Consider the following 106,731-nt stretch of genomic DNA (forward strand, 5'->3'; position numbering starts at 1 on the left):
GCTGCCTTGGACCAAGTGTGGCAAGCTGGCTCTGGGGCTCCTGTAAATGCTTTCCTGTGGGTCCTGCGGGACGGTGAGAGGTTTGGAGGGGTCTGATCCTCCCAGTGCTGGCCGTGCTCTGCACTCAGTGACACCGGGGTGTAAAGGGTGATGCCAGCTGCTCGGTGTGGGCTGGGCTTCAGAGAAGTTGGGTGACGCACAAGGACAAGTCTGATGCTCAGGAGTTACGGACGCGGCCTCTGCGCCGGGGGGAAGTGCTGACTCTGAACTCCTGTTTACGGGCACTGACGTGGCGTTTTCTAGCCCAGGATGTCGCTTCCTCTCCGCGTGGGGCCTCAGCGAGGCACTCGCTTCCTCGAGAGACAGAAGATCCCATCGCATCCCGTGTCCCGGCGTGGGTCGGTACTGGTACCAGTACTCAGTACTGGTCCCCAGGCACACAGGCAGCCCCGGGCGATGTGATGCCTCTGCACCGTGCACGCATGAGCAGTGCTGGCTGCTGACCCGTGTGCCTGGTTTTATCCATTTTTTATCCATTTTACATCAGCATCCCAGGCTGAGCTTAAAGCTGGGCTGATCCCCGCAGCCGCCCCCGGCACAGCCCCGCTGCTGGGGTGCATCGCCCCGTCCCCTCGCTCTCCGTGCCCCCGCGCTGCTGGCACCCCAGGGGGGCAGCCGGTTCCCAACGAGCAGCCCGGGGCCAGCGTTCCCACCCTGTCCCCGCTCGCTGAGCTGGCGCAGGGCATTTATTCTGGTCTCCAGGGGCTCAGTGGAGGGCAGCTGGTGGCTGGCGTGATGGATCACGCGTTCTCCTCCCTTCCTCACTTTATCTTCCCTCCTCCTTCCTCCCCATCACCTCATCTTTCCGGCTCCATCCCCAGCCGAACGCGGACCCGGCAGCGCTGAGTCGCCGGCACCGGGGCTGCCTTCCCGATGAGGCGAGAGGCGTTACCCCGCGCCTGACGCGCAGGCTGCGCGCGTGGGTGTGAGGAGAGCACGGTGGCCGCTGCGGCCACCGCTTTACGCGGCCACTTGAATCAATGGGCATCTCTTTGCTGCCGGGGACAGACAGAGCCAGAGGCGAACAGGCTGTGGGATTTCTTCCCGGGAAAACCGCCCGTAGCGTCACACCGGCCCCTTCGCTGCGGCATGGGCGCCTTGGGCCACGGCACAGCAAGGAGCAGAAGGCACCGTCCGCAGAGGAGCTGGGGAGCCCAGGATCACCTCCTTCACAAAGCTCCCCAGGCCCGCAGCGGAAGGGGAAGAGGCTCCCCTCCCTCCTCTTCCTCCTTCGCTGCGTGGGGATTTTGCAGCCAGGTAAACACAGGATGTTGATGAAACGGGCTCGGCAGATTGGGCAACGCCGGAGTCGGCGGGAGCTCCCGGCGGCTCCCAGCATCCGACACGCAGCCCAGGGTGGCCGTGCAGAGGGGAAGGGCGATGCCAGAGCCGGCTGCACTCTCCTCTGCCTGTCCCCAGGGTCACGAAACTCCCCTGCGCGGAGCGGGAGGCAGCGTGGGCTGGTGGTCAGACCTGGGGCAGGGTGGGCTCCCTGCGTGCACCTCCGTGGCCCTTGGGATCTCCTTGCAAGCCGGGCTGATGCTCACAGTGTGCAGCCTCGAGCACCCAGCCGAGGTAACTGCCTGGCACCTTCTGGGTCCCTCTGGACACCGGGGACACGCAGGGGGGTACAGACCACCCCAGGATCGCACCCTGCCAGGCGTCAGCTCAGCACCCGCCGCTCACGGCCGGCACTGCGGCGACAGGCTCTTCCCTGCTCCGGTACAGCGTGTGCTGTACACAATGTGGCTACTTAACACGGCACCAGAGGGAAGATGGGGAGGAAAAAAAAAAACAAAAAAACTTGTTTTGATGTTTCTTGGATGTCTCAGGCCGGCGATTAGTCAGCCATTGGCTCCCGGGTTGAGCCTTGCAGGACTCTGCGGCACAGCCCCATGGCCGGCAGCTGGGACCGCAGCATCCCTGCTTCTTCTAGGGGGTCTGGTGGGCATGGGATGGGGCAGATTTGCGGTCACTCATGAGCAAACAGAAGGGTTTTCCCAGGTAATGAAGCAGCTGGAGGCCAGGAGGTGATGGGCATCTCTGACTTTGCGGTACCAGCATGGCCGTGGCCCCCTCGAGGGGTTCCCTGGAGGCAGCACAGTACTGCTGGGGTACCAACCACCATGCTGGGCCCTGCTCCCCTCCTGGCTTCGGGACACCCCATCCCGCTCCGTGGCAGCGAGTCAGGATGGGGCACTCAGAAACCGGCTGAACGCAGTAGCATTTGACTCCCAACCCAGAAATGGGGCTGCCGGCTGCTCCGGCGTCCAGCCCAGCTCGCTCCTGGGGTGCGGGTGCTGCTGTCCCCTCCGCAGCGAGCCACGAGTGGGCCGTGAACGAGCCACAAGCGAGCAAAAGGGACCCAGCCCCTGGCCAGGGACGGTGGCCAGGGCAGCAGGAAGGAGCCAGGCAAGGGAAGAGGGGATGAGGAGTGGGATGTGGTGCTGGAGGTGGCCGGGCAGGGATGCCAAAGGGGCTGTTGGCTTCCTTATAGCACGGAGAGGAGGGACATGTGGCAGTGTCCCCAGTGTCCCCAGTGTCCCACTGGGTACTGCTGCCATCTCCTGGCAGGACCCAATCCTGCTCCGGTCCTGAGTGTGGCCACTGTGCCAAGGCCTGGCTTAGCATCATCCAATTTGTGCTGGTGGGCGTGGGCGCAGGATGAGGCCCTTGGCCCGCAGCGGGGTTAGAGCAGCGGCGCTGCTGGGGCTGGTTTCCCCGGGGAACGTCCAGCTCCACTCCTCGCCGAGGCTGCCGAGCGGCAGACGAAGCCCACCCCAAGCCAGCCGTCCTTCCGCTGCGGTCCCGACCCCTGGGTCTCGCCAGGCCATGGAGATTCGCTGCGTCCTGTCCTCCTCGTGACACGCGTGCACATACCAACCCTCTTCCCACGGCCCACCCCCGTGCCTTTCCCAGCCTTCCCAGCATCTCTGCTTCCCCTGGGACCAGCAGGTCCCTGGGCTGTGCCGGGGATAACCATTGGGGACTGGCGCTGTGCTGGGTGTGGGGACACCCAGGGCCACCCTACACATCCCTCTCCACTTCCCATGGGCACCGAGACTTGGAAAATGGCCTCGGTGGGGTGTTCCATGACGTTTGCTTTTTGGATTCCCTTGGGAAGCGGGGTTAAGAGTTGGAGGAGGTGAATGGCCAAGCTGGTGTCCCTGCAAACACCACGGCTGGTCCATCCCCGGGCAGATGGCAGCAGCGTCCTGCTCCTCACTGGAAAATGCCGGAGTCCACGGGCAGGGATTGGGCTGCAGCTGTCCCTGGTTTAATCCCTCACAGCAAAGCCAAACCAGCATCCAGCAGATTTTCTGCTTGCTTCATGCCCCGGCCCACGCACAGGACGGGAAGGCTGCACGGCATTGGGGACCTTCCCGTTGGGAACGATGCCCTGAGCGCGAGCCCTGCGGACTCAGCGCCTGACACCCACGAGAGTCAGAGGAAGTTGATTTAGTCTGAAAAGGATTTATTTTTCCCCAAGCCCTGCAAAAGCAAGCTGGAAAAAATCAACCCCCAAAGGGCCACGACCCGAAAAGACAGTAACAAGCGGGCTGAAAGCTCGCTGTTCAGAGCTGCGACCTGGCGTGTGGTTTTCTGTTTGATTTTCAAAGAAACCAGGTGTGTGCCTTCACCCTGCCTCCCTGTGCCTCTGCCCATCCCGTGCTCCATGATTTTTTTTTTTTTTTTTTTGCCAAAACAACCATTCCCACCGAGCCACCTTTCAAAGGCTGTGGTGGCAGCTCAACCCTTACGAGACATCGGAGACTCCCCCATCAGCTGGCCATGCTCTCCGGCCACATCCTCGACCTGCGCGTCCAGCCCGTCATCATCCTGTTTCCTTCCAAAACCCGGCGGCCGCCTGACGCCGCTGCCCACGGCCCACCGCGGAGGTGATGCCGAATCGTGCCACCAGCCGACGCACCGGGGTCCTTTTGGAGACGGAGACCCTGGCACCCAGGCAGGCCGGCGCGGCTGGGCCCCCCCGACCCCAGCACATCTGGGCAGCTGCGCCCGCCAGCAGCGTCCCGCGTGGCGCTCACCGTTTCGCCCCAGCGGCGCGCTGACATCAGCACGGTTTCCTGCCCGCCGACACCGCCGCGCCGTGCGCTCGTCCCGTACCCCGCAGCCCCGCGCCGTGGGGCGGCCAGCCCCAGGCAGCCCCGCGCCCCTGGCACGGCGAGCCCCCCGGGACCCCTCGCCGTCACCGCCCGGCGCCATGGAGTCGGTGGCTCTGTACAGCTTCCAGGCGACGGAGAAGGACGAGCTGCCCTTTCAGAAAGGGGACACCCTGAAGGTACGAGGCGGGGGGTCACCAGCTGCAGAGGGGTCAGGTGCTGCTGCTTTGGGGGACGGAGTGGGCACACGGCATAGGGTGACACCAGTGCTTTGGTGGCACCAGGTTTTGTTGCCTCTTTGGGGTTTTCCATGGGGGAGAAGGAGCTGTCCTTGAGGTTTTCAGGATGCGGAGCAGCATCCCTGGTAGCGGTGGCCACCGCGTGTCCGTGCCACCAGCCGCATCTCCAGAGGTGACCCAGCTGGGGTACGGCGTGTGGCCTCCCCGGCCATTGGTGCCACCGGCCGTGCTCTGCGGCAGCCCCCCCGGGGCTGGAACACATCTTCCCTGCCCCACGGAGGCATTGGGGGCTGCAGGGACCCGGCAGCGGGGAGCATGTGCCCGAACGCCCGCCCAGGCGCTCACATCGGGTCTGGCTCTCAGATGCCAGCCTGGCATCCCAAAAAACCTTCAGAGGGGTTCAAAACATCCCCAGGAGAACTGCAGCCCTGCAATGGGGGTGAGGGCACTGTAACCCCGCCACACTGCCCAGCCGCTCGCCCTTCTCCGTGGGGCTGACGCTGCGATGCCGGCAGCTCCTCCGGACCCCCGGCACCCAGCGGCCCCCCATGGGTGCGGCCGGCCCCGGGGAGGGTGAGGGCACGGCCCGGCTGTAACCCAGGGCCCTAAACCCGCTGTGCCCGTCCCTGCCTCCCCGGGGTGTTTTCCCGGTGGCCTGGGCGCCGTGCCCCTGGGGTTTCGGATCCTGTTTGCACAGCTGTGCCGGCCCCCCGGGCCCCTGCGTGGGAGGCTGGAAAATGGTGGCGCGCGGAAGCGGGTGTCAGCACCCCTGCTCGCACCAGAGCGCTTCCTCCCACGGAGCACCCAGCTGCCACCGCCTCAGGGGGACGTGGGGGGCCTGGCTGCCACCTCAGCTCCTCAGGGGACAGATTTTCCCCCCCCTTTCCCTGGCCGGGGGTTTGGGGCAACGCCAGGCACCCCTTGGCTGCCGGCGTTTGCGGTGGGGCAGCCCGCCCCTGGGCCGAGGGCCAGGTGCCCCCAAACCGTGTCGCCTTTGTCAGAGCCCACTTTTCGATGGGGGATGTGGGGTGTGGGGTGGCTGTGGGGGTCCCACTCGGCCCCCCCTCCCAGGGGGATGGCGGCCAGGCTGACGCCCCTCTGCTCCTCTCCCATCTCAGATCCTCAACATGGAAGATGACCAGAACTGGTACAAGGCTGAGCTGTACGGCTGCGAGGGCTTCGTCCCCAAAAACTACATCAAGGTCAAGCCGCACCCGTAAGTACCATCCCTACCCGCCTCTGGTAGCACCCACCAGCCCCAGGAGAGCCTCTCCCACCGCCCGGGCAGTCATCCCGCTGCCGAAATGTCTGCCACAACCCAGACAAGTGGGGAAACCGAGTCACAGAGCGACGGGGTCTGCCTGCCGGGTCGCTCTGCCGTTGTCACCGCAGCCAGTGGGGACAGGAGGCAGCGGCGTGTCCCCGTACCCCCCACACCCAAAAATTCAACCCTCTCACTGGGCTGCCCGCGGAATAAATGATAATTGGGGAACAACGAAGCGTTACGGGATTAGGGCTGCATTAGACCCAATCCTATTACGGCGTTATTAAAGCCCAGCGTGATCCAGCCCTGGTTTAACCTGTGCTTTATATTTCATTATCCCCTGGTAAATCACATTTAAATGCTGCAGCAAAACCTGCTTGGGGCTGCGGCTGGGGAGCGGGAACGCGTGGGCTCGGGGCAGCCCGGGGCAGATCCCACTGCCTCTCCGGCTTCGGAGCTGGGACGGAGGGATTTTGGGCTCTGCACAGCTCCCCTGTAGCGCCTGGCAGGGCTGTTCCCGTGGAGGGGGGCTATGGGGCACGGCGGGGAGTGGGGGGACAGGCAGCAGGGTGGGGGACGAAGGCACGTGATGCGGCGAGCAGGGTGACGGGATGCGGTGGCGGCTGTTGGTGATGCGACGTGGACCAGGCAGCGCACGGGGACCCGTCTGCACCCACAGCACCCTGTGGTCCCCTCGCCTCCGCGAAAGCGCTGTGATAAATCAGAAGGGGGGAGAAACCACTGCGGGGGGGTCCCAGCCCCATGGGGAGCCCAACGGGGTCCCTGCTCCCACCGATACTGGAGCTCTCGGTGCCTCCATCCCGCGGGGTGGAGATGTGGCACCAGGGCATCCCCGGGTGTGGAGGGGTGCCCGTGCAGCTGAGCCCGGTGTCCCTCGCAGGTGGTACGCGGGCAGGATCTCCCGGCACCTGGCCGAGGAGCGACTCCTCAAGCGCAAGCACCTGGGAGCCTTCCTGATCCGCGACAGCGAGAGCGCCCCGGGAGAGTTCTCCATCTCCGTCAAGTAAGCGGCTGTGGGACACAGATGGACACGCGGCCAGACGGGCAGGGGTCCCCCGCAGCCCCTGCTTTGGGGACTGAAGGCATTAGGCCACCCTTGTGGGTGCTCCCCGCTGTGGTGCTGGGGAAGGGGCGAGGACCCTGCCCTGCCCAGGGCACCTCAAATGAGCTGGGGGCCGTGGAGCTGTAGCCCCGCCGTATCCAGATGCAATTTTGCACAGGGCCTTCCTCTTCTTCCTCCTCTCTGCAGCCTCGCACTCTCAGCTTCCATCCATGTTGCTTCCTGCTCCCTGCCGACACCACGTCGCTGCCTCGCCCGGGGTCCCTCGCTGGGGTGCCCCTGAATACAGCCATGCGGGTAACAATGGGGCTGCAACGGCCTGGAGGAACAAGTCGCCCAGAGCATCCCCAGGGATGAAGGGATGCGGCATCCCAATGCCGCGGGGCCGATGATTTCGGCATCGGCAGCCGGGGCCAACGGGCAGAGCCTGTCCCCGGGCCTCTGACCCCATCTCTGCCCCTTCCCTGCCCAGGGCCAGGGTAGCAGCATCCGGCCCCGGGCCAGCCAGGCACTTTCTCACGCTGCTAATCTCTAATTAAGCGTTTAAGTTGGTTCTTGCCCATAATGAAAGGGAGCCGTGTTCCACCATGCGTCACCAGCGTGGCCGGGTCCCTGCCCCTGCTCGGGGGCCTGGCAGCGGCGGGTCCCCGCAGCGGCCCCGTGGCAGCCCCGCAGTGCGGGCACCCCAACCCGCCACCCCCGGGTACACACCGAGGGGGTGCCAGCATGTCCCTGCCTGCCCCATCCTCCTGTGGCATGGGGGTTCCCAGGGGCACAGGGGATTTGGGAGCGCGAGGGCACGCTTTGCAGCCTCCTCCCGGTATGTGCTGAGCTGAGACCTGCAGCTCTCACCGCACTTTCCTCAGACGTGGCCCCTGTTCGCGCTCTGGATTAAGCCACCGGCCCTACACGTGGCCAGGGTGCTGCCAGCCCCGAGCCCAGGGCCATCCCGCTGTGCCAGGGCTGGGCACTGAGCTTCGGCTGCGTGTGAGATGAGCTGTGGCAGGTCTCAGCTGCGGGTCCGTGTTGCTAGCACGCTGGGGACCCTCTCCCACTGCCTCACCAATGGGGCTTGGAGTGACCCCAGTGCCGTCACTCCTGTCCGTGGCAGGATGGGTGGAGTGGGACCTGTGGGCACGCCTGCACCCCACACATCCCCTCCAGAGACCCAGCCCAAGGATTACCTGGTGGTAACGTCCATCCTCCTTCCACAGCTACGGGCAGCACGTCCAGCATTTCAAGGTGCTCAGGGAGAGGAACGGCAAATATTTCCTCTGGGAGGAAAAGTTCAACTCCCTCAACGAGCTGGTGGACTTCTACAGGACGACCACCATCGCCAAAAAGCAGCAGGTCTTCCTCCGGGACGAGGACGAGAGCCAGGAGGTACCGTCAGGGGATGGGACGTACAGGGTTGGGCGGCAGCACGGCCAGCAGCGGAGATGGGCCGGGAGTCCCTGTCTGGCCGAGCCCAACCAGCTTGGGACGGGGCGCAGCCGTTTTCGGGCGAGCTCCAGCAAAGCCGAGCCTGGGGCAGCTTGTGGAGGTGGCGAACCTGGGCCCTGGGAGCTGGGGTGGGGGTGGCTCCCGCACACAGAGGGACCCAGGAATGAGGGGGGCCGCTCCCTCCGAGGTGCAGGGGTCCCCTGGGCACCCATCTCGCCTCTCCCAGGCAGCAAGAACAGGGAGCCACAAGCCTTGGGATGCTCCCCTGCACCCCACGGTGCTCCCCTGGGCTGTCCCCAACATTCCAGCTCTTCCCACGGCAAGATTTCCCTAATTCCCATCTCTCACCCTCGAAGCCGGACCCCAGGTACCCCAGCACCATCTAGGCTTTGCCCACCTCAGACTGGTCCTCACTGGGGTAGCGCAGCATCCCGGGCACGTCAGGGACTCCAGCAGTGGGGAGGGGCTGGGGGACAAGGGCCACCTCTCCCCTGCCACCAACCCCTGCCCTTGGCTTCCCTCCAGGTGAGGAGACCCAAATTCGTGCAAGCCCAGTTCGATTTCTCGGCCCACGACTGCTCCCAGCTGCCCTTCCTCCGCGGGGACATCATCGAGGTCCTGGACTGCCCCGATCCTAACTGGTGGCAGGGGAAGATCTACGGGCGCGTTGGCCTCTTCCCCCGCAACTACGTCCACCCCATCCGCAAGTGAGCTGCCGCTGAACCCTAAAAAATTCTCCAGAGCCGCGACCAGAGGAGCGGCAGCAACGGGGAGGGAGGAAGAATCCACGCGTCCCGAAGCTTCGCTCCTCTCCAGACCCTGTAAGTGAAGCTCCAGCTCCAGGGAGGGCTGCAGGCGGCCAGGATGCGGCCGGGTGACGCCGCGGAGGGGTGCTGGGGCAGGCTGGTCTGGGGGATTCAGTCCTGCAAGTGCTGTTCATAGCTGCAAATCGTGGCTTTTTTAAACGTTATTTTTATTCTGAGCTAGTAAAATGTGTTTGGGTGACACCCTCGAGCGTGGCCGCTCCTTTCCCACCCCTGCAACCGTGGTCCCGTGCCCACGTTCACTGTGGTTTTGCTTCTCCTGCAGCCCCAACACCTCGCCCCAGACCCCTCCTGGGGACTCACTGCCCCCTACGCCTCACAGCCCCCCAAGATGCCCTGAGGGTCCACAGCGCTGAGAACGCCCAGCTCATTGCACCGGTGGATTTCAACATCCTATATCCCAAACGTGAGAAATAGAAACTGTCACCCAAGTCCCCATTTCTCCCCCATCCCAGCGCCTTTCCGCCAGCGGGAGCTAGGCAAAATAGGCGTAACAGAAAATATTGACGCACATCAGGATGACGGCGTTGATGCCGCAGACACGAGCCCAGAATGGGGGCTCCGTGGCGTCCTTGAGGGCTGCGGCCGGGGGTCCCTCGGCCTTTGGTGGCTGTTGGCTGCCTGGGGTGGCTGAGCAGGAACCTGGCACAGGAAGATGGCAAGCGCTGGGGACAGGGGGCCACGGGGACCCCCACGTCCCCGTGGGTGGCACGGCCCCAGGGAAAGTGAGGCACGGGGTATCCGTGCCATCCTGCTGCCCGTTACTGGGGATGCCTCCCCTGCCAGACACCCCCGAGGACACGCTCACCGTCAGGGGGTCCTGGGGACGTGCCGTCCAACGAGGGCTGGGGGGGGTCCCGCGAGAGAGTCCACCAGGTGAGATCCTGCAGCTGGAAACCGGGGCGAGATTTGGTGAGAGAACACCCCTGGGTCAGACCCCCCCGGCCGCGCTCGGGGTGACACCGAGGTCTCCGGCCGAGGAGGTGCGGTGGGTGGACGCAGCCGTGGGGGCTGTGGTGAGGGCTCCTGGGTGCCCTGCTCACCTGGGCTGGCGGCGGTGGGGGGGTCAGCAGGCTGCCCCCCACCACGACGGCACCCGTGGCGGCGCACAGCAGCACGGCGAAGTGCAGGTAGTGGATGTCGGCCAGCAGCCGGGGTCGCCGGTCAGGGACCCCGCAGCGGGGCGTGGGGTATGCCAGCTCCAGCCCCATCCTGGCCAGCCCCAGCGCCAGCCCCACCATCAGGCCCCAAAAAGCTCCCTGCAAAGCAAAGATCCATGGTGGGGGTGGCCGGAGGGGGGACAGTCACCCCACGGAGCGGGGTGAGGGTCGAGCAGCCCCTGCGTGTTGGGACAGCACCCCGCACCCCGGCCGGTTGAGCCCTTGCCCAAACCTGCACCCCTTGGCAGGGGATGTCCCCCGCCAGCCCCATTGGTGGCCATCCATGGTGGTACTTGCCTCCTCCTCCTCCTCCTCCTCCTCTTCGTGCCAGGCTCAGTTTCTCCCCCCAAACCCCCCAATCCCCACTGGGTCCCTGGGAGCAGGGTGGCCAAGGAGGTGTTGGCACCACCCCGTGTCCCCAGGCCATCCCCAGGTACCTAACGAACACACCTGCTCGTTAGCTCTTGGCCAGAAGACGGCCAGGATGAAGACGGCGGTGACGGGAGGAGCCAGGTAGCTGGTGACAGCCTGGATGTAGACGTAGAGCTGGCCGCCGCTGGAGCTCTGCAGGATGGGGATCCAGACCACGCTGAGGGCCACCAGCACCACCGTGACCACCCTGCGAGCGGCAGCGATGAGATGCGGGGTGACAGTCTTGTCCCACCCGCAACCCCCCAGGCACCCGCGCCATCACCGTGGCGGCGGGGTGTCCCCAGGGTCAGGGCTTGGGTCCCCCTGCCAGCGCAGAAGAGCTGGCTGGGGGATGCAGGCGGCTCAGCGGGAGGATGCTCGTCACCAGGAGACGTCCCCAGGACCACGGAGGATGCTGGCTATGCCAGGGTGGCTCCATCCCGGGTGGGTGAGCGCACCCCAGGCCCCTGCCCAGCCCCACTATTGGACCCCCCCCGACGGGGAAACGCTGAGCAATGGGTACTTTTGCTATGAAAAGCCCCCAGCCACGGAGGCCGGGTGCTCTGGCCAGATTTGGGTGATGCTCTCAGCACCCCCACGTCCACCTAAAGCACCCAGCTGAGAGCCGGGGCCATGGGCTGAGCTGCCCAGTGCTCAGCTGCCCCCGACCAGGCTGCGACAGAGGGGTGCGCTTGTCCCCCACCACCACCCCGTCCCCGTCCTCGCCCAAAGCCCAGCCGCGCCCCGCGGCACCGCCTTCCTCCGAAGCAAGAGGCGTTGACCAAATCCCAGCTTTTTGGGCCCAATCTGAGCAGGCGGGCTGGGCAGGACGCGTCCTGAAAGCCGCCGTATTTATAGCTCAGCCCGGCTTGGTTACAGCTTCGCAGAATTACCTATGTCTCCGTCTGCTCATCTCGAAAAGCAGAAGTAGGAAAAAATAAAATAATAAAAAAAAATAACAATGCAAGCGGTTCGAGACAGAGCCCCCGCTGCCCGCCGGGCGCCTTGGAAAGAGGAAGCAGCCAGAGCGTAAAATGCACTTTCTGACCCCAGGGGTAGGAGAAAAACCCCGCGCTGGGTACGTCTTCAAGCCACGTTGGCCAAAAAAAGGTCATGGGAAACTGCAGGGGTGTCTGACAGCTGTGAGGTGGGGGTGCCGGCTGCGATTCCGGAAGGACGGGGCGTTCTCCCACCGTGCCATCGCCTCGCCGCACAGCACCCATCGAACGCCAGCGGGGATTTCCAGCTGGGCGGCCGGGCTGCTGTGGGAGCTCAAACCCCCAGGTCCAGGAACCGGGAATTCTCCTTGGACCCACGAACAAATCCTTTCCCTCCCTGAGCTGAGCCAGATGGGGCGTCCCCACCCCCGATGGGCGTGGGGGCGGTCGGGACCCCCAGACAGCCCCTCAGAAATAACCCCAAGCCGCCCGTCCCCGTGCTGGCAGGTAGGAAAACCTCAAACTTGCAGCTTAGCCAGGTTTGGTTTTTTTTTGTTTTTTTTTTTTCCCCTCCTCCCCAGAGCTTTTATCGTTTGCTATATCCCCACGGGGCCGTACGGCGGTGACGATCTGCAGCACCCCGCTTGCACGAATCGCCCGATGCACTAACGAATCGCCCGGGATCGACCGCAGCGGCGGCTCCCGCCCCAGGAGGGCAAAGCCCTTCGCAAACGCTCGTTAACCGGCCTCGGGAACGCGCTCCCGTGGTGGGACGCCTCTCGTCACCGGCATCGATGCCGGTGGCGGGGAAGGGCGAGGCAGGCTCCGACTCGAGCACCCCCGTTCCCATGGGGGGATCCGTGTGGGACTGCGATTCCCGGGATCGACGCCCATCCCCTTCCCGCCCTTCGGAGACGGAGGATGCCAAGAAACGGCTGCTCCTGGAGCCGCCAGACCAGTCAAGCCCCAGCGCAGCCCAGCCAAAGCCCTGACCCAGTTTCCCTCCTTGTTATTCCCTGCCCCGCGCCGAGGACGCTCCCCGCGCACCCCGGCATCGCGCCGGGGCATTCCCCAGCGCTGACTCTGCCGCCTCGAGGAACGCGGCACCGCGGGCGCGTCCCCGGGCTCCCCGCTGGCACCCCCCGCCCCCCGGGAGCAGCCGGGCCGCGTGCGGGCAGCGCTGCCCTTTGCCGCCCGGCGAAGATCCCTCCCGCGCTTCACTCGTGACCTCGGCGCGGAGCAGCCAGCGCCTTCCCTCCAGGAACGGACCAGAGGCGTCGAGGGAAAGGCCTCGCGCCGGGCACAGCCCTGCCCTTCCGAACGCCAAGAACGCCCCGTCTGCCTTTCCAGCGCTTTCATACATGAAATAATCCAAGGGCTTATTTTCCTTTCATAAACAGGCGCTTTGCAAGCTCCTGGGCACCAAAGGCAGATCACAGAGGGCCAGACCAGCCCCACCGGTCTCCCCAAAACCCACGGTCCCCACCTGCCCACCAAGAGCAGCTCTCTCTCGCCGGCCCCCGGCCTCAGCTTCCTCCAGACGTCCATGGTGAAGAGGGTGCTGCTGCTGTTGAAGATGGAGGTCAGGGAGGACATGAGCGCGGCCATCATCACCGCGATCATCAGACCCCGCAGCCCTGGGGATGAGAGGGACCGTCAGGGAGCAGCCAAACTGGGGGTACTGGGGTGGGATGGGACAGGACGGGATGGGGCAGCCCTGATGCTTAGCCCAGGGATAACGCCTCCCCCTCCTCAGGCACACCCTGGGGTCCCCCCGGGGGCAAGGACAGGGTCTGGGGACACCCAGCTGCACCTCGGGACACCGGGACCCTGCGCTGCCCCTTGGTCACCCACGTCCCCTGACCTCCGTTCTGGACTCACCTCGAGGGGCTGCAGGGGCCATCCCACGCGTGAACCCACCCAAACCACCCACAGGGTCCCCCCCAGGACATCTGGAGCCCGAGGCGGCCCCCTCCCACCCACCTACCGCTGGGCATCAGCTCGACCACCAGCTTGGGGTAGGCGATGTTGGAGCAGCCCACGGCGGCCCCGCACGCCCGGGCGCACTCCTCGGGGTCCACGCAGGCCACGCTGTCTGGGGGACAGAGGCAGGTGAGGCGCTGGGACCCCCCCATGGGACAGGGACCAGCCCAGCACCCCCCCTCCATCAGCCCTCGGCTACGGCCACGATGCCCAGACCTGGGGATCTGGGAGCGCATCCCGCATGGAGGGCCACCGCTGCCTCCTTTGTTTTTTGGTTTTTTTTGGGGTTTTTTTTGTGTGGTGTTTTTTTTTTGTTTGGGATTTTTGGGGTTTTTTTTTTTTATATTTTGTTGGTTTTTGGGTTGGGTTTTTTTTTTTGTCTTTTTATTGCTACGCTCATAAAATATTGAACTGGATGGAAATTAATGTCAGGTATAAGTACGGATGGGTTACCGGGCTCTTCGGTCTGCGTCCCCCGCCGAGGAGCGCGGGTGATCCCCGTACACGACCGGGAGCATCATTCCCGGTCCTCCCCCACGGTGACCCCTGCAAAAGCGGGGTGCAGCCCTCAGTCTGGTGACGGCAAACAGCAGCTGGTAACACCCCGGGGCTTTGCGATGGGATGCAGCATGGGGGGCGATGGGGACGCGATGGGATGCAGGCGATGCTCCCAAGCGCATCCCAAGGATGCTAAAAAAGCCCAAGTTGGGCCGCCTTTCCCCGGGGTGAAAGTCAGCGCTGCGGCTCCGCTGACTCTGCCCTCCGGCAGCTGTGAGTAAAGCTGCCATCACCGCTCCGTGCCTCAGTTTCCCCCTCTCTAAAAACACCACGTCATGCACGGCTCCATGCAAATGGCTGGCGGCCGGCGGGGCGGAAGATGCTCCAGAGGGCAAAGCGGCGTCTGGGTGTCACGGCCCAGCCGAAACGCCCGTCCCAGGGCTCAGCTCTGCCACCGAACCCCTCACTGGGACCTGGGAGAAAGCGGGAGCCAAGCTCAGCAGCGTGACCGGAGCCCCCAAGCCAGGAGCAGAGCCCAGTATTGTACCCCGCTGCCTCACTTTGTCATTAAGCCCTCTGCTAGAAATTAATTAGGAGGGTGTAATTAATGCTTCCATCTTCAGCTGGGAGGAGCTGGATCTGGTACCGGTTGCAGGAGCGGGGCCGGGTGGTGCCTGTCCTGCTGGGTCAGGCCGGGGTGGCCAAGCAGGGACATCTGTGACAGCAAGGACCAACCCGCTCCAGAAAAAGGCTCCTACAAAGGCTCTTTCCCTGAATCTTCTGCGTGGAGCGAAGGCGCCTGGGTCCCCCATCCCCAGGAACTGGGGACCAAAGGCAACTGGGGACGGGGGACCCAGGTGCCTTCACCCCACGCGAGGGTCTCTGTGGCCCCAACGTGGCCGTAGGAGCCGACACCTCGCATGACAGATGGGACGCCGCGTTTATGCCACCTCACATAATAAATCGTAAAGCACACACGCCCTGCTAAAGAGATCATAAATTTCCTTGCACAATTGAAAAAATAAAACAAAACAGAGGCTGGGCAGCCTGCGGTGGCTGAGGCGGGGACAACCGCAGCACGCTCCAGCCACACCACGCACGCCCGATGCGCCAGTCCTGATCCGGGGCATCTCCCAACCGACCAGGGCTGGGCCACCCAAATGGGGGAAAATAATTGGGAATGAGGTCCCGGGGCTCACCCGTGGGTGCTTAGCTCTGTCGGTTTGCTGTCCCAGGTGCAACTCCATCAGCGTAGGCTGGGATTTCACCTAAAATACTCAATTTTGCCTCCAGCACCCTCGGTCTCCGCTGCTGTCCAGGCCACGACGTGAGGGTGACGTCCCACCACCAAGAAATCCCCGCGGGGTCAGCGCAGCCTTTCCCTAAAGTTGCCGGCTCCACCCAAAACACCTCCCGAGCCGGTATCTGGTGGGAGCCGAACACTTCATCCTGATCCCGGCGCACGGCTGACGCATCCCCGTGTCTCCCCCGGCCCCACGCTGTCACCTCCCGCACAGGACAGACCAGGGCTGGGCGCAACCCCGCGCACGATTTTGCATGGGGGGGGCCTGGCAGGGGGTTGGTTTTGGCCAGCCTTTACCGTGCATAAACCCAGTTCAAGGGGAGAAAAGTCACCAGTTCCCCATAACCACCCATTCCTGGGACTCAAAGCTGAGCAGACATCAGTTTGACGAAGCCCCGCTGGAGTTTCTCCCTTTTCTGCACATTTCTGACTCCTCGTTCCTTCCAAATCCTCCCTGGGCTCGGCGCTTCACCGCACCGCAAGCGCCAGCCGGGTCCGGGACGCTGCACGGCCGCCGCGTTAGCAGAGAGGAGCGCTTTGATGGCCGGGCGGACGGGCGGCTTCGCCTCGGGAGCCTGACTCAAGCGGGGCTCTCATCCAGGCGGCTGCAGATCCAGATGAGCCGCACCAACGCCGGGGAGCGAGACGCAGCCCCTGGCACTTCCCTTCTTCGCATCGCTGCGAGAATCTGACCCCGAATCTTGAAATTCGCCTTCATCTGAGTTGCCGAGCTGAAAAAGCTCCGCGGTTCTGGCTCGTGAGCACCAAGTGACAGAGCCAGGGTGGGTTTTTTGCCCAGCTCCCAGTTATTAGCACAATCTGATGCAGCAAGCTCTAGCGCCGTGACCATGAAGGGACCTACAATGGTCATCTGGTCCAACTGCCTGACCGCTTCAGGGCTGACCCAACCCTAACCTCTCAAACACCGACAGGTTTAGGGCATCACCCACCTCTCTGGGAAGCCTCCTCCAGGGTTTGACCACCCTCTCAGTGAAGAAATGCTTCCCAATGTCCAGTCCAACCCCTCCCGGCACAGCTTTGCCCCATTATGGCAGCTCCAACCCAGGACGCACCTGGGCTCCGAGCTCCCGCACCAGCGTGGGGGTCCTCGCGCGTGGCATCAGAGGGGTTAACCACGCCGCAGAGCCGCTTTCCTGGGAAATATTGACTTCCCAGCTGGCACACTGGGAGAGGGGGTGATAACAGGGGGTGATCAACTTGGGTTTTTAAAACAAACACCCAGACCCTCCCCAGCCACCCAGCGATGTCCTGCACGGTCCCGGGGGTCTCTCAGGTGGGGGTGGAGGTGCGAGGGCGGCATCAGCGGAAAGAGTTAACGCGAGGTGGAACTGGGAATGCGAGGGCAGCATGTGACCGCAGGTGGGGCAGGGCGGAGCCATGAATCACTCTTTTGCTTTTCCTCTTTTCACTTCTTGCTCTTACCTGTCCGGCCCGGCACTGCGCGCTGGCAGGAGCCCGAAATAATCGACCTGCCAGCCAGGGCGATGCGCAAGAGGCCAGCGGAGACGTTCCCTGCCGCGAAACCCAGCGCCGAGCCGGTTCTCCAGGAGCGATAACCACGGGCGGCGTTTGGGCCGAGAAACCCTGCTTTTCTCTGCCCTTCGTTGAGCTGGTTTTTTGCTCGTTTGTTTTCCATTTTTTTATTTTATCCGGTGTTATCGTTGTCTTGAAAGAGCAGATGATGAGAAGACCGTGGACCCGGAGGTAGAGGACCTTCCCGGTGGTGCATGTGCACCCTGGGCCGTCTCTGCCCCAGCCGTGGGAAGCTCCAGGTTTTCCTCGCCCGGAGCCCTCTACGCCGCGCGGAGCCGGGAGGAAGCGAGAAACCGAATCCCCAGATCCTCCTCCGCAGCAGAGAAGAGCTCCAGCGTGGCAGGAGCCGGCAGAGGAGGGAGCGAACGGGTTTCACCAGCTGCGCGTTGAGCCCGAGAGGGCAAAGCAAATCCCGTGTTTAAAGACTGGAGAATAATTAATTTGTCATCGACATCCGGCGCTCGTTGGGGGTAGAGAGCTCCCTTCGGAGAGGGTGCCGGCGCGTGCGGCCACCATGGCTTTCTCCCAGGTGCAGTGCCTGGATGACAGCCACGTCAACTGGAGGTCCAGTGAGTCCAAGCCTGAGTTCTTCTACAGCGAGGAGCAACGCCTGGCCCTGGAGGCACTGGCCTCCCGTGGCCGCGACGCCTTCTACGAGGTCCTGAAGAAGGAGAACATCAGGGACTTCCTCTCCGAGCTGGAGCTAAAGAAGATCCTGGACACGTTGGAGACATACGATCCCGGTTCCGAGTACATCCCGCGCCACGGCAGCAGCGCTGGGGAGAGCGAAGGCGACCGCAACAGCCAAGGGGACGAGCAGGACGTGGCCCCTTCCCTGGAGTACTGGCCCCAGAGGTCCGACCGCTCCATCCCTCAGCTGGACCTCGGCTGGCCTGAGACCATCGCCTACCGCGGCGTCACCCGCGCCACCGTCTACATGCAGCCGCCCATCGAGGGGCAAGCGCACATCAAGGAGGTGGTGCGGAAGATGATCTGCCAGGCTCAGAAGGTGAGGCGCGCCACGGGGACGGGGCAGGATCTGCCACAGGCTGTCCTGCTGAGGGTGAACCCCAAAATCCTGCTCAGCCAGGCGATCCTCCTCGTGCAGGATGCTCTGCCCAGGCAAAGGCATCGGGGTCAAGGGTTGGGGGTTCTTCCATGTTCGTTGAGTGTAATCAATACTTGGGGATCAGGTTTTGCTGGAGATGCCGTTAGCCTGGCCCAAGGCTCCCCGGGAGGACCGCGACCCTTCCCACCATCCGTGCGGCAGCGTCAATAATCCCAGGGTCCCTACGGGGCTGTGGGGAAAAAAAAATGGGTTGAGCTGCTTTCCAGCTGCCAGCCCACGGTCCCGGTATCCCACAATCGTTATTCCCAGAGCCCTGCATGACTGCGTGTGGCAACACGCAGGAACCGGAGGAGCCAAACTGAGCCCCGGGGCAAAGCAGCCAAAGCCACCGGTCTGGCGTTGACGCATGCGAGGGTCAAGTTTGGCCCAAGATAGCCGCGGCGCTCCAAGCTGGCGTCATCCTGGCTTTCAGAGGAAACCAGTGTGCAGGACAAGGCTGGGGAGATGCTGAGGGGATTTGGGTTGAGACTTGTCCTCCCCGTGGCATCAAGCTGAGGAGGAGGGAGATGATGGCACACGTTGAAGGCCAGCGGTGGTGGACAGAGGTTGCTGGTATTTCCCAGTCTCCCAGTCCCAGCTGGGAAGTGCAGGAGGGGTCGGTGCCTGCTGGTTGTGTGGTGCTGGTGGTCGAAGCCCTTTGAGCTCTGTGCGTCGGCTCCCTTGAGAAATCCAGCTCTGAGGGAGCAACATCCCAGCCCCCGGGGATGCTCCAGCAGAAAAACAAGGAGATCCTGCCAGGGTGGCTATGGAGCAGGGGGAGACAGGCTGGGATGCACTGGGTCCACTGGGCTCTGGAGACCCCTGTGCCAGGGCTGGTGCAGGGGTTCACAGACCCTAGCAGGAGAGGGGGAAGCCGGGCGGCACGCAGCCTCCCCAGGAGCAGAGGGTCAGAGCACAAAGAGCCCCGGCTCAGGCAGGAAAACTGATTTCCCAACACGTCCAAGGCAGCTGGCTTGTGGGGACAGCTGATACGGGGACCGGGGCTGCCCCGCTGCGGACAGGAGCCATCTCCGGTCGCTGCCACCTTGCAGAAGTCGAGGTGACCTGTCCTTACTGCAACATCTTCCTCACCAAAGGGCTGTGTGGTGAGGGCAAAGGGACGGCAGGGCTGAAGTCCCACGGGATGGAGGATGGGAGAACTCCCCCACAACAAACAACGTCTCACCTCCGGGTCTTTCCAGCTGGGTCTCATCCGGGCTTGCAGCTCCTGCCTGGCTTTGCCTACTCACCACTTCCCCGCCTGCCCCCGCGCAAACGGCATCTCCTGAGTCATCCTGCCACCCTCCTCCCGCTCGGCAGAGCCGGGCGGTTGAGTCAGGCAGCTGCCAGGCCCTCCTGCCTGCACCATCCCCACCTCTCCTTGGAGCCTGCCCCGAGCCGCAGGGACGCGGCCGATGCCACCGTGCTCCTCACCCATACCTTGATGCCCCACGAGCAGGGGCTGGGCTCCGCCTCCCGGTCCTTGGCGGTGGGATGAGAGGTGGTGACACGCAGGAGCCTCCTTGGAGCTCACAGCACCCCAGGAAACGTAGAGATGGGAGCGTGCTTCAAAGCTGAAGTCTGCAGGGTCTGGGGATGGCGGGAGTTACAGGGTCTGATGAGTGGGGTTCTTCCAGAGGGCTCCCACCCCAGATACGAGGAGCAGTGGTGTGGTTGCTCCCAAGCGTGGGGACGATGGGTTAGGACCACCCTCCTCTGAGCCTGGAGATTTTGGCCAAGGCTTAAGGTCCTCACGGCAGGTCAGAGGTGAAAGGGTTTGGCTGAAGAAGCCAAGAGGGGACAGAGGGACGGTCAGGCTGTCGCCCCATCAGATGTCACGTAGGCTAGCCTGAGGAGATCCTTGCTGAATTGTCCCATCCCACCGGGCAACAGCAATGGTCTTCATCTGCCTGCGAAGGAGCACGGGCCTGGGAGAGCTCTGGTACTGCATCCCAGAGGATGAGCCTTGCTCCAGCCGCTGTCAAAGACACTTGGCCGGGAACAGTCGCAGATGCCCGACACCAAACATCACCACGCAAGCAGCTGTCTCATGGCCAGAAGAGCAAAGTTCACCCAACAGACAGCCCCACCAAGGAAAGTTCAGTGCCCACGTGAGCGCTGCTGAGGCTGGGCAGGCTCGTGGCAGCTCGGAGCTGGGATGAGGAAGCCAAGAGCTGGGACGTGAGGCCCCTTTGACAGCACAGATGAACCTACTCACTTGAAGGAACAAGGCCAGATGCTGCTGGGTTCAGAGCCTCTGCTTTGCTCTGCAGAGCCAGAGCAGGGGATGGAAATGATCCCCTCCTCTTTCTGGGAATAAATGGGAGAGCAGAGACGCAGGATCCTGCGGCCAGGTCCCTGCCCTCCCAGCAAATCCCCGTCTTTGTGGCCAGCGAACGGAGGTGGTCAGGGACATGGCGCACCACCGGGCTTCACCCTGGAGACCTTCACCAGCTCCGGCCACGGCAGGGCCATCTCTCCCCTCCATGTGGATCCAAGCTGCCAAGCTCACAGGACGGGCAGGGAGGAAGCAGACCCTCCTCTCTTCTTCCCTACATTTTGGCTCTATCTGAGCAGAAACCAGAGCAGGCCAAAAACACCGACCTTGGCCGAAAGCCACCGAAGTCTGACCTCCTCTCCGCACTCGAGGTTCGGGTTTGGGATTGCGGTGATATAATGACCCTGCGCAGCTTCCAGCCGAGGTTGGGAGGCCCTATTAATTACTGTTTACAAAACCTTCCGCCATTCCTGGATGAAAGGGTTGACAGGGGAGAGCAATTATTGATGCTACTTGTCCCACCTCTCCCTCATCCCAACGCGCTCCCTCTAATTGCGTCGGTGCCTGCCTAATTTATTAAATACCCACGTGGTGTGCCCCAAAAGTCATTATCTGATGATTCAGAGTGAGCTAATCCAGAGCTGTCACTTCCTCTATAAAACATGATCCTGCAGTTTGCGCGCTCATCAAAGCCGTGTGGAAGAATCCCGACGTCGTTGGCCCGGCGTTCGAGGGGATGCGATGCTCACCGCTCCGTGGGGTGTCGGGACCCGGTGTCCCCGTGCCGTGCTCTGCGTGTGTCGCTGCTCCCAGAATCCATGCGTCCACCGCACCCGATGGATCTTGGCCGCTTCTGGGACCTCGGGAAGGAAAATGGCACCTGCTCAGAAGCTGGGAGCATCTGGCTGTAGATTTGGGGCAGGTCTTCTCCGCACCCTCAGGATGAATGGCAAAGGGATGGCGAAGCTTCCTGGGATGTCGCAGCAGCAAAGGGGTTTTGGGAAGAGGTGAAGTCGAGGACCTTGCCGGCACCAAGCACTGTCCTGGTTGAGGTGACGGGGACAAAGGTGCCAAGCTCGCTTCCTGGAGCAGGACGGCACAGTTTGCTCCAGACACTCCCATTCCCCAGGCTGGGAAGTAAATAGCAGATAGGATTTCTCTTCGGAGCAGACAGACCTCCATTCTTTGCAGATTAAACCCTACACCTGCGTTTGGCACGGACCCAGCCCAGGTTCAAGCGCTCAGGTTTCACCCCCGGACAGTCACCGCGTCGGCAGTGCCGCCAGCGCCGTCCTTGCTCCCCTGACCCGTTTCGTGACGGGGCAGCACGTTGGCACGCTGGCATGAGATCCCAGTGACAAACCCAGGCCAAGCCTGTCCTGCAGGCGAGACGCGGCGGGGAGGGAAGCAGAAGCGCTTGAGCGGCAACAGGATGCACCAGCCGAGCAGGAGGAATCGGGTTGAAAATGTGGGCAAGCGGGTGAGAGCCTGGGCGACCGCCTGCAGCACGCTGCCTGCTCACCGTCGCTGCGTGAGCAGCACTTGGGACGGGGGGACGTCACCGTGCCCTGCCTGCATCCCTGCAAGGCACCTTCCCCTCTTCAGAGCCATAGCAGTCAGCCGAGGCCTTGGGAATTCTGGGACCGCAGTGGGAAAATGCACTTTTTTCCTCCCAAAATGAAGGCCAATACTATCCTCATCCCCATTTCATAAGCCCTCCACCTTGCCCAGACCACGTGCGGCGTGCAGGCAAAGTGACATGACCATGGACGCGGGGAGCATCCGTGTCAGAGAGGGAAGCAAAGTGCCGCCGACCCCACCTCCTCCAGCCAGGGAGGCACCGGCTGGGCTCAGGTGCCCCTCACCCTGGACTCACGGCAGACAGCCCAGCTCCTCCCCGCTTACTTGCTGGAAACGGAAAAGCCAATCCCTGGACTGTAAGAGCAGCTTTGAACCTGTCCCACTTTACAGCGCCGGCGAGACGAGCGCGGCGCTCGCTGGGCAGCCCATGCAAAGCGGGCGCCCGGTTTCCTGCCTCAGTTTCCCCGCCAGGACAACAAGGACATGCAAAACACACGAGCAAGAGGGGGAGGATTTATCCTTTCCCGGCAAAACCTGATGAGAGGCTCTCAGGTGAGGATAAAGGGGAATTCAGTTGAAATAGAGCGGCAGAGCCGGAAAGCCCCCTCTCTCCCAAAACGCTCGTGCGTGGCGGGGGGTGGGGAGGCATCGGAGCTGGCGCAGGCCAGGGCTCCGCACACAGCCTCGCTCCTCGCCCCATCGCCTGCAGAAAGGGAAGGGAAGGGTGTCATAACGCACGATCCTGCTCTTAATTAGAGCTCTCCACCTCCTGTGGCACAGCGCTAATTAAAAGGCAGCTGGGTGCTTTGAGAGCCCGAGACTGGACGTGCCTGAGTGTGCAAGCGCCTGGCACCATCCTCATCCCTTCCCTCCCAAGGGAGGAGCATCCCGGGGTCTCCCTGTGTCACCCCACGGCGTGCACGCTCCCGCACTGGTGTCCCCCCCGGCTCGGCCACGTCCCGCGGCTACGGACCCCCCCTGGGAGGGCAAAGAGCTGAGAGGCGCCGGGGCTCGGAGCAAACACCCATCTCCCCCCAACCCAGGGCGCCTTCCAAGAAGAGCTGCAGAGACAGGGGCACCAACGATGACGCCCCGATGACAAGCTGCTCTCCTGCGCGGCGGTTGCCACCCCGTGCGGGATGAGGGGAGGCAGAGGTGGCCACGCTGCCCTATCGCAACCGCGCCGTTGCTGCTCACCGTTGCGTCATGGGTGACGCCGTCTCCAGGGAGGCAAAATCCTTGGGCGTGGAGTGACCTTTGGTGCTTGGGCAGCCATCTCGGCAAAACCCCGGCACGGCTGGACACGGCGCAGATGAGACTTCCTACCGTGAACGTGCGGGGTACAAGGCGGCTCCGGCTTGCGATGAACAGTGACGCTGCTGTGTGCCAAACCCTGTCACTGCATGGGGCACTGGCACCGCTCTGCTTCGCTTTGGTACGGCCTGGGAAGAAGGAGGGATGATCACCGCAGAGCTGTGCGGCAGAACCAGCACGCTTGATAACCCTGGAGACAGCGACCGCCGCACGCAACACGCCCTCGGACAGACGGACACATCACCACGTGACAGGTTTCCCCTTCGGCTGCTCCCCGCCACGGGACTGCAGGCAGGGACCTCAAACGTCTCAGCCAGAAACTGGGCTTTGAAATCTGTGAGGTTTGTTAAAGGCAGGAAAGTCAGATTCACCCTCAGAAATCATTTTTCTCACATGTACGTTATGCTACAGGCCACCACCGGAGACCAAATTTCCAGTAGAGGAATGGGACGGGGGGCTCCTCCTTTCCACCCTTGGGCTCCTCCATATGGAATCTCGATCCGGGAGCACGTTGCTCCGGCTCTCACCCAAGCACCAGCCACATCCCGGGGCTGTCACCCAGCCATCCCACCCAGACTCATCTCTCTTTTCTCCCCTCTCCAGGTCATCGCGGTGGTCATGGACATGTTCACCGATGTGGACATCTTCAAGGACCTCCTGGACGCGGGCTTCAAGAGGAAAGTGGGGGTCTACATCATTTTGGATGAGACCAACGTGAAGCACTTCCTCCAGATGTGTGAGCGAGCCCAGATGCATGCTGGACACTTGAAGGTAAGGATGGTCCGAAGGGTCCGGGGCAGGGATGTAACCAGAGCTACCAGCCTCCTGTCCTGGAGGGATCACGGCCCCCAGTTTTGAGCAGCGCTAGATGACTTCAGTCCATTTTTCCTGTAGCCAAAGCTGAAGGTGATGCCTAAATCTGGGAGCGGCAGGATGGAGGGGAACAGATGAAAGATGGGGACGTGGATTTCCACCAAGCAGAGCTGGATGCAGAAAGCCCAGGGGGCTGCTGGTACCCAGCCAGAGCTGGTTTTGGGACAGAGGGGCCTTCAGGGAGCCGCGACCCCGTGGGAGCGGGTGTGACTCAGGCAGGGCGCTGCTGAGCCCGGGGCAAACCGATGTTCTGAGCTTCTCCTGGTGAAGACGACAGCAAGAGGGAACGCACCGAGGGGCGGATGCTCCACCAGGAGCTGTCGCCAGCCCCACGCCGTCACCAGCCCCACGCCTGCTCCTGCCCCGGCGCAGGACTGGCAGGAGCAACCACCGGCCGGTTCTCTCGCTGTTGGGCTTTCCTGCAAGTCAGAGACTGGAACCAAAAAAAAAAACCTCAATTTTCCCCTTTTCCGGAGCCTCTGCCCCAGTGCAGGGTGGGACCGATCCGTTCGCACGCACCGCGTTCACCCATCCCACCAGGACACGGCTCCTGCGCACGAATCCCGTCCGAAACAAGGGAAGATGAAGCGGCACGGCCTCGCCTGTTGCTTGGCAGAAAAGCGATGTTTTCGCGCTTGACGTCACCCGGCCCCGCGTGCGCGCGCTGGCTGCCAAATGGCTGACGGGGAGCCCGTGCCCGGGCAAGCTCCCCAAATTCGCTTACGGTGAGGGCGAAGCCCCGGCTGAGCAGGAACGCGTCGGAGCCACGACACCCTCACGCGGGGCTGGGACACAGCGGGGGCTTGGGGACCCCCGTCCCGGGGAGCTGAAAGCACGAGCCTCACGCCTTCCCCAGCCGGCGAGCCCGCCGGCCCCGCTTAATTACTGCTGACAACAATTAAAGCAGACTCAGCTGAGTTTTCACCCGCATCCAAACTGGTATCCTGCAGACTGCTGCTGCTCCGAGACCGGAAAAGCCGGCGCTGACGCACGCCGGTGTTTTCATGCGTTAGCAGCCCGGTGGTAGGACTGGAAAAGCAGGAGAACATCTGCAGAGCTCGGCAAACGTCTAGGAGTCGGGATTTGCCACGTATTGCAGGCAATTTGCTGGCACGGGACGCGGGAGGGCGTGAGGAAAGTAGGGCAGAGTCTGGGAGCCGCTCGGTAAGCGAAGAGATGCTAACGAAACGTACGTCGTTATCTCGGTGCCTTCCGCGCTGCGCAATTAGCAAGCGGGCTTGGGCAAGGCGGCCGCTGCGTTGAGAAACGGCAAGTGTTTGGGGAGTGATTCAGCCCCGTCCCGGGCTCGGCAGCCGGCCATCGCGCCGTCGCTCGCTCGTCTTGGGAGAGATTAAATAAACAGATCTTACCTAACAGCAGCCGTACGCCGGGAGCCAGGAGGAAGGGAAAAAGTAACCGGCACCACGCTTCTGGGGAGCTTTGTGTCCCTGGGTGTAACCCAAGAAAAACCCACGGCTGCTTTGTACCGTTGTGCCAAGGTTCGGCTCCGAGCGAACGGCGCTGCGGAGACCGGGGTGCTCAGCACCTGTTTTCCCCCAGCCACAGCAGGGAAAGAGGCGAATGCTAGGAAAAAAAAAAATAAAATGCACAAAAACCATCCTAAATTCTCCACCCAGTGGGTAAAACTTCCTTGGAAACCCGCTCGGGACAGCCTTTGCTTTTCCATCATGGTGAAAGCGTCGAATCGTCGGCGCGCGGGAGGGGGGAGCAGGGGTGCGCCCAGACTTGGGGCTGCACTGGGTCGTGGGGTACGGCGAGAGAGGAGACCCCCGGGGAGCCGAGGAAGGCTGGAGGTGAGGAAGACGCATACTTTTGGACAAATATTTTTACCTGCACACAACCATGGAGGGCATGACCTGGTGACGACGCGGTGCCTCCAGCAACGGCCTCACCAGGATCCCAGCAGGAGCAGGAGGAATGCAGCCGCTTTCACAAGAAAATCTTTTCTCCCCACCCCAAGGAGACCATTTGCAGAGAAAGATGCTATCTGCTCAGCGGCAAAAAATGTGCTGGTGCCCTCCAGAGAAAAAACCACAGAGGCGTGAGCCAGACTGAAGATAAAAACCAGAATTTTCAGAGCCAGCACCGCCCCTGCACGCCCGGGCTCCCTGGGGGGAGGACACCCCGCTCCCCGGCCACCTCCGCAGCGGGACGTGCCCTTTCGGCCCACGTCCCCAGGTTTCGTTTCCTGAGGGTGAAAAGACGTTGCCCCACTGTTGGTTTTTTTTTTTTCCCCCCATTCATCCTTAAAATCAGGGGTAGACACTAATATTTAGGGGAACAGCGAGGGGGGACCCTGCTGGAGGACAAGCCCACTGCCATTCGGACCGCGTGCTCCATCCTGGGGTCACCATCTCCCCCTAAAAGCCCTTGGTTGTACATCTCCCATGGGGAGGAGGAGAAGGATCGCCTCTCCCGTGGTGGCGTTCGCATGGATTGCGGGAGATGGGAAGCGTTTGGCAGCACTCTCACGTGCTGCTTACCCGCAGACGCGGGCAGCGCTGAGCTCCAGGGGTAGAAAACGCTGCCCAACACATGGGTACAGCGGGAAATTCTTGAAACCAAGTCTACAGTTTGCTCCGTGGCCTCGGGTAAGTTATTTTAATCTTCCCATCGCCGCAGCCTCCTCCGAGCCGGCCATGAAGAGCGTTTCCTGCTCCTTGGAGGGGCTGCGGATGGGGCGAGCGATGCTCCGAAGCCCAGCCCTTTGCTCCCGCTCCTGCTCACGCCTCTGCCTTTGCTTTGCAGAACCTGCGAGTCCGGAGCACAGGAGGGACGGAGTTCTTCACACGCTCGGCCACCAAGTTCAAAGGGGCTTTGGCCCAGAAGTTCATGTTTGTGGATGGGGACCGGGCCATGTGCGGATCCTACAGGTAATCGGTGGCGTCCCCTCTTGCCCACCCCACAGAGGGCCAACACGGTCCAAGGGCTGGTCCCTGCCCAGCCCGGCCCCAGGACCCCATCCCAGGCTTGCTCCTCTCCTCCTAAACCAGGAGATGGCTTTGCAAGGCCAGCCTGAGGTTTGGAGTGGGACCCAAGGGGTCCCCACCACCCCACAGCTGGGTCTAGGACACCGTTCCTTCTAGGAGGTGGTGGGAAGCACCAAGTGATGAGCACGAGGAAGGACAAAAGCACCAGCCCGCAGCCAGTCCCAGCTCTCACATTGACCTCAGGTTTTCCAGTTAAACATTTCCTGCCCAAAGCCTATTCCAACTTGTCCAAATGAAAACGTAGAAACAGATCAGTCTCCATAAGCTTTTCAGCTCTAAAAGACAAGTTCCATAAACACGGAAGTGAAACATTTCCTACAACAAAACACGCATCCATTTACCAATTGGTTTTTCTTCACTAAGCCCAACTGAGAGAGGAAGAGCAAACACTACAGTGAAAAATTCATTGGCCCACAGCAAACACCTTTTATTTTTACTTCAAGTTCCAGTGTGCTCAAGACCTCAACCCTTCATTCTAATTTGGGATGAGAGCTATTTCTTCAATCTCATCATTATTAATGTTTACGGTGAGGTCACATCCCTGCTAGCACCATCGATCCCCCGGGGAAAGCCAGGGTTGGGGAGAGGCGCATTATTTACCGGCAAGCGCTCAGAGAGTTTCCAACGTGCTTCTGTTCCAGCTTCACCTGGTCCGCGGCAAGGACAGACCGAAACGTCATCACGGTCCTCTCAGGCCAAGTGGTGGAGGCGTTCGACAAGCAGTTCCAGGAGCTCTACCTCATGTCCAAGGGGGTGAGCCTCAAGTCCATCTCCATGGGTGAAGAGCCCGAACCGGAGCCAGTCACGCTGCCCTCTGTCGTGCCGGTGACCCCTGCCAACGCCGTGGTGAAGAAGCTGATAAACCCTAAGTACGCCCTGGTGAAAGCCAAGAGTGCTGACCAGATCAGCAAGACTTCATCCGAGAACCAGGACAAAAACCAGAAGACAGACAACAAAGGCAAAGCCCCGCCCGAGGGCCAGGCGGGCGACAGGCACGGCGACATGGCAGACCTCTCCCTGCTCATCCACCCCGGCCTCCTGAATCTGGAGAAAGCCAACATGTTTGACTATCTGCCCACCTGGGTTGAGCCCGACCCCGAGCCCGGGAGCGAAGTCTTGGGCTACATCAACATCATTGACCCCAAGATAAAGAACGTGAAACTCTCGCAGATGAATCGCATCAAAGTCTGCGACGTCTCCCAGGCCAGCGCCCAGCACCGGCAGATGCTGAAGAACAGGGAGATGGAGGCCAAGAAAAACTCAGAACAAGAGCCACCTCTGGTGTCTCCCTACCAAAGACAGACCCCACAGACCCCCATGGAAGCTCCTGCAGCCCCTGCTACCAGCCCCATCGATGGTGCCAGCTGGACAACGAAGCAAGCAGGAACATTTGGAGCTTCACCGGTGGGCCACCACTTGAAGCCATCAGAGGAGACACTGGAGGACATCAAGCCCCCGGTTCCAAAGCCAAGGACCATCCCCGTTGGTGTCCTCATGACCAAAGTTGTGACGCCCTGTGACAGCAGCACTGGCCCAGAGGGTGACGCACACCCACCACCGGACGACCACACGGATGGAAAGCAGGAACCAGAGGAAAACCCCAACACAACCTCAATGGAGACCCATCATCTCCAGCCTGACCGGCCAGTGGCAGGGCCACAGGAGGACAAAGGGCCTCCCTGTGCCCACAACGGGCTGGCAGAAGAGGAGGAGGAGGAAGAGGAGTACATCACTCTCAGCGACCAGGAGAGCTACTCCAGCAGTTCTGCTGACCACAGCTACCGCCGCTCCAACGCCTCCTCCATCTCAGACGAGTACTTCGAGGTGAGGGATCGCTACGGGCCACTCCGACGAACCAACTCGGACGTCACCCACAACGGGGAGATCCTTCCCATGCAGAGGAAGCTCAGTGACCCCCACATCAGCCGAGGCACCTTCCTCAGCCCCCTCGGGAGCCTCCCATCCCTGAAGCATGTCCGTGTGGAGGACATGACGAAGAGGAGGAGCAACGCTGTGGAGATTAGGTGTGTGCTGCCCCGCACCATCCTGGACGGCAACAGCTCCTATCCCAGCAGTGCCGCACAGGTAGGACTCTTTGCTACAACCTTCCCCGTGTTTCTCCACCCTACAAAGGTTGCAAACCTGGAGGTGACCCAGCCAGCTCAGCCAAGGCGTGGTGTCATCCCCAGCTTTGGTGTCGCGTCCTAGATGCCGAGTTCAGGCTTCTGCCCCGGGAGAATAACGCCCTACACGCGGCGATGGTAGGAGTCACCCAAGAGGTGTTCTTGGTCCAGGAAGTGGTGGCCATGCCACAGGTCCTGGTGTCTGGGAGGGCAATGGGAATGGCTGGTAAAGGGGAGGTTTTTGGGAATTAAAGGTTATCCCAAGGCACTCGGCTGTGGGATGGAGCCCATCGGCCGTGGCATCATGCCCAGCCAGGGACAGACTGTGCGTGCAGGCGTGTCCTTCTCAGGCTTGTTTTCTAGCTCCTTGCAAAAGCGATTAGCATCAAAGTAAGCGCACTCGGACACATAATTAGGCAGAGCAAGACGGCGGAGAAACAGGGACAGCAACCTCTGTGGGCGAGCGCTGCAGTCAGCAGCTTCGTGGCCGATCCACCAGTGACACCAGAGCGTGTCACCTCCCAGGGTGCACGCCAGCGCCCCGCTGCAGGCGCATCGCGCCGTCCGGGCAGGGAGATCACGGAGTCAATCCCCTCTTGCACCACTGCCAAGCATTTTGGTTTCTCCAGGCTCCCCACCCCCTGTTTTCGGAGCATTCGAAGCCCCAGGGCTAAGCCAGCAGCTGAAATCACTGGAGCCATCTGAGGTGACCCCAGCTGAGCATCTAATCTCTGTTTACAAGGAATTAAATTTCCTAGTCCAGAGTCCACTGGCTCCTCGCTTCCCAGCCAGCGACGCGGAGCTCAGAGCAGGTTTTTAACCCTCGCGCATCAAACGGGGATGCAGAGCCGGGCAGGGCGAGGAGCACCGAGCCCTTTGATGCTCCGTGACCCAGGTCCCGGGTGCCACCTCGCTCGGAGTGGCCGGGTATGTCGGTGTTCCTGCAAGAACTCGTTTTGGCCCTTTGATGAAAGGCAGATAATTAACACACCAACAAGGTCAGTAACGCCAGCGCTCGGCTGATGGAGATGTGCAGAGAATGGTTTCTCCCAGGCGTAAAAATAATAAACCAAAGCAATCCTGGGGTAACTCTCTAGAAACCTCGAATCTAACAGGAATTCCCAGTTGAGCCCCCCACTCCCATTCATGGCAAAATACCCATCCCGCCAGCTCCGCGTCCGCACGGCAAGGCCCTTACCTGGGTACAGGACCCTGCTGATCATCCCCGGCATGATGATAATGAACAAGGGCAGCATCTTCAGGTAGCTGGCCAGGATGGAGCCGGCCTTGGCGTGACTCAGGCTCTTGGCAGAGAGGGACCGCTGGACGATGACCTGTGGGAGAGCCAGGGGACAGCTGAGGAGCCACCAACATCTCCTGTCCCACAGCAGCCTCCTCCCTTGCCAAACTGCATCCCAAGCCTCTACAAGCGCTGGAGTCGCCGGGCATCGGGCCCAAACGCAGCTCCCAAACGTAGCGTAGATGAGTACCCAACCCATGGGCTGGGTTTCTCTCCAGACCAGTAACGGGTTGGTGTTACGCCACAAAAGCCCAGTACAACCACAGCAGCGCATCCTCCTGCCATCATCAACCATTTCCCACCACCATCCTCTCCCCTCTTGCCCCTTCTATCCAATCTCCTCCCCAAAGAGCGCCCGCAAAGAAATGGACACTGAGTCCATCCTCCTCCTACCACAACCCCACCACCCACATCACTCAAACCGTCGCGGCTCAGAGCTCTGGCCAAGCCACGTCCATCTGCGACACGGCCAGCCCTTGGGCTTTGAGGCATTCTCTCTTAAACAGGCAACATCCCTAGGAAATCCTGACTTTAAAAGAGCTCAGACTCTCCCCAAAGTCTTAAAGAGAAGTTCTCAGCACCCAGTAGGATTCGGCCGCTCCTGAGGAAGCACTGGGTGATGCCACTGGTGGGCAAGGGGGACGGGGTGCTGGTTCCTGGGGTGGGATGCTCAGGGAAGCGTGGTTTAACTTCTGCCCCAGAGCCAGAGCATGTCAGGAGCCACAGGACCCACCACCCAGCTCGGGCACCACGTGCATCAGGTGCTTGATGACCTCGAAGGGAGAGGAGCTAAGTCACCCTTGGTCCTCCCCACCTAGAGTCATCTCAGACCTTAGCACTGATTTTAACAAATCTAGTTAAATCGATCTAGCATTACCGAGGCTAAACAGCTTCAACGCAGCCCTCCTGGTCAAAGAGGAGGTGTCTGCCCAAGGAACAGAGAGGCCATTGGGAATTTGGGACCAAAGGATCAAACACATAGATGATGCCAACAGCACGGCGGAGACGCGGCGCTGGCGGCACGGCAGGGGTCACGGCAGAGGCAGGGCAGGTCGGTGCAGCCGGCCCCGCGGCCTCCCAGCCCCAGCTCGCCCTGCACCAGCGCTCGCTAGATCCAGTCTCGCCCGGGTATGTCTGCACGGGGTGCAATCATACCTCCACGTTGCGGCACAGACACACCCAAAGAGGCAGATAAATATCTGGTGACCACAGCCTTGCGTTAAGGCCTTACTCAGTCCAAAATTAAGGTTAATGGTGCTCAGACCCGACCCAAGCGTGTCTCTCAAGCCAGCTAATCACAGCCACCCCCGCAGCGGTGTTGCGGCTCGCTGCTGCCTGCTGATCCCACCTCCTCTCCCAACCCTCCATCCTTTCATCTGATCTCGGTAGCACCTTAATCCCACAGGCTGGGTCTGGATGACTGAGTGCTCTTTGAGCCCGAAATGAGCGCTTAGGCGATTAGGTCGGGTGTTCAGGCCACAGCTGGAGAGAAGATGTTGAGATGCCGCTGGCATCCTTGCTCCTGGATCTCCAAGTGGCTGTGACTTGGCTTGGGACAGTCTCCAGGCTGCTGGGGCTGCCGAGATGCCATGAGGACAGAGGGTTGCCGGAGCAAGGGTCAGAGGAACTGCTTGAGGCAGTTTTGAGCTGCCAGTCTTGGAAGAATTTGGGTGAGGGACTTGTCCGTGAGTACCAACTCCATGGCACAGATGCATGAAGGGGTGTCCAAGCAGGGGCACAGCATCCTCATAGCAGCGGTCGCTCATCTCTCTCTCTGCTCTTTAACACACAGGGGACGCACATCTACCGCTATCGACCCAGGAACCCCGCAGGCAGAGAACAAGGCAAGGAGATCTCCTGCTCCCCGACTCACGAGAAACCCTCTGGGGCCACCAAATACCGAGGGGATGGAGCTGAGCCCAAAAAGACCGTTGCAGGCAGCCAACCCTACTGGCAGAGCAAAGCCTTCAGCCCCAGCAAGCCCACGCAGCCCGGCCGCCTCTCACCGAGCAACCCCAGAGCATCAAGCAAACGCTTAACCTCCCTGCCAGAGAGCCAGAAGACAACCGAGGAGATGAGGACACCCCTCGGCATCCCACTCTCCAAACTGTCCCAGTCCAAGCACCTCAAGAACAAGGTTGCGGGAGCCCCGGGTGCTTCTATTGACTCCAAAAAGAAGCCTCCCGAGACCACCGGCCCAAAGGACCACTAGGCACCCAGCGCAGGTGGACTTCTGGGGCGAGAGCGGTAGTAGAGCGTGCCTGGACCCCAGGCAACGCTGTGTTACATGGGGCAGGGGAATCTTGTTTACATTTACCTGGTCGGTGCACCAGTACCACGTGGCCATGATAGACAGCCCAAAAGTCATCCCGGTCCAGGGCAGATCTCCAGAGACCGGGTCTCGAAAGAGGTGCATCGCGTCCGCTCTGGGCAGGTGGCACGTAGCGTTGGGAACAATCTTGGCCGGCACGGCTTTTAAGTAGGCCTCCTCCAGGTTGGCGTAACCTCCGATCTCATTAAAAGCTGGAAGGCATCGTTGGGGGAGGCTGGTTAGAGTCGAGCAAAACCCGGTGGCCTCCGAGATCAACCGGCAAAACGCTCGCCAACTCGTTAGCTCAGAAGTGCTGCCCGGAGAGGGAGGGCTCGTTTGTGATGGTATTTTCTTGTAGTTATTTAAGAGACTCTTCTGTTAACGTTTTGCACAGCAGGTCCCGTTGCAGTCCACCCTCCCTTCAGAGGGTGACCTGCGGTCTGGGACAAAGGCTCCTCAAGGGACCCACTTCTTTTGACCTTGTACTGTAAAAGCAACCTGTTTATTAAAGCTCCCCGGTCCCAGGGCAGGGGAACCTCGCCTAGGACTATTAAAACACAAGATGAGGGAGCCTTTGACTCGATACACTACAGCTCAAGGTGCCCTGGCACAAGTGTCCAGCCAAATGTTTTCGACCCTTCTGGGTGTTTCTCCATCCCCAAGTCTCCAGCAACCAGTGGGGAAAAAAAAAACCAAAACCCAACCCACCCACCCCAAAACTCCTCACTGTATTTCTCCTAGGAAACGGGATCTGAGGCCAGGCCTTAGCCCGAGCCCCGCTGCAGAGTACGTGCCGTGAACAAGCCCCAGCAAGCGAGCCCCCGAGCCCTCGGCAGCCGCCTTGGCTCTCCCTCCCGCCCCCACCGCAGCCGCCAGCCCCGGGCTCTGCCCTGGCCCCCCACCACCTCCCCGCTCCTGGGGGGCACAGGCTGAGCGCTCCTTGCAGCTCCCCCGGTATCCACAGCAGGAGAACTTTGGAGCCAGAGGCATCATTTTTTGGAGGAGGGAGGGATGGGAGGCACCCACCCCGCTCCCCTCCACGTGCCCGGCCACCCACGCAGCAGCCACGGAGGAGATAAGCAGGGGGGTGCGTTGGCACTCCCGTACCCACGGCAGCTGCTGCTATTTGGGAGGGTAGAGGATGCTCCGGGACCCCCTCTGGGCTCATGGAGGGGAGGCTCAAAGCAAGGCCCACAAGCATCCCTTGATGCATTTCTCCTCCAAGTCCAGTCCAGCTCTCACATCCTGCATCCCTTCCACTCCCACCCATGGACTGCGGTCCGGACCCTCAGCTCGCGCCCCTCCAAGGCACCAGCGCAGGGTGGGAACATGCTCTTTCCTGCAGGACCGTGCCCGCGAGCGCTGCTGCCTTTAGACCGAGAGCAAATCCCTCAGGCATCGGGTGCTGGACACCGGGGTCACCACCAAGAGCCACCGTGAGCAAATCCCAGTTTCCAAACACCCGTCCTGCCCCATTGTCCCCTCCCGCCTGAGGACAGCCCTGCCATTTCCCTTACCGACCTGCAGCCCTGTCCCCATTCCAGGGCACCCCCCTGCCCCAAGGCTTTTGGGGAGGTTGCAAAGTGGCATCATCCACCGCGACCCCATTTTGCAAACCAGCCCCTCGTATTTCCTGGGGAGTCAGCGTTTGGAAACCCCTCCCGCTCTTGCGCAAGCGGCCCTGGCTCCCCTCCAGCACTTGCTTTATCCAGGCACCGGCTACTCCCAAGCTTTGCATGGGCGTTGGGCACCGACAAAGGCTCTCTAGAGGCAGAGGGCGAGCGCTGAAAGCGGAGATTCATGCCCGAGGCTGCCAGCCTGCTCCCTTCCCAAAGGTGTTGGCCGTCAAGTCGCAACACCTACGCTTGCCGGGACGGAAGAGCGGGGCTAAATCCTCGGGGCGGCGAGAGCTCCCCGAGGAGCTTGTCCTTCGTCTCCCTCTCCCAAGCTCCCTCACCTCCCTGCACGCGCCGTTCCAAGCGTTGCGGGTTGGCAAAGCCAAAACAAGCCAGGCTCCGCAGTCGCCGGAGGGGATTTCCCCATCCTTGCCCACCTGCCCTCCTACCCTGGCTCTGCGTTGCTGCACCTGGCCAAGTTCACCAGGCACAAGCCTAGGAGAGCCCCGTGGCCAACTATGGCTCCAGATGACCTTCAGCCACCCCGGCGAGCACAAAGGCTGCGGCCACCGCTCGCATCTGCTTGGAGAAGCAAACATGCTCCTCTGTCCGGCGCAGGTCCTTCCTTCGGCCGGGGTGGTCAGCATTATCCTCGCTTCTCCGGGAAGCATCTCTCCTTTCTTTTAGTTCTGGAAAATACACCCTTCTGCGTGCAGGGCTCGCCCAGGAGCAGGGACCGGGCTGGCTGCGGGTCTGCGGTGGCTCCCACCTCCACGGCCAAGCTCCTGCACAGCCTTGGGTCAAAGCCTTTCCTACCCACCTGCCCAAGCAGACTCCACCGGGAGATGGTGGAAATGATCTCAGGATTGCCTCTGGAAACCGTCCTCTGCAGTTAAACGCCTGCCTTTGAGGCTGGGACCTGACATTTTGCCTCCTACTCCTTGCGGCCAAGAGCCCCGATGGCAGAACCAGGCCGACGAAAGCTCCCGGCCTCGCAAGGGCGCTCCGCGGCGAAACGTACGGAGACACAACAGCGCTGGGTGTTCGGAAAGGGCCGGTGCCAAACCGCACTCACTGGAAACGGGAGGAAGGCACGGCACTACGCTCTGCATCCCCGGGCAACGCCCTGCAACGGCATCGTGTCCTGGCATGGCCATCTCCCATGCGCGTCCCCGAGCGGTGGGAGCCTTTCTGAAGGCCCTGCTGCAAGTTTTCCAGAGCAAAACTGGAAACGCTGCTTCGCTGTCAAACACTCAACCAATCTCTCGAAGCGTGTGGGCTAGAGGCACACGCGCGGAGCCACAATGGCAGCAGGAAGGTCACCAGCACTGGGGACGCCCCGTAGAGAGGACCCGGAGATGCTTCATGGCACCTCCACCCAGAGTAAGGGAAACACGGCAGCAGAGGGAAGACGAGTGGACCACAGACTTTCTTTAGGGGATTGCTTCAGGCCAAAGTCTTCTGCTGGGTGTCTTGGCCACCGAATGGCACAAACCAAGTCTTTTTATTTATTTCCGAGACCACTCGAGTGGAGAGAGCAGGTCCCCGTGGAAGAGGGACCCGTGCTGTCCCAGCTCTTACCTTTCACGGCCAGCGCGACGGCTCCCAGGACCATGATGAGCGTCTGCAGGGCGTCGGTGTAGATGACGGCCGCCAGCCCCCCTGCACGACAGCAAGGCACAGCATCGGAAACACCGCCGGATTTGGTGGTGAAGTCCCAATAAAGCCGCCCATGCTGGCAGGGACGTGCCTGTCACCAGCCTCATCCCACGGCGATGGGGAGCTGCGGCGGGAGCAGCTCCTCGGTGGGTCCCCTGCAGATGGGGGGGCGGGGATCAGCGATCCCACCCACCTGGGGCAGGGAAGTGGAGCCGAGGGATGGTAGTAGGGGAGGGATGGCAGGAGGGATCGGGAGGACGCCAGCCAGCCTTCGATCTTCGGACGCTCCAGCACACAGACCACATTCCAGACACCGATCTCATCACTCATCCCACCTCTCCCTAGCACCATACCAGTCCTCCCAACTTCGCACGCCCCTCAGCTCTCCCCCCAACCCTACAGTTTGATTTCCCAGCACCTGACACCCAGCAAGGTCCCTCTTCCCCATCCAGCCAGCAGCATTTCTCCCTTCCACCCCAAGCTCTCCCTCCAGACCTGTTGCCACCCCAGGACCTGTTTACCCGGCCAGAAAGCAACTTCTTAGCATACACCAAAAAAATAAAAAAAAAAAAAAAAAAGCATTAAAAGTAGAGAATCTAGAGAAAAATAGGTCAAAATTTGAACCAGTTTGAACCCCAGTCACCGACTCGCATCCCGGGAACTCATGGCTGTGCCGTCCCTGGGAGACAGAGGGATGGTCTGAGGAGGGTGACAGAGCGATCACACCCGCTGCCCGCGCTCTCGCCGCAGCGCCCTGCTTCACACCAAGCGTCGCGGGCAGGAAAAAGCCCAGATGGGATTTGCTGGAAACCAAAGCCTGGCAAAACCCGCCGTGTTTCAGATGCTTAAACTGCATCTCGTTTTGACGGCTGGGACGAGACAGCGAGGGAGGATTTACTGCTGGGCGCCTCCACCGGTGCTATCAGAGGAGGGGACGTCCCAGCCAAAATAAAAACCAACAGGGCTGGGACGTGTGGTCCTGCGGTTGAAGAGAAGGACTGAAAGACAGGAACCCCACAATTTCCAGCTCCAGCTCCAAACCCTCATCGCCTCCGGATCACAAAGGAACCGTACGGATCGACCCTACGCAAAAGTAGCCGGTCCCACGACGGGGAGGCACGGGCGAGAAATATTCCCAAAATATTCCCAAAAGCTTTGCAGAGGGAGGGCAGCGAGGTGCGAGTGGCAGGGAAATGCGTTGGGTGAAGGCTCTGGGATTGTGGATTCCACGGTGATGGCCCTGTAACAGGAGAAGCCCTGATTGCTGCTGTTACAAACAGGCGCAGAAAAAAAAAGCGTTTATCTGCGTGATAGAGGAGGAGTTACGACAAATGAAAAGCCGTAAGGACAAAGGCGAGGTCACGCGCTGAGTCACTGCCTGAGCTGACGCTCAGCGCTGCTCAGATACCGGCTGGATAGGGCAGGGAACCTGAACCCCGGTAGTGTAAACCCCAGAGACCTTCCAGGAGGAAAACAAAAATAAACTAAAAAAAAAAAAAAAATAAAATGAGGAGTGTAAGTGGTGTGCTTCAACCAAAGAAGAGAGACCGAGGCCAGCAGATGCTGAGCAACCTACCCGCCATGGTGTAGAGCCCGGTGACCACCAGCATCAGGACGGTGGAGAGGTAAAGGTCCCAGCCCAGGCAGACTTGCACGAAGAGGGCCCCCGAGTACAGGTCCGTCTGCGCGGAAGGAGGAACTCAGGGCTGGGACAGGTGGCTGCCTCCCCGCCACCCCGAGCGGCTCCGGTTCCCTCCGCCGACGGCAGTGCCCCACTCTCCAGGTGACATCTCACCGTGCTTCCCGCAGAGCCCTGGAGATGGAGCACCTGGCACCAACCAAGGGACCACGCTCCACCAAACCACCAGCAGCCTTGGGTGCTCCTCAAGGCACCCCAAGCTGTCCCCCATCCCAAGCCCAGCGTGTGTCTGTGCCGCCTCTGCACCCCAACACCCCGCCACGGGGACAATGCCGGGAGCGGCAGTAGCCGGTATTTCACGTTCTGCTTGGCAGGATTCACTCTCCTGGCACCCGCGCTGCCGGCGAGGAGGCTGCCAAGGCTCGGTTCCCCCTCCCAGACCAGGGGTCTGCTGCTGTGGGTAGGAGGGGATCTTCTCCCTGGTGTAGGGGGCACCTGCAACATCTTTAGTGATGGATGGGACAGCTCAGCGCCACTTCACTGGAGCCCGTTACTGGCGCTCAGGTGGGTGCTGGTGGGACAGGACCAGGTTCTCACAGTGGTGTTTCAACCTCGATAGCCACTCGGTGGTGAGGAGCACACATGGGCAGCACCAGCATGGAGCAGAAGAACCCCAGGACTGCTGTCCCAGAGCCCTTCCCCAGCACCAAGCCACCTCTTTGCTGAGCATCTCTGGGAAAATATCTCCTCCTGGTTTTGCATAAGTGGGGAAACCAAGGCATGGACAAGTGGCAGAAGCTGCTCTTGGCCCTGAGGGAGAGGCACCAGGCCAGGTGTCCTGCACACCAGCATGGACCAGCCTCTTCCAACACCTCCCCTGACCCTTGCAGCTCCCCTTGCAAAGCCCCTGGAAGAGGCTCAGGGTTTCCACTTGACCATGGAAGGACAGACCAACTCTGCGTCCAACACGCTGCCTCCACCAGCCCCGGCATCTCCTGCACCCGCATCACATCCCACAGGGACGTCAGCAGCGTGCCTCTGCCCAGAGGAGCGTGCGCAGGCCTGCAGCACACTCAGCTGCCAAACTGTCTTGAGATGACTGACACCCCAAAAGTGACCACCATTTCCCACCCATGGGAGGGCTGGACCCACGCAGGGAGGTCTGGTCACGGCTCAAAGCAGAGACTTAACGCAGAGACTCAGAGGGGCCTGGGGCACCTCCTCCAACAAAAGCAGCGACGCCGCAGGAGGAAAGGACCAGGGGCTGCAGGCAGTGCCCGTGCCACCACCGCGTCTCCACCCACAGCTGAGATCCAGCTATCCCCGGCGCTCGGCTGAGGTGTCTCCACAGAAACCTTGTTTGGAGGAAGAAATGAGGCCAGAAGGGCAGGAAGAGGCAAGACAAGCTGACTCCACACCCTTGCCCAGAGCCGTGAAGGCTTCTCGCAGCCAAGACATTAGTTCTGATTTGACATCTTTCTTCACACACCTCCTAGAAACCATCCCCCAAACAGCAGGGCTGTCATGTCCGGTCATGCGGGAGCAGTCGCTTGGGATTAGTAACCTGGAGGGCTGGTGTTATTTCCCATATCGCACCTCCTCCACCCAGCACCGCTCCAGCAAGCTGAGGACTGTCACCGTTTGATGGAGCGGGGCCGTGCAGGATCACGCGATGGAAAAACCAAGGCACGTACCACCTAGCAGGGCTCCATCAGCCACGAAATCCAGTGGGTGAGCGCACATCCAGCTTCAGCAGAACCCAAAAGTCTGTTCCCTAGCAGATAAGCCCACACCGTTAGGCATAACATTGATTAGATCACAAATCAAACTGACCAGAAGAGCACTTGCACCACTACCTTGAGGATCCTAATTCAGGGAGTGTTCCACAACATCCGGCCTGGCATTCCCACGGGAGGTACTACTTGTCCTCAGCTGCACTTGGGCTTGGCCACGTGTCCAGGAGAGCCCTCGCCAGCAACAAGAGGAGATTGAGCCCTGAAATGTCATGCTGAAAAGGAACCAACTCACGGGCAGCCATTCCAAAACCTCTACCAGTGGCTCCTCTGATGCCTTTCCACCACAAATGCAATCCAACCACAGCTTGATAACACAGAGACCACCAAGCAGCCCTACAAGGAGACAACTAAGCCACTAATGCTCTCAAGCTTCAACTAGAAGGCAGAAAAGCCCCAACCAAAGGCCCTCAGCCATCTCCTCCCAATGCAAGCTGAAACGGAAACCCAAAACACTTTGAGCCTCCCCAGCACAGTGCCAGCCAAACATCCTTGGTGTCTCCTGGAGCTCCCAGTGTCCCTCGGAGGGATCCACCACTCATCATCTCAGCACCGACCAGAAAGTCTGGGCCCCCCGGGGCCGCCTGCTTCTCCACCAGCCCTTCCCCAGCGCCCAGCTGCGAAGACTCAGCCCTGGAGAAAATATTTCTTAACTTCTTCTCCCGGCTTTCTCAATGCTTAATCATTTTTGCAGTCGTCTGCAAATGAGTCGGAGCCTTTGCTATGAGGAAGCAGAGGCATCTTTCACCTCCCTTCCTGGTAATTCTGCTGGGGTGGGAAAAAAAATAAAAGCGCATGTGACTGACTCGTTAATAAGACATCCCAAATACAAAAACAAGCTAATTAAAACCAGGCATGACCTATTCATAAAACAAGTCCTTTCAACTGTAAAAGGAGAGCAGAAGCCTTTGAAGTCAGGCCTCGTAATCCAGCGAGATCCCTGCCTTCACCGGTGACCTCACTTGGAAACTCGTTCTTACCCAACATCGTTAATGCCTTCCCAATGAAAGCTGCCTTCAGAGACAGCTTGGGCTGAACAGCTGGTGAAGCCAAAGCCTCAGGAGAACCAGTTACCCAGGGTACTGAGGAGTCTCTTTGCCAAGGCCGGGGCGCCTGTGCAACTCCTCACGTGTTCCTAGCCAGGGGGGACATCGTCTCTCAGCAGGACTTTGGGCTTCCCTGCCGCACCCTGCCACGAAACGCACAGGGTTGGGGTCCACCAAAGGGTGAATTCCAGGAGAGGAGGGACTGGCATCCCCCCTGACCCAAAAAGAAGAGCCAAGGGAGCCACAGTAACGCCTTGTCAAGCTCGGGAGAACGCGGAATGGACATCCATCTGTAAACCCACCGTCTGCAGGGAGAGGGGGCAGGAAAAGCCCCGCTGGTCCTGGCCCCAATGAAGACCAAAGGAAACCCCGGTCAAGCGACAGCACTGCCTAATCGCCCTGAGTTTCGCGCTCTCCTCCCACGCTCCCTGCTGCGGTCACCACCCGGGACAGGACATCGGGCCAGTTTGGCGACGCCCCGCCAGTCCACAGACATTCATCCCAACCCGCGGCTGGAAACAACCATTGTTCTGAGAGATTTACCATGAATGGAGCCAGATGCCAAGATAATCCCCTTATTAGGCTGACTCCTCTTCTGCTGCATCCTGCATGACTCAGAGACGAGAGAAGAAAACTCAACAGACCAAAGAAACTATAGGCCTGGCTGAGAAAAGGCATGGGAAGAGGAATTTGGGAGTGTCCACCAGGCTCCAAACACAAGGTTGGGCTGCGAAGGGCCAGGAGAACCGCAGAGGTTCCCATCGGCGCGGGCACGGCGCAGAGGTCATCTCCAGGTTCATCTGGTGCTGGGCAAGGGGTGACACCACAACGGTATCCCAAGCGAGGAATGAACTTGTAGGATGTCCATCCCTTCTGGGCAAAGCCACGGAGAGACTGGAAACCAAAGGGACCAAGCACATCCCCACGGCGTGGTAGGGCGCGGTTTTATAAGAGAAGAGGAACTCTGTGACAGTCTGGGAAGAGATTCAAAGACAACCAGCCCTCCAACCACTGGTAATTTGTTTCTTCAAATTCAGTCCAGCAAGAACAAACTACCCCACCAGAAATTCTACCCCAGCTTCCAACCTTCCCCAGCTTCCAACCTTCCCCTTTAAACGGCGGCAGGGATTCGTGCAGATCCCAGGGACCAGCACCGCAGAACAGGGATGCTCCAGCGTCTCCCTCGAGCTCTTCCGTCTCCTGAGCAGCACGCAGAGGGGGAACGAGTGACAACAGTTTGCCAGATGTTAGAAAAATTGGGGAAAAATCCAAGTGTCACTGCCCAAACTGGCAAATCAGGCTGACTTCAGGAGAAATGCTGTAGGATTTTCAATGCCATGAATGACGAGGGCATGAAGAATTATCAGTGTAATGGGAACAACGCCCTCCAGCACGCTGGGACACGGTTTGGAGGGGAAAATACAGGTGACAGCCACACTGACGGAGTCACCAGCGTCACCTCTGCCACGCTGAACGCCCTGCGCATCGGGGCTGCCACCTCCTGCCTTCTAAACCCGAGGCACAGCGCCCTGGCCGAGGCCCGGGGCTGGCGCTGGAAGGGAGGAGGAGGCAGAAGCGCAGCGCGGGGAGCAATGCTGCACCCAGCCAAGCTGCCGTTTGCCAAGCAGGGAGCTGCCGAGCGCCTCGCCGCGGGGAAACGCGCTGCGGCGTCGGCCCTCCCGCCCTGCAGACACCCTCTTCTCGCAGCCAGCCACACGCAAGAGCACGTTTCTTCCAGCCAGGCACCTCTAAAAACATCTTTTTTTTTTCACTGGCGAAATGCAGAAGCCGCAGCAGACCCCGGGTCAGGTCCGGCCGCTCCGAAGGCGGTGGCGCGGGATTGCTCCCTCCAGCGTGTTTTTCTCCTCCAGAGCATTTCTGAGCTGTTTGCTCTTGATCTCTGCCTCGCTGTCTCCAGCCCCCAGGGCTGTCTGTGCCCGGCTCTCCTCCGCTCACCCCGGGCCCGGTGTCACAAGCTCTTTTGCTGTTTCACCTCAGATAAACTCTTCCCACGGTTACCGAGCGGGCAGCGGGAGCAGGGGCCGCACGCAGGGAGCTGTGAATGGGGTGAAATTGGGGCAAAACCATCCCTGGGGAAAGGTCCCTGAAAAATCAGGCACTTCATGCACAGGCTTGGGCATCTTGTAAGTGTGGCAAGACTTTCCTTCCTCAGAAAACCCGCGTGCCCTAAAGCAACGAATGCATTCCCAGTTCAGTTCCCAGCTCTGCCCAGTCCCTCGGGGAGCGCTGGGAAGCATCGCTGCCAGAGCTTGGAGGAAAAACCCAGACGATGCAACCCAGCCTCTGAGCACGTTTCATCCACAACCCCCGCTACAAGGCGAGCGCACCGTGAGTTTGGGAACCCTGACATCCAGGCACGAGCATCGCTGCCGCATCTACCTACAAACACACGGGGTGCTGCCGATGGCATCTGCTCCCGAATTTCCACCACCTGTCTGCTCCCTCGTGGAGCATCCTGCAGCAGCTGCTCTCTCCGGACTCGACCACACAAGGTTTGAGCCTAAAATAAGCTTTCACTTGCTGGAAATCCGCCGTGGATCTGTCACGGAGTCGTGCGGGAGCTACTCACCGAGATTTTGGTGAAGATGGAGAGCAGGAGCGACAAGGCAGAGAGGTACATCCGGATCCTCTGCCCTCCGAACCGTCGCTGCAGATACTCGGGCATCGTGACGATCTGCCAAGGGGGAACGGAGGGATCGCTGCCCTGTCCAGGCCCCCTCCTCCAAGGATGGTCCCGGGACAGGCAAGGGGACAGCTGTGTTCCCAGAGCAGGGCTTTGGGGTCTCAAAGGACAGCGGTGGCAGCCCTCTGGGGAGCCGGGGACCTGTCCGGGGTCGCGCTCCCCGCTGCAAGCTGAGGGCAGCTCTACCTACCCCGGATGAGATGTAGACCGGCACAAACACCCAGGCCAGCGCCAGAAGAGCATAGGTCGCCTGTGGGGAAGGAAGAAAACGGCTCAGGTGGAAAAAACGCTCATCCTGCTACAGCTTGACGTGGACTGCGGTGCTAGGCCCCATCTGCCACTCCTGACCCAACCCCAGCTCGCCCTCAAATACACATTTACATCCCCAAACGCCTTCAAACGGTAGGCGTGGGGGCACAAAGCCATGGTGGAGACCCCCCCCGGCAGCCCCGCCAGCAGGAGCCTGCTCTCCTCAGCACTTCAGCTCCTGACCAGACATTTCCCACTAATTCCTTGAGCACCAAGCAAGATAAAGGCCATATTTTCGCTGCAGAACTCAAGGACTTTGGAAGCCACGTGTGTGGAAGCAGGGAACGGGTGACCTACTCAGCTGGACCAGGACGCTCTGCACTGAAACGTCCTTTTCCCTGAGCACGTGGGCTTGAGTTGACTCCAGACTCGCTGTACGTGCACCAGACACGAGCTGGAGAAGCTGAGTTAGCAGGGTTGCGTTAATTACCCCCTGCCCGACTCCTCCCAAGCCCTTGGAGACGTTGTGTGAAGCTGCTGTGAAATGGGCCATCTGCTGCGACACGGCTCCAGAAACTCATTTTCTTAATAACACGACACATTTCTTACATTCCACTCGAAGCCGGTGACAGCGATTCCCCCGGCAGCACCGGTCCCGGCCAGCCCGATGAAGAGCCCCGAGCCTTCACTGCTGGCGAAGAGGGAGGCGCCGATCTGCAGAGGAGCACAGGAGGTGCTGCGGGTGCCCGGCTGCCGGCTCGGCACGGCAGTTGCGCCAGCCGGACCAGCTTTGGTGCTTCCCCAGCAGCGCAGCCCCGAGGGGATAACTCGGTAAGAGGAAGAGGCAAAAATAACATCTGAGCGGGAGCAGGAGAGCGCAGACGTCCCCATCACTTCCAAAAGCCAAGCATGGCCAAAGATACACCACGTGTGATGAGGGACGTTACTTATTCTGCAAGAAAACCCCTTAACAGACTCCAGTCCAGGTAGATGTGAGCCCCAGGAGCCAGCGGTCCTGTGCATCCAGCTCATCTGGGCATCCCCAGTGGGTTTTGGGTGGGCTTTCTTGCCTTCAGGAGGATGAGGAGCCCCACGTTGGTGCACTTGCCAGAGGTGGCCCTGTCCTTCCCCTGGCCAGAAACGGGAAGGACCTATAACCAGTTTATCAAGATCATACTGAAATAAGAGGAGGGGAAAAAAAGAAAACTTGGGACACTCATGTCTTGTTGGAGCCACCAGGAGCTGGTGGGAGACCGATGTTTGGCTCCAAAAACCCCTCCCCAAGTTCAGAGCAGCCTACGAGGAGACCCAACATGCCGGGTGGGCTCCAGCACCCTTTGTGAGATGAGAAGACACAAATCCTAGCAGGAGGTGGTGTACGGAGAGTGGGGGAGGAAAGTGTGGCAGGCAGCGGAGAAAGCAGAGGCACAAGAGGGAATTTGGTGGGAGTGGGAACGGTGCTGGATGTCCCTGCTGCCCAGGGTGTCACAAGAGGGACACAGGTCTTTACTTACTGGCCACCACGCCATGTCTCTGCCAGCAAGGAAATAGCCACTGACGGTGTTCCTGTTCACCCTGCACGAAGACTGGGAGGAGGAAAGATCAGCATGGAGCACCCTTTCCCTACAAACCCAGACGGCACCAAGAACCAGGTCTCCCAGACAAGGAGCCAAGAGACAGGAGACTTCGGATAATTAATGGGAGCTCTGCAACTCCAGCTTAATTACACGAAACAGCGGCTGCACCCCGAGTACCTGGAGCCATGAGTAGCAAAGGAGGCACCCCGAGAGGGGGAAGCACGGAGGATGCGCCGTCCTACCGCCGTGCCGGGCGGACGGGCTGGCTAAGAGGGCCCAGCTTTGGCTACGATTTTTCCGCCAGGCAGAATAAACGGCTTTGGAGAGCCTTTGTCTGAAGCTGTGGGCGGCTGAGGGCTTTTCCTGTTAAGCAGGGTATTTGTCTCAACGCCGCTTAATAGACAAGCAGATCTGCTTACGCCCAGCAGACCGGAGGCCGGGGAGAGGTTTGTGCCGCGGTTCATTCCGCCTCGTCCTGGGCCTACAGGAGTCTTTCCACAGCGGGTGAAAGGGGTGGTTTGTACAACAGCAGCACGGCGCACAAAATACAGAACGAGTGCGAACTGCAGCGGGAACATAAGAGAGGCTTTCAAAATATTCCATGCGGAAAAACCAGCCCTGAAAGAAAACTGTTCAAAAAGAAAGCAGAAAGTGAACGGAACACTTACCCATATTCCCACGGCAACGTTTAAGGAAAAATAAACCACGACGACGACAAGGTCAGCAACGCTGAACTGCGCGGGGGTGAAGGATCCAGCAGTGGAGTTGCCCTCCATCATTCCTCTGCCTCCTTCCTCATCCTCAGCCTCACACAGTCACTGAATCAGTAACTCGTTAGCGGCTGGAGGGTGTTTATCATTAAACAAGGCAGCAGTAGGAGCTTCGCTTCTGAAGTTTCCCCACAGCCCTTCCCACTGGCACCCGGCGGGGATGCACGGTCCAGGCGAGCATCTCTTGGTGTCGGTGTCTCACGGCGAGCACCTACTGAATCCCCGCGTCCCTGGGGTTTGATCCCGAAGAAGCTGCAGGCTCCAGCCCCAGCTGCCCCTGCAACTAATGCATTTCTGCGGCACAGGCTTGCAGGACACGGGCTGCCAGTGGTGTCTTGCGGAGGGGCCTAAAATCCAGATACTGCTGGGCAAAAAACAGCCAAGGCTTTTTTTTCTACCAACTGTAAACCAAACCCCAATATTTTTCTTGCAGATTCTAAGTCTGGAAAGAATTTTCATGAGCTTCTGACTAGTCAATTACTGTAGAAATTGCTGAATAAAGCAGGGGTTTTAAAGCGTTCTTTACATTTGAAGGACCCCAGAGAAATACCTCTAAGAACAGCTGGCATTGCTGGTGGTCTGGTATTTTTGCGTCTGGGACAAGCACAGAGACGGGGCAGCTCTGCTGTAACGAAAGGGGTATGAAAATAGTCAGAGCGAAGTCACACCACGTATCACAAGCTCACGCTGATAAAATAAGTCCACCACAACCAATGCGCCCATCGCTGAGACAGGCCAGCGCATTTCTCCTCTTTCCAACAGCCACTGAGGCACCCGGGAGCAGGTTTGCGCACTCGCGAGAGGAGCTGAAGCTCTCCCTCAGCGCCCCGCTGGAATTTAACCTGCATTAACACATTCAAAGCACACAGAAGCGTTAACGCATCAGCCTGGTGTACGCATTAACGTCGCCGAGCTGTTTGATAACCCACTGTCACTAAAGTACAACCAGTACAGCCTTGCCTTTTGTCATTTCAGACGGAATGTGCCCCTCCGGACAGCACTGCAAAAATCAAAGAGAATAATTTCGTGAAAAATAAATTCACAGAATGAAGAACAGCGTTATCTGAACGGAAACGTGCAGTTGCTTAAATAAAATCACCATCTCGCTTCCGAAGGCGCCAACAAGACCCACTCCTGGAGATCTTTCATCAATATCCACATCTCCTAGCCACAGTCCAAGCCTCCATCGTTCCCAGTGCTGTGCCAAAACAGATGAGGAAACGAGAAAAAAAAACCCAAAACCAAAAAAAACCCCACACCACCACATACTCAAAACCAGGTTTTATCCTTAAAAACAAATCAACCTTCCAAAGCCCTTGGAAGTTTGTCTCAGGCAGAGAGAAATGGTGTCAAACACTCATCTTCACTTCTGGTTTTCGACACGCCGTAAGTCTTATACTCGTTTGCAGGACACTCTGATGGCGACACCAGACCAGACACCCCTGACACGCTCATTAATTCCACCACCGTCTTCTCGGCACCTGGTCAGGAACTTCACGTCTCCAGGGCTGGAAGCTCGGTGTGGCAGCCAGCCGGCCACTGCAAGAACAGCTGGGAAAACAAACCCGACCGAGCTCTGCGCTGCGGCTGTAGTTTTTAGCTCACCCGTACCTTCCGCCCAGGCTACGCACCCCTGACCATTTACCTGTGATGAGCCGATTGGGATTTTACCAGCTGCAACCTCTGCCCGCGCAGCATTCCCAGCTCCCTGTTGTTCCCTGACATCCAGCCACAGACGCAGCTCCCTCCCACGCTCCCCGAAGCAAAGCAGCACGCTGGAAGCGTGCCGTAACTGCCAAATCACAAGTAATCTGAAAACCTTTGTGACAGCACCTGCAAGCGGATGCTGAAAGGTTGTATTTTACATTTCACAAGGCTGCTCAGCAGCAGAGGGCTTGAAAAATGACCACGAGCGCCCGTACTGGGGAAAAGCAGCCTCTCCTCCCCAACCGCAGGTGTTTTGCTGTAAGAGCAAGAACAACACGTTACCTTCCTTACTGCCCACGCGCCTGAATCCTGTTCATGTTCCAAAGTAACAGATCGAAATAAAAAAAATTAAAAAAAAATCCATTCACCTCTTGATTTCTTCCGTAACGTTAATACCTGCAAATCATTTTTAAGGGGACAGACTTTAGAAGCCAAGTGACCAGTACATGAACATTTTTAGAAAGCTCACACAAAACAAATCTTTATTCTTTGTCACAGAAAATAAATACAGGTGCATATCTCATATGCTTTTCTATAAAAGCACTCCTACAAAATCACTTAACTGCTTACAACCGTACAACCTTTTTGGCTTTTAAAATGTAAATATCATACAGTCACTTCATTTTATCATCTTTTAAAGCACTTGTAGCAAGCAGCTTTGGAAAACAAATGCTTAATTTAGAAGCCCAATTCTTGCCTCAAGTGTTTTGTGGTTTTTTTCCACCGTGTATGTAGTGCAACTAACCTAAAAGCAACTGGAACAGTTTTTTTTGTAAAATGTTTATTACCCAACCTCCCCCTTCCCCCAAAAAAAAAAACCTGCAAAGAAAAAACCAGCTCTTAAAAACGGTTCTACCTTGATACTTAAAAGAGAAAACAAAAAGTGGCTCAATAGAAATATTAAGGTAAGCAGGACGCTTCACAGCTCGTTATCTGTTCGCTTCCAGTTTGGCCAGGGGTGTTTTTATTCTTTAGAATAAAAAGCATTAATCATCCAGTCCTATATTTCTGAAAAGGTACGACATGGACTCCCCGTTATGGATCCTGCGAATGGCTTCCGAGAGGATCATGCTGATATCCACAGTCTTGATTTTAGGGCACTGGAGTTTTTGTATTTCGTGTGGAATTGTGTTTGTAACAACCACCTACAGAAAGAAAAAAAAATGATCAGAAAGACGTAGCTCCCTTGTTTTCCACCTCCCGTCCAGGTATCCATGGAAACTAATGGCACTGTCCTGCCTCTCTTTCCTTCTGCCACAAGGTACAAAAATATCCCCCACACCGAGGGGAAACGTCTGCTAACGCCGGCAGTCCGACATCTCACTACTTCCCTAGTTTAAGGACACGGAGATGTCAATATTTTAGCATACAATTACACGGTAAGAAAGTCTGAACCCTGAAAGCTCCCAGCTAAATTCTTAATGCCAGTATATTTTAATAACCACATCAGGAAAAAAATGCTTTCTTAAAAAAATTCCAAATTAAAGTGACCAGAAATTCAGAATCCACGCTTACTTCATCGATTGCAGACTCCTCTATCAGCCTGGGAGCATCTGAAGACAAGAGGCCATGTGTGGCCATTACAAAGATCTTGTAAGCCCCCCTTTCCTTCAGCGTCTCGGCTGCAGCAAGGAAGCTGTCAACGTCATCGATAATGTCATCCTGTCAAAATAAGACCGAGTCAGCCAAGAGTCACAACGTCCTCAGATCAACACAGCACACCCAGACTGACATTACGTCTTCAACTCTAACAGGTTACAGCCAACACAACGTTTTTATTGATGCTGTTCTTCAGACATTTGAGCTAGATGGTACCTGTGAAGGAGCAAAAAAGCAGAGTGTCCAACACTACTGCAGCATCAAGGAGCAGAGGGATTGCTCCATGAGGGAAAGAGGGAAAAGCCAAGACAACCGACATTCATTCAAAAACCAAACTAACAGCAAACGGACCTTTTCCATGACAAGCCCAGAGATTTCGCTCTGCTTCGGAAGAACCACAGCACAGCATCGGATCTACCTCACTGGCACTTCTAAGCTCACAGAACAGAAGCATGGTGATTTCCCCTCATCTGATGTCTAAAGCGCCAACTGCAACTCCTCACCTTCAGAGGCAAGCACCTAAACAGAAATTTATCTGCCCTATTCACAGAAGTAAGGTCCAAACGCTGCTCTTCAGCACGGATCACTTCACAGCTCACACAGTCGGCTTGTGCAAGCGTGCAGAATACCGCCTCACGGTGTACACGTGCAGTGTCGAAAGCCTACCATCAGCCGAAGTTTAGTTGCCGATACAGCAGAAAATCTACTTGATTTCTGCAACTTTAACATATTAAATATCATTTATCAAAAGCTATGGCATCTTACTTACCACGATGATGGCGATTCTTCCTCCTACATCTCCAACAACTGTGATGGGGGGCTTTTCCTTGGGAATCAGCACTGATTAACGGCAATTTTTTTTAAAGAGGTAGAAAGGAGAAAAGAAAGAGAAGGTTTATACAATTTACTTCAAGTAAATGTCTGCTTTGCATGGGTCACCACTGTTACAGAGAGAAGCGAAGCAGCAACTATTTCAACCATCACAGCACCACTGGGAAAAAACAGCAGGATTTTAATACATAAATGAATTTTTTTAAGCTTAGCCAAAGTATTAATTACATTCATTTACACTCAAATTCTTAACCAATTCAATTAATCCTTAATTTTAGTATAGAGAACAGAGTTGCCTGCAGACACAACCAGTCCAATCACCCTCGAGATCCAAGCTAGGTTCATGCAATGAAGTTTTGCTCGTGCAGCTACCGACCACATCCACGTTCAGCAAGGTCTCTCTGTCAAGGCCAACGACACTATACAGCTACACACAAACCCAGCTTATTAGCTCTCCCAGAAAATTCCAACAGGAAAACTAAATGGCAAAAAAGCAGGGCCTTTCTGCCAGGGGCTCTTCTGACTAGCCGGAACGACACGGCCCCTCCTACATAGGGCACACACTCCTCGCACAGCCTAGCGCTAAAACCATGGACAAAGAGATCAAAAGGGAATTTTTTTTCCCCCTCCTAAGAAAGAACCACTCCTTTTTGATGGTCCCTCACTGCCAGCCCCATCTCCCAAAACCACAAAAAATCGACAGGTGAACACTTTCACAGCCAAACTTACTTACTGGGTATCTCCAAACTGGGATGAATAGCAGCTACGTTTTTGGCTGTAGGTGGCGAGTGTCGACCATCCACCATGTCAGACTCCGCGTCTTGAGCTTCCCCGTGAATCACGGCAATTCCCAACCGCAAGCGCTCAGCAAATGACTGTGCCCTGTAGGGAAAGGGTTACAAAAAAAAAAAATAGAAATACATTAAATTTAAAATAATTCAAATATATACAGTGCTAATCTAGTTCCATTTTATTTCTAAAGTTTCAGAGGAAAAACGGAATTATCCTAAAGTTTTAGGAAAACACATGGAAGAAGCCACTTGTCCCTTAGAATCCTTCCACCAGGCTTGCAAGAGTCGGAATAACCTTGAAAGTACCCCCACTGGCCTTGAAGCAGCAGGATAAATGCTGCAAGTCACAGAATTCTGGTAACTCCTGTTTTGCCCAACTGTGAACAACACACTTGTTAGCCTTCGGTATTGCTGAGATCCCACACTTCAGTAGGTCTCACCCAACAGTAACTGAGAACAGCCTAGATGTCTGGATTGTCTACGTTTAATAGGAAAAAAACAGTCACATGAAAACAGAAAGCACGTGTTCAGCTATTTATTTTTAGCAAGATGTGTGCTAAATAAAGACAATATCCCTGACCTTGGATATCCTACGGAACAGAGAATCGAGACAACCGTTTTGCCTGACAAGCCCCTCTTCAAAGTTAAACAGCCTACGTTTTCACAAGATTACAAAGAGTTCCTTCACCATGCAGCATTTCTTCAACTAAAATGAAAAATGTATGTAGAGAAGCACAAGGTTAGCTGGGGGAGTGGGGAAAGCAGAGCATCAGGAAAATAGGAATCTCATGGACAGTGCCTGTATCCCAGGTGCTGGAAGCAGCAAGTTAAAATTAGCAGATTCATCCTCCCTTACCTCGGCATCTAGCCTAAGCCAGGGATCCAGCCCCCTTCTGGCCACAGGGAGACCCGCATGTCCAGAGGAGTCTGTCCTAACTCTAGCATCTCCGACCTTGGCCTGAATCACCTCCTTCACACACAAGCCTTGTTTCACTATCAAAACAACTCAAAGTCCAGAGAATAATTCGTCCATCATGATGTTGAGTTAACTAAAAATTAAGAATCTTCTGCTCTGTGGCTATCATACAGTTAGGATATTTTTCCAAGTGGTTAACTACAGTTCAGTTGTGATTCCAACCATATTTATCTTAAGAGTTGTGACTTAGGAGGCATAATCCTACCAACGAAAGCATAACAATGACTTTACAATGCAGTATTAAACTGAATAAAGTTCAAAGTAACAGTAAAATGATTCAGTCATTTTCTGGTTAGCTCTGAAACCACAGAAACATTCTGAACTCCACAGGTTCTCTTCCACAAGCAGACATTCATCTAAAAAGTGTTCTCCTTGATTAGGCTGAAGCATTCAATCACCCTTTTCCACATATAGTGCTCAAACGCTGCTCTTAAACGCTCACACGTACAGGAGAAGACGCTGAACACCACAGCTCTGGGATCCTCTCCTACACCAATCCTTACGTGTGCAACTTATCTGTCTGATCAGTGAAAGGCACGTGGAGACTATTTGCTGGCATGCACAATTACTTGACGAGCATGAAAACGCTTCAAACATCTGCCTACTCCCAAGAGGTAACACTGACACCAAGTAAAAGAAACGGTCAGAGACAAGCAAACGTAACGTAACTGGCCAAAACAAAAGAAAGATGACAAAAGGTGTTCCCCCCCTATACTTCTACAAATTAAAGCATTTCCGATTTGCTACATAAAATAACAATCTTACAAAGAGTATCATGATTCCTTGGCATGAAAATCTAAATAACTTTTCAACAAACTATTAGTTTGTCACCACAGCAAGTACAGTATCTCCTAAACCATCATCTAACTCTTACACCACCTGCTGAGAGCAGCGTAATTCCAAAGAGTTTAGGAATAGTCAAACAAAAAGCTTCCTGGATGAAGAACAGTCTTTTAGCCAACAAGGACTTCACAATCGAAACCACCTCAAACATCAAATCCTGTTTCACCATGCTAGATGGTAAGCCATCGGTATTTAGGATCTGATCAACCATGTTCTAAGTCATGACCATGTTAAACAACTACTTTGGATTAATGGTGCTATACTTCCAGCCATTCTTCTTCGTTTACAGTAGGAAATTTATAATGTAAATGCACACAAATACATTGTGATCAAGTATCTTCTTTATCCTAAGCACCGTATTGATTTACCTCATCTTTTTGGTTTTGTTTGGTTTTGTTTGTTTTTTTCTTTTTCACTCTCCTTACACATAATATGATTATAGCGATGACGTAAAAATTACACATCTGACAAAGTAGAATTGGGAGAGATTTGAAGGCTGCATCTTCTAATTACTGGATCTCTGTCCTTCACTTGATCACAAAACCACGATAGAGATTTCCTGCTCTAACACAAGAGAGCAGATCTTACCCACCTCTTTGCAGACGCAGGTGATTTGGCCACAATTACAGCATTCCTGTAGTCTGGTATCTGTAGTAAATAACAGATAGCAATGTCTACTTCATATCTTTAGACAAACTTAAACTCAGTAAGAATCAGAGAACTTTATTTTGCCAGAAGAATTTTAAGCATCGAACATTTTACCTAACATAAGAAAGCAACCTCAAGAATCCATGGTACATGATCAGAGTTCACAGCTCAGTAAAAACAGGGATTTAGAAAATTCAGGTTTTAACTTACAACTGTTTCTTTCATAAACACCATGTTATATTACAGATTACGCAAAAGTAACTGCTTTAGAAGAACATCAGGGCTACATAGGTAAGTGTTAAAAGAAACAGGAAACCACCAAAATTGAAGTTTCCTGTTCAACTTAAACTGTCCCGTGTGTGCACATGGCAGCCCTTCATCGCTTGAAAAGAGAGCATTTCACCTACTCCCTAGTTTTAGGGTTGTTTTTCAGAGAACACACACACACACAAAAAGTAAAGCCTCTCCATCACATACTGACTGTTTCTATGGACAAACAGGAGAAAAACTATGCATTCACTGCACTGATCCTGGAGCCACAGCCTAATACTGCTGCAAGCTGTCTTCCACACAGATCAGCACCAGAGGATGCTGCAAACGCTGACAGCAGCAGAGCGGCAGGGCCAAGATATCCAGGTTTCATTTTGAGGTCTGCTGGGTACACCAGTCTGCACGTGCACAGCCTACTCCAAAGCGTGCTGCCCCTGCCCTGCTCTCACACCGCCTTTTCACTCCAGACTGCTCCTCTCCATTTAGCCAGCACGTTAGCCCCCATCTCTCCAAAGTTTCATACCCTAGTCTCCATTTTCCCTGCGAGCAGTGACTCCACATCAGACTCGTCTTTCCTCCTCTGTAACTTCTTCAGCACTCCACCACTCGCCCTTCCAGTCCTCCTTTCCAACAGCAATCTATGCTCCCTCTAAGATCTCATCTCACCCCCTTCCCGGCAAACTCAGCATTTTCCTTCACTGTGCTGCCTGGGACGATCTGTCGAGCAGCACACAGAGAACCTGCCTGTCCTATCAGTTGCCGTATCAACAGTCCACAGCCTCTCAGCTGCTGTAGCAAGCAAAGTCCCACAGAGCACATCCAATCCTCGGAATCCCAGCGTTAAGGGACGGAAGACTCTTCACTAAATACTCACAAACGGATCTGTTACAGTTGTAATTTCAGAAATTTGGGGGGATGGTACCCCGACATGCTGCACCCAAGACATCATCTTGGTGTCAGATGTTAAATACCCGTTCCAAAGCACAGAAGTACTTGGTTGTTTTCAAACACAAGCAAGGCAAGTTCTTTCACCACCTTATCCTCAAACACACAAACCACACTGGCTGAATATTTCCAAAAGCACTCTACCAGAAATAGGCACGGGAAATAAAAAATTAAGTTCTGAATTTGGGCATGGGCCTAACCGAGTGAAAACAAGAGCTTCTCTGAGGACGTGTCAGACAACATTAATAATCCACAGTGCTACTAACTCCACCTATAATACTGGGAATTCAGCACGTTCTGTCTTCTACAAACGCTTAGTTATACAACCGGCTATTAAGATTAACACGATGGAAGGTATGGACAAGGCAGGGCCTGTCAGCTGACATAATAAAGGCTTTGATGTTGTGCAGACATCATTGCCTCATTTTTCTGCTGCCAAATTATCAAATTTGTTCTCAGCTCTTTAAAAATTAAGCCAGGAAGCCAGAAATGTCATCCAAAAAACAGTAAGGCATCAACAGCTCCTTATAACAGAGAGCTATGTCACTCTAAAATGGACACATAGGAAAGATAGAAGACACTAAATATTAAATATCTGCTAAGCATACAAAGGAAAACCACCAAATCCTGTTTATACCACGTTAATTCACTGATCAGACTGTCTTCATCCCAGAACACCAAGTAATTCTCTTCACACCTACACATAAATTCACAACAGGAACAACTACGAGCCCTCCCCTCTTACCTTTCAGCTGAATGCTTCTTAAGCGACCTCCATTCTTATCAAGCTGGACTCTATTTCAGCTATTCAATACACCCCATCACAACTCCCATTTGAAACATTTTTCATGCTTTGGCATTCGCAATGCAGAACACAGAGCAAGCTGCTGCCACCATGAACTTGAGACGAATACTAAATTCTTCCTGAGCAGCACTGGATGAAACTTCTAAGATATTAGATGCGACCTGACTCGTAAACGTACTTGCCAATACAGATCCCGTGTGATCAGACACCTCCAGTCAACTTTAGTTTTAGCAAGTCATCTCAGGGACAAGCAGAGGGATGGAGAAATAAAAAACTGAAAGCATGTTTTAAGACCTCTCTACACATCCTTCAGCAGATCTCTAGAGATGTTCGTTTGTTAGACTGCACAGCAGTGCCAGTCAAAGCTGCAATAATTCTTTCTAAACTGCTAAGAGTTCATACATCCAAACGTGCTTCAAGACCAAACCATGAACGTGATCTTGTCATGGGCCATAACCCATACGTTCAAGCAACATGTAACGGCACAACTTGTCCTGCGTCTGCATATTTAGTTTGACACTTTTTCCTTTTTTAACTTACGAAGTGCTTAGAATGTGCCATACTTCTCTCCTGGTATACAAGATGAACAACTGTGGCAAAGCCAAAGCCTGGAGTTTTGCTCTATCCTCCTCTTTTACTCCAGTACCAAATGAAATTATAACGATAAATTCAAGTGCTAACTGATTCCCCAAACAGATTTTAGCACTATTCTAACAAAACCATGTTGGTGTGTTTGAGGCTTTTTTGGTTGGTTTTGTGAGGGTTTGGGTTTTTTGTTGTTGTTGGGTTTTTTTTGAGGCATTCGTATCTCTACAAAAAGAAATAGCTTGGATTCAAAAGTAAGAGTGAGCTAAACTTTTTCTCTCACCAGGAAGAAAGCATTTGCTTTATTTCACATTATCATTAGTCAGAGGCATAATATGCACCTTACACCTACAATTATCATTTGCACAATTTGTACATACGAATCTACCAGTAGCACTTCTCAAAGCACTTATAAAAATAAGACGGAGACATGGACGCAGAGAACATCAGAAGTTAAGCTCCTCAAGTCAAGACACGCTGAACAAACAGCAGGTGAAGATCTCCACACAAGACGACATCTGTTCTGACTTTCAGAGTGTGATCAATAGGCTTCCAAAGTGTTTTCATAATGCAATATAAATTACACCTACACAAGCAGTCCATCCTATAAACATCAAGGAAATCGGAAATAGGAAAGGAAAAGGATATCAAGAGCAAGAAAATCCTCTTTTTTTTTTTTTTTAAATACTAGTTAGGGCAATATATCTAAGAAGATGAACAGCATCACTGCATGGATAAGAAAACACCAGCTCTTCATGAGAGGAAAACTTAAGCCTGTGGGGAAGAAAAAGAACCAACTGCCCCAACACCACTCCTTGCCCCAACATAACCTTTCTCCCTTTTAAAATTCTCTTTGAAGAGGTAGTCTTTTCACAGGAATTTTTTTCAGAAGCCTCGAGACATGACAAAAAATAATTTAAAAAAACCAACTGTAATAGCAGGCCTTCCTCACCTCTTCTTGGATGTACTGTAGTAAAAATGGAGATGCTCTCAAGTTATCAACCGGAATATTGAAGAATCCCTGTATTTCCTTCTGATGTAAATCCATGGTAATAAGATGAGTTAGTCCTTTAAAAGAAAAATAAAGGCATATGGAGAAGCACATCAAAAAAAGTAAAAGAGACCAACACACACTTTATTTCTCTAGTAAGTGTAAAACAAAATCTCTAAGCTGCACTAGAACAAGAACACTACACTTTGTGAAAGTACACAGCGTATTAACTGTGTCCCTCTTAACTACACCAGCACTTCTCATGGTTTGAGATTTCTTCGGTGCCCTTTCAAGAAGAACCTCAGAGCACTCTGCATAATTGACTCAGTAGTGCCACACCGAGGCAGGTTAAGAGCTTTCTCCATTCGACGTGGGACACAATGGAAGCACTAGTGAGACAAGTTGTCCTATGCTACACAGCAAGACCCCCACACAGCTAACAGAGTCTTGGTGTCCTGAAATACAGGCCCACATTCTAATAATCGAAACACTTCTCTCAAAATAAGAAACCAGATCACACCATGTTCATTGTAACTGTCCATTTTTCCCCAGGGACAGAGTAAAAGCAAAGGAATAGAAGAGAAAATTGAATCATCTCATTCTCCCACATCATCTCAAATGTAAAGGACAGATACAAAGTGCATTCCTCAAGTGAAGAACAGGCTGGAAATGACAAAGCACAACTTTGGAGAGTCAGAGAGTGTTAGAAGGGCAAAGAGCAGCATTACGAGGATGGATACCGCAGCCCAAAGCAGCAGAGTCCAGCAGAGTCATTTTGCCAGCTCAGTAGGCCACAATGTAAAATGGCTGTTACAAGCCCAGGTTTCTTATGAACTCACCATTTGGAAACATTTCTAATTACATTCTCCTACATGGGTTTTAAACTCATGAAAAACTTGGCAGTTATTTTAAAACAGAATCCCAACTTGTGCACAGACCTCTCAACCTGACAGCTGACAGCAGGAGCCCCCACTGCCCTGATTATTTCATAACAAACTGCATTCTTACCAGCTTTGCACATCATTGAAGCCAGTAATTTAGAGACAATGGAGCCTCTTTTCCTCATCTTGCACTGTTTGCTGTACGGGAAGTAGGGAATCACTCCAATAATGCTTTTGGCACAGGAGGTTTTACAAGCGTAGACCATGATCAGGAGTTCCATGATCGTAGTATTCACATCCCTGGAACAAGAAGCACCTAGTTCTGTATCTTAGGCATTAAAATCCCGTATTCAACACAACATCTATACTCACGCCAGGGATTTCACCCCAGGGCAGTACAGAGTACGGTGACTGAGTGATCTTTGCTAAGAATCCAACTGTGCACTTCAGGACAGCAAGTATCCTGGGCCCAGCATTTTAATTCTCCACTAGAATTACACTGCATTCTCTTTCACCTGGCTTTTTTTGTGCAATTCAGCAGTTTTTGTTATACTATTTTCAGGCCTTTAGTAATACAGTATGTTGCTGTAACAACATAGTCCATAATTTATCTTCAATATATTTTTCTATTGTGCACACACACAAAAAAATTACTTAACTTTCTATATTGATAAACTTTTTAAAAAAAAGTTTCAGACTTTACAACATATTCCTCCATTGTTCAAGCCAACAGTAGACTAAATATTTAAGGATTATAATCTATTTTCTGTCCTAAATGAAAAGTCTGAGAAGGTTATCTTTTTAGGTGAGAACTGGTCATCAGCTAAGAGACCTGCTATTTCTGCTGCCATTAAAAAAAGAAAAGTCTTAGCATTTGTAAAGTTATTTCCACATTAAAAAAAATGTGAAAGCACGGGACACACCACCTAGGAAATTCTCCTCCTACATTTACAACCTTGTAATAGGGCTGGAGATGGGGTAGTTGAAAAGGGAAGAATTTAAAGAGAATGACATAAGCAAAAGAATGCACTCAGTGAAATAATGCAGAGACCCAGGGGAAAGTTTCACTGACAGTCACTGAAAATAACAGGGGTTAGCTTATACTGAAGTCGTCTTTGTGCACGTATTAAAAAAAACCCAAACAACCAAAAAACCCCACAAAGAGAAGCCTCTATCTAGTTAATCTAGGTTTATTATACTGCATCATGAACATAAAACGCGAAGAAAAATTAACACTGAAGCATTCCTATGGACAGTCCCTGTCAAAATGCTAAGACAGTGTCTTTGAGCAGTTACTCACTTTGAAACTGTCTGGATGATAAATACATCCTTTCCTCTCACAGACTCCTGGATCTGCACTCTTGTTTCTGCCAAGAAGAGAAAGATGTAATATTTGCAATAGCGTCTAAGGAAAAGGTAGCCAATATCTGCACATCATCGTTACGGAAGTTTGCAGTTTTCCCAATTAAACGCTCACCTCTGTTCGGCTCTTGATAAACCTGAACCTTCCCCATCTCAACTCCTAAACGCCTGCAGGAGCAGAAAAAAGAAAAATAGAAGTCAATATGGAAAACTGAAGGGCAAAACAAATGCAAAGCTCATACAATGCAAAAGTTAGTGAAAAGGCTGTATTTCGCAGGAGAAAACAAGAAAACCCCAAACCATGAGGACTTCTGCCACCATTACTTAACGCTATCCAAATATTATTTTCCCACGTTCTCTACAACCTACTTCAGCCAATCACAATCTCTCACCGAACAATTTAAACATAAGTTATTTTCTTTGTTATTGATTTGTTGAAATACACTGAGCAACACAGTACGCTCCACGCTCTTGTAAACCACAGCAGTTCTCCCATGTAACTTTCCTTAAACAGAGAAATCAGTAAAGTAAGTCCCATCACAGTAACACACGAGAAGCTGAGCTGCCCCACATGAGATTTTACTCACTCTGCAATTCTCTTCGATAGTTCCATGCACGACGAATTGGAATTAGCTGAAAACAGCACCAGTCCACCCTTGGTTATATTCATGATGGTCCCAATTTCACTTGATGTCACACAAAACATCAAACCTAAGTTGTTTTTCCACTTCTAAAAGACTGCAAGAGACCAAAGGTTTGTTAAAGTCACAACAGTAAAACCAAAGAAGAAACACATTTTCTGTTTAGAAAGCAAAGAGCTTCCCATAAGCCTGTATTTTCCAGCATCTTTATATTCGTTATCACTACTTTCACGGTGCCAGGAATGTATCCTTACACCACACTGTGACCCAGCTCAGCGTACCTAACGAGATGGCACGAATCGCAATCAATTATAAACTTACAAATAAGGATGAAATGTAAGGAAGAGTTCAATAAAGCTGGCAGCTGTAAATAATGACTCCTTGCACAATGCATCCACTTGGTGAAGCAGCTGTTGTCATTCTTTGATACTAATACTTCTCCTGTGAAAACAGAAGAAAAATATCAAAAGAAAATCTATACAATTTTTTTCCAAATAAAGGCGCAAACCACTAATCCCTCCAAGGATTTGATGGGATTCCATATTCACATTTTTTATTCTTCTTTGTAACATTACATTTTCATGACTACTTCTACTATAACATTTTGTTCAAACAAAATTAAAAAAAAAAAAAACAAAAAACAACACATTGACTAGCAGCCACTGATAAACCAAAGCAGCATTCAACTCAAAAAGTCCTAGGCTACAGCACATCACTTCTGCTGTATAAACAGTCAATCCTTCACCATCCATTTTAGCATTATGCAGGGGACTGAAAATACCAAATACAAGTGGCATATTTCAAAAAAAAGTAAATAGAATTTACAATAAATCAATAACTTCTTTCCTGCAAACACCTCCCTGCTGAGAAACATCATTATCCAAGAGTTGTATTTAATCTGTTCAAAAAAACCTGACTATTCAAGAGTTTCAATACTTTCAGGAACAGCTGGGTAGCTCTATAAAGAAACTCCTTCAGCCCACCTTTGCAAGTAGACACACTCTCACTCAGTTTGACCTTGTCACAGAAACTGTACCCGATTCATTCTCAGTTTAGAGCCAAAGTCAGGAACTTCCTAACAACCAATCTCTTCATGAAGCGTCTGTGCTACGCTCAATGATATGAGCAGGTGAATGAAAACCTGCCTGTCATCAAAACTTCCAAACTGTGCAGAAAGAAAGCACAAAGATTTCAATTTCAGGAACAGAATGTGAACAACTAGGTGTTTTGACTCTACCTGGTGTGCTCCCCTACAGCACCAAAGCAAAACCCCAGCCCTTTCAGCCTTTGCTCTCAGACAAGATAAAGGCAGTATGGTTACAGTCAGTCTAAAGGTCAACTATATCCCTCCCAAACTAAGTACTCAATAATTTAAGCAGAATTAAAAAGCTATTTCTCAGCTAGTGCCTCCTCCTTTGCTCTGCAGCACACTTACTCTCTGTACCTCCCAGCTGTTAACCAATGGCCATCACCTGTCAAATATTCACAATGGTGTTAAAGATACTCCTTGCATCCAACAAAGTCAGCATGCAGTAGAAATGCTTCTAGGTCTCAAACAACACCCGAAAGCACGCTGCTTGTGTGATTAGGTGGGAATAACACAGACAACCTTCAATGTTACCAAAATGTTCACAAATGTTTTGAAAACACAGGGTTTTTTTTTCCAATCGTGTTACCTTCTTTGCTCTGTGGATGAGGAGAGTTAAGAGATCCGCTGAGAGACAAGAGTTGCTGGTTCCTAATTATTTTTCAGGGTGCCTTTTACACCCCAGTAAGATATAACATATTCACAAGCAACACTGAACGTAACTCCTCACATAACCACAGGTCATGTGGACTTTCTTGCGCATGTACTTCAGCAGCAAGAAGCAGGCTACAGTGTGTGTGTGGCAGGGGGAAGTTGCATTTGTAGTGTAATACTGATGTATCAACCTTGAACCAGGTGTCAGGATGACAGCAAAACTCACAAAACTTTATTAGATGTGTAAAGACAATTCCACAAGGGTATGCGGGACCATAACCCTCCAGCTTGAGGTGGACAAATCTTCCACGCCTGCATCAGATTTGAGAGAACACATGCATCACAGAGTAGGCTGCAGCCAGCAAACTCCCACCTTTTCTTTTGGGCACATGACACAGCACACGTGATGATGAACACAGAAATTACTGGACTGGGTACATACGATGCCCTACGCCCACCGGCTTTACACCTCCATGAACTGAGCATGTCCACACAGAAAGCATCACAAGCAGAAAAAGACTGTATGCGACAACCACAGTACTGAAGAATTAATCCCCATGGGCTGGAGGGAAACTGAACCCTCTCGCCCATCTCCCCATGGGGAATTTCCCCGGCCCCAGAAGGGCCCTCCACACTAACCTATGCCCCTGAGCTAAAGGGCAGAGGGTCGCCCGTTCCACCCCACACCTCCCTGCAAATCCTTCAGGTGGGTTACACACCCCCCCCGGAGGAGAAGCCCGCCCAGGCACCCCAGGGTACCTGAGGATCCCTTCCCTCCTCCTCCCAGGGGAGCGGCCTGCGCACGCCGCAGCCCCCACCGTGGGATGAACACGCTGCTCCCCTTCACTTGTAGGGCTGGCGGACGGCGAGGAGCCTCCAGCCGCAGGAGAGGGACGGCCCAGGAAAGGGCCCCGCTCCCACAGGGTCCCTGAGGGGAGGGCGACGAAGCCCCTTCTTCCTCAGGCGGCGGAACTCCGTGTGGGGAAGGGGAGACAGCGCTGGGGAAGGGAGGGATGCCCTGCCCTCATACCGCCGGCTGAAGTGGGCTGGGCGGGCGGGCGTGCCCCTTTCTGAAGGCCTTACCTGCCGGCTCCGGCCCCCCGGCCCCGGGAGAAGGCAGCCCGGCCGGAGGGGAGGGGGAGAGGCAGAGGCAGCGGCGGAGGTCGGCCCCTCCGCTTGTCCGCTTGCAAGATGGCGGCGCCGCGCGAGTGAGAGAGGGAGGGAGGGAGGGTGCGCGAGGGGCGGGCGCGAGGCGGCGCCCTCCCTCCGCCCCCTCCCCGTTCCCGCCACTGCCCCGCGGCGCGGCCGAGGGGCGCTAGCGCCGGCGCCATCTTCTCGCTTCTGCCCCGCGATGCTGTGGGCGGGGGAGACACACGCACAACGCGGTGACCCCGATACGAACGCCGGATTTCAGCTTCCCCCCCTCCCAAAAAAAGAGAGCAGGATGGGTGGGTAACGCCCCCCACCGGCGTTGAGAGCGCCCCGGTGCAGAGTCCATGGGGTATAAACCAGTGGATGTCCGCAAGGTGCCGGGTTTCGGAGCTCCCACAACTGCATCTCTGTCAGGGGGATGGCTGACTGCCTCTGGGCCTTTGTCATCAGATCCAGCGGTGTTTGTAGAAAAGGCTGCTTTTCTGGAAAGTAAATTAAGAAAAAAATATTAAAAAGAGTCAGTGGTCTCTCAGTTCCCTTATACTGTCGAGAGCATTCATGGTTTGTCCGGTGTTTGCTATCGGGGCCCTCCTTGCAAAAAACATAGGTTAAACTGGATGAAGATACATTTGACATCTGCAGCAAGATGCTGATTTTAGTCACCCTGTTTAAAAGGCCAGCTTTATCACAGGACAGCACCCATGACAGAAGTTACATCTTTTAACTGCGTTGACAAAGTTACAGTCCTCCTGCACAGACACGGGAGGATAAAGCTCTTGCCAGGTCCCTCCTCTCTAAATTAAAAAAAAAAAAAAAAATCAAAAAACCCAAACAAGCACCATGTTTTCCCACTAACTGGGTAGCTAGAACCTGTTTTAAATTACGCTTTTCAGTATGCCCAAGATGAGCATTTTATCAATCAGAACTTTACCATTTAGCATAAAGGTACAAATATGATATTTTCTGCTGCAGCTTTTCTTACAAAAAGCAATTAAACATAATTATTCCTAGACTGCGGAGTGCATTGGAGCAAGGCCTTGAGCACCCCAGCAGATACCTCTGTCCGCGCTGGCCTTACCATTAAAGAGGAAGAAAAGCCACAGCTCACAAACGTGCCGGCAAAAGGACAACATTTAGATTCATATTTCAAAATGCAGTTTCTGCCGTTACAAGCTGTATTTTCCATTTTAAATATTCACAGGCCGATGTTCCCCCATGTTTCACAACATTTGCTTATTGCCTCTTGCATTCCAAAACTTCATCAATTGTCTTTTTTTTTTGCTTTTTCAACAGCCTGGGAGCTGGGGGGAAGGACAGCCATTTAAGCTGGAGCCATTGAGCAGCTGCCAGATGTACAACACTCCACTTGTAGCGCTCGCACAAAGCTAAGACATCTGTTTGAAATATGTGAGCAGAGAGACCATAAGCCTGTTTGTACCGTCACAGAGATGCAGCAATAATCCTTCTGCCCTTCCTAGAATCTCTTCTGAATTACACTTCAGTGCAAGAGAATAGACCTCTCCTACCGCCTCGCCACTCCCACCGTTCTGTCTGTATTTTTCTGCTTACGGGGTGGTGCTTCCACATTTCATTCAGAGTGGTTGACCTTAGTAGGTTTTTTTTTGTTCTGTTCTGGGGTGTTTAGGACAAAGGGGAAGGGCGTCTTGAGCTCTTTGTTAGCCTCTTCACAGAGCAGCAGAGATTTCTGTTCGCATCAGTGTTCATCACAGGATTTCACTACGGGCTGGCATGGCAAAGCAGTTTAAGGCAGAACAGCTAGAAACAACACATGGTGAAGCACTGACCCGTAGTGCAATTAGCAGCCTTCCCCAGAAGCGTTTTTCAATACCCTAGGGCACCTAGAATTTGCTGACTGTTTGATTCATGCTGCCCCAAATTCCTGGCATTGCTTAAGCAAACCACAGGACCAGGAACTAAAAGATTCTGTCTTCTGATGCTTTTTATAAGCCTACTGCCTTTGTTTTCTTAAAGCAAATAAATTTATTTTCCTCCTCTGTTTTCTTGGTCAAAGGAATGCAAGTTTAAGTATCACCTCACAAGAAAAGAGAGGTTTATTAATTTTACAATATGCTATCCAAATGCTAAGAGTTTAACAAATAGTTGCTCCAAAAGGAGCACCCAGATTTTACTTCATTTACGATTACTCAATTAGCAGTCATCTCAGGAATTCTGAAAAACTTCTGTGTGTGAATATACTGGCTCACAGAGATTCGTTATTCTTAATCCAGATGCAATGCTGGCAAGCAGAGATGTGCAATAAAAAAAAAGAACAAACCCAAACAAAATCAAACAAAAACCTACGCCTAACCCAGCCAAGGTGAAGGGCACTGCTCATCCAGTGCTTGGCTGGACAACAGCCTGCATCCATCACCTGAGAGAAGATAAATGCTACTGTCATCTAGTCTCCTGAGCTCCATCCATCACTGCTTAGCCAGGTTGCCTTTTTTTTTCTAAAGGTGGTTGTTAAAATTCACCTACCAAACCACCTGACAGCAAGAATTATCAGACATGATACACCAAACCATTTGATTTGATCCTAATGGAGCCCTGTGAATAGGTTTGGTCTCTCCCAATGCTTGGAGCTACAAAGCATCCCAAAAGCATCCTGTACCCTACACAGCCCCTCTGAGCACAGCCTCCAGGTCACCCCCTCCCTCCTCCTCCTCCTCCTCACCATCAGCTCCACTGCCCTGGGAGAGACTGTGTCTAATTTCCAGAAGATGCTGGCTTGGATAGTACCCAGCTAGGGAGGCAGAACTTAGAGCAGCTATAAATGCATTTCTGAATCAAGGGAGGGAGGCGTAATTTTATAAATTTCTTAGGAGTGATCTGGAAAATAGCATTCCCCATGTCTGGGAACCAACGTGCCTTCAAAAAGGCCCCAGAGCAGAGAACACATCTTATTTATGTGAAGGGCTGTGTAAGTACGTAACACTCATTGTTTTCTGGAATATTACTGCCTGGCCGTCTGCAGGAAACGGGCACCAACTAATTCTGTTGCAGCCCTGCTCCTCCTGAGTCACGAAGCTTTGACTGAAAGACTCACCAAGTTCCGTTTGTTTTCCTGTTTCTAACCGTGCTCTCGGTTCCGGGTCAGTCTGCAGTGACTAACAGATCTGCCACATCAGCTTCAGCACGGGGTTATCCGCAGCCAGCCTTCAAACAAAGAGACGAGAGGCGTGTTGGAATACCCAGCGTTTAACAGGTCACTGCACAGACAAACATCTCAAGCTGGATGAGAGGGCAAGGGTTTGAACACACATCGCCCTGAAACAAGGACTGCCAGCAGCGCCTTCTGCTTCGTTCGCAGATTCTCGTTGCTTTGCCGCGTTTGTGTGCAGTTCTGTCCTGCAAAGTCTGCATAACATCCAGTTAACATCCATCACCTTCTGTTTATAGATGTGCTTTGCCCTTCGATTTGCCTCTAGGCAAAAGCAGTTGAACAGGACAGTGAAGTCATGTCATTTTAGGGAATTTGAACAGCTACACTGTGCCAAACACCCTGTTCCTCTCTGTCCCACCCGCTGGGTCCTAGTGCGACTTGCTATTTACTGCACTGAGGTGCAGCTCCCCTACAGAGAGAGAGCACGCGTGCATCATGCCCTGTACAGGCATTTAGCGAACATACAGGAAGGGCTTAAGGGCCACTGGTCAGCGTAGAGCACGCTTACAAATTAAAGCGGAGTTTAGTACAGGAGAAGAGATCCTGTGCTTTGCATACACAGCTGCACAGGGATAGACTGGGGGGTGCAAAGAAAGATTTGGCACCAAGTCTGACCCATACAGCTAAGCAGAAGCTGGGAGAGGTGTGGGGAAGGAGCAAAGTGCACCTAGCAAAGAGCACCCTCTTCCCTTCCCAGTTTGGTGCTGGTCAGGACAAACCCTGGATGAGCAACGGGAGGTTACCTTCTCCAATGGCTGGGACCCTCAGCAGTCTGCAACACCAGGAAAGGCTGAGGAGACCCAAGTAAAGCTTGGCCTGCACCACTCACTAACACTATTACCAACATCTCTCCTTCACAGGGAAACACCAATACCAGTCCTCTGACTTGCCATGTTGTTTCCTCCCTGATTTCATCAAGCTTTGGTAGAAATTCTGCTGTCAGACCTCCATGCACTGTCTTTTGCCTGACCTTCTCTAAAAATTCCATTCCCAAGCTCAAGAGGAGGACACATAAAAATTCTACTCACCAAAAAGGTTTCACCAGAGGAAAGGCATGGGGACTGCTAGCTTTCACAGAGGCTTTTATTGTCTCATTAAGGTCTCATTAATGAGAACTTCCTCACCTGCTGCAGTCTCCCTCCCATTCCTTTGCAGCCACCATCATGCTGCTGGTACTTTCAAGGCTGTCTTAGCTCCCACTCCTTCCTCCCTCTTCCCTCTTAACTCTTCTGAGCCCTGTTTCTATTTCCATGTTCATCCAGGTCCCAAGGAGAAAATCCCTTTTCCTCCTGAGCTACCGCTTGCCACGTCCTTCTTGGCTGGTTTCCTCCCTGATATTTCAGGAGCTTCTCCCAGCTCCAGTCACCTGCTGGACCCTCTCCTCCAAAGCGAGGTAGCGACAGCTCTTGTTGAGATCCCTGACTTACGTGCTTGCTATGACAGTGTAGAACTGCCAGGCACAGCAATAATCCACAGCTGTCGAGGACCTACTGCGTGCTGCAATCCACCCCAGGCTTTAACTCCATGAGATTCTTGATACAACTTCGTCTAAGATCCTGTCTTCATTACAGAAGCAGCTGAGAGTTATTTTCTCTTGCTTAAAGATATACGAATACCTTACCATCCTGCTAGACCCCAGTCTGACCCAAACTGTAGCGCTGATCCACTTAGGCCTGTGATTGAACCAGGACAGGACACAACCAGGCTGTAGCTGGATTCTGCCAGTTCTGTTTTCAGCACACAGAGGTCTGTTGTCCCTCACCCAAACTGGCCCCGTGACAGAATTCGTCCCATCTACACCAGCTAGGGAAGTGTCACTGCCCCTTGCTACCTTCTTTGGAGGGCAGCTCTGGACCATAGCTCCAGTTTTTGCACTCAGAAGACGCGGCCTGTGACAAAACCTCTAACCAAAAAGCACCTGCCAAGTCTTTCTGAGCTCTTCACCAAGATGTTTTGGTGACTCTGTGTTTACCTTGCCCAGCACCAGAATATTAATGACCTCACCAGACTGCTCGCTCTGGTCTGCTAATTCATACCGGACGCTCTGACTGTCAGAACTTGCTTATTCTCCCTGGTGCGCAGCCTGAACCCCACATGCCCAACTGGCTCTGCGCGTGCCAGCCCTGTTTGTATGAGCGGGGCTGCCGGATCGGCCCCTCCGCGGGACCAATGAGGGCCTGACGAGCGCGGGGCAGCGAGTTCAGCGCCTTTCTCAATGACTGCAAATACTGGAGGGGTTCAGGCTGTTCCACCCATCCGATCGCATCCCAAAGAGCCTTGAGAGCAAAGCTGCGTCAGAGGGGGGCACAGCTGCCAAAAGAGGAGTTCAACCTTTTCGGACTGTTCACGTGCCTTTGGAAAATATTCCCCCCCCCTTTTTTTTTTTCATTCAAGCTTTTCTAGATAAGCACATGACAAACACAAGTATCAGAGAGAATGAACAGCCTGCCTCCTGGGAACGAGGGACTATCACAGGTATCACTGCGATGATGAGACAGTCCGAACACGAGGGAACTCGATACAATGGGAGATTGAACATGAGGGAACTCGATACGATGGGAGATTTGTCTTGGAACCAGTCCCTTGCCAGCCTGACCCCGGATTGATGTCAGCACGGTTTCTCATTGCACTAAGGTTAGGGATCAGACCCAGGATGACAGACCCGCCTCTATCTCAAGCGCATCCTGTAACACAGCAAGGGCCGTTACCATCCATAAAACATTCGCTTCCCCTTTTTTTCTCCCAACAGTATTTTGGCAAGCGTTCTCAGGAATGGCTGTCCGAAAGCGTTCTCAGCCCCTTCCCCGTCATGCAGGGAGACGTTCAGCTTCGTAAAGACACGCTGTTTTGCTTAGGCGTAATAACGTGCCGCTTAGAGTGGGAGGGATATTGCACTGGGAGGGATGTTGCAAGAGAGAGAGCAAGCAGCCTGGTCTCGGCTCTGGAGTTGGATGGCGTCAGCTGGCGAAACACAGCTGCTGTGCGACAGGCACGCTGGCCTTGGCTGGGACACCGGGGAGGAGATGGTGCTCTGTAGGTTAGTTACCTACCGGTATTCCAGTGGTCATTCCTTAGATTACCCAGACACTCTGCTTCATTTAAATCCTGTTGTCCTGTGGGAATCCTGTACCCACCTTGCGTGTCCAAATAACCCAGAAAATTACCTTCTTTCCTACTACAAACCAGGTCAATACTTCAAGTCCTGACCTTCAAGGGTGCCGGCGTGAAGAGAGGGGAGTCCAAGGCCTTGGTCCGACACTCTCAGAGACTCTTGTGACAAGGAATTATGTGGGGTCTGCAGACAGATAAGGAAAACCAGAAAGAGCAAGCGCTGGTCTGCACGGCCTTGACACGGCAATCAATGCTGTAGTTTACCACCAGGAGCAAGCAAATAGCCCCGGAGTTGCATGCTGCATAGCAAACATTGCAGTTTTGTTTGGATGACAGACAGCGATTTGTGGCAAAGGGTAAATCTCTCTGTTTACTCACGCTTGGCATATGGAGGGTCTTGTTACATTCCCCGTTCTCAGCGGGTTTATGCACGGATTTAAGGTTAAGAGCATGCATGCTGGTAGGATCACGACCTTCATTTAATATTGCATGGCCCAGCAGACCCGCAATTAATCCCTAACATGTTCAAGTGACAGCGCTCGCTCGGTAATGTCATCCACGCAGAACAGTGAGGTATGTGTAAATTCATCACTTCAGTCTAGGAGTCAGAGATTTTCCAGCCACGGGAGCGGTGAGGCTCCCCGGCAGCTTTCTGGCAGGATGAACAGGACAAATGGCAGCTTGGGCCATTTTACGGGCAGATTGGGCAGGAGAGGGAGGTGTGATACAGTCACCTGCTCTCTCAGCTGCCTGGGATGGGCTGGGAACGACAGCACCTCGACGCTGCCGTTCCCATTTATGTGATCGACATTTTCTACTTGGGAAAATTAAAGCAGTTCAGGGCTGACCAAGCCTGGGAAGAAACCCTCACATCTTCATCCTGAGCAGTTTGCAAACGTGACACTTGACCAGACCTAGCTCAGTCGCCCTTGCTTTTCTTTCTTCTCCGAACCACTGGTTTTCAAATGCACCAAAAGGTCTGAAACCCACCAGGAAGCCAGAACTGCGGGCTGGCAATCGGATCCACATGGACAGAGTGCCCTGGGCACGTCCTCACACTCAGACCGAGTCCTGGCCACTGCAGTCGTAAGAGTAGCTGTTAATGCCAGTGGTTGTTTCCAAATCCTGGGTATTCAATCTTCTTATCTAGTTGTTCAGTTACCAAAGGTTCTGATTCACTCACCAGGCATTTTATCACACAGGCAACACAACAGGCTGGGTACGCTTTACGTAAGTTTAATGGGGTTTAATATTCATTCACCAACAGTAGAAAATGTCAGGTCTCCACTATTTAAGGGCCAGAAACATGTCAAACACGCACACAGGCAAGCGTTGCTCAGAAATACTGATGCTGTACATCAAAGCTGAGTAACTGGAGCACAACCAGTAATTCCTCCTGCCACACATCTGGGGAGAGGAAAGATGATTGTCTTACTGGATGGTCCAGACCCCGCAGAAATACATATAGCCATTTCATTTCACCCTCTCTCTTTAAAAGATGCATTTGTGAGAGTGCCTCCAGGTGGATCCCACTGCACGTTCAAGCTGCCTTTTTTTTTTTTAATTTAATCATTTTCTGCTAAAGCTTTAGCAGCCCGTGCACCAGAGTGGAATGACGCATGGGAAAGGATCTTTGTATTTTCTTTACTGATTTAATTACCAAGGACTTATAGAATAACTCTCCCCTCCATCCTTTTCCCCTCTGGACAGCCGAAACACTGGCACAGCCATACACCCCTGGCACAGCCATCCTCGATCTTGCCTCCTGGTGGAACCCCAAAAAAGATGAGCTGCCAGGAAAGTCTGACAAGGGCAGGGAACAAACTCTCCCAGCAGCTCACCATAAGCAAATGCACTGCAAGGAGGTGAACCCAACAGAGATACAAACAGGATTTGTCCCCAAATGCCTCCCCTGGCCACATACAGGGTGACCCTGGGATGGGCGGCAGCACGGAGAGCATCTGAGAGCTCCATCCTCAGGAGCCTCAGGAGGAGAGGAAAGTAAAGAGAGCTCTGCCAGCAGAGTCACAAACTCAGCAAATTTTTATAAAGGGTTGCCTGTTAGAAACTGGAAGCTGTAACAAATCAGCGGTGCTGAGGAAGCCAAGTCTGACACTGGCAGCCACCACTCAGGCTGTGGTTGCCCTCTCAGCACGTCCCGCTGGGGAGACACTTTGCCAGGTACGATGGATCATAGGGGATGGAGAAGGTACAGGGAAACAAGGCAGCCAAGGAAGTGGCACAAGGAGCAAAATGTACTTGTACTTTCCCACCCTGCTGCAGTTGTTTAATTCCCATAGTATATTGAGTCATAGTAGGTGTGAGATACCTCCAAAACGTCAAATCGCACTTTGTTAGCACGCGCAGCCCTTTGCAGCCCCCAGTCCTGCGATTATAGCTCTGAAACACGGGGAAATTGCAGAGAAAATTACTGCCCGCTCCACACCGGCGCCTGCTCAGACCCTCGGGACCTCTGCTTCCGAAGCAGACCTGGACTTCCGCCTGCTGCTCAGGCTGCCCAGCACCGAGTCCTCGCTGAAGGCCCCTTCGAAGGTCGACAGGATGGACTGGCGAAACTTCTCTTTGAAATCCGGCCCCACAAATACGTACAGGATGGGGTTGATGCAGCTGTTGAAGAAAGCGAGGCTGGAAACCAAGGGGATCCCTATGTAAAGGGCCATTTTCATCTCATGACTGGAAGAGTTTTTGGATATTTCCAGCAAGGAGAAGACATGATAGGGGAAATAACAGAGGAAAAACGAGACTGTGACAGCAATGATAATTCGGTATGGCTTCGCGGAGTTGGCTAACTGCCTTCTTTTCATCTTGACAGCAACGATGGTGTAGCAGATGAGAATCACTGTGAAGGGGATGAGGAACCCGCATAAGAATCGCGTTATGATCATCGCTTTATGCCGCATCCTCCACAGCCTCCGTGTTGCCTCGGACGTGTAGTCATCAGACAGTGCAAAATTATTATAGCAGCTGGTGATGTTCCTGGAACTGACCACAGTGTCCCGAAAAACGAGGTACGGGGAGCTGAGGAGGAGAGCCAGGACCCACGTCCCCAGTGCGATCCTGGCCGCCAGCTCCGGGCTCCTGCGGTTGTGAGACCAGACGGGAAAGGCCACGGAAACGCAGCGGTCCATGCTGATGACCGTCAGGAGGAAGACGCTGGCAAACATGTTGAGGAACGCGATGGTGCTGTTCAGCTTGCACAGGAGCTTCCCAAACGGCCAGTGGAAGCCCAGGGCGGTGTAGGCGATGCTGAGGGGCAGGAAAAAGGTGAAGATGAAGTCAGCAATGGCCAGGTTGAGGAACCAGACGGAGTTCACTGTCTTCTTCATCTTGAAGCCTGCAATCCAGATGACGAGGCCGTTCCCTGTCACCCCCAGCAGACAGGCGATGCCGTACACCACCATGGAGAGGACATGCATGCTCTTCTGCAGGCCAGAGTAGTAATCGTGGGCAGTGGCGTTCTCGGACGGCACGGCGGGGGAACTGGCAGAGAAGGGCGGAGGGGAAGAAGAGACGCTCTCCATCGCCAGCAAGCCGGAGTCCTGAACTCGTAACAGCACGCGCCACAGTTATCTGCAGCTCCTGCGGCTCAGGGGAAGCGAAAATCTTTGCTAGCAGCTGTACACAAAACGTATATACACAGCCAGGTTAGATAATTTAATATATAATTAATATAACGAGCTTCTCTAGCATCTGCAAGGCTTCTGAACGGCAGATGAACATTTGTGAGGCACAAGGAATTGAAGCCGTTTGCGCGAGATCCCCGTGACCCAAGACGCAGGGACGGGGACAGCCTGCGTACGTCCTGGGTTGATCGTCTCCCAGAAGGGGGGGTTCCAATGGGCAGGGGAGACATCTGAGCAGGAGCTCAGCCACCATGCCCTGAGAGACGCGTTGAGCCAGGAAATAAATGATAACAATAAAGAAGATTTTCTGCTTGCAGCTCCTTCGGTCCCCCACAGCCCCGGGCGCCGTGGGGCAGAGGGCTGGCATCGCCCAGCGCCGTGTCCCCCGGGCAGCAGTGCCCTGTGAGCGGCCACACGACCCTGCCACCGCTCCGCACGTCGCAGAAACCACCGCCCCCAGAGAAACCGACCCGGGTTTTGCTGTTGGTGTCCGCGCCGACAGAAAAACACCGCCGTGAACGGCCTGCAACAGCAATCCCGCGTGGGACAGCCACAGAACCGTGGAAACCCAAATCCCGCAGCTGCGACAAGTCCTCTTTGGATGACCAACAGCGAATTAAAACAGCAAAACCGTCGAGACTGGTACAGATTAAGTTAAAAGGCTGTTCCTTACAGTGCCTTCCGGGGTACCTCCACCACCGCGCTGCGCTCCTTCGCCGCTCTGCCCGCGGCCGGCGGTCTCGCCTCCCGGCCGGCTCCCCTGTGAGACGCTGCTCCTCTCCGGAGAGTGACTCACGCTGCCTCGTCCCATTTTCCTATGGCTTTGGATCACAAGGAATTGAGTCGGATCCCTTATTCCCTAATTTTCTTCCTCAATTTGTGGTGCGTTGATTTAACCCCCAAAGCCCCGGCGGTCGCAGGCTCCCCCAGTTGGCCAACCCCGACTCGAAGGACGAGGAGAACACGGGCTGTGCCGCTCGTCCCCCCCACGGCAGCGCACCCGGACAGCACCTGGACACCCCCATGGGCCTGCCCAGCCACGGTGCGGGGACGGGGCAGGCTGCGCCCCCCACCGCCGCGGTGCCGTGCCGGGACCGCCAACCCGTGCCGCGGCCCGGTGCGCTGGCTCGCCTCGGGACACGGCTTTGCCCAGCAGCGCGGCTGGGGGGACCCTGAGGGGGGAGAGCGGCTGGAAGCGCTCCCTGCCCGGTGCGGGGTGGCGGGGGGCTCCCGTCCTCCGGCTGATGGAGGGCGGCGAGGGGCACCCCCCCGCATCCCCCCCCAGGGCTGGGGGACGGGCTCCCCTGGGGCGCACGGCAGGCAGGGCCGGGGCTACGGGGTGACGGCAGCAGAGGGGTGACGCCATCGGGGTGACGACAGCAGAGGGGTGACGTCATCGGCGTGACGGCAGCGCAGCCCCCCCCCAACCCGCGGGCCAAGGTCACCCGCGCCCCGGCCGCCACGTGCTGGCCGCGCCGCCAGCCCCGCCTCGGCGCGCGCCAATAGGAAACGGGGAGATGGAAAAACGCGGCGTTGATTGGCTCAGATGCTTTGAGGGCGTGTCCCCCGCAGCCAGCCTACCGGGGCGGAGCGAGACGCTGATTGGACGAGGAGCGGAGGGGCGTGTCCTAGCGGTCTGTGCTAGGAGCGGGGGGTCCCGCGCGGCCGCCGAGCGGGACCGGGACCGGGACCGGGACCGGGACCGGGTGAGAGCCGGGCAGGCAGCGCCGGTGCGGGGCCAGGGCGGGGGGGGAGCGCGGGAGCCTCTCGGGGGCTGGGGGTGATGAAGCCGGGACGCGGGGGGTGCAGAGCCGCGTGGGGATTGAGCCCCGGGGCCGGACCGGGGTCCTGCCCTGAGCCTGGAAATGGGGGGTCCCGTCCTGGGAGGGGGGAACGGGGAGCTCTGCCCCCCCGCCAGCCTTCTGCAGGAAGCGCTGGGTGCGAGTGCTGCCGCCCGAGCTGGGGGGGTGGGACACGCGCTGGACCCACCCGAGTGCTGCACCCTACCCTTTCCCTCGCAGCCCCTTCCCAGCTTTTTGGGGGGAAAAAAAAAAAAAGGATTTTTGTGGGGGGGATTGTGGGGATCCTGCCTGCGAGGCCCCGCGCTCGGGCAGGAGAACGGCCGAGCGTCCCGTCCTGGCGAGCAGCAGCCCCCCGCCGAACGGACTTCGGCAGCTTGGCGCAAGCCAACCCAGTACGATTGCTTAACAACCTGCTCACGGCCCCTCGCTGGCCTCGCGGGGTTAACGGGCAAAAAGCTCCATTGTCCGCACCCCAGGCAGAAGCCGGGCTGTCAGGCGGGCCCCGGAGTTTGTGCTCTGCATTATAACACCAGCAGCGGTCGGTCGTGTCGATGGGGCCGGCGGGCTGCTGCCAGGCCCGGGCACGGCGCGAGCCACGGGGTCAAGCTGGAGCGGAGCTGCCGCCTCTCAGGGCCCAGCTCCACGCGCCGTGCTTGCTTCAGCTGGGGGCTGGGGCCGGACGCCGACCCGCTGCGGGTCTGCCCTCCTGGCTGTACACAAGGGAAGGTAGCTGAGAGGTAACATAACACGCTTTAAAAACTCAGGTCTGTGGGTACGAGCACCCCACTGCCCTTTAAATTAAAGAGCAGTTTGAAGAAGACACCCTTGTGTCCCTGAGGGCATTTCCTAACCTTTCCTTGAAAGCCTCAAGACCCCCAGATCTCCGGGAACAAGAGGGAAAGGCATCGCTCATCGCTGCTCCGGTTTGGTCCATGCGCAGGATCCCCACGTCCCCGAGTGTCTGGCCAGGCGCCGCAGAGCTGGGTGGGGGGAGCCCGGGCGGGGCGGTGATGGGAAGGGTATCGGAAATGATCAGAAACACTCTAATTAATGAACCAGTCTTAAATCAGCGGGGGAAGCCTGGCAGTTGTCTTGTGTTTTCTTCACCCAGTGGGTCCCAGCTGGTCCCTCTGTGTTTCCAGGGAAGATGTGGGATGGGAGCGGGCAGGGACACAGCGCAGAGACCCCCAGCCCGCTGCCATCCCAGCCCGTCCCACAAAGTCCCCTCTCGGCTGGCAGGTGACCTTGGACCCAGCAGGAGGATGGCAAACTCAACGCAGGGCGACGAGGGCCTCCTCAGCGCGCAGCTCTGGGCCTCCCATAACAGGATGGTAATGGAGCCGCTCGAAAGCAACGACCCGGAGGTGAGAGCCCCGTCCTGGCCCCTGCCCAGCAGCTGCTTCATTCATCCCCGGGGCAGCCGTGGGGACGCTGACCTCCTGGAGCCGGGGATGTGGCAGGGAAATGCTCCAAGGCTGAGCCACTGGGACCCAGCCCTCCATGCCCCCTCTGCCTGTAGTGAGAGGTGGAGGGAGGGAGGGAGGGCGGGCGGGCGTCCTCCAACCGTCTGCAGATAACACGGTCGTAACTTCACATCTGTTGCTCACACCCCTCTGTTTGAAGCTGAAATGTCCGCACCAGAGCGGCCGGCCCACTAGGCCACGTGGCAGTTGCCCTTGGCTCTCTAGCCCAAACGACGGCAGCTTGCTGACAGGTCAAAACTCAAAACATGGCCTGTGGCCGGACGTATGATCTGTTTGGGATGAGCTGGACCAAGAAGGGATCTCATCTCCCTTCTCTAGCAGCTTTCCAGGCCCCTCTCCATCGCCCCGGCCCTTCCGAGGGCACAGCCCCTACCACACAGCGTCCACGTCTCCATGCAGAGCACGGGTGAAGCCGTTCCTCTCCTCTCCCAAAGGTGCACAGCATCATCACGAAGGAGAAGCAGCGGCAGAGGCTGGGGCTGGAGTTAATCGCGTCGGAGAACTTTGCGAGCCGAGCGGTCCTGGAGGCCCTGGGATCCTGCATGAACAACAAATACTCCGAGGGTTACCCGGGACAGAGGTACGGGGCTGGGGCCGAGTCCCACCCAACCCAAACCCTCGTGGGGAGGGGGAGGAACCACCCACGCTGCCAGACCTCACCTCTGGAGAGGAAGATAGGTCCTTGCGCTGGCAGCCAAGCTCCTCCAGGGCAGGATACGACCCTCTCGGCTTCAGCTCTTGGCCACACGTTGGACAATCTCAGCAGGGTCACGTCTGCTGCAGCTGCTGTCCTGGTGGCTGCCATGAATGTGGCATCACCTAGGTTCCTCCTCAGCTTGGGCACAGGGACTGTTCTGAGTAAGGAGTTTGGTTTTAACCCTGCCCCATCCTCTACCGGCAGGTACTACGGCGGGACGGAGTTTGTGGACGAGCTGGAAAGGCTGTGCCAGAAGCGAGCCCTGCAGGCGTACCAGCTTGACCCCCAGAAGTGGGGCGTCAACGTCCAGCCCTACTCAGGTAACGGGGCGCTCGGGAGAGCCCGGCCGGCTGCCCCGGCACGCCTCGGCACCCCTAACCAGCCTGGTGTGCTCTCGTTGCAGGGTCACCCGCAAATTTTGCGGTGTACACGGCTCTGGTGGAGCCCCACGGCAGGATCATGGGGCTGGACCTGCCCGATGGGGGCCACCTCACCCACGGCTTCATGACAGACAAGAAGAAGATCTCTGCCACCTCCGTCTTCTTCGAGTCCATGCCCTACAAGGTAGAGAACGCCACTCCAGCCGGAGCCAGGATGCGGTCATCCTAAGTGTTGGTGCCGGTGTCAGTCTCCCGGCACCCCCTCCTGCAGGATGGCGCTGCCATTGACCTTCACCCATACCAAGGTGGCTGAACCCTCCTCTTCCTCTCCTAGGTCAACCCCAAGACCGGTTACATCGACTACGACCGGCTGGAGGAGAATGCCCGCCTCTTCCACCCCAAGCTGATCATAGCAGGTGAGGATCAAACCCTTACCCGCCTCCCTGGTGACACACCTTGGATGCAGGTGTGCTGTCTCCATCGTAGGGCTGGACCTGGGTCTGTCCCAAGGTCCTGGACATCTGCTCCTGTCCCCTCCATGTGCCATCTCCCTGCAGGTGTCAGCTGCTACTCGCGCAACCTGGACTACGCCCGCATGCGGAAGATCGCCGACGCCAACGGCGCCTATCTCATGGCCGACATGGCCCACATCAGCGGGCTGGTGGCTGCCGGCGTGGTGCCCTCCCCCTTCGACCACTGCGACGTCGTCTCCACCACCACCCACAAAACCTTGCGGGGCTGCAGGGCCGGCATGATCTTCTACCGCAAAGGTGCCTGACCCGGCCGGGGAGCTGGGAGAAACGCTCCCCCCTAGGCTGAGGGGGCTGCAAATTAAAGCTCCTTTCTGCTCTAGCTGGGGAAGAGGGAGGGCAGGGAGGTTCAGGATGTCCTGGGAGCAGCATCTGGGGAGCTTCATACGGCCACCCGTGGCCCAGATTTGAAGAGGAACCACCACCGTCCCTGCTCCGAGAGGCCAGGAGGTGAAAGGAGCTCACGGGAGAAGGGAGGCTGAGCTGCCTCGTGAGCGACCCTGCCCTCCCCTCCCACAGGCACGCGCAGCGTGGACCCCAAGACGGGCAAGGAAACGCTCTACAACCTGGAGAGCCTCATGAACCAGGCGGTCTTTCCCGGGCTGCAGGGAGGCCCGCACAACCACGCCATCGCAGGTCAGCTGCTCAGCTTCCAGGATGATTTCTGCTGGTGGCGCCATGCATCTCTGCCAGCTCTCCTGGTGGGAGCCCCCCAAAAACTCACCCTGCTCTGCCTTCTTCCCCAGGGATCGCCGTGGCACTGCGGCAGGCCATGACGCCCGAGTTCAAGGCCTACCAGCAGCAGGTGGTGGCGAACTGCAAGGCTCTCTCGGCGGCGCTGATGGAGCTGGGCTACGACATCGTCACGGGTGAGGACACGTCTCGGCGGCGGGAGGCGGTGGTCCGAGCTGGGCCACGAGGGCGGCATGTGCACGGACGCGACGGGCAGGGCTCTGCCACCGCAGTTCCTCAGGACATTCGCAAAGCTGTTTGGAAGCAGCTCCCCTTCCCAAAACCAGGGGCGGGCCCTGGTGCAATCCCAAGGCTTTTTTGCTGAAGTCTGGCACGGGAGCAGCGTTTACCCCAGTCCCACGTCCCCCCACCGAGCCCCTCTCTTCGCAGGGGGCTCCGACAACCACCTGATTCTGCTGGACCTGCGCAGCAGAGGCACGGACGGCGGCCGGGCCGAGCGCGTGCTGGAGATCTGCTCCATCGCCTGCAACAAGAACACGTGCCCCGGTGAGGGATCCCACAAGCTCTGCCGCGTCCTGCCGATCTCCCGTGGCCCGTGCAGAGCTTCCTGCAGGGCTCCCAGCTCCCGGTCCACCCCGGACACTGGGAACCAGGCTGAAATCCCACGGGTGGCGGTTTCGGTATCGGGTTTGCTCACGCGTGACTTGTTCTGGTGCAGGCGATGTCAGCGCCCTGCGTCCCAGCGGCCTGCGGCTCGGGACGCCGGCTCTCACCTCCCGTGGTTTCCGGCAGGATGACTTCCGCGTGGTGGCTCAGTACATCCACAGAGGTGAGGCCGGGGAAGCTGCGTACGGGGCCGAACCTCAGCTCCAGCAGCAGCCCCACACTGGTTTCCCGGTGCAGCGCGTCCCTCGCAGCCCTGCTCCTTCCCTCCCAGTGCTCCCCGTGGCGGGGCCGGGAGAGCGGCGGGATGTGGCAGCCGCTCGCCGCGGGCGCAGGCGGGGGTGCTGCTGCCGCGAGGGCTGACGGACGCGTCTCCCGCCCTGGCAGGGATCGAGCTGACGCTGCGCGTGCAGAAGGACATGAGCCCCAAGGCCACGCTGAAGGAATTCAAGGAGAAACTGGAAGAGGAGAAATACCAGGGGGAGCTGAAGGCACTGAAGGAAGAGGTGGAAGCCTTCGCAGCCACCTTCCCGCTCCCAGGGCTGCCTGTCCTGTAAGGGGAGACACCCGTGCCCGCTCCTGGAGCTGCGGAAGGACCCGGGATCACGGCACCCTCGCACCCCCCAATCCAACGCCCCAGTGCTTTCTCCCAGCACCTCCCACTGGCACGGGCTGCGGTGTGCCAAACGCCCTGTTCGCCTCCTACTCACCTCTCCCCTCCCGTGGCGGCGGCAGACGAGGTTTAGGCAGCCTGCCCGCCTTCGCCCCGGCCCGCAGCACGGGGAGGGACGCGGGGGGCCACCCCTCCAGGCCAGGCGCGCTGTGCTCGGCTGCGCAGGAGACTTCGCAGCCGCTAAAAGCCTCCCCGGTTTCAGCCTCAAGGGTTTCCTTTCGTGCCTTCCAGCCTCCGTGGGCTTCGACAAGGGATCGCCATCCCATCCTAGCCCGCGTCTCCGGCATTTTCTCAGACCTCTGAGCGCCAAGCGTAGGTAGAACAATTTTTTAATAAGCACGGTAAAATTAAGAATTTAACCACAATGTATGACAAGAATTATAAGCTTTAAAAAATACAACCGATTTTTTTTTTTTTGTATTTCAAAAATATCTGAACCCAAATAAATATTTTTTTTTTTTAAAGTACATTTCTCAGACTAGTCATTTGGTGTGAACATCTGTTAAACTCTTGTGCAGTAACACAGCACGACACTGAGACATGCTTCTGGGATTTCTCCTGCTCACACTCGCTCTAACTACTGACGCAAGCATCCGGCACGCGCAGGCACGCACACGTAACTCAACATGCAGTAATAGGATACAGTGCTTTAAAATAAGATGAGAATTCATCACAGCCTCCTCGCGGCCCTCGGGGGCAGCTCTCAGCCCAGCCCCATCCCCGTGGCGGCCGGCAGGACTGGGTACCCTGTGTTTCTCTGCCTTCCAGTTAAAACGCGTCTGGGGACCGGCGCACGGCGGGTTTGCGACCCCGCCGGTACTGGGGTGCGCGCCCTTGCTGTGACGTTGTGCTGCTGGGGCACCGCGTGGAGCGGGCGCTCTCCTGCAGCCCCGTCGCACCTGACCACAGGAGCTTTTTCAGAACACCGCTGCAAGCCCCAGCTCTCCGAGACGCCGATCCGCAGCGTGGGCTCTCACCTAACACCAAACCGGCGCCCACGGCCCCCCACGCTCAAGAAAAACCAAAGAAGAGGCCGGAGGGAACGGAGCCATCATCTCTCATCCCTCAATCGCCTCTCCCACCCCGTACCAAGCGGTGAATATTGCTAGAGTATAGGCGGTACTCCCCTAGGCAAGGCAAGACAGCTTTGGAGCTGCTTAGAAGTGATTGCTACTGGATGAAAGTCAATCCCAGCGCTATTCTCTGAGAAATGAAACCTGCGTAGGGTTAGCGTCGCCTGCTCCTATGGCTGACCCTCCTGGGGCGGGAGCCGAAAGCGGGGCTCATCTCACAACGCGGGAAAGCGGAAGAGTATGAAAAGGGAGCGTTGCCCTCCCGGCCAGGCTGCTGATGGCCAGGGAAGAGCTTTGCTCTGGTGAATTCTCCGTCAGGCTTAAAGCCTCCTCTCCCTGACGGCCCGCAGAGAGAGAGAGAGAGGAGGGAGCCGGAGCCGGCTGCGTGGGAGGGAGGCAAGGGCATGCTGGCAGCACTCACGGAAGCGGAGGACGGCCACACGCAGCACCGCTGGCTCTCGGGGACGGAGGGTCAGTGCTGGAGAGTATTGCACCGCGGCTGCGAGGAATGCGCCCTGCTTGCGGCGGAGGGATGGCTGGACGGTGGCGCGGCGCAAGCCGAGGAACACGCGTGCCAAGGTTCGTCGCGGGAGCTGTGAGTGCGTAGAGCGTAACTTCTTGTAAGTCTGCCAACATCAGGAACTAGTGAGGTAACACAGTGAAGATGAGGGAAAAAAAGTCTTAAAGTGCCGATGCAGGGATCTTCACTGTACAGGAGCAGGGGGTCAGACAGGGAAATTGCTGAGCAAAGAAGAATTCAGCTCCCGAAACACGAGCTGCGCTCGGACTCCCCCCGATTTCTGCTGCCGTTACAGGCACCACGAGCAGCGAGGGCAGGCTGGGCTCTGGCTGAACCGCGGTGCCGCGGCCAGATGTAACTCACCCTTTGCTGGAGCTCAGAGGTGACCCTGCCGCCAGCCGGCTTTAGGAGGACAAGTACTCCGAGGCGAGTTTCCCCACAGCTCCTGCTTAACAGCCGAGCTGCAGATAGCGCCGAGGTCCCGTTAAGGTCCCAGCAAAGCCCCCGGGGCGTCCTCCCAAATCAGAGCCGAGAGATGAAGCAGGTCAGGCAGGCGGTAGTGCAAGTATTGCTCAACACAGCCTTCAGGATCAGATACTACAGGTTTGACAGAGGGAGCAACGGGAAGCGAGTTATTTATCGATTCACAAGCGCAGCTGAACGCCAGAGGCGAGACCCCTGTGACTGAGAGATCGGTCAACACCCATCACCGATCCCTCTCTGCGCTGGCAGCCTGGAGGAAGACTTAGGTGAGTCGGCAGGAAAAAAGTTCGTCCCTCCCTCCTCAAACCCAAACAGCATCGGGTTGTTTTCCAGCAGGAAACGAGCTCCGGTGACAAGTCCTTCTCCAGAGCGTTACTCACTCGCCGAGACGCCTCTTCCCTCAGGGAATCTCGCCGCAGCTTTAGTGTGGGAGCCGAGGCACAGACGACAAGGGGACACCTGAAGTCACTTCGGAAAGCGGGTGTTTTCGACGGATACAGGAGTCTTTCACCAGCAGACCCAGTTCATGTGCGACAGGAGGGCACGGTTAGGAAAGGAAAAGGCCTTTAAACACGCTTCAAAGGCGCGCAGCCCCGCGCACCGGCACGCCGCTCACCTTCGGCGAAGGCGATGCCACGCTGCTTCCCAACTGCGACCTAAGACCACCATCGCAAACAACCCCTGACCTTGGAAATCCCTCCGGAGAAACAGTGCCACGAGCTCACCTTGCCTGGCTGAGCTGGCCTCACCATAAACACCAGACAGAACATTCACATTTAAAAGATCCTTTCTGCCCTCTGGGTTATGCCTCCCGCGCTACCCGAGAGCCCTTTCCAGGTGAGCCAAAGAGGCGGCAGCGGTACCGAAGCGCAGAGGCTGGTGCCAGACGACAGCCTCCCCGAGGAAGCTCCCTGCCTTCAGGACACAGGTTTTGGAGCAGCTCTCACAGCAGGGTCTAGGCCACGCTGACGAAGCCCAGGCTGTACACAGAAACCTGCCCGGGCGTGCAAGGAACATCAGATTCACCTCCAGCGCTGCCTCGCACCAGCACAATAAACAGAGGGTTAAAAAAAAGAAAAAACAACAAACCAAACAACGCATCAGCTCATCTTGTACAATCTCCGCTGTTCTCACCTCATCGTCAGAAGAGCGATAACAAGAAATAAAATGAAGGTTATCTCTCCTAGCAAGGCTTTTCTTGCTTGGAACAACCACGGGGCCCGCCAGCACCACACGGCGCCGGGCAGAGCAGACCGCAGCCTGGGACTGCTGGCCAAGGAGCGCCATCTCCCACGAGACTCCAGAGACTCAAAGCTTCTGGCACCAACAGAAACAATCTGGGAGCGTCACCACGCCGGTGGCAAAACCTTTACGGCACAGGCAGCGGCGCAGAAGCTTTGAGAGGAAAGTCCTCGGCATCCGGGCTCAGAGAGCGGCAGCTCTGCCCCGTCCAGAGCTGCCCAGGAGAGGTAGTCGAGACGCAACAAAGGCTCGGCCAGAAGCCGCACGCAGCGCCGCTGAGCCTGCGAAGCTCAAAAGTCAACTCCCCAACAAAAAAAAAAAACAAACAAAAAAATAAAACTAAACTATTATGGATACAACGTGGAATCCAATACATTTATCCCCGATCTCTCCTGAGCGCTCGTATCCCCCCAGCCAGGCAGCCTGCTGTCCCACGGCGTAGCTTCAGCTGAATCGCACTGTTGTTTCCCCATCACAAAATGAGGGTCCCCCCCAGCTCTGTTCAGTTCCCCTCTCTCCTTCAAAGGCCACCCTCGACCTCGCACGCTTTGAGGATTCCTGCTGTCCCTCCCACCCCTCTCGGAGGGCGCCCGGCAGACAGGATGTGACAAATGGACAAGGCACAGTGCTCTACATTCACAGCAGCGGGCGCCTCAGCGCTCGCCGGCGTTAAGGAGTCCTTCCGCCTTCCAGATTTTAAAAAAGCTGAGCAGAACCGGCAGAGTTCTCTGGAGAGAAGCACACCTGCCCCCGATGCTCTCCCACCCACCCACCCACGGACAACCCGTCCCGGGAAGCGCCAGGAAACTCAGCAAAATGCAGGAAGGGACACCACCCGCTGCCGCTGCGCACGGACGGGTAACTGCAAGCTGCCACCCTGCCAGGGAGCTTCCGAGCTACGCTCTGGCGGGACACTGGCGGATTAAAGAACTTCACGTGGCCTTGAAATCTCCCTCTGGTCTCCGCCCTGGCTCCACGGAAGGGACCAACAGCATTCAGGGCTCTGGTAGAAGCGTGCGGAGCACTGCGCTATTTTGGGGGCTGCGTAGAAGTTATTATGGATCCCCAACGCAGCCCACCTCTCTCTCCATGCCGTAATCCCCCTGGGGTGCTGCCACGATACGCTTTAAAAGTTAACAGTGCCCCTTCTAACGTTTAAAACCAGAGCGCCCAGTGGTTTACGTGATGGAGCAGCTACGTTCTTGGCTACAGGAACCTCACAGGAATCCGGTCCCTCAGACACCGATTTCCGTGCAGCAGAGACACTTGCAAACGCATCGGCTCCTTCGCCCCTTCCCGACGTACGAGAGCTACGGCAGACAGCGTCAATATCAAGCACGGATGAGCTCTGTCAGACTCCGAGTACGCGGGCAGGCAGCCCACGCGCAAGGCTAGATTTTGTACAAAAAGCTGGGCACATAGTCAAATCTGAGCAGAGGGCTCACCCTCTGCCCGGGTTCCTGAAGGTACCGCAGCTTCAGCAGCTCAGCTAAATACTGGACAATTTTGAGATCTTCGTTGGCAAGGCCCAGCTGAAGCTTCAGAAAGTTCATCCTGCGGTTCACGACGCATTGCTCCGGTTCCCTTTCGCTGATGGGAAGGTGCAAATGATGGCAGAAGGTGAAGAGGAAGGCTTTTGAGCACAGCTGGGTGAGGATGCTTTGGACGTGCATGTAGTAGGTGCTCCCTCGCTTGATCTGCGTGCGGTGGTCGGCCAGCCGCGACACCAAGGTGCCTTTGTAAAGCGGGCAGCGCAGAGTCTTACTGTCGGCGTCCAGAATGCTGACGTAGCGGCTGTATCGGCTCAGGGCGTGCAGCACGTTCACCCCAGCGGGCGACGCCATCCTGAAACGGCAAGGAGAGAGGTCACGGCTGCAGGGAACCAGCCAGCTCAGCAGCAGAAAGCGTTCGTGCCCTGGCATCGCACGTACTTTCCCTTCAGCTGATGAGCTGGTGCAAGAGCAAATAAACTCTAGCGCCGAGGAAAATGGCCGAACAGTCTCATCAGCCTACAAAGAAACCTCAGTCCCCTGCGCTGCTTCCTAAACCACCGCGTTTCAGGGCGGCTCCCTCCCTCGGTGATACGGAGGGGGAGCGACGGGACATCTCTGGTGAGCAGAAGCAAATCTCGCAGCAGCCGGTAGCTGCTGGACGAGACAACAAGGACTCAGAAACCCAAACCAGATCCCCCTGGCCAAGAGCTCCACTTTCGCCCCACTTTTTTTTTTTTTGAGGTGAGCAAAGCCCTGAGCAGAGCAAAGCCTTCTGCTCTTCCTTTAAAAAGGGAACCAGAATATTCCCCAGCTGAGCCTGGGCATTTTTCACTCAGCTGCAAACCCACAGCACACTCACAACATCCAATTATCCAACAAGCCTCAATTCATGTTATTTAAACGCAAATTACAAGCCTACGCAAAACCCTACCTTCTGCTCCTCAGTTCTGCGTGGTTCAAGTCGCGGGGCTGAGATACAGCGCCCAGCCTCAAACTGGGAGCCGCAGCGGCTGGGAAGGAGGGCTGCCCCCGTGCCCAGGCCTTAGAGACGCGGCACCCTTGCCGGAATAATTAATTTAGCCTCTGAGTTCCTTCCCAAAGCCCTTGTGCAAGCAGTTTGCTGAGAGCACCCACGTTAAACTCAACACTTAATTAACATTCCATGGAGAGCTGACATGACTGACACACGTTACAAGCAGTCCTTAAAAAAAATTAAAAAAAAAATACTTCTGTTTATAAAAATTGCATCTAACCACAAACATTGAGAAACGAGTAAACACTGAGGCTTTTAAAAACCTCACCGACAGACAGAGAAGTTTGGGAGCAGCTGTGGGCAGAGCCGTCACCCTCACGAGCACAGAAGCGAGGGTAAACGCGCAGCGTGGGACAGTTTCGTCACCCGCAACCCCGCCGTACCTGCACCCGCAGCGCCAAACACATCCTGGTAACGCACCGAGAAAATCCTTTCCACCACGGCAACAGGGGCAGGGCTGAAATTTTGAGAGCTGAGCAACCACAGCTGGCTACTTTAAACGACAAAGGCGCGTTTCCGGACTGGGCGCCGGGGAAGGGGTGCCTGCTTTTGTGACGTTCCCCACCCTGAGCTGAAGTTTCCTTCGTGTCTGAACCGCGTTTCCGACGCCGCAGCCCACGCAGCTCTGCGGGCCCTTTTTTCCCCTGCACTGAGGTTTGTTATAAAGAAGTCTCTGTCCACCCGCACACCCTCCGAGGCAGCCCAGCATTTCAGAAACACCATTCTAGCGAGAAACGTCGGAGTTCTGGCAGAAGGCAGGGAAAGCAGAGCACGCGAGGGGACCCCTTATCACACCAACCAGGAAAGCAGCGGGATGCGTGCGTTTGTTCCGTGCCGGAGGAAAAGCGAAACCTCCTGGCCAAATAACTGGGATGAGCCAGGCAGCAAGCACCCAGCAGATGTTTGAAAAGACGAACTCACAAGTGAGGCTGGATCTAAAGAGACAGACAAACCCACCTCCCTTCCACAAACACGTCCCACAGGCGGCAAGTCGCAGCGGCTGCGTCGGTAACCGGCCAGAGCTCTCCCCTGCGCACCCATTCCCCTCCGAGTTTTTATCACACACCTCAGCAGCGACAAAGCAAACAGATCCTCGCTTTACCTCTGGAGCCCGATCAGCTTCCACTTCTGGAAATCCACCACGTGCAGAGGGGCAGTGAGCCAGTGCTTCACCGGCTTGGCGTAAACGCCGCAGCTGGGCACGAAGATGGAGAGCGCCGTCACCAGCTTCTTGACTATCGCTTCCTCTTCCCCCAGCACGATGAGGGTCCTGCCGCTGAGCAGGGAGTAGATGGCGGGGTGAGCGAAGGGGTACTGCCTGATGAACCGCAGCGCGTTCTGGCCGGCTTTTTTTCTGTGCCTTTCGCTGGCCTGGCGGGCGGGGTGGGCAGGAGACGGCGTCCTGTCGGAGCACGTGGAGGCGGCGCTGCTGATGTAGCTCGCGGAGTCCGAGCACTCGTCCAGGCTGCTCTTGCTGACCTCCCTGCTGCCCGTCAGGTAGCGCGAGTCGAGCTCGTAGGGAAGGAGCCCCCCGGCGATGCCGTCGTGGGAGGGGAAGCCCCCGAAGCTGCCGCGCAGCCCCTGCTCGCCCTGCCGGTACGGCTGCGGCGGGATCCTGACCACCCCGTCCTCGACGCAGGGCTTCTGCCCCAGCTCAGGCAGAGGCTCCAGGAAGCCGGGACTCTCCTTCCCGATACAACAGGCGGAATCAACCTGCGCTAAGTTCTCCTCTTTCGAAACGTCTTCCCGCTCGTCGACGTTGTCCGGGTTTAGTTTGGGGGTGAAACGAAGGCCTCCCTCTTCGTCGTCGGCGTACGGTTCCTCGTTAATGGCACTTGGGTAGCTCGCTTTGAAATCTTCCGGGATGAGCGACTCGGAGGGGCACGTGCTGAGCACCTCGATGCTGTCCTCGCTGACGGTTCGCCGGCTGCCCACCTTGCTCCTGCCCGCCTGCGGACTGGGGCTGACGGGCAGGCTGGCCTGGCTCTCCGATTTGGTCAAGCCAGACGCGGATTTCTCCGTTCCGAGAACCTCGATGCTCTCACCGCTGCTGATGCTGCCTTTAATATCCGCATCGAGATAGTCCAGGTTCTCCTGGTGTTCGAACGTGACGGACTCGGTCATCCTGGGCTCCTGGGAGTCCTCCATTTCCTGCTCCATCTTGATGGGCACGCACTCCACGCTGGACTTGTAGGATCCCAGGCTGATGACCACTTTAGGAGCGGGGGATTCTTCCGGACACTTTCTATCGACGGTATCTTCACTGAGCCCCTGGCAGCCTCTGTACTGTTTTTCCGGTGTTTTTTCATCCAGAAAAGACACGTCCTCAAAGAGAAAGTTAGTTACGCTTTGCTGCTTTAAGAGCGCCCTACTGATCTGGTCCGTCAGGAGGTAGCACACGTCGCCTCTGAAAGTCCTCTCGATCTGATGCAACTGGTCAAGGGTTTGGGTGAAAAAATAAATATCGCAGAGTTCCTCCAGCGTCTTCAGCTTCTTGTCAAAGCACTTGGCAGACTTGGCTTTGATGAGCTTGGGGGTGTAGGACAGCGCCTGGGCGCAAAGGGGCGTTTCGCCAGGCTCGGCAAGGTCGGAGGTAGTCAGGTCCTGATCGCAGCCCGCGTCGGCCTGATCCAGCACAGACTCCGGCTCGTAGGGGTGGAAGTCGGACTCCTTCAGCTTCCTGTAGGGATACGACCTGATTTGTTTCAGCAGATCTTGGTGCTCGATGATAGACTTTTCCACGCTGGCCAGCTCGTTGGCCTTCTCGATGGCTTGGGTTGTGTAATAGCCTTTGTCGTTGGCTTTCTTCTGTATCTCGGTTTCGTTGTGCAGGACAGTCCTGGTGTAGTCCAGATCTTTCAGTTTCTTTTCCAGTTCGTTAGCAAAAGCTTTCCTGTTTCCCGTCTTGAGGCATTCGGAGGCTTTGGAGAACTCAGCGGAGAGCTCCTGAAACTGCTGCATGATTTTGTGCTCGTCGGCTGAGATGTAGGCCATGCAGAAGGGCCTGACAAAACCCCTGGCTTCGAGGTCGTACAGAGTCAAGTGGTGGACATACGCGAAGGCCCCCTCCTTCGAGTCCCCCAGCACCACTTTGGAATCCTCCACAAAGTTCAGCTTGGGGTAGGCAGAGCCGGGAGGGTGCCCCACGAAGGAAGCCTGGTAATCCACAGACATGATCCGAAGGGAAAAATAATTGAGGTCGAAAGTGCCCGACACTTTGGCGTCATCGGGGATGGTCAGGAGGGGCTGGGGCCCCACTTGCTCCGAGAACTCGGAGATGAGGATGAAGTCCCGGGTGAACTTGGAGCTGGCGACCTTGGCCCAGGGGTTGGTGCCGTGGCCGGCGAAGGGGAAGAGCGGCACCGAGTACTCCTCGGGCAGGGGCGGCTCGCTGCACAGCTCATCCTCCAGCTCCTCCTCTCTGGTGAAGGCCACCACGTCAGGGGCGCTGATCATATTTCCCGCAGGAGGGGACCGACATGGAGCAGCGAGGCCCCCTCCGGTCCCCTCCGCCGCCACCGCCGCCGCCGCCGCCGCTGGGCCCTGCGGGAGGCCCCGCCGCAGCCCCGGCCCCGGCCCCGGCCCTCCCGCAGCCGGGCCCCCGCCGCAGCCCCTGCTCCCGCCGCCTCACGCCTCCGCCATGGCCGGGAGCCGCCGGCCCCGCTGCCCCCGCTCCGCCGCCGCTCCCCTCACGGGCGCCGCAGCCCCGCAGCCATCTTGGGGTCACATGACGCCGCGCCCTCTCACCCCGCCACCCGGAAACGAAGCCGCCGCCTCCTCTTCGCCCTTTACAGTTGTGGGCTTTGAGTTTTTTTTTTTTTCAGCTGTCCCTTGGCGTTACCTAACCCGGGACGGGCCCGGCGGCGGGAGGAAAGAGCAAACGGAGGCGGGACGGCGGCGGGATAGGGCTGCGGGCCGCCGCGGGGCATCTTGGGAACTGTAGTTCCCTCCCGCCACGGTGGCGTTTTACGGTAGGGACGTAACGGTGAGGGAAAGCGCGCCGCGTCCCGCCGCTCTTTTGCGACATAGCGAGCGCGGGAGTGAGAGCGGTGGGTGAGGAGAGCTGAACCGGGGGGGAACTGGGGAGGGGAAGGGGCTGCGGCTGCCCTGGGTGAGGGAGAGCCCGGCTGGGGCCGGGAGGTGCTGGGGGGGCCTGCTCTGCCCCGGCTGCGGTGGGCGGGGGGCCAGCCCCGGCCTGCGGGAAGGCCTTGGCAGGGCAGGAGGGGTCGGGGGGCGGGCAGGGCCCCGCCCGGTGGCTGTTTCTAGCGGGAGAGAGAAGACTTCTCCAGCTCTGTGCAGCTCTGAGGGGTCTCAGAGGATGCCCAGGGCCCTCCCGGGGTCGCCGGCTGAAGGCTGAGCAGGGCCGCGGCGGGGCCATTCGCTGACGGCCCTGTGTCCCCAGCAGGATCCAGCCCCGAGGCGAGGACACAGCAGCATGCCTCGGCCCCGCCGGAGCTGCCCCCGTCGCTGGTAATGAACTTTCAAGCGAGGCTCTTCGCTAGCTGCGGGGTCAGGATGCTGCCGCAGCCCTGGCGTCTCTTCTCCCGGGCTGCGGAGGAGACGGCGTTGCAGAGGATCCGGAAGGTCCTGTGCGTGGCCGAGAAGAACGACGCTGCCCGAGGGATTGCGGATCTGCTCTCCAACAGCAGAATGCGCCGGGTAGGAATGCACCACATCTCCTCACTGCTTCCTGATACGTGTAGAGGTCTGGCTTAGCTGGCTGGAGAAGCTGAGCTCACCAGGGCCGCCGCGCGCAGCACAGTCCTGGTCTCAGGCATAATCTGTGTCTTACGTGGTAGCCCCAGCCCACTCTGCAGAGCTGGGCGTGGGCAGGTTGCATCAGCACATACAACATTTTGCGCTGGTTTTGTCTCTGACCACGTAAGGGTACAAGAACGGTTTGCTTTTGTGGACAAACACCACTTATCCAAATGTATCGGGGAGCCTCGGATCCCTTTGCCTTGTGACTTAAGTCCTGTTGGAATTTAGCTCCCCAGTAGTGCTCCCTGTGCCCGGATTGCCTGAGCAATCTCCGGGCACTGAGCTTTGCCGCGAGGGCTCGCTGTGTCGTTCCTAGCTTTGCAGCCTACACGAAAGGCTTCAGGAACTGGAACCATCTGTTGGCACGCATTTCCCCGTCAAAAAGCACCGCTCCTGCAGTGTCAGCAAGAGTCAGGGGTTTACCCACGTTCACATAATAAAGCAAAGATGAGCTGTGGTTTGGAGAAGAGGAGTTCAAAGATGTCTCCTCTCTGCTGCTTTGCTTTGTGACCTTTAACGGTTTGCGTGATGACTTGGTGTTTCCAAGCTGAGGAATTCTAAACCAGAATTGTATTTGAAGGAAAGGCGTCACTGAGAACCTGAGCACTGACAGTCCCAATCAAGGAAGATACCGTCCTGCTTCTGTAGAAAAAGCAGCAAATACCCAATGTGGAAACTTCCATGTGTCTCTGGTACTCCTGGGGACCCGGAGCTGGCACGCTCATTGTCATTTGGAGCAGGACAGTTGTTTGTCAGGAATATGACCGGCCAGGGCCATTAAACACATCTGTTCTTCACTGGTTGTTGTCGCTGTCTGCAGGGAGATAGCCCTGGTGTCCCCTCAGGCAGGGTTTAAAATACTCTCACGGCTGGAAAGCGCCATGTCAGTGTCTCCATCAATGACAGAGGCCATTTCCATTCACCCCGCCTTGCCTTTGTGTTTTGACTGTGGGTAAAGCGAGACAGATCACGTTTGGTTTCCGTTAGGGGCCAGAAACTCAGCAACTTCCCTTTTCCTTCCAGCGAGAAGGCTTTTCCAAGTTCAACAAGATCTATGAATACGACTACCAGATGTTTGGCCAGGTAGAGTTTTTGTTTTAATTTTTTTTTTTCATTCTACTGCTGGATTAGAGAAGTGCAAAGTACTAATTACTAAAAGCCATTTGTCAGAAGTTACGAAACACACGTCCAGCGATGGGGACGTTTAGTCCAAAGATGAGGAAAAGCCACCTCTTCTTTTCTTGGCTCAACCACTGACCTGTGTTGTTGCTTTAAGTCTTTCAATGTTCTGGTTTTGTATCCGTCAAAGAGGTGTCGCTGGTTAGAATTGGGAGCTTCCTGCAGAAACCGAGGCCACAGATTTCGCCGGCAGCAGAGAGAAGAGCTTGTTACGATATATTAGCAGGAGGGAGGCGTCGCTGATTGCATAAACTGGGAACTGCACCAGGATCTCGGGGCTGTGGGGCGTTTTTAGCAAACGACGGGCGCCACTTACCTTGCTCTGTCTCTTGCAGAACGTTACTATGGTGATGACGTCGGTGTCGGGACACCTCCTGGCTCATGATTTTAAGCTGCCTTTTCGCAAATGGTTAGTAGCGAGTACCCCACTGCGGGAGGGGGGTGTCACCTTCCGCCTTCCACCCCAGGCTGAGCGAGGCACTGCGAGTTCGAAGGCCGGGGAGCTGGGAGGGACTCTGACACCGCGTGCGGAGCAGAGTGATGAGTACCAAATTTTATACAGAACGGCTAAAACGCTGTTTCAAATCACTGTCTTCAGAGCGCTAGAAAACCCCCGAGTCAGTACTGGTTAAAATACATTAAGGCAGAACCAAGGAATTAAACTGATTCCAAAACCTGATTGTTCAACTAGGAGTTGTCCTGGGAAGCGACGCGCTTTCTCTGGCTTCCCTCCCTTATTTCCTGCTTGAAATAAGAGAAGCTGCTCATTTAGGGCTGCCTTCCAGATTTTCTGTTTGCTCTGGTTGCTTTTTGGTTCTATTGCTTTTAAGTGTAACTCAGCATTTCATGTGAATCCCAAGTTGTCTAAGACGAGGCCTGCAATAAAATACGTTATTAATTCTAGTACCTGGACAGCACTTCCTCACAAGACAGCACCAGTTAATGTCTCACAATGTATGGTTTTGGTTTTGTTATGCACACTGCTTATCCTCTGTTTACCAGGCACAGCTGCAACCCTCTAGCTCTTTTTGATGCTGAAATTGAGAAGTATTGCCCTGAAAATTACGTGGACATCAAGGTACGTTGTGTTTAAGAGTCTCCCTGGAACTCTGAGTTCGGAGGTTAGTTCTACAAATATTGTCTCGGATAGAAGGAACGTTGTACCTTTGTCTGGAATGTCTGAGTTTGTAGAGTTTAGCAAATTCCTCCTGCATTTTCTAGGACTAAATGCGCCGTTCGTTTGTGACACTGAAAATCTCCTGCTCCTGTTAGTGTAAAGGAGCAGCTACTTTGCTAAAAGTAGAAATGTTTTTTCCAGTCAAGGTGGAATTGGTAATTGCGTCTCAATTTTGTGAAAAAATGACTTTTTCAGAAAACAGACCGTGATACAATCCGATCCAAGCCATGCTTTTTAACAGAGTTAGGTGTAAATAAATGACTCAGTTCATTTGAAAGCTGCCTAATCTCCTGGGAGACACAACTACAAAATGTTATTGCAGCAGTCCATCTCTATGGATACACGTTGCATTTCACGTTCAGTTAGTGAGTCATGCTAAAATTAAACAACCAAACAAGCAGCCTGGTGTGTCTCACTCTGCATTGTTTTCTCATCTCAGAGAACCCTTGAACGAGAAGTCCAGCAGTGCCAAGCTCTGGTGATCTGGACCGACTGCGATCGAGAAGGAGAGAACATTGGCTTTGAGATAATTCACGTTTGCAAAGCTGGTGCGTAGAGCGTCTTCTGCATCAACCCGAGTTCCGTTAAAGTGCTGATCGAACAGGTATCGCTGCTCAGAGATCTTGTAACAGAGGCATGTTCTCAGTCTTACTGCCTCCACGTTGAGCACGTTGACTGTAGTTCTGATAAAGATGTGGCTCTGGTAGACCACAAATACATTCAGCTATTGGAAAGCTATAGAATAGGTTGGCAGCATATTTCAAAGGCAGCTGTTTATTAGTTGCTCCTTTCCATTGATGCTTGAGTCGCTTTTTGATTGCTTTTTTTTTTTTTCCTTCCTTGTGTGTGTCTGACAGTAAAGCCAAACCTCCGGGTTTTCCGAGCCCGTTTTTCAGAGATTACGCTTCACGCTGTCCGAACAGCCTGCGAGAACCTCACCCAACCGGATCAAAAGACGAGCGATGCCGTTGACGTCAGGCAGGAGCTGGACCTCAGGATAGGTATGTAAACACGCACTGGAGGCGAGAGCAGGCTGCTAGGCCTGAGCTGAAGGGAAGTGAGCAAGCGTGTGGTAGGTGGGCAGAGGACCACCACCGGCTTTGTTCTCAGTGCATAGCTGATGGTTTGGAAATACTTGAACTCCCCTAGAGTGCTGTACAAACGAGAGCGCCAGCCGTCAGGCTTCTCCTCGCCTCTCGTCTAACCACATTGAATGCACATTGTTAAAGCCCAGCAAGGGGCGTTAGAAATCATCTGTTACTGTGTCCTCAACACAAGAGAGAAATGACCTCTGTAGTGTCGTAAATCTGTTTTTTAGGTCAGAAACAACTAAATCACATCTCATGTTTTACTGGAAACATGCTCTTTGAAGCAAGTGTTAGGTTTATAGCTCACACAGCACTGAGAGGCATCTGCAACTGAGTATTAAAAACAGAATAAAATTAATGCCCAGAGTATTAAAAAGAACCGTCTGAAGTGGTGTGATTATCCTTCGGTGATGTTGTATTCAGTTCTGGTGTCCATTTTGTTTTCTCAGGTGCTGCCTTCACCAGATTCCAGACACTGAGGCTCCGGAAGATCTTTCCTGATATTTTAGCAGATCAGCTGATCAGCTACGGCAGCTGCCAGTTCCCCACACTGGGGTTCGTTGTTGAACGCTTTAAAGCCATCCAGGCCTTTGTTCCTGAAGCCTTCTATAAAATAAAAGGTATGCTTGGGGAAAGGGAGTCCTGGGCTCCATCTTAAAGGCTGTCAGAGCAGCAAACAAAGAATGCTGCAGAGGTGCTTTTCTCTTCCTTTGCCGTGACCGCTAAGCAGAACTGAAAGGTTTCCCAGTAGCGTGGCCCCACTGCCTCTGCTGTATTTCCATCGTATGACTACTGTATCACTCAGATCTGTTGTTCGCCACAGTGACACATGATCACGAAGATGGCAGCGTGGTCTTCAACTGGAAGAGGAACCGGCTCTTTAATCACACAGCGTGCCTGGTCCTTTACCAGATGTGTATGGAGGTAGGAAAGCTTCTCAACGGTTGTATCATCCATTATCAGCCAAACGTTTCCTGCGTCCGTCTCGCTCGAGGCGTTTAAAGAACAGTTTGTGTAAACTCCTAAAGGAGATTTTGTGTTTTGCTTACTTTGTGTTTAGGATCCGGTAGCAACTGTTGTTGAGGTTGGGAGCAAGCCAAAGAGCAAATGGAGGCCCCTGCCCCTGGACACTGTGGTACGTTTGAACTGTGCCGAAAGGATTTCTCTGAAAGAAGCTTTGAACAAATGTTTTACTCACCAGTCTGAATTATGCATAAATACATTTTTTTTCCCCCGTCTTCTCCCAATGCAGGAACTTGAGAAGCTGGCTTCCCGCAAACTGAAAATAAATGCAAAGGAAACGATGAGAATAGCAGAAAAACTCTATACTCAAGGGTAAGGGAGACTTGGCTTGCTAAACTTCATTCTTTCAAAAAGTAAATGGCCTTTAGTCCAAAATGGGAAGCATCTTGGAGCACCTGTTCAAGTGCCCTTCTGTCTTTCTTCTTAAGATTCATTAGCTACCCCCGAACGGAGACCAACATTTTCCCCAAGGAGCTGAACCTCTCTGCCTTAGTACAGCAGCAAACACAGGACCCAAACTGGGGAGCATTTGCACAGAGGATTTTGGATCAGGGTGGGCCAACCCCTCGAAGTGGAACCAAATCAGATCAGGCTCACCCTCCCATTCATCCCACAAAATACACTGCTAACCTGCAGGTGAGTTGAACAAGGGCAGAGGAAACTGGAGGGGTTGTATTGCTTGATAAATAAAGACAGAAGTCTTAATGATACGGTCATTAGCACAGTGATCTCACTAATATTTCTTGACATCCCGTTAACATGGGGGGACACTGACCCTCTCTTATTGTGTGATCTTAGGGCAATGACCAGAGGCTGTATGAATTCATCGTGCGCCATTTTTTGGCTTGCTGCTCTCAAGATGCCAAGGGACAGGAAACAACTGTGGAGATCGACATTGCTAATGAGCGATTCGTTGCTCAAGGGCTAATGATCCTGGCCCGAAATTACCTGGAGGTCTATCCTTACGAGAAGTGGAGTGATAAGGTAATGCCCTTCAGTAACGTAGATGGGAGAGGCTAAAGGACCTGGAGTTTAAAGTCGCACTTCACTGCCAACTTCAGACCCCTCTACAGAACATCCTTTGACAATTTCTGGCCCATTGGCTGTTCCGCTCAGAACCATCTCTGCTGAAAACCCGTGCAGCTTTACTGTCCCCGCTTTGGATAGATTCTTCTCGTTCTGACACCACAGCAGAGACCACAAGGGCTATGGGGTTGACTTTACTCACCACGAGGAGCTGCGATTGCTATCCCGTGGTCTCTCTGGCGGCTCACTCCTGGCTAATCCTGAGGACCCTGACACTGGATCTCCTCCAGAACAGGGTGCCGCTCTATTACCACACTGGCCTGCTGTTAGAATGACACTTTGTCTTCAGTGAATGGTCCAGAAGGCCGTCTCAAAGAGATTCTCCTTCCCTTCAGGTTATCCCATTGTATCAGAAAGGGTCTCGCTTTCAGCCCACTACAGTGGAGATGGTGGATGGGGAAACCAGCCCTCCATTGCTCCTCACAGAAGCGGATCTCATTGCACTCATGGAGAAACATGGCATTGGTCAGTATTGGCAGCGTGGCCTTTGGCTCTTGGGACAGTTTTGTCATAAGCTTCTTCTCAACTCCCCTAACACCAGTTCTGTCTCACCCTCAGAGTAGGGAAGTCTCGAAACATCACTTCAGATAAGAAATCACTTAAATGTACAGAACAAAGGATGGTAGAGATCCTAAGGAGCCTGCAGAGTGCCTCCAGTACCTAGGGAGATGTGCAATTTCAGGTCCAGGGCGTGTCTGCCAAGCATGCTGTTGGCCTCAGTGCCAGTGGGACGTGAGGGCAGTGCTGCTCCTGGCCACAAGTTGTCTCCTTGTCCCTTTAGCACCTTGCGCTCTGCACTAGGCGCAGGGGAAATCACTTCTTGGCACCTCGTTCGACTAACAGCCCGTCTCCTTTCAGGGACCGACGCCACTCACGCCGAGCACATTGAGACGATCAAGACGCGGATGTACGTGGGCCTTACAGCGGATCAGCGGTTCCTCCCAGGCCACCTGGGCATGGGGCTGGTTGAAGGTGAGGGCAGTGCCCGCTAGGAAGATGGCAGGTTCCTTGCTTGCTCCTCCCTTTGGCTTACCACGCAGTATGTTCCTCAGGCTATGATTCCATGGGCTACGAGATGTCCAAGCCTGACCTTCGAGCTGAGCTGGAGGCTGATCTGAAACTGATCTGTGAGGGGAAGAAAGACAAATCTGCAGTGTTGCAGCAGCAGGTCCAAAAGTACAAGCAAGTCTTCATCGAAGCTGTGGCCAGAGCCAACAAGTGAGTCCTGTCTTTGCCCTCTTCTGTTTGCTTTGCTGTTCTGGGAGGTGCTGGCTTCTCATCTGGGGTTCAGCCTGGAGCTGAATCCTCTGTTTCCCTGGAGCTCTGCCCAGTGTGTGTAGGCATTTGCATGGGAAGGGATGACTCGCAACCTGGCACGCTGTCAGGAGTTGGTGCCAACTAACTGCTCATCTTGGTTTAAACTCTGAAGATGAAGTTCAGAGCCGGCTGAAGGAGATGGCAACATGCGCTGACCTTTTTCATGTTGTACCCACACCCAGCCTGTTCCAGAGGCGTGGTGCTGAATCAACATACTCTTGGAGAAGCTCAGAGGGGCTGTGTGGAGGACAGCAGGCGCTAATTCGCTGCAGTGCCTGATTGCTTTTTGCAGAGGAGACACGCAGGATGCTCTGCTTGTTTCTTTACAGGTTGGACGAAGCCTTGGCTCAGTATTTTGGAGAAGCCACCGAAATTGCAGAGCAGGAGGAGGTCTACCCAGCAATGCCCGTTTCAGTCCGAAAGTGTCCACATTGCAACAGTGACATGGTCCTGAAGACCAAGAAGAACGGCGGGTTGGTGATCTTCCCTGTTGTAGAATGTAGCCTTCTGTGTTGGTTTGTGTTTTCCTAGGTGTTGTTCATTTACCTCCCCGCTGCAGCAAGCATGAAAACTTCGGCTGCAGCTAGCCAACTCCACCGGTGACGTAAGCTGTGTGGACTCAGCTGGACCTCTCTCCCGTTTTTGCCCTTGAAAATTGTTCTTTTGAAAATTTCTGATGGCTGAGAAGATGGGAGAACAGATCACCAACTGTCTTGACTTTGCCTCTTCCTCAGCCAGTGCCTTTTTCCCACGGCAGGTTCTATCTCAGCTGCACGGGCTACCCGGCTTGTAGAACTGCAGTCTGGTTCCCTGATTTCGTGCTGGACGTGGCCAGGGATGAGAGCGTCTGCGCTGCGTGTAAACCGCATCCAGTTCACAGGTAGGTCATACCGGTTATCCCTCGGGGAAACGCAGCCCCTCAGACATCACGTTAGCCATCAGTGCCAGAGATTTCTGTGAGCTAGGCTGGGCAACCATTTTCCATTCCAGTCTTGGAAAGCTGGAGCAGCGCTCTTATCGCTTGGGAATAGAAGGAAGAGGGGTTGGGGAAACTGGTGTAAGTGTAGCAGAATTAAAAAAAAATAAAATAAAATAAAGTCTAAATCAAGGTCTATTGATGAGAAGTTATGTGAGCTGGAGACTTTTATTCTTCCTTTCCTTTTAGACTGAAGTTTAAATTTAAGAGAGGCAGTGTTCCGCCTGTGATGCCCTTGGAGTTTGTTGGCTGCATCGGAGGCTGTGATGAGATGCTAAATGAGCTCTTGGACCTGAAATATTTACACAGATCGTCCCAGCCCGCATCGTCAGCCGGCCAGCAGGCTAATCACTTGCAGGTCAGCAACTCCTTTAACAGAGCCAGCGGCGAAAACAGGCACGTGAGGGGGACCGCAAACCTCGCACCAGGACATCTGCTCTCCTTGAGCTCAACGACAACACCCAGGCCTGCTCCTTCAGCTGCTCCGGACGACGGGAACAACGCAGTGGTGTGCAACTGCGGGAACGAAGCCCTGCTGTTAACCGTGCGCAAAGAAGGGCCCAATCAAGGCAGGCAGTTTTACAAATGCAGCTCCAGTACCTGCAACTTTTTTCTCTGGGCTGATCAGCAGTCAGAGGACAGAAGCAACGTGGCTCCGCGGGGCTCTGCGCTGCCCCAGCCCTTTGCAGGAAGGGGCCCAGCAGGGTTTCAGCGCCCAGGAGGAGGGAGAGGCCCAGAGCTCTTCAGAAGCAACAGCTCCGATTCGGGAGGCGGCATGGTCTGCAAGTGCGACCAACCAGCCGTCACACGCACTGTCCAAAAGGACGGGCCCAACAAAGGCCGGCAGTTCCACACCTGCTCTAAACCCCGCGAGCAGCAGTGCGGCTTCTTCCAGTGGGCAGATGAAGACGTGGCACCAGGTAAGGCGGGGCTCGGGGCGAGACGCAAGGGTTGGAGGCTGTTGTGGAAACTAAACCGAACACAGTTCTCACACACGCGTAACGCTTCCACAGCATGACAGCTCTTTCAGCATCTCAGACATTTAGCAGACTTCAGCTTTGTCTTTAGAACATCTGTCAGCACCGTCATAGCACTGCAAGCGTGGCTTCTAACAACTGAGCCTGGCTTACCTCTCCAAGTGCTAGCAGGATATCTCCTCGCAGCACGCATCTGCTGAGCTCTGAGCAGGATGCGTGGCTCCCACGCGCAGGAAGCCTGAGCATCTGCCTGTCCGAGACTGGCTGGATAAAGCCCAGCGCTCTTTCCAACAGTCTCATTGGGAATTCGTCATCCTAAATTACAGTGCCCAGCTTTGTGAGAGCTGGTACCGGCTTGGTACAGAGCTGAAGCGGTGGCACCACTTTTGGAGATCTTAAACCCCATTCCGTCATGCCAGGGGAATGCTACTGCCTCTGCCCTCGCTTAGGAGTGCGGTGAAAAGCTGAATCTTTCTGAAGCTTTGATCAGAGCTGAGAAACTGAGTGTGGCTGCTGTGGAAAGATGCTGAAAACAAGTACGAATTTAAAAAAAATCCTAAAATAAGGATGAGAAAGAAGCAAAGGACAGAGGTGGAGATGTGGTCTGAGAGAGAGCTTCAGCATTAGCCTGCTCCTCCTTAGACGTTTGGGCCTGAAGAGGTAGAATCAAACCTACTTAAAAACCAAGTTCTCCTCTGGCATGTTTTGTTGTTCATGCTTCAGCTGTAGATCCCTTACCCCTGTCCTGTTCCCACATTTTTCTAATGCTGCGAAACAAATAGGAAACAGACAAATCTGAAGCAAGTGTAGTTTCAGGAATAATCTGAGGGGCTGGGGTAGTAAAATCCTTGATCTGCCATTTATGAACTTACCTTCTGTTTCTCACCTACTTACGCCATCAGAGTTACTGAAATGGAAGTTGTTTCTCTCTAGGGCCTTCTGGAGACGGCTCTGTGAACCGCTTTGAGAGCGGTGGATATTCAAGAGGCTTGGGAAGTAAAGCCAAGCGACCAAGCAGTTTCTCCTCGGGAGCGACTGCCAAGAAACCACGGACCTGTAGCATTTGCCACCAGCCTGGCCACACGAGGAAAACCTGCCCTCAGAACCACTGAGCCTGGATGGACATCTCTTGGGAGCCTGAAAGGTCCAGGGTTGCGAGCTGCTGCCGGAGCGACCGCTGCTGAAAGGAACTGGAGTCTAGAAACGAGTCTGTCGAGTGCGTTCCGGAAGGGCTGGATGCAGGCTGCTCCTGCCAAGGGATACCGTCCTCACACACGCATTACATGCCCAGGCAGCCAGCGAGGGTTCAAGCAGCTTGAAAGGTGGCTCCACCGCTGGTGTCAGCCCTTGTTTTCAGCTGTTCTTTCGCTGAGCAGATTGGGATAGCCTAAACATTTCAAGGAAGCATTTGGAAACTGAATCTGCAGAGGAAACATCACTGGATCTAGTCCCCCCGTAGCTCCCGCTGCGGTGGTTGTTGTACGTAGCCGGTACAAGGAGGAGCACGAGGGCAGACACCAGGGCTGCTTAGTCCCTGGCCTTCCACAGTGTGGAATTTTATTTTAAGTTCCTTTCTAAGTTGACGTTATCTGAAGAACATTCCCCTTTCTTTTTTTGTCCCAGTGCCATACCCCTTGCCCTGGTTGTCCCCGCCAGCGAAGGAGGGTCAGGCGCAGAGAAGCTGGATCTGGTGCTTGCCCTGACAGGGAAGCTCAGCTGCGATGCTCAGGAAGAGCCTTCCTTTTAGACAGCTCCTGAATTTGAAACAGAGTTCTTCCTCAAGCCTTGAGACACGCCTCTGTGATGCTGCTAGCTAATGGCAGTTATTTTTGTCAAACTAATAAGTTTCTTATTAAAAGATTATTTAATTTTAAAATTTGATACAGTGACATCTTAACTCCGCCTTATTATTTCTTCCTACTTAAAATAGTTCGGCTATTACCGTAAAAGCACCCACCCAAATGTTACTCATGGGAACAATACAGAAGCTTTCTTGGCAGAAACTCCCCGCAGTTATTTAGCCACCAGCTGCAGAGGGGTAGGGAAAGCGGTTTTCTCTCACCAGCTGTAGCGTTGCTGCCCGGGGAAGGACAGACCCTCCCTTCAGTTCAGCCAGCTGCCTGTTTTCCTGCGCTTCGCTTCGCCTGAACTCCCTGGGAAGCCAGGCTGCCGCCTCCCTCTCCATTGGGCCTTCCTCTGTACATCAAAACAAGTAGATCCAGGAGATTCCCGGGGCCTCTTCTGCCAGAGGACAGCACTCAGTTTTTCCCCAGGGCCTCCGATGCTGCTCAGGCCCCTGCTCCTCCAGGACACAGAGCGGCTCCCCAGGGTCAGAGCAGAGGTGACGGGCAGCACACGGAGCAGCCAGGGCGGGCAGGAGGCTGAAGCGCTTTCTAGAAGTTAGCTGAAAGCAGAGGAGATCACAGCAGCACAGCTTCACTTTAAGGTCTGCGTGAGAGAGAAGAGAGCCTTTAGCCGCAGGAGGCTGTTGACGCGGAAGAAACGGACACTGCTGACGACCAATATGATCAAGCAAATGCCAATTTATTGTTGATACATCCCGGTTAATATAGCCCTTCTAATTCCGTATCATGCGCAAGCTCTCTACTAATTGGTTAACTATATCATGCACGCGCTCCTAGCTAAAGTATGATTCGTTAAGTCTCTATGTTCACGCGCACGGCTTTCTCCACCTGCACCCTGTATCACGTTCAGCCCCCAGTCACGTATGCCAGCTGTTTTCCTTCTTCTCAAGGTTGCTTCGTTTACTTTCTCACAGGAAGCTTCATTACTTTCTCACAGACGGCCTCATTATTTTCTCGCAGGTGGCTTCAGTATTTTTCTTACAGGCAGCTTCAGTACTTTCTCACAAACGGCCTTATCGATGTCCCTGAGGCCTGCTACTCAAAAACACAACAATTCCATTCGGTCTGGATTGTTCACTAAGTGCCCCTGGCTCTCCAGGTATCCAACAAATCCCCCTTTTTGTTTTTGAACAATCCAGACCCCAGTTATCATACGTTCCATAACTTTCACAAAGCATTTTAAAATACACCCCAATACCATTAGTGCCAACAGCAAAGCCACTAATATTACCAGCCCATGTACTATCAAATCTTTTAGCCAACCTGTGACTCCCAATGATTTTAGCCAGTCCGAAAGTCCATTTTCCACCTGTATTGCATGCATGTTCCGGCGTAACTCTGCCAACTGATAGTGTATTGATTTAGAGTGATCAGAAATATTCATGCAACACATACCTTCAAAATCTTCACATCCATGTCCATGCGCTAATAACAAAAAATCAACGGCTGCCCGATTCTGCAAAATAGCATGACGCATACTATCCATGTCTTCTAACAATCCCGATAACATGCTAGAGGTTAAATTCATTTGCTTCTGTGCCCAACAAGCTAATCTATTTAAGCTAGCTAAAGCTTTTGCAGATGCCGCCCAAGGAACAAATATAGATAATGCTATACGCTCAGCTGTACCCATTAGGGTTAAATTGCCGTCACAGTTGGGAGCTAATACTTTTAGTGATCTCCTTGCTCGAGTACGATTTCGCAATACTTTCATAGATGGAGCAAACATTATCAATTTTCCAAAATAACATGGTCCTCCTATAGCCCCTTTTGGCACTCCTGACCAGGCCCGATCCCCACAAATTAAGAAGTATCCCGGGGGTATGGCCTTGGCCGTGTCATTCACCCAAAGAGGCATCTTTGAACCTTTGATTTCTGCTCCCACTGCTCCATTACAATAATCTCCTGAGCTGTTTTGATAAGTATACACAGGTTTTCCTTGGGCGTCAGTCATTTTACTAGTTACATCAGTCCATTGGTTCCTGTTCCATGCTGTACTTACCCCCTTTTCTGTAAAAAGGGGACCTCCCAGCATAAAACAAGACCCTGAACCATTTAAGGATCCCATTAGATCTAATTCTTGTGGATCCCAAGGCAAACTGTGATTTAAATGCCTAATCACCAATGCTGCAGCTATTCCAATTTGATTGCTATTCCCAGAACAACACACCGGTTTCTGTCCAGGGCGGAGGCTGGCACACTCCATCTTTGCGTGGCATGTTTGATTCACCACAGTCTCATTCAAAACAGTGTGATTATTGACCCATCCTTTCCAGTCATCCGGATTCCAATAGGGAGTACCAATCAGACACGTACGAAAAGGATCAGCAGGAGTAGCCATTGACACACAAAACGATGATTGGTTTGTAATGTTGGCAAATGTCAGCCACATGTTTGGTCTGGGGTCAATACGATGTAAGTCTACAGTCTCACCAACACACCCAGTTACCAGCATCAGGAGGATGATGATGATGCATCCTGCTGTCCCAGGTCTTCCTTCCAAGGTTTCACCCATCGACTTGGAACCCATCGTGGTCCTTCGTCTGTCAAAACACAAACATAACCTCGACCGGTCATTTTCACTTCTGCCGGACCTCTCCATTCCCCAGTTTTTAAATCCCGGTATTGCACCTTCACCGAATCACTTTTCTGCAGTCCAGATTGCAATGACATATGATGAATTACAATTGGAGGAGATTCACGGTCTCCTGTTAATCTCAGATAATTTAGCACATAAAGCGCTTTTGCAAGCCTTTCAGAGGGTGCCGGCTCTCCCCCTTTTTGTTTTTGCAAAAGCGATTTTAAGGTGGCATGTGCACGCTCTACAATGGCTTGGCCTGTAGGGGAGTGAGGAATACCTGTTATTCTGCGAATACCCCATAGTTGGCAAAAGCGTACAAACGTTTGCGAAACATATGCAGGGCCATTGTCAGTTTTGATTTCTTGAGGAGCTCCTAGTGCGGCAATGGCAGCATGCATATGCTTCAGAACATGTTTGGCTGTTTCCCCTGTTTGAGCAGTGGCCCATATTGCATGCGAGTAAGTGTCAATACTGACATGCACATACTTCTGACGTCCGAATTCTGCAATATGAGTAACATCCATTTGCCATAATTGCAAGGCACCTAAACCTCGAGGGTTGACCCCAAGGCCTAGACCAACTCCTGATTTTTGACAAGCAGGGCAGGACTGCACTATTCCTCGAGCATCTGAGAATTTTAAATCAAATTGTTTCGCTAGCACTTTAGCAGATTGATGTAAGAAATTATGAGATAAACGAGCCTGCTCAAACAGGTTAACCGTTTGATTTTTCCATGCAGCAGCGACTAGCTTGTCTACTATGTTGTTTCCTATAGACAAGCCTTGGTTAAACTGATGACTGCGAATGTGTGTTATAAAATAAGGTTCTCTGCGTTGATTTAGCAAAAACAACAGCTGCATCAATAACATATACAAAGTATTATTTTTTACTGTTTTTATCATGGCACGTTCTAAACGCTGTGTCGTGCCCACCACATATAATGAATCTGAAACAACATTTAGAGGCTCATCGTGCCACTGTTGAAAGGCCCACACCACTGCTCTCAGTTCAAGCGTCTGCAGGGAGTCCGTGATGTAACCTGTAAGAATTTGATGATTCCATTGGTTATTACTGTACCAAGCGATGGCAGCTCGTTTAGATTTCCTCCCAGCATCTGTAAATACTGTGAGTCCTTCTACCGGTACTTCCGACCTGCGAGGGGCTTCTTCAAAGTCTTGATTTTGCAACAGTGACAAAAGTTTGGCTGAAGGATAATGATTAGTTACAGCACCTGGGTAGTCAGCTAAAGCGACTTGAAGCATCTCTGAAGTTGCTAACAGCCAGTCCAAATAATTTTGAGCTATAGGTACAAATAGCCTTGTAGGTTCTTGAGCTGACAATTCCAAAATCCTTCTTCTGCCTTTTATAATCATGTTAGCTAACAGCTCGACCCTTGTACAAACTGTGTTTTTGGGTTGGTAAGATAGAAATACCCATTCCAAAATTCTAATGTGCTGTTCTTCTGATTGCACTATGAGCCCTATTAAATGTTGTCGCTTTGGTGACGAATTAACAATCAAAAACTGTAAAGGTAAATCATTAATTTTTCTTTGTGTGGTAGCTGTTAGAATTTTTTCTACAATCTGGTCTAACACCTGTTTCTGTTCTACTGATAAAGTTCGCCGTTCATTTGGTTTGGTCGTAGTTCCCAACAGGGGCATTAAAGGAGCTAAATCATCATTAGTGATTCCAGTGATGGATCTTACCCACTGTATGTCTCCCAACAATTTCTGAACATCTGAGAGGTTCTTAATGTCTGTATGAATTTGTATTTTTTGCGGTCGCACCGTGCTTCCAGTAATTACCCAGCCTAAATATTGCCATGGGCCTTTACGCTGTACTTTTTCAGGGGCAATTTTTAGTCCTTTTGGCTCTAAAGTTTTTATTAACTCTTGTAATATTTTTTCTGCATTCATTTTTTCGCCTGCTATTAAGATGTCATCCATATAATGATAGATTAACAAAGACTGATGCTCTTGCCGAAATGGCTGCAGAGCCCATGCGACAAAATTCTGACACATTGTGGGGGAATTTTTCATGCCTTGGGGTAGCACCACCCATTGATACCTTTTAGCAGGTTCCTGCTTATTAACTGTTGGTACCGTGAAAGCAAATTTTTCTGCGTCATCTGGATGTAAAGGAATGGTGAAAAAACAATCTTTTAAATCAATAATAAGTAAATCCCAATTTTCAGGGATCATTACAGGGGAAGGTAATCCCGACTGTAAAGTTCCCATATCCTGCATGACAGCGTTTACTGCACGTAAATCATGCAGCAGTCGCCATCTACCCGATTTTTTTGGAATAGTAAAAACGGGGGTGTTCCAAGGGCTTATAGATGGCACAATATGACCTGCTTCCAATTGCTCATGTACTAGGTTCTGTAATATTTGCAGCCTATCCTGCTTTAGCGGCCATTGGTCTACCCACACTGGGGTTGCCGTCGTCCAGGTGAGTTTTAAAACAGGCTGCTTGACCATGGCCGCCCCTAAAAAGGCTGGGTTACAAGCTGGGCTTTCATTTGGGACAGCACGTCTCGACCTAAAAGAGCTATAGGCATGTGCATTACATACGGCCTCGTGGTAACTACTGTACCATCTTGAAAATTAAATGACACTATTGATTTACTGATCATCGTGCGCTGTGCGCCTCCCACCCCTACCACAGTAGTAACTGCCGGTACCAATGGCCAATTACAGGGCCACTTTGTTGCAGGAATAATGGTAACATCTGCACCCGTGTCAATTAGCATCGACAGCGCCAAGGATTGTCCATTAGGATGTTTAATTGTGACCTTTTCTTCTGGCTTTCCCCTGGCGATATCGATTGCCAATAAGACACTTGGCGCGCCGGTGGACCCAAAGCCTCCCCGGCCGCGGACGACCGAGTGCGCCCGAGGAACACATGCATGAAACGGTACCAATTGTGCTATCTTTGATTGTGCTGGTATGGTCAGGGGTGGTGTTAGTGTATACACCATAATCTTTATAGTCCCGCAATAATCTGCATCAATGATTCCAGGCACTATAAATATGCCTTTTCGAGACACTGATGAACGGCCTATAAGTAATGCACTTAACCCATGCCCTAACGGTCCTTGCTGATCAGAATCAACTAGTTGAACCTCTGAAGTTGTTAATGTCACATCTACTGCTGTTGCCAAGTCCACTCCGGCACTGCCGACTGTGGCGGCCGCGCAGCGGTCCAAGCACCCTGTACTTGTGTCGTTGCGCGTGGGTGGAACGCGCTCCGTGCCCTGTTTCCCGATCGCAAACAATCCTTAGTGAAATGACCCAATTTTCCACAACTAAAACACCTTTTGTTCTTTCTTTTTGCCTGCTTTTTTGGTACCAAGGGTTTAACTGCTGCACCTACGACAGCAGCCATGACTGTA

General features: G+C 55.1%; 9 protein-coding genes across 14 annotated transcripts; 4 read left to right on the top strand and 5 right to left on the bottom strand.

Moving 5' to 3' along the window:
* The first annotated feature begins 791 nt into the window (after positions 1-791).
* On the top strand, positions 792-9,218 carry GRAP (GRB2 related adaptor protein). Its single transcript, XM_086759763.1, has 6 exons — positions 792-1,317; positions 3,352-4,363; positions 5,542-5,639; positions 6,589-6,711; positions 7,983-8,151; positions 8,737-9,218. Exons 2-6 carry the CDS (start codon positions 3,737-3,739, stop codon positions 8,920-8,922), a joined length of 1,203 nt encoding a protein of 400 aa, XP_086615889.1. The 5' UTR covers positions 792-1,317; positions 3,352-3,736; the 3' UTR covers positions 8,923-9,218.
* Positions 9,219-9,501: 283 nt separating this feature from the next.
* Positions 9,502-45,843, bottom strand: SLC5A10 (solute carrier family 5 member 10). 5 transcript variants are annotated; one of them, XM_086759332.1, is made up of 18 exons: positions 45,733-45,840; positions 45,002-45,073; positions 44,097-44,201; positions 43,429-43,488; positions 43,125-43,229; positions 37,633-37,738; positions 35,979-36,059; positions 32,788-32,993; positions 30,369-30,504; positions 28,547-28,561; positions 27,713-27,736; positions 19,056-19,064; positions 13,532-13,639; positions 13,031-13,181; positions 10,646-10,814; positions 10,079-10,294; positions 9,836-9,925; positions 9,511-9,594 (listed from the first exon to the last, which is right to left on the bottom strand). In XM_086759332.1, the coding sequence occupies exons 1-18, from the start codon at positions 45,838-45,840 to the stop codon at positions 9,511-9,513; spliced, it is 1,845 nt and encodes a 614-aa protein (XP_086615458.1). The 5 variants fall into 5 exon arrangements, with proteins under 5 accessions (XP_086615456.1, XP_086615458.1, XP_086615457.1 ...); XM_086759330.1 differs by lacking the exons at positions 19,056-19,064; positions 27,713-27,736; positions 28,547-28,561 and having other exon boundaries at positions 9,502-9,677; positions 9,844-9,925; positions 45,733-45,843; XM_086759331.1 differs by lacking the exons at positions 19,056-19,064; positions 27,713-27,736; positions 28,547-28,561 and having other exon boundaries at positions 45,733-45,843.
* Positions 17,397-32,926, top strand: SACK1G (scaffolding CK1 anchoring protein G). Its single transcript, XM_086759329.1, has 5 exons — positions 17,397-17,891; positions 23,767-23,934; positions 26,806-26,930; positions 27,689-29,132; positions 32,263-32,926. Exons 1-5 carry the CDS (start codon positions 17,397-17,399, stop codon positions 32,680-32,682), a joined length of 2,652 nt encoding a protein of 883 aa, XP_086615455.1. The 3' UTR covers positions 32,683-32,926.
* A 2,151-nt stretch (positions 45,844-47,994) lies between the features above and the next one.
* Positions 47,995-62,798, bottom strand: PRPSAP2 (phosphoribosyl pyrophosphate synthetase associated protein 2). Its single transcript, XM_086760002.1, has 12 exons — positions 62,534-62,798; positions 60,031-60,150; positions 59,656-59,806; positions 59,184-59,236; positions 59,007-59,073; positions 57,834-58,006; positions 56,787-56,902; positions 53,174-53,229; positions 50,705-50,853; positions 49,910-49,980; positions 49,057-49,203; positions 47,995-48,686 (listed from the first exon to the last, which is right to left on the bottom strand). Exons 3-12 carry the CDS (start codon positions 59,772-59,774, stop codon positions 48,528-48,530), a joined length of 1,110 nt encoding a protein of 369 aa, XP_086616128.1. The 5' UTR covers positions 59,775-59,806; positions 60,031-60,150; positions 62,534-62,798; the 3' UTR covers positions 47,995-48,527.
* A 7,346-nt stretch (positions 62,799-70,144) lies between these two features.
* On the bottom strand, positions 70,145-72,455 carry LOC104473701 (chemerin-like receptor 1). Its single transcript, XM_010129697.2, has one exon. It carries the CDS (start codon positions 72,437-72,439, stop codon positions 71,354-71,356), a length of 1,086 nt encoding a protein of 361 aa, XP_010127999.2. The 5' UTR covers positions 72,440-72,455; the 3' UTR covers positions 70,145-71,353.
* Positions 72,456-74,202: 1,747 nt separating this feature from the next.
* Positions 74,203-79,917, top strand: SHMT1 (serine hydroxymethyltransferase 1). Its single transcript, XM_086760204.1, has 12 exons — positions 74,203-74,247; positions 75,583-75,707; positions 76,262-76,407; positions 76,729-76,844; positions 76,928-77,088; positions 77,239-77,320; positions 77,462-77,674; positions 77,954-78,070; positions 78,181-78,303; positions 78,557-78,673; positions 78,846-78,956; positions 79,178-79,917. Exons 2-12 carry the CDS (start codon positions 75,606-75,608, stop codon positions 79,345-79,347), a joined length of 1,458 nt encoding a protein of 485 aa, XP_086616330.1. The 5' UTR covers positions 74,203-74,247; positions 75,583-75,605; the 3' UTR covers positions 79,348-79,917.
* Positions 79,918-83,560: 3,643 nt separating this feature from the next.
* Positions 83,561-88,853, bottom strand: SMCR8 (SMCR8-C9orf72 complex subunit). Its single transcript, XM_086760203.1, has 2 exons — positions 86,410-88,853; positions 83,561-84,626 (listed from the first exon to the last, which is right to left on the bottom strand). The coding sequence occupies exons 1-2, from the start codon at positions 88,761-88,763 to the stop codon at positions 84,173-84,175; spliced, it is 2,808 nt and encodes a 935-aa protein (XP_086616329.1). The 5' UTR covers positions 88,764-88,853; the 3' UTR covers positions 83,561-84,172.
* A 448-nt stretch (positions 88,854-89,301) lies between these two features.
* On the top strand, positions 89,302-100,780 carry TOP3A (DNA topoisomerase III alpha). 2 transcript variants are annotated; one of them, XM_086760202.1, is made up of 20 exons: positions 89,302-89,356; positions 89,713-89,966; positions 91,092-91,151; positions 91,583-91,656; positions 92,250-92,325; positions 92,864-92,972; positions 93,282-93,425; positions 93,962-94,132; positions 94,336-94,436; positions 94,573-94,647; positions 94,765-94,847; positions 94,964-95,171; positions 95,334-95,519; positions 95,957-96,086; positions 96,480-96,593; positions 96,674-96,839; positions 97,268-97,411; positions 97,696-97,818; positions 98,104-98,834; positions 99,825-100,780. In XM_086760202.1, exons 2-20 carry the CDS (start codon positions 89,781-89,783, stop codon positions 100,001-100,003), a joined length of 3,060 nt encoding a protein of 1,019 aa, XP_086616328.1. In that variant the 5' UTR covers positions 89,302-89,356; positions 89,713-89,780; the 3' UTR covers positions 100,004-100,780. The 2 variants fall into 2 exon arrangements, with proteins under 2 accessions (XP_086616328.1, XP_086616327.1); XM_086760201.1 differs by having other exon boundaries at positions 89,318-89,356; positions 94,318-94,436.
* Positions 100,781-101,795: 1,015 nt separating this feature from the next.
* LOC147598815 (syncytin-A-like) lies at positions 101,796-102,614 on the bottom strand. Its single transcript, XM_086760092.1, has one exon. It carries the CDS (start codon positions 102,612-102,614, stop codon positions 101,796-101,798), a length of 819 nt encoding a protein of 272 aa, XP_086616218.1.
* Positions 102,615-106,731: the final 4,117 nt, after the last annotated feature.

Source organism: Chlamydotis macqueenii, chromosome 15 (genome assembly GCF_036417535.1).
Source record: "Chlamydotis macqueenii isolate bChlMac1 chromosome 15, bChlMac1.mat, whole genome shotgun sequence".
Lineage (NCBI taxonomy): Eukaryota > Metazoa > Chordata > Aves > Otidiformes > Otididae > Chlamydotis > Chlamydotis macqueenii.

Excerpts from the sequence above, each read along its gene's own strand:
- GRAP (XM_086759763.1), top strand. The coding sequence starts at position 3,737 with ATGATTTTTTTTTTTTTTTTTTTGCCAAAACAACCATTCCCACCGAGC. Across the intron at positions 6,712-7,982 it reads GAGTTCTCCATCTCCGTCAA|CTACGGGCAGCACGTCCAGC; the intron begins GTAAGCGGCTGT and ends CTCCTTCCACAG. Across the intron at positions 8,152-8,736 it reads ACGAGGACGAGAGCCAGGAG|GTGAGGAGACCCAAATTCGT; the intron begins GTACCGTCAGGG and ends GCTTCCCTCCAG.
- SACK1G (XM_086759329.1), top strand. The coding sequence starts at position 17,397 with ATGGCTTTCTCCCAGGTGCAGTGCCTGGATGACAGCCACGTCAACTGG. Across the intron at positions 26,931-27,688 it reads GCCATGTGCGGATCCTACAG|CTTCACCTGGTCCGCGGCAA; the intron begins GTAATCGGTGGC and ends CTTCTGTTCCAG. Across the intron at positions 29,133-32,262 it reads ATCCCAGCAGTGCCGCACAG|GGGACGCACATCTACCGCTA; the intron begins GTAGGACTCTTT and ends TTTAACACACAG.
- SLC5A10 (XM_086759330.1), bottom strand. The coding sequence starts at position 45,843 with ATGATGGAGGGCAACTCCACTGCTGGATCCTTCACCCCCGCGCAGTTC. Across the intron at positions 37,739-43,124 it reads CCATCTTCACCAAAATCTCG|ACGGACCTGTACTCGGGGGC; the intron begins GTGAGTAGCTCC and ends CCTTCCGCGCAG. Across the intron at positions 13,640-30,368 it reads CAGCAGGGTCCTGTACCCAG|ACAGCGTGGCCTGCGTGGAC; the intron begins GTAAGGGCCTTG and ends TCTGTCCCCCAG.
- PRPSAP2 (XM_086760002.1), bottom strand. The coding sequence starts at position 59,774 with ATGTTTTGTGTGACATCAAGTGAAATTGGGACCATCATGAATATAACC. Across the intron at positions 49,981-50,704 it reads TCCCAGTTTGGAGATACCCA|TGCTGATTCCCAAGGAAAAG; the intron begins GTAAGTAAGTTT and ends GCCGTTAATCAG. Across the intron at positions 49,204-49,909 it reads GAAGAATCGCCATCATCGTG|GATGACATTATCGATGACGT; the intron begins GTAAGTAAGATG and ends TTATTTTGACAG.
- LOC104473701 (XM_010129697.2), bottom strand. The coding sequence starts at position 72,439 with ATGGAGAGCGTCTCTTCTTCCCCTCCGCCCTTCTCTGCCAGTTCCCCC.
- SHMT1 (XM_086760204.1), top strand. The coding sequence starts at position 75,606 with ATGGCAAACTCAACGCAGGGCGACGAGGGCCTCCTCAGCGCGCAGCTC. Across the intron at positions 75,708-76,261 it reads TCGAAAGCAACGACCCGGAG|GTGCACAGCATCATCACGAA; the intron begins GTGAGAGCCCCG and ends CCTCTCCCAAAG. Across the intron at positions 76,845-76,927 it reads CAACGTCCAGCCCTACTCAG|GGTCACCCGCAAATTTTGCG; the intron begins GTAACGGGGCGC and ends CTCTCGTTGCAG.
- SMCR8 (XM_086760203.1), bottom strand. The coding sequence starts at position 88,763 with ATGATCAGCGCCCCTGACGTGGTGGCCTTCACCAGAGAGGAGGAGCTG. Across the intron at positions 84,627-86,409 it reads AAGCTGATCGGGCTCCAGAG|GATGGCGTCGCCCGCTGGGG; the intron begins GTAAAGCGAGGA and ends TTGCCGTTTCAG.
- TOP3A (XM_086760201.1), top strand. The coding sequence starts at position 89,781 with ATGAACTTTCAAGCGAGGCTCTTCGCTAGCTGCGGGGTCAGGATGCTG. Across the intron at positions 96,840-97,267 it reads GCTGTGGCCAGAGCCAACAA|GTTGGACGAAGCCTTGGCTC; the intron begins GTGAGTCCTGTC and ends GTTTCTTTACAG. Across the intron at positions 98,835-99,824 it reads AGATGAAGACGTGGCACCAG|GGCCTTCTGGAGACGGCTCT; the intron begins GTAAGGCGGGGC and ends GTTTCTCTCTAG.
- LOC147598815 (XM_086760092.1), bottom strand. The coding sequence starts at position 102,614 with ATGCCTCTTTGGGTGAATGACACGGCCAAGGCCATACCCCCGGGATAC.